The sequence below is a fragment of the Lemur catta genome, chromosome 11 (assembly GCF_020740605.2).
Source record: "Lemur catta isolate mLemCat1 chromosome 11, mLemCat1.pri, whole genome shotgun sequence".
Taxonomy (NCBI): domain Eukaryota; kingdom Metazoa; phylum Chordata; class Mammalia; order Primates; family Lemuridae; genus Lemur; species Lemur catta.
Window position 1 is genome coordinate 97,831,334 of NC_059138.1, and position 144,179 is coordinate 97,975,512.

General features: G+C 41.4%; 1 pseudogene; it reads right to left on the minus strand.

The window, feature by feature from the left end:
- Nucleotides 1–4,785: 4,785 nt before the first annotated feature.
- LOC123647028 lies at nt 4,786–68,310 on the minus strand (annotated as a pseudogene).
- Nucleotides 68,311–144,179: the final 75,869 nt, after the last annotated feature.

Sequence of the window (144,179 nt, forward strand, 5' to 3'; positions counted from 1 at the left end):
TTGTCGACCCAGTGCACCATGGCTTCTGTGCGTGGCACTGGTGGAGGCATGAATGTGCATGCGCAGGGGGAGGGGGGACAAAAAAATGACACCTTTGGCCATGTAGTGAAGAAGGGAAGGAGAGGGAGTCGAGAAGCCTGCAACTGCAGAGCCCTCTGTCTGTGTCTCCTTTCATAAACTCGAAGAGTAGGGTCCCACAGAGACTAAGTCTAACAGGGACTTCTGGTCGACCCCAGCACCATGGCGTCCACATGCGGCAATGGGGAAGGCGGGAGTTAGTGGCCTGTGGGGGGAGGGTGTGAGGAAAAAAAAGTGACACCTTTCCCAATGTAGTGAAGAAGGGAGGGAGAGGGATTCGAGAAGCCTGCAACCACAGATCCTTCTGGCGGTGTCCTCTTCCATAGCATCGATGCGGCCGGTCCCACAGAGACTAAGTGTGACGGGGACATCTGGTTGACCCCTTGCACCATGTCGTCTGTGCGCGGCACCGGCGGAGGCACGAGTGTGCGGGCGATGGGGCAGGAGGGAGAAAAAAAAAGTGACACCTTTGGCCGTGCAGTGAAGAAGGGAGGGAGAGGGAGTCGAGAGCCTGCAACCGCAGATCCCTGTGGCTGTGTCCCCTTCCATAAGCTTGAAGAGGAGGGTCCCACAGAGACTAAGTCTAACAGGGACATCTGTTCGACCCAGTGCACCATGGTGTCCCTGCCTAGCACCGGCGGAGGCGCCAGCGAGTGGACGGGGGAGGGGCAAAAAAAAAAAGTTCAATCTTAGGCCACATAGGGAGGAAGGAAGGGAGAGGGAGTCGAGAACCCTGCAACTGCAGAGCCCTCTGGCGGTGACACCTTCCATAGCGTCTAGGAGGCCGTCCTCTCAATGTCTTACAGGGACATCGGGTCGACCAGGTGCACCATGGCATCATCGCGGGGCACTGGCGGAAGCTGAGTGAGCGGGCAGGGGTGGGGCAGAAAAAAATTCACACCTTCAGCCATGTAGTGAGGAACGGAGGGACAGGGAGTTGAGAAGCCTGCACCGCAGAGCCCTCTGGCCGTGTCCCCATACATAGCATCGACAAGGCCGGCCCCACAGAGACTAAGTCTAACAGGGACATCTGTTCAACCCGTTCACCATGGCGTCCGCGGGCGACACCAGCAGAGGTGCGAGTGAGCGGGCGGGCACGGAGTGAGGGGGAAAAAAACAGTCACACCTTTGGCCACGTAGTGAGGAAGGAAGGGAGAGGGAGGCAAGAAACCTGCAACCGCAGAGCCATCTGGGGATGTCCCCTTCCATAGCATTGAAGAGGATGGTCCCACAGAGACTGTGTTACGGGGATATCTGGTAGACCCCGTGCACCATGTGCTCTGTGCTCGGTACTGGCAGAGGCATGAGAGTGCGGGTGAGGGGGGAGGGGGGAGAAATAAAAAGTGACACCTTCGGCCATGTAGTGAAGAAGGGAGGGAGAGGGAGTTGAGAAGCCTGCAACTGCAGATCCCTCTGGCTGTGTCCCCTTCCATAAGCTCGACGAGGTGGGTTCCACAGAGACTAAGTCTAACAGGGACATCTGTTTGACCCAGTGCACCATGGCGTCTGCGCCCAGCACCCGCGGAGGTGCGAGTGAGCGGACGGGGGCGGGGCAAAAAAAAAAGTCAGACCTTAGGCCACATAGTGAGGAAGGGATGGAGAGGGAGTCGAGAACCCTGCAACTGCAGAGCCCTCTGGTGGTGACACCTTCCATAGCCTTGAGGAGGCCAGCCCCTCATAGACTAAGTCTAACAGGGACATCTGGTCGACCCTGTGCACCATGTCGTCTGTGCGCCGCACTGGCAGAGGCAAGAGTGAGCGGGTGAGGGGGGAGGAGGGAGAAAAAAAAAGTGACACCTTCGGCCATGTAGTGAACAAGGGAGGGAGAGAGAGTCGAGAAGCCTGCAACCCCAGATCCCTCTGGCTGTGTCCCCTTCCATAAGTTCGAACAGGAAGGTCCCACAGAAAGCAAGTCTAACAGGGACATCTGGTCGACCCGGTGCACCATGGCGCCTGCACGCATCACGGGGGGAGGCGAGAGCGAGCAGGCGCGGGGGAGGGTGTGAGAAAAAATAGTGACACCTTTGGCCACATAGTGAGGAAGGAAGGAAGAAGGAGTCGAGAAGCCCGCAACCACACAGCCCTCTGGCTGTGTCCCCTTCCACAGGCTCGAAGAGGAGGGTCCCACAGAGAGTTAACTCTAACAGGGACATCTGGTCTACCCGGGGCACCATGATGCCCGCACACGGCACTGCGGGAGGCGGTAGCAAGCGGAGGGTGGGTGGGAGAGTGTGGGAAAAAAAGTGACACCTTTGGCAATGTAGTGAAGAAGGGAGGGAGAGGGAGCCGAGAAGCCTACAACCACAGAGCCCTCTGGCGGTGTCCCCTTCCATAGCATCGACGAGGCTGGTCCTGCAGAGACTAAGTGTGATGGAGACTTCTGGTCGACCCCATGCACCATGGCTTCCGGGCGCAGCACTGGCGGAGGCGCGAGAGAGCAGACGTGGACGGGGCAAAAAAAGTCACACCTTTGGCCAGGTAGTGAGGAAGGGAGGGAGAGGTAGTTGAGAAGCCTTCAAACACAGAGCCCTCTGGCTGTGTCCCCTTCCAAAAGCTTGATGAGTTCGGTCCCACACAGACTAACAGGGACATCTGCTCAACCCAGTGCACCATGGCGTCCGTGCCCAGCACCGGCGGAGGCGTGAGCGAGCGCAGTGGGGTGGGGCAAAAAAAAAATGTGGGACTTTAGGCCACATAGTGAGGAAGGGAGGGAGAGTGAGTCGAGAACCCTGCAACTGCAGAGCCCACTGGCGGTGACACCTTCCATAGTGTCAAGGAGACCAGCCCCACAGAGACTACGTCTGATGGGGATATCTGTTCAACCCGGTGCACCATGGCAACAGCGCGTGGCACCAGTGGAGGCCGAGTGATCGGACAGCGGTGGGGCAGAAAAAAAAAACTCACACCTTCAGCCACGTAGTGAGGAACGGAGGGAAAGGGAGTCCACAAGCCTGCACCACAGAGCCCTCTGGCCGCGTCCCCATCCATAGCATCGATGAGGCTGGTCCTGCAGAGACTAAGTGTGACGGGGACATCTGGTCGACCCGGTGCACCATGGCGCCCGCAGGCGTCACTGTGGGAGTCGGGAGCGAGTGGGCGGGGGACGGGAGGGTGTGAGGAAAATAAGTGACACTTTGGGCCACATAGTGAGGAAGGGAGAGAGAGGGAGTCGAGAAGCCTGCATCTGCAGATCCCTTTGGTGGCGTCCCCTTCCAAAGAATCGATGAGGCCGGTCCTGCAGAGACTGTGTGATGCGGACATCTGGTCGACCCCATGCACCATAGGGACAGCGCTCGGCCCCGGTGAAGGCGCAAGAGAGCAGACTGGGGCGGGGCAACAAACAACTAAAACCTTTGGCCACCTAGTGAGTAAGGGAGGGAGAGGGAGTTGAGAATCCTGCAACCGCAGATCCCTCTGGTTGTGTCCCCTTCCATAAGTTCGAAGAGGAGGGTCCCACAGAGACTAAGTCTAACAGGCACATCTGATCGACCCGCTGCACCATGGCGTCCACATTTGGCACTGGGGGAGGCGAGAGCGAGCAGGCGGGGAGGGGGGTGGAGGGTGTGAGAAAAAAAATTGACATCTTTGGCCATGTAGTGAAGAAGGGAGGGAGAGGGAGTCGAGAAGCCTGCAACCGCAGAGCCCTCTGGCGGTGTCCCCTTCCATAGCATCGAAGAGGCGGGACCCACAGAGACTTAAGTGTGATGGGGACATCTGGTCGACCCAGTGCACCATGGTGTCTGCGCCCAGCACCGGCGGAGGCGCGAGTGAGCAGATGGTGGCGGGGCAAAAAAAAAAGTCAGACCTTAGGCCCCGTAGTGAGGAAGGGAGGGACAGTGAGTCGACAACCCTGCAACTGCAGAGCCCCTTGGCGGTGACACCTTCCATAGCATCGGGGAGGCCGGCCCCACAGAGACTAAGTCTGACGTGGACATCTGGGGAACCCAGTGCACCAGGGCGTCAGCGCGCGTCAACTGAGGAGGCTGAGAGAGCCGACAGGGTTGGGGCAGAAAAAGAAAACTCACACCTTCAGCCACGTAGTGAGGAACGGAGGGACAGGGAGTTGAGAACCCTGCACCGCAGAGCCACCAGGCCGTGTCCCCATCCATATCATCGATGAGGCCGGTGCGATAGAGACTGTGTGACAGGGACATCTGGGCGACCACGTGCACCATGGCGTCTGCGTGCTGCACCATCCGAGGAGCGATTGAGCGGGCGGGCGGGGGGGCGGGAGAAAAATAATGTCACATCATCCTCCATGTAGTGGGGAAGGGAGGGACAGATTGTCAAGAAGCCTGCAACCGCAGAGCCCTCTGGCGGAGTCCACTTCCATAGAATCAACGAGGCCAGTCCCACAGAGACTAAGTGTGACGCGGACATCTGGTCGACCCCATGCACCATGCCGCCTGTGGGCGGGACCGGCGGAAGCATGAATGTGTGGGCAAGGGGGGAGGGGGGAGAAAAAAAAGTGACACCTTTGGCCATGTAGTGAAGAAGGGAGGGAGAGGGAGTCGAGAAACCTTCAACCTCAGATCCCTCTGGCTGTGTCCCCTTCCATAAGCTCGACGAGGCAGGTCCCACAGAGACTAAGTATAACACAGATACAGCTCAACCCAGTGCACCATGGGGTCCGCGCCCAGCACCGGCGGAGGCGTGAGCGAGGGGACAGGGGTGCAGCAAAAAAAAAAAAATAAAAAAAGTCAGGCCTTAGGCCACGTAGTGAGGAAGGGAGGGAGAGGGAGTCGAGAACCCTGCAACTGAAGAGCCCTCTGGCAGTGACACCTTCCATAGCGTCGAGGAGGCCGGCCCCACAGAGACTAAGTCTGACAGGGACATCTGGTCTACCCGGTGCACCATGGTGTCAGGGGGCGGCACCTGCGGAGGCCAAAAGAGCTGACAGGGGTGGGGCAGGAAAAAAAATCACACCTTCAGCCACGTAGTGAGAACGGACGGACAGGAAGTCAAGAAGCCTGCACCGCAGAGGCCTCTGGCCGTGTCCCCATACATAGCATCTATGAGGCCAGTCCCGCAGAGACTAAGTGTGACGGGGACATCTGGTTGACCCAGTGCCCCATGTCGTCCACGTGCGGCACCCGCAGAGGAACCAGTGAGCAGGCGGGAAGGGGGTGGAAGGGGAGAAAAAAAATGTCACAACTTCGGCCACGTAGTGAGGAAGGGAGGGAGAGGGAGTCTAGAAGCCTCCAAACGGAGAGCCCTGTGGCGTTGTACCCTTCCATAGCATTGAAGAGGCTGGTCTCACAGAGACTAAGTGTGATGGGGACATCTGGTCCACACCGTGCACCATGGCTTCCGCGCATAGCACTGGAAGAGGCACCAGAGAGCAGATGGGGGCGGGGCAAAAAAAAAAAAGTCACACCTTCGGCCACGTATTGAGGAAGGGAGGGAGAGGGCAGCAAACTGATCAGACCATGTTCAAATACCGCAAACCAAGCTGTAACCCATCACGCTGTTTCCAACCTCACTTCCGTTTTCCACCATAAATGCTGCCTGCTCACGCTGCATAGCACAGCTCTCTGAGCTGCTCCTGGTTTTGAGAATTGGCCAATCTACAAATCATTCTTTGCTCAGATAAACTGTTTAATTTGTTTAACAGGCTTCTTAACAATGCATTAGAGCTCTTTGCACATTAGTCATAGTTGTTTTAAATTTCTGGGCTGATAATTCAAAAATTCCTGCCTTGTCTGGTTCTGATGTTTGCAGTCTCTTTTCCAATTGTGTTTTTCACCTTTGGAGGTCTTATAGTATTCTCCCCCTTGGCCAGACATGAGACATTGGGTAAAAGGATCCCTGTAAAGAGGCCTTTAGTAAAGTGGTGGGAAGGCGTGGGGAGAGGGGAGGCGTTCTACAGTGCTGTAATATGGTCTCATTCTCTTAATGAGCTTTTGCCTTTGGACTGAACTCTACAAGTACTTTAAGGTTTTTTCTTTTTTGTTCCCCTCCTCTCCTAGGTGGGTCAGCATGGTTAGAGTAGGGCAGTTCCCTTTTCCCATATGGAAGGCTAGGGCTGAGCGAAGTTGGTATTTCCCTGCAGTCACCTTGTCTAGAGACTTCCATGATGGTAACTAGTTTCTCCTGAGGGCAGGCTGTGTTGACAGCACATTGCCCCATGGCACTTCGAAAGGGTGGCTCTTTCTCTCCATCTGCTGGCAACAGGAGGGAATTCCTCTCTGATTCTCACTAAGAACCTGGTCAAGCTCCTGGAGGTCAAGCTCCTGGAGGTCAAGTTCCCAGAACTGTGGCGTCACCTGTGACTGGGAACACCTGGACCTCTTAACCCTCTGAGCGGGCACACCTGGAGCTGCTAAGCCTGTGACCGGGCACAGCTGGACCTCCTAAACCTCTGACCGGCCACACGTGGAACTCCTAACCCTGTGACAGGGCACACCTAGACCTCCTAACCCTCACAGTTGCCCGCGCTGAGCCTGAAGCATCTATCAATTCCAGTCCAGCATCTATCAATTCCAGTCCAGCATTCTTACCCCAGAAGTGTTTCTCTACGAGGTTTCCTGAGTCTGTGCTGGTTAGCTATGATGCCTTCTCTGGCCTGTCTCTGCAGTCTTGGGGCAGTGGTTTGCCCTGTGTCCCCATCTCTTAAGAATCCTGGGAGTGTTGTTCATCTTTTCAGTCTGCTTAGCTTGTACTTGTTAGGACAGAATGGTGACTTCCGAGCTCTGTACAAGAGGAATCAGAAACTGGAAGTCTGTTTTGTTATCCAGCAAAAGCAGTACTAAGAGGGAAGCTTATAGCAATAAACGCCTACATCAGAAAAGTAGAAAGACTTCAAATAACCCATGAAATTCTTCACAGAAATAGAAAACATAATCCTAAAATGTATGTAGAACCACATAACACCATGGAATGAAATCACCATATCCAAAGAAATTTTGAACAAAAAGGAAGCCTGAACAAAAAGGAAGCTGGAGGGCCAGGTGTATTGGCTCATGCCTCTAATCCTAGCACTCTGAGAGGCCGAGGCGGTAGGATCTCTTGAGCTCAGGAGTTCGAGACCAGATTGTGCAAGAGTGAGACTCCTCTGTCTACTAAAAATAGAAAAAGCAATTAGCTGGGAAACTAAATATAGAAAAAAATTAGCTGAATGTTGTGGTGTGCACTTATAGTCCCAGCTACTCCGGAGGCTGAGGCAGGAGGATTGCTTGAGCCCAGGAGTTTGAGGTTGCTGTGATCTGGGCTGATGCCACAACACTCCAGCCTGGGCAACAGAGCAAGACTCTCGCAGAAAAAAAATATGCAGGCATCATACTACCTGACTTCAAAATATACAAAACTATAATACAATAACCAAACCAGCATGGTACTGGAATAAAAAGACATGTATATCAATGGAACAGAACAGAGAACTCAGACATAAATCCATACCTTTACACCCAACTCATTAGTAACAAAGGCACTGAGAACACACAGTGGGGAAAGGACAGTCTCTTCAATAAATGGTGCTGGGAAAACTGGGTAACCATATGCAGAAGAATGAAACTAGATGCCCATCTCTCACCATATACAAAAATCAAAAGAGATTAAAGACTTGAATCTAAGACCTGAAAGTACGAAACTACCAGAAGAAAACATTGGAGAAATGCTCCAGGACATTGCTTGGCCTGGGCAAAGTCTTTTTGGGCAAGACCTGAAAAGCACAGGTAACCAAAGCAAAAATAGACAGATGGGATCATATCAAGTTAAAAACAGATATATGGAAATTATTAGATATGCTAAAAATCTGAGCAACTTTACATGTAACCTCAGCACCCGAGATCTCAATTTTTAAAACATATCATACACAACATAGATTAATAGTACTCAATAAAAATAACCATATATAAAGAGATCAAGAAGACACAGATAAGAGAAATAACAGGCAATAAAACTAGAACCACATGGGCTCAAGTTAGTGTTATCAACATGATATAAAAGGCTTTTCCTATTTCCAAGAGCTAAAAGTCAAAATTAAGAAGCTCCACAGCTCCTACTTTGTGTTATGTGTCCCAAAGAATTCCAAGCCGCATCTCAAGGAGATATTTACACACTCATGTTTCTTGTATTAATAGCATTCTTCACCAAAGCCATGAGGCAGAAGCAACTCTAATGTCTACTGACAGATGAATGGATACAGAACACATGATACATGCACACAAGGGAATATTATGCAGCCTTTAAAAGAAAGAACTCTCGTCACATGCTACCACATGGGTGAACCTTAAGGATATCATGCTAAGCAAGATGTGCCAGTCACAAAAGGACAAATACCATAGGAATCGACTCACATGAAGTGTGCAACACAGTTAAAATCATAGACACATAAAGTACAAGGGTGGTTTCCAAGGGCTGGGGTGCGAGGAAGGGTAGAATCAGTGTTCCATAGGTATTTTGTTTCAGATTTGGCACATTATGGCCGTCTTCTCTTAGGTCTCTGGGCTGATGGAGTTTTCCCTGTGATCACAACTGAGTGGGTTGGATCAGGTCACATGGCTGGGGTTGGGTCCACAGTGGACATCCCAGTTGGTGGACCTGTTGCAAGGGCTCTAGTGGGCATGGATCTCTCCTAGTTCTTGGGTGGGCTGGACTGTTTCCTGGGCCTTGATCCATAAGGCTGGTGCTGGATGAGGGTCCACTTTAGGGTCCACAGAGTGCAGGCCTTTTACCAGGCACGTGGAATGGTTTGGCTTCCTCTGGGTCCTTTGGAGGGCTCCTACTGGGTGGATCCCTGGGCAGGCAGTACTGCCCCAGTTCCTGGATGGGAGGGACTAGCTGAGTCTCAGGCAATCACAGTAGATAAGGTGATGTCAATCACAGGCAGCAAACTGATCAGACCATGTTCAAATACCGCAAACCAAGCTGTAACCCATCAAGCTGTTTCCAACCTCACTTCCGTTTTCCACCATAAATGCTGCCTGCTCATGCTGCAGAGCACAGCTCTCCGAGCTTCTTTTGTTTTTGAGAATTGACAAATCTACAAATCATTCTTTGCTCAAATAAACTGTTTAATTTGTCTAACAGGTTTCTTAACAATGCATTAGAGCTCTTTGCACATTAGTCATAGTTGTTTTAAATTTCTGGGCTGATAATTCAAAAATTCCTGCCTTGTCTGGTTCTGATGTTTGCAGTCTCTTTTCCAATTGTGTTTTTCACCTTTGGAGGTCTTATAGTATTCTCCCCCTTGGCCAGGCACGAGACATTGGGTAAAAGGATCACTGTAAAGTGGCCTTTAGTAAAGTGGTGGGAAGGCGTGGGGAGAAGGGAGGGGTTCTACAGTCCTGTAATATGGTCTCATTCTCTTAATGAGCTTTTGCCTTTGGACTGAACTCTACAAGTACTTTAAGTTTTCTTTTTTGTTCCCCTCCTCTCCTAGGTGGGTCAGCATGGTTAGAGTAGGGCAGTTCCCATTTCCCATATAAAAGGCTAGAGCTGAGCAAAGTTGGTATTTCCCTGCAGTCAGTTTGTCTCCAGCCTTCGATGATGGTAACTAGTTTCTCCTGAGGGCAGGCTGTGTTGACAGCACATTTCCCCAGGGCACTTCGAAAGGGTGGCTCTTTCTCTCCATCTGCTGGCAACAGGAGGGAATTCTTCTCTGATCCTCACTAAGAACCTGGTCAAGCTCCTGGAGGTCAAGCTCCTGGAGGTCAAGCTCCTGTAGGTCAAGTTCCCAGAACTGTGGCATCACCCGTGACTGGGCACAGCTGGACCTCCTAACCCTGTGACCAGGCACACCTGGAGCTCCTAACCCTCTGACGAGGTGCACCTGGACCTCCTAGTCCTCACAGTTGCCCACGCTGAGCCTCCAGCATCTATCAATTCCAGTCCAGCATTCTTACCCCAGAAGTGTTTCCCTGCGAGGTTTCCTGATTCTGTGGTGGTTAGATATGATGCCTGCTCTCGCCTGTCTCTGCAGTCTTGGGGCAGTGGTTTGCCCTGTGTCCTCATCTCTTAAGAATCCTGAGAGTGTTGCTCATCTTTTCAGTCTGCTTAGCTTGCACTTGTTAGGACAGAATGGTGACTTCTGAGCTCCATACAAGTAGAATCAGAAACTGGAAGTCTGTTTTGTTATCCAGCAAAAGCAGTACTAAGAGGGAAGCTTATAGCAATAAACGCCTACATCAGAAAAGTAGAAAGACTTCAAATAACCCATGAAATTCAGAAATAGAAAATATAATCCTAAAATGTATGTAGAACCACATAACACCATGGAATGAAATCACCATATCCAAAGAAATTTTGAACAAAAAGGAAGCCTGAACAGAAAGAAAGCTGGAGGGCGAGGTGCAGTGGCTCATGCCTGTAATCCCGGCACTCTGGGAGGCCGAGGAGGTGGGATCTCTTGAGCTCAGGAGTTTGAGACTGTGCAAGAGTGAGACCCCCCCTCTCTACTAAAAATAGAAAAAACAATTAGCTGGGCAAATAAATATAGTAAAAAATTAGCTGAGTGTTGTGGTGTGCACCTATAGTCCCAGCTACTGCAGAGACTGAGGCAGGATGATTGCTTGAGCCCAGGAGTTTGAGGTTGCTGTGATCTAGGCTGATGCCACAACACTCTAGCCTGGGCAACAGAGCAAGACTCTCTCAGAAAAAAAAAGAATATGGAGGCATCATTCTACCTGACTTCAAAATATACAAAAACCATATTATATGAAAAACTAAGGCTTATTACAGTTTTATTTGGAATTCATCTTTTTGAGATTCCATGAGAATCAAACATAGACTGAATTTGACTTTCATTTATCCTATTTTTGGTGGAAACAAAAGACTTGCTCAGCAAATAATAATATGTATTTTAGCTAAAAAAACGGTGTATTTCAACTTCATCAAAGTTGGAGTTTGTTCTTCATTTTATCATAAAATGAACTGTTAGAAAAACCATATTATATGAAAAACTAAGGTTTAATACAGTTTTATTTGGAATTCATCATTTTGAGATTCCATGAGAATCAGACATAGACTGAATTTGACTTTCATTTGTCCTATTTTTGGGGGAAACAAAAGGCATGCTAAGCAAATAATAATATGTATTTTAGCTAAAAAATGGTGTATTTCAACTTCATCAAAGTAGGAGTTTATTCTTCAGTTTATCATGAAATGAACTGTTAGAAAAACCATATTATATGAAAAACTAACGCTTAATGAAGTTTTATTTGGAATTCATCATTTTGAGATTCCATGAGAATCAAACATAGACTGAATTTGACTTTCGTTTGTCCTATTTTTGTGGGAAACAAAAGGCATGCTAAGCAAATAATATGTATTTTAGCTAAAAAAAGGTGTATTTCAACTTCATCAAAGTTGGAGTTTATTCTTCATTTTATCATAAAATGAACTGTTAGAAAAACCGTATTATATGAAAAACTAAGGCTTAATACAGTTTTTTTTTCAACTTCATCAGAGTTGGAGTTTATTCTTCAGTTTATCATAAAATGAACTGTCAGAAAAAACATATTATATGAAAAACTGAGGCTTAATACAGTTTTATTTGGAATTCATCATTTTGAGATTCCATGAGAATCAAACATAGACTGAATTTGACTTTCTTTTGTCCTATTATTTTTTTTTTTATTCTAGCTCACAATGAGGGTACATAAGTTCAGGTTATATACATTGTCTGTGTCCCGCCCATCCCCCTGAGTCAGAGCCTCAAGCGTGTCCATTCTCCAGATAGTGCGCCTGGCACTCACTATGTAGTCATACCTCCATCCCCTACCCCCACCTCCCCAAGTCAGCACCTTCAAGCATGACCATTCCCCAGACGGTGCACAACACACTCATCATGTAGGCATACACCCATCCCCTCCCCCCACCCCCGTCTCAGTCTGATATCCAATTGGTACCCTTCCCCGATGTGCATTTAGGTGATGATCAGAGAAACCAATTTTCTGGTGAGTACATGTGATGCTTGTTTTTCCATTCTTTGGATACTTCACTTAATATAATGGGTTCCAATTCTCTCCAGGAGAACCAAAGAGATGTCGTATCACCGTTATTTCTTATAGCTGAGTAATACTCCATGGTATAAATATACCACAGTTTACTAATCCATTCGTGGATTGATGGGCATTTGGGTTGTTTCCACATCTTTGCAATTGTGAATTGTGCTGCTATAAACATTCGGGTACAGGTGTCTTTGTTATAGAATGACTTTTGTTCTTCTGGGTAGATGCCCAATAATGGGATTGCTGGATCAAATGGTAGGTCTACTTGAATCTGTTTAAGGTATCTCCATAATGATTTCCAGAGGGGTTGCACTAGTTTGCATTCCCACCAGCAGTGTTTGAGTGTTCCTGTCTTTCTGCATCCATGCCAACATGTGTTGTTTTGGGATTTTTTGATAAAGGCCATTCTCACCGGAGTTGAGTGGTATCTCATTGTGGTTTTGTTTTTTTTTTTTTTTTTTTGTAAGACAGCACACTTTATGATTTGATACTCTATTGACTAAATTTTTCAAATAATAGTGATAACGATACTTTACATGTATATAGCATTTAAAAAGCTTACAAAACACTTTTATGTGTATTATGTCAATTTTATCCTCAGATCTATAATTGAGGAAATCAAGATTCTAAATAGTAAATGAATTTTCAAGGTCAGACATAAGTATATATTTATAATATATTATTCAATGGGAATAGTTTTGAGAATGAATGAGAATGCCATTAATAATTATACCAGTTCAGTAGCACTAACTGGGACTCTTCCGGGAAACACAGAGTATATCATCTTCCTATCAATAAGGACTTGTGTCTGGGTCTTCTGATTCTATGTTCATTACATTGTAGTGTCTCACAGAATACAATTTCTGCACCTTCCCCTTGTTAACAAGGGTCATAATAAATGATGATCATGAAACATTACAAGATCCTGTAGTGCCATATGAATCTTCACAAAACAGAATTGTATTCAACATAGTTTGGTGTTAAGTGTATTCTCCTGTGTTGTTTTGTTTTCTTTTTTTTTTTTAATTTCAGCTCATCATGGGGGTACATAAGTTCAGGTCATATACATTGTCCATGTCCCGCCCATCCCCCCGAGTCAGAGTCCCAAGCACGTCCATTCTCATTCTCCAGACAGTGCGCCTGGCACTCATCATGTAGGCATACACCCATCCCCTCCCCCCACCCCCCATCCCAGTCTGATATCCAATTGGTATCCTTCCCCGATGTACATTTAGGTGTTGATCAGGGAAACCAGTTTTCTGGTGAGTACATGTGATGCTTGTTTTTCCATTCTTTGGATACTTCACTTAATATAATGGGTTCCAACTCTCTCCAGGAGAAACAAAGAGATGTCATATCACCATTATTTCTTATAGCTGAGTAATACTCCATGGTATACATATACCACAGTTTACTAATCCATTCATGGATTGATGGGCACTTGGGTTGTTTCCACATCTTTGCAATAGTGAATTGTGCTGCCATAAACATTCGGGTACAGGTGTCTTTGTTAAAGAATGACTTTTGTTCTTCTGGGTATATGCCCAATAATGGGATTGCTGGATCAAATGGTAGGTCTACTTGAATCTGTTTAAGGTATCTCCATATTGCTTTCCACAGGGGTTGCACTAGTTTGCATTCCCACCAGCAGTGTATGAGTGTTCCTGTCTCTCCGCATCCACGCCAACATGTGTTGTTTTGGGATTTTTTGATAAAGGCCATTCTCACCGGAGTTAAGTGGTATCTCATTATGGTTTTGATTTGCATTTCCCTGATGATTAGGGATGTTGAGCATTTTTTCATACGTTTTTTGGCCATTCTTATGTCTTCTTTTGATTTGCATTTCCGTGATGATTAGAGATGTTGAGCATTTTTTCATATGTTTGTTAGCCATTCTTATATCTTCTTTTGAAAAATTTCTATTCATGTCCTTTGCCCACTTTTTGGTAGGGTTGTTTGATTTTTTTCTTGCTGATTTTCCTGAGTTCTAAATAGATTCTTGTTATCAGTCCTTTATCTGATGTGTAGTAGGCAAAAATTTTTTCCCATTCTGTAGGCTGTCTGTTTATTTTCATGACTCTTTCTTTGGCTGTGCAGAAGCTTTTTAATTTAATCAGGTCCCATTCATTTATTTTTGTTGTTGCTGTGATTGCCTTAGGGGTTTTCTTCATAAATTCTTTGCCTAGACCAATGTCTGTAAGAGTCTTTCCTACATTTTCTTCTAGAATTCTAATCGTTTCCCATTTAAGGTTTAAATCTGTTATCCACTGTGATTTGATTTTTGTGAGAGGTGAAATCTGTGGGTCCTGTTTCAGTCTGCTAAATGTGGCTATCCAGTTTTCCCAGCACCATTTATTGAATAGGGATTCTTGTCCCCAGAGTAAGTTTTTGTCTATTTTGTCAAAGATTAGATGGCTATATGAGGATGATTTTATATTTGGATTTTCTGTTCTGTTCCACTGGTGTGTGTCCCTGCACTTGTGCCAATACCAGGCAGTTTTAAGAACCACAGCCTTGTAGTTTGAAGTTTGAAGTCTGGCAAATTAATACCTCCCATTTAGTTTTTATTGCTTAAGATTGCTTTTGCTATATGGGGTCTTTTCTGATTCCATACAAAGTGTATAATTATTTTTTCTAAATCTGTGAAAAATGATGATGGTAATTTAATAAGGATTACATTGAATCTATAGATTACTTTGGGTAGTATAGACATTTTAACAATGTTGATTCTTCCTATGCATGATCATGGTATAGTTTTCCACCTATTTACATGTTCTGCAATTTCCTTCCTCAGTGTTTCATAGTTCTGTCTATAGAGGTACTTTGTCTCTTTAGTTAAATGTATTCCTAGGTATTTTATTTTCTTTGTTGCTATTTTTAAGGGTATTGAGTCCTTAATTTGGTTCTCCAATTGAATGTTATTGGCATATAGGAATGACTCTGATTTGTGTGTATTGATTTTGTAACCTGAGACTTTACTGAATTCATTAATTAGTTCCAGGAGTCTCTGGGTTGAGTCCTTGGGGTTTTCCAGATATTACATCATATCACCAGCTAAGAGTGAGAGTTTGATCTCTTCTTTCCCTATTTGGAGTCCCTTGATTCTGCTCTCTTGCCTGATAGCTCTTGCAAGGACTTCCAATACTATGTTGAAAAGTAATGGGGACAGTGGGCAGCCTTGTCTGGTTTCCGTTCTGAGTGGGAATGCTTTCAATTTTTCTCCATTCAGTATGATGTTGGCTGTGGGTTTTTCATATACAGCTTGTATCATTTTTAGGGAGGTCCCATTTATGCCTATTTTGTTAAGTGTTCTTATCATAAAAGGGTGTTGAATTTTGTCAAATGCTTTTTCTGCATCTATTGAGATCATCATATGGTCTTTACTTTTGCTTCTATTTATGTGGTGAATTACATTTATAGATTTGCGTATGTTGAACAACCCCTGCATCTCTGGGATGAAGCCTATTGGTCATCATGAATTATTTTTTTTAATAAGCACTTGGATATGATTTGCTAGGATTTTATTGAGAATTTTTGCATCTATGTTCATGAGAGAAATTAGTCTGTAGTTTTCTTTTTTTGTTGCATCCTTTCCTGGTTTTGGTATCAATGTTATATTGGCTTGGTAAAATGTGTTAGGGAGAATTCCATCCTTCTCGATATAGAAGAATAGTTTATGTAGGATGGGCACCAGTTCATCTTTGTATGTGTGGTAAAATTTGGGTGTGAACCCATCTGGTCCAGGGCTTTTCTTTTTGGGAAGGTTTTTTATTGCTGTTTCAATTTCAGTTCTTGATATCGGTCTATTCAGGAATTCTATTTCTTCCTGATTGACCTTGGGAAGGCTATGTGTTTCTAAGAAATTGTCCATTTCCTCCACATTTTCCAGTTTGTGTGCATAAAGATTTTTGTAGAATTCATACATGATATCGTGTATCTCTGTGGCATCAGGTGTGATTTCTCCTTTCATGTTCCTGATGGAAGTTATTAGAGATTTTTCTTTTCTGCTCTTGGTTAGTCTAGCCAGTGGTGTGTCTATTTTATTTATCTTTTCAAAGAACCAACTTTTTGTTTTCTTAATTTCCCTTATGGTATTTTTTTTGTCCTTTTCATTTAATTCTGATTTGATCTTAATAATTTCTCACCTTCTGCTGGGTTTGGGGTCAGTCTGTTCTTCTTTCTCCAGCTCTTTGAGTCTATTCATTAAGTTGTCTATTTGTAAGTTTTCTGTCATTTTGAAATAGCATTTATGGAAATGAATTTTCCTCTCAGGACTGCTTTAGCTGTGTCCCATAGATTTTGATAAGTTGTGTCTCCTTTGTCATTTAATTCAAAGAATGTTTTCATTTCTGACTTGATTTCTTCCTTTACAAAATAGTTGTTCAGGAGAAGGTTGTTTAGCTTCCATGACTTTGAGTAGGAATGAGAGTTCCTGTTAGGGTTCATTATTACTTTTATTCCACTGTGATCTGAGAAGATGCATGGTATGATTTCTATTTTTTTAAATTTTTTAAGACATGCTTTATGTCCTAGGATATGGTCAATCTTAGAGAATGTCCCATGAGCTGATGAGAAGAATGTATATTCAGTGGATTTTGGGTAGAATGTCCTGTGGATGTCAGTCAGGCCCATTTGTTCTAGCATTCTATTTAAGTCCATTATTTCTTTGCTTATTTTCTGTTTGGAGGATCTGTCCTGTACTGTCAGTGGGGTGTTAAAGTCTCCAGCTATTACAGTATTGTTGTCTATTATTTGGTTCAGATCAAGTAGGGTTTGCTTTAGGAATCTGGGTGCGCCTAAGTTGGGTGCATATATATTAAGTATGGTTATGTATTCTTGTTGTATTGTGCCTTTCACCATTATATAGTAACCATCTTTGTCCTTTATTACTTCTTTTGGTTTAAATACTAAGTTATTAGAAATTAAAACTGCCACACCAGCTTTCTTTTGGCTACCGTTTTCTTGACATATCTATTTCCATCCTTTTATTTTCAGCCTAAATGCATCTTTGCAGGTTAGGTGAGTTTACTGAAGATAGCAGATACTGCGTTTGTGTTTTTTTTATCCATTGGGCCAGTCTATGTCTCTTGAGTGAGGAATTCAGGCCATTGACATTTATTGAGAGAACTGATAAGTGGGACAGATTTCTGTTCATCTTGTTGGGTAGAACTTCATTGCTATGTTTTCTCTCTTGAGCCGTTGTGGTGGCTGGAATTTGATCTTTAGCTCTTGAGTGGTTTTACATTCATGGGTCTTTCTTGTGCTGATCCATGTGTAACTGTCTTTTGATTACTTCTTGGAGGGCTGGTCTTGTCTTTGTGAATTCCCTCAGTCCTTGTTTATCTGAGAATGTCTTAATTTCTCCTTCATATAGAAAACTTAGCTTTGCTGGGTACAAGATTGTAGGCTGGGCATTATTCTGTTTCAGAAGAGTGAGAATGTGGCCGCAGGCTCTTCTTGCTTGTAAGATTTAAGTTGAGAAATCTGGCGTAATTCGGATGGATTTTCCTTTGTATGTTACCTGTTTCTTTCTCCTTACAGCTAGAAGAAGGGCCTCTTTAGTGGAAATTTTGGTCAGTCTGATAACTGCATGACGTGGTGTCTTCCTATTTGGTATGAATCTCCCAGGGGTTATTTGAGCTTCTTGAACCTGTATATCTAGAGTTTTAGCAAGGCCTGGGAAATTTTCCTCTATTATGTCTTCAAATAGCTTATCCAGCCCTTGCTTGTTATCTTCTTCGCTCTCATGGATGCCGATAACTCTCACGTCAGGCTTCTTCACATAATCCCACATTTCTTGTAGACTCTGATCTTTTTTCTTATTTCTTTGCTGTATCTCTGTAACTGACTTATTTAATTGGAAAGAGTTATCTCCAATCTCTGAAATTCTTTCTTCTGTTTGATCTACCCTGTTCTTGAGACTTTCCACTGTTTTTTGTAGCTCCCTGAATAAATTCTTCATTTCTAGGAGTTCAGTTTGGTTTTTCTTCAATATTTCAATTTCCTTAGTGAATTTTTCTTCCAAATCCTGGATTTTTTGTGGTTTTTTTGTGTTGGTTATCCATTTTTTCTTGTATATTATTTAGCTTATTTATAATTCATAACTGAAATTCTTCCTGTAACATGTTGGTATTCTGAATCTGGTTTGTGTCAATTGGAAGAGAGCTGGTATTTCTCTTTGGGGGCGAGGTTTCCGTTTGGTTCTTTGTTCTCCCCATATTTTTCCACTGATCCCTTCCCATCTGGATCTATCATTAGATCTTTTCTCACAGCTTTATTCTGGCTAACAGCATGCCTTGTACTCTGTTCTTAGGCTGTGAAACAATCTAGATATGTTGCTTCCTTTGTCCAGAGGGGGAGACTGTTGTGTGTTTAGAGTTTTTTCTATCTCAGTTGGGGGGCTGTTTCTGATGGGTCTAGCCCCAGAGGATTGGCTTGACCTAAGACCAGTTTGGCAAGTTAAGCCACTGTGTTGTGGACTTTCAGTTAGCAGGCAGGATTCACACTATTTGCAAGCAGAAAGTCTCTCTCTCTCTTTTTTTTTTTCCTGTATTTTTGTTCTTCCTCTAGAGGGGTGGTTTCTGTCTCTTTACACAGGAAAGACACTGGCTAGGGGGAGTAGGCGGTGCCCTCACTCGCTCAGTGCCCCAGCTGCTGCAGCTCCCATGGGCAAATGTCTACTCTGTACTAATGTCCCTAAGGTCCAGGCTCCACACTCTTGCATCTGGGGAAGCACTCAGTGTTCACACCCGAGAAGGGGACCTGGAGAGGGTCCATGGACCAGGGGAGGGAGCCCCCTGGGCAGCTGCCTGGCACCCTATGGCTCTGCAGCAGCTAGGCCTTGGACCCCACAATGGTGACTGCCCGCCCGCAGATCACCGGCACTGGGGGTGAATGTTCAGGGTCTGGTAGGCACCAGAGCTGGGGGCCTGGTGAGCTCAGGAGTATACAGTAGCTCCCCATCTAGAGGGCCACCGAAGAGGAGAAAAGAAAAAGAAAGAAAAAAAAGAGAAAAAAATACGAATAAAAATAAAAAGGAAAAGAAAAAGAGAAAAAAAAATCTTTTATTCCATGAGCCTTCGTGGCTTTTTGCCTTAGCACAGTTCCACCCTTTTCCCTTTAAGCGCCACATCCCTGTGGCGATCCCCTAGAGTCTTAGCTCTTTCCCGCTAATGTCTCCTGTCCACAGAGTTCATACAAATCCACAGCTCTTGGCGTGGGTTCACGGACTATAAAAGGGAGCTGCCTGGGGACCCTTGCGGCACCCTATGGTTCTGCAGCAGCTAGGCTGTGGACCCCAAGATGGCGACCGTGCACCCGCCAATCGCTGGCACTGGGGGAGAATGCCCAGAGCTCGGCAGGCGCCAGAGCCAGAGGCCCGGCGAGCACCAGGGCCCACAGCAGCTCCCCGGCCAGAGGGCCGCCAAAGAAGAAAAAGAGAAAAAGAAAAAAACAAAACAAAACAAAAAAGCACTCTATAATTCTGCGATTGCGGTCCCTCGGCTTAGCACAGTTCCTCACCTTTCCCTTTATGTGTTGCCTTGCTGCGGAAACACCCCAGAGTCTAAGCTCTTTCCCGCTGATGTCTCCTGTCCACAGGGTTCATACAAAGTGACAGCTCTTGGCGTGGGTTCACGGACTATAAAAGGGAGCTGCCTGGGGACCCGCACGGCACCCTATGGTTCCGCAGGGGCTAGGCTGTGGACCCCAAGATGGCGACCACGCACCCGCCGATTGCCGGCACTGGGGGAGAATGTCCAGAGCTCCGCAGGTGCCAGAGCCAGAGGCCCAGCAAGCACCAAGGCTCACAGCAGCTCCCTGGCCAGAGGGCCACCGAAGAAGAAAAAGAGAAACAAAAAAGCACTCTATAATTCTGCGATCATGGTCCCTTGCCTCAGCACAGTTCCGCACCTTTCCCTTTAAGTGTTGCCTAGCCGTGGAAATCTCCCAGAGTCTAAGCTCCTTCCCGTTTATGTCACCTGTCCTTGGAGCTCCACGTCTCCTGCAGTGATTCTGCCCTGACTTCAGTCAGAACCCTGAATGAGTGGGTGTGGAAGTCAGTGGGGAGAACAAGCTGCTTTGCTGTGGGGCTGAACCCGCTTCACTCATTGGTGAGGCGGGTACAGCCGTCCCGCACTCTGCTGTCTATTTTCCATCTCGCACTCTCCAAATTATCTCGGTCTGATTTCCCATTTGCCTCTGTTTTTTCTTGTTCTCTGTGTCCCACGGTGATTCTCCGTGGGTTCACATCGCCATTCTTGTGGGGGAGCGATCCTCTAGCATTGTGGGAAGTTGAGACCCATGCCTTCCTCTCTGGGAGCACGAATCCAGGAGGTTACCTCCACATCTTCCGTCTCCGATGAAAATATTTTCTATCTTGACTGGGACGGGGACTACACAAGGTAAAGACATTTGCCAAAGGTCATCAGACTGTACATTTCCATCAGATACATTTATTGCTGGTAAATTATCCTTAAATAAAGTTGATAAAAATCTAAAACAAAGATGAAAATGTATTGCCAATATACAGTGCTAAATCCTACCATTTTGATATTTTCTTTTAGGTCAGTCTTCAGTTGTTCCTTTTCCACTGTAATACTCTCCAACATTTGTTGGAGTTCATTTTTCTCCTGTATTAAAGAAAATATTTTCCTCTGTTGCTCAATTACTTCATCATCCTTAACATCTGCAATCAGTGTTTGAGTGTTTTTAGCATCCAAATTCTTTTTTTAATCTATGGCATCCATCTAAAATACAAATATATTAAAGTTGTAGTTAATAACAACAACTTCAATAATATTAATAAAATAGCCAATACATATATTATGTACCAGGTACTATTCTCATATCTTAACACATTTAATCTTGACTATCACTTTATAAGGTAGGTATTATTATAATCCCCATTTGAGAGATGAAGAAACTGAACTTCAGAGAGGTAAAGTCACTTGCCCATGGTCACTCAGAGAGATATAACCAGGTTTAGCACCCAAATGGCTGGCTCCAGAGTTTGTGCTCTCATGCCTGTTCACTGATAAGAATTACTATAATAATTGTCTTCATATATGATACGTAAACCTGACTGTATGCATATTCACTTACTTCAAACCAATTACATAATAAATAAAAGATATTTGCCTCTCCTTTGTACGTATCTTCCATAAATATATTCTAAGTTTCATACTACTAGTAGTTTGTTTTCTTACTACTGTGAGAGTGGAATGGGCAACTTTGAACTATCACTTTACCTATTCTCCCCTACCCCAAAGCTGGAAATCATTCCCTATCCCCAACTCCCAGCAAATCTATATTTTCTGAGGCAGTTGTACTCACAAAAGTCTAGAGAGTGTTATTATATGTAGAGGGTAAAATAATTCTGATAGAGACCTATCTCATAATATTATGGCCTAATTCATCTTTTCTTAATATACTTATTTTTATATACTGATAAGAAAAGCAAGTAATATACATTCATTTATCCATAAATATTAATAAGTCATAACCAACCAAAGGTAACCTAATATATGAACTCATTGGGAAAGGGAGACAGAGACTGACATTACAATTGTTAGCACGACATTAGGGTATTATTCCATAACCTTACATTAGCCCACTAAACATGTTTAGCTTCATATTGGCCACACATGTATTTAAAAGTTTTTATGATAATCTATAATCACATTAGAAAAAAAATCGAAAGATAAAGGAAAGACATCTAATATTAGCAACTTCATATAACCAACTATTAGAATTCTGGTATATTTCCTTCCAGAGTTTTTTCTATTAAAACTTTTTCTTAGACATATCTATTGTAATTAATGTATATACATATGATTATTTTTAGCTTGTCTTTTCTATCTACTTAGATCATATCTATTTTCCCATGCTGTTATGTAATCTTTAAATCATAATTTTAGCAGCTGCTTCATTCTCTAGAGTGGATATGGATAAACGATACTTTATTGAAATACTCTTTTATTATTGGCAATAATAAAGCATGAGCTTCTGACAATGGTGAGCCACAGCTAACTACATGAGAAATTAAGATGGGGAACACATAATCTTTGGGATTTGTCTGTTCAATATCATAATTTAGAATGTTGCATCTTTATTCCTAAAAACAGTAGTATACATAAATACAAAGTAGACTGAGACAGAGTATTCTGTAGTGATAGTTAAGGTACATTCCAATCTGAATTTAGCCTAAAAGGCATTTCAGCTACCACGGTTATCAGTAAAATCTAACAGATCTAATCATTACATAAAGAAAAAAATTTTGTCCTTTATAGGAGAATAAGTTTACTAATCACAAAGTTTAAAATTTTTGTTGAGATACGCTAAGGAAACTACATTTCCAGAGACACATCAAGCAGGATTGAAAATGAGCACTCCAGGCAAATTCATGATAGGTCTACCAATGCAGCCCCTGGTGCCCAGATGGACAGAGGGACCCCTGGAAATCCCCACACCCACACTTATATATTCATGGCCAATTCTAGCATGAACATGATAGAAAACCAAATTGATCTCAGTCTTGCATCCCAGACTACAGGATCCCTAATGAACACAATTGCCCCAAAGAATCCACAGCTAGATATTTTTATTGACATGAATGGATGATTCCAGAACAAACTTGATAACAGAGAATCTAGCAGTTCCCAGTGAGTATAACACTCCTTTGCCCTCTTTCCTCCTTTATTGCCCCTTTCTTATAGGGTCCTGTAATTGCATTATGGATTTGCTCAAAGTAGTCACTGATTGTTGCATCTTATTTTCAAAAATCTACTCAAAAAACCTTCCCATCATAAAAGTAGAAGTTAAAAATTTCAAATCAAGATCAAGTGCTTTTGGCCCATGGTGGATCCAAATTATAAATAAGCCAAGACATAAGATGTGGAAAAAGTGAAAATGTTTTTATAGGAGAGAAGTACTAAAGCACAAGGAGACAGAAATAGAAAAATCTCCTTTTCCAAGGAAGGACTGTGCTCTAGAGTAAATGGGGAAAAGCAGCAGCTCATTTTATAGAGTAGTAGTATATAAACATACACAGAGATTTATGTAACCAAGGAGATGAAAGGCCTGTACACTGAAACCTAGAAATGTTGCTGAGAGAAATTAAAGAAGACACAAATGAAAAAAGATCCATGTTCATGGATTGGAAGACTTCATATTATTAAGATGTCAATACTGCCCACAGCAATTTACAGATTTAATGCAATCTTTGTCAAAATCCCAATGATGCCTTTTGTAAAAATAGAAAAACCTATCCTAAGAGTCATATGTAATCTCAAGGGACCCCAAACAGAAAAAACTATCTTGAAAAAGAAGAACAAAGTTGGAGGTTTTATAATTCCTGATTTCAAAACTTAACTATACAGCTACAGTAATCAAACAGTATGGTACTAGCATAAAGACAGGCATATAAAACAATGGAAAGAATAGAAAGCTCAGAAATAAACCTTTGTGTATATGGTTACAAGATATCCAACAAATGCCAGGGAAAGGGGCATTCTTGAAATACTTAATGGGGAAAGGACAGTGTTTTCAACAAATGATGTTGGGAAAACTAAATATCCATATGCAAAACAATGAAATTGGATCCTGACCTTATACCATATGTATAAAAATTAACTGAAAATAAATTAAAGACCTAAACATAGGAGAATATTCTTGAAAGAAAACATAGAGGAGTCTTGGCAATAATTTCCAGGATATGATATCAAACCACAGGCAATAATTAAAGTTAACTTAGATAAATCTGACTACATACATCAAAATCAAAAACTGTATTAAAGGACACAATCAGCAGACTGAAAAGTCAACCTATGGGAGAAAATATTTGCAAATCATATAACTGAAAAAAGAGTAATATCCAGAATATATCAAGAACTCTTACAATTCAACAACAAAAATCAAACTACTCAATTTAAAAATAGACAAAAGACTTGAACTGACATTTCTGCAAAGATATACAAATGGCTAACAAGCATATAAAGACACTCAATATCACTAATCATTAGAAACTGCAAATTAAAACCACAATAAAATACCACATCATGTCCATTAGCACAGCTACTACCAAAAAAATAGACAATAATGTATTGGTAAGGATGTGGATAAACTAGAATACTTGTGCACTGTTGGTGGGAATGTAAAATGGAGCAGTTGTATGAAAATCATTATGGGTGCTTCCTCAAAAAATTAAAAATGGAATTACCATATAATCCAGCAAGTCCACTTCTGGATATGTATCCAAAAGAATTGAAAGAAAAGTTTCAAAGATATATTTGTACACCTAGGTTCAAAGCAGCATTAGTCACAATAGCCAAAAGTTTGAAGCAACCCAAATGTCCGTGATTCTGTGATGGATGAATAGATAACCAAAATATGGTATACATGAGGGGACTTCAAGTAGTTCATGGAAAGTGTATATTATGAAAAAATCTATGAAGAGATTTCAAAATTTTTTGCACCAAAATAAATTTATACTAACTTTTTATAACATGTCTAAACAGGATCTAGTTTGAGGCACTAAGAAAGATAAGACATCAGTTTGAGAAGAGCCCCTATCAGAGCAACATGAATCCTGCTAAAATTGAAGCAAAAACAAACATCAAATTTGTGGTGAAGCTTAGGTGGAAGAATGGTGAGATCATTGATACTTTATGAAAAGTTTATGGGAGCAATGCCTCAAAGAAACTAGCAGTTTACAAAAGCTAACTTGTTTCAGGAGGGGATGAGACAATGTTGAAGATGAAAGCTCACTGCAATGACCATACACATTAGTTTGCAAGGAAAAAATTAATCTTGTTTGTGCCTTAATAGAAGAGGATAGACAACATCAGAAACAATAGCCAACACCACAGACATCGCAATTGTTTCAGCTTGTACAATTCTGACTGAAAAATTAAAAGTTGAGCAAACTTTCCACTTGATGGGTATCAAAACTGTTGCAACCAGATCAGCTGCAGACAAAAGCAAAGCTTTTCAATGGAAATTTTAAACAAGTGGGATCAAGATCTGGAAGCATGGGCCAGGCATGGTGGCTCACACCTGTAATCCTAGCACTCTGGGAGGCTGAGGCGGCAGGATCGCTCAAGGTCAGGAGTTTGAGACCAGCCTGAACAAGAGCAAGACCCCATCTCTACTAAAAATAGAAAGAAATTATCTGGACAACTAAAAATATATAGAAAAAATTAGCCAGGCATCGTGGTGCATGCCTATAGTCCCAGCTACTTGGGAGGCTGAGGCAGAAGGGTTGTTTAAGCCCAGGAGATTGAGGTTGCTGTGAGGTAGGTTGATGCCATGTCACTCTAGCCCAGGCAACAGACCGAGACTGTCTCAAAAAAAAAAAAAAAAAAAAGATCTGGAAACATTTCTTTGAAGAATTTTAACAGGAGATGGAATGTGGCTTTGCCAGTATAATCCTGAAGACAAAGCACAATCAAAGCAATAGCTACCAAGAGGTGAAAGTGGTAAAGCAGATGCAGATCAGTAAAAGCAAAGATTGGCAACTGTTCTTTGGCATACTTGAAGTATTTCATCAGTTGACTTTCTGGAGGGCTAAAAAACAATAGCATCTGCTTATTATGAGAGTGCTGTAAGAAAGCTAGCCAAAGCTTTAGCAGAAAAGCACCCAGGAAAGTTTTATGAGATAATCCTCCTTTACCACAAGAATTCTCCTACTCATTATCAAATGAGGACAATTTTGGGAGATTTTTGGTGTGAAATCACCCTACAGTCCTGATTTGGCCACTTCTGCCTTCTTTTTGTTTCATAATCTTAAAAAAGTCTTTAAAGGGTACCCACTTTCTTCAGTTAATGATGTAAAAAAGACTGCGCTGACATGGTTATGTTCCCAGGACTCTCAGTTCTTTATGGATGGACTAAATGGCTGGTATCACTGCTTACAAAAGTGTCTTGACTTTGATGGAGCTTATGTTCAAAAACAAAGTTCATATTTTTAATTTTTGTCTTTTAATTCCATTTTCTATAAACTCTTGCATGCTACCTTGTACACATGATGAAAAATTATTCACTGTAAAAAGGAAGAAAATTCTAACCCATGCTGTAACATGGAAACCTTGAATGAACCTTGAAGACATTATACTAATTGAAATAAGCCAGTCACAAAAAGACAAATACTGGATAATTCCACTTGTACGAGGTACCCAACATAGTCAATCATAGAGACAGAAAATAGAATGGTAGTTGCAAGGGCCTGGAGAAAGGGGAAATTAGGGAGCTGTTGTTTAATGGGTATAGAGTTTCACTTTTGCAAAAAGAGTTTTGGAAATTGGTGGTGTAACAGTGTGACTGAACTTAATGCTACTGAACTATAAACATAAAAATCATTAAGGTGGTATATTTTATGTTATGCATATTTTACTACAAATTAAAATAATATGACTATACATTATCCTAAGCTGTGGATGTATGAAAGATTATTTCACCAGTTTCCCATTGAAGAATGCTTTAAAATTCTAATAGTAAATATTCTGGATTTAAATGGTATTGACTAAAACAAAAATGAAAGATTATTAAAAAACTTACTGTTGACAATATAGTTTAAAGTTATTTTGAGAAAATAGAAATGCATTGCAAATGAAGCCCTTTATATCATTATAGGCAATCCCCTCTGTAATGTACTGAATTATGAACTCTAAGCAAATTTAGTACAGAAAACCTGACATAAAATAAATACTTTAGCCATAATTAGAATTCAGAGGGGCTTTTAAAGATATTTAAAATACATCAGGTCTCAAAAATATCAGCTATCCAAAGTTTGAACTACTTTTTTGTCCTTTCCTTTTCAAATTGATTGTAAACAGTTATGTTCAAAGTTATTTCAAAGACATTTGGGTTAAACTTATAAAATTATTATTAGTAATTGCCATTGTGAATAACAAATAAAACCAAAATTATCATTATATAATTAAGCGTTTGAGGTTAAACAGAAAGCTTAGGCATAAGTATATGAAAACTCTGAAAATAAACACTCTTTACCTTTTGCTGAAATTCTTCTTTAGTTTCTCCTATGTTTTCCACTATATGGAAATTCCTGGAAGTTTCCTTGGAAATTTTCAATTTTAGTGTGTTCATTGTTTCTTGGTGCTTTTTCAAAGACTCAAGAGCATTTCATAATTGTTCTTGAGCATCTATATTCTTTGTCAGAGACATATAAAATAATTTCCATTAGCATGTGAAACAAAATTATTTTATAGTTACTGCTTGATCATAAATAATAAATGATGGCTCTTAAAATGTTTTTAGAGGCTCTGATTTTTCAAAGTTTAATCAGTCAAAACCTTACCATGTTTACAGTATACTGAATATCACTTTTGAGTTGGTCCCTCTCAATTTGAAGTCTCTCTTGGAGTTGTTTTAGTTCATCTCTTTCTTGGATTAAAATTCTTACTTCTCCTAAGGTTCACTGAAGTTTCTCAGTAATCAGTGTTTTTTCCTTTTCTACAGTTTGCAGCATAGAGCCTCTATTTTCTAATTGTTTCTTCAGCTGTTCCACCTCACTTAACCTTTCATGATCCTCAAATGTTTTCTTCTGAAGTTCTTGGGTCTTGTGAGAAAGCTTAAAAAAAAAAAAGTAAACGTGACACAGTAAAAGCAGAGCAGTTTATGGTGTGGCTGTGCATGTGTGTGCATGCACACAGTCACACACACACACACAACAAACCCAAGAAGACTAAAAGGTCATTTCTTTAGATTGCATCTTATACCAACCTCAGTCCTCAAAGCATCTAAACTTATACCAAAGTTTTGTGCTTCTTTAGAGAGATTTCCTATTTCCTGATTCATTCTCTCATTCTCCTCAAGGACCATCTTATACTTTTGCTTAATTCCATATGAAAGCTTTTGAAATCTTGGAATTTTTGATCAGTGCTTTTATAATTTGATTGGACAGTTGTTAAGTCATCTTTAGTTTTACCAATTTCTTCAAGTAACGCTTGAATTCTATTCTCCTTATGAACTACCTCAGAAAACAATTTGTCTTTTTCTGATGTTATTATTCAGAGATCTTCAGATTTATCATGTATCTATGAAAACAAATAAGATTTAGCACTGTATAATTCATTCAAGCAATTTTCAGGAAAAAAATTCTCTGCAAAAGAAAAAGTCATTTAAATTAAAGAATTGACTGAGGAAAGGCAATACAATATTCTTATTGTCACATTTCTCTAACTTAGTCTGTTTACCTTCAATATTGTGTTTTCTAATCTCTTTGGGTCTGGTAAGGACTGCATGGAGAACAGTCAATGAAAACACTTAAGTAGGATGTGTCTTTATTTTCTTATCATTCTAAAGAGTTTTCTAACTTTATTGCGTGCCAAGTATTTTATGGTTTTTCTCAGAATTTGACTTATTTCTTTTCCCTAAAGGCTTTGAATGCAGGTCCAATGTCCCAAAACTTAATCCATGAATAATTTAAATACTTAATTGTTTAAAATAATTATTTAAAAAGCATTACTTAAATAATTAATTTAAATAATCCATATCCAGTTTACAAATTATTTAATCATTGTGAAAGATAAAGGTACAGGAAGATGAGAAAAAGAGGAGAGATAAAGGCGAGACAAAGCAAAGAGGAGTAACATGGCACACAGTGGTTACAACCACCAGCATAGGAGGTGAATCTTTGTCGCTCAACCATTAGTTTGATAACTGGTTGTTGGGGCGAAAGAGCAGCACCTACTTTCAAAGAATTTATAGGATGACTAAATAAAATAATGTTCCTGAAGTTCTTCACCATGATGTTTGCCATATAGTAAGGACTCAAATTCTTGCCATTTTTATTTCTTTTAGAAAGGTGGAAAGAAAGAACAGCCATGGATTTACAGAATCACATTCCCTAGCCTGTAAGATTTGTACTGACCTCTAAAAGTATATCAATGCTGCCCCTTTACCTCATTACTCTCTTGGCTACTACCAAGAAAAAAGAGGTAAAGACTAAGGTTGGGCCATTTGAGGATAGAGAAATGGCTGCTACATGGATTATGTTATTAAGTATACTGTTAAATACACTTTGAAAATAAGTATTTTTTCATGAAGTAGCATAAGAACAAATTAAAAGATGAACTATATTCATTTTTCCTCCTAACAAGTTGAGTCAAATGTTTCAGTGTCTCTTGCCACTAGTTTAAAATAAATGACATCAAAATATTTAAGGTACTATTACAATGTTTTTTATTTCAAAACAAAGGTTAAGTGCTTAAAACTGTGTTTACCTCTTTCCTCAGCATTTCTACTTCAGGGGGTAAAGATTTTAATTCTGAGAGCAAATTAACTTCTTTCTGCAAAATCTCATTTTCTTCAACTTTTTTTGCAATTCTTTTTGGAGATCAGTAATCTTTCTTTCCAGTTCCATATTAGAAAGCAAATCTAGGAAGTTTTGATAAATAAAAAGCCAATGTTGGGAAACAGACAATTTGTTTTTAATAATCTTTGAATCACCTTTTTAAAGATTAGGCCCAGTGTATTTGAAAAATGCTTTTTAAATCCTTATGATTTGAAGCCCATGGAAATCATTATAAGTACTAATACCAATGATACCCATATCTTAAATACCAATACCAATAATCTTAAAACTTAATATTAAGTTCTTTAAAAAATCAGTGTATAATGGATGCTTAATCCTTGGAATATAGTTGTTAAATCATTTAGGTACATTTCTAGAGGAAGTCAGACTTGCAAAGAAATATTTGAAATTAAAAAATACCTTTTGGAACTTTTCCATCTATAAGTGAGGTGAGTTTTGTTATTTCATTAAAAGCAGACTGTAATTCTTTCTCCAGATCAATTTGCATTTTCTTTTTTGCCTCCAACTGGCTTTGATATAACTGAATATCATTTTTCATTTGTTTGCATGTACTTGCAAGCTCTTTCTAGTGAAAAAAAAAACATTGCAAACTCACAAAAACATACTGATAATTACAACTGCTTTATTATAAATATTAAAAAAATTACTTACCATTTTCTCTTTCAGCTCCAGATTTTCACTGCTAAGCAAGGCTGATACTGTGTTGGCATCAAGGCTACAGTTTTAGCATCAAACAGAGTCTGTTTTATCTTTTTAAGTTCTTCATTTTTTTCCAGGACAGACGACAAAAGGGCCTCAGTGAAATATAATTTTCATAGAGTTGGAAAATACTTTAGGGAACATGTACATAGATGTTATTCCTAACTAAAAATATGCTAATTACCAATAAATGAAAAGAAATCATGTTTTCCTTAATAAAAATATTTTTAAAAATTCCAGTTATATTTTTCCAAAATACAAAAGCAATGTATGGAAGTATCATAATTTAGAAATCTATTACTGTTAATTAAAGGTTAACACAATTGTTGTTTCAACTATGCTGTTTAAGATCCCTACATATTTTTATTTTGAGTTATTCTTTCGAACACATGACAGATGAGTAGTTAACAGCTAAAAATAAGGATAGTGAACCAGAAATTCAATAGAAAAACACAAACAACTCAATAGAAAAATATAAAAAAAGATATGAACAGGCAACTCACAGAAGAGAAAATGCAAATGACAAATACATTTGGCTGCAGTGAAAGACACCTGGGGGACGTCAAACTGTCTCCTTTACGTGGGCGGCTGGGCTCCCTCAGTCATCGGCTCCTCCGACACCTGCCGGACCCTGAACATTCGACCCCCCAGTTCCAGCAACCGACGGGTGGGCAGCTGCCATTGTCAGGGTCCACAGCCTAGCTGCTGTGGAGCAATTGGGAACTGGGTGGCTCCATCCCATAGTCTGTGGACCCCCACTAGAAGCTCCACCTTTGCGTAAACACTGAGTGCTTCCTCAGTCGCGAGGGAGCGGAACGTGGACCCTGTAGACATTGTGGCAGGGCGGACTATTGCCCCTGGGAGCTGTAGCAGCTGGGGCGCTGGGCGAACAAGGGCCCCACCCCCCCCCCCAGCCACTGTCTTTCATGCAGAGAGAGGCAGAAACCACCTCGGGAGAGGAAGAGGCAAGGAAAAAGTCACTTTCTGTCTGCAATTAGAACAGCCCAGTGATGGGACTCTCAAACTGGTTTTGGGCCAAATTAATTCTCTGGGGCTGGACCCAACAGGAGCAGCCCCCCAGATGAGGTAGCAAAATGCTGAACAACACGTGAAGGGCTCCCCCTAGTGACAGAGGAGACAATTTACCTGGGCTGCTGCGAAGCCCAAGATCAGTGCACACAACATGCCCCTATCCAGACTAAAGCTGAAAGAAGGGACCTAAGGATTGATCCAGATGGGAAGGGCTCAGTGAAAGAACTCTGGGAGTATGAAGAATCAAGCTGAAACCTTGCCTTCAAAGAGGATTACTAGTTCTTTACCAATTGACACAAACCAGACTAGAAATAGCAACATGTCACAGGAGGAATTTCAAACATGGATCATAAATAAGCTGAATATTGTGCAAGAAAAAATGCATAACAAACACAAAGAAACCACAAAAAAGTTCTAGGACTTGGAAGAAAAATTCACTAAAGAAATCTAAATATTGAAGAAAAATCAAGCTGAACTCCTGGAAATGAAGAATTTATTCAGGGAGCCACAGAACACAGTGGAAAGTCTCAAGATCAGGGTAGATCAAACAGAAGAAAGAATCTCAGAGATTGAAGATAATACTTTCCAATTAAATAAGTCAGTCACAGAAATGGAGCAAAGAAATAAAAGACCAGAGTCTACAAGAAATGTGGGATTTTGTGAAGAAGCCTGACATGAGAGTTATCAGCATTCCTGAGGGTGAAGAAGACAATAAGCAAGGGTTGGATAAGCTATTTGAAGATATAATTGAGGAAAATTTCCCAGGCCTTGCCAAAACTCTAGATATACAGGTTCAAGAAGCTCAAAGAACCCCTGGGAGATTCATACCAAATAGGAAGACACCACGTCATGCAGTTATCAGACTGACCAAAATTTCCACTAAAGAGCCCTTCTTCTCGCTGTAAGGAGAAAGAAACAAGTAACATACAAAGGAAAATCCATCCGAATTACGCCAGATTTCTCAATTTAAACCTTACAAGCAAGAAGAGCCTGGGGCCCCATTCTCACTTGTCTGAAACAGAGTAATGCCCAGCCTAGAATATTATACCCAGCTAAGCTCAGCTTTATATATGAAGGTGAAATTAAGACATTCTCAGATAAACAAAAACTCATAGAATTCACCAAGACAAGACCAGCTCTCCAAGAAGTCTCAAAACAGAACTATATACAGACCAGCACAAGAAAGACCCACAAATATAAAACTACTCAAGAGAAGATAAAAACCCAGTTATCACAATGGCTAAAGTGAGAAAACAGAATAATGAAATTCAAGCCAACATGAGGAACAGAAATCAATCTCACTTATCAATTCTCTCTTTAAATGTGAATGGATTGAATTCCCCACTCAAGAGACATAAACTGGCCCAATGGTTAAAAAAATACAAGCCAAGTATCTGCTGTCTTCAGGAAACTCATCTAAACTACAAGGATGCATTTAGACTGAAAATAAAAGGGTGAAAATCGATATTTCAAGCAAATGGAAGCCAAAAGAAAGCTGGTGTGGTGGTTTTAATCTCTGATAACTTAGTTTTTGAATCAATAAAAGTAATGAAAGAGAAAGATGGTTACTATATACTGGTGAAGGGTACAATTCAACAAGAAGACATAACTATACTTAATATATATGCACCCAACTTAGGTGCACCCAGATTCATAAAGCAAACCCTACTTGCTTTGGACAAAATGATAGATAACAGCATTTTAATAGTTGGAGACTTTAATATGCCACTGACAGTAAAGGACAGATCCTCCAAACAAAAAATAAACAAAGATATAATGGACTTAAATAGAATGCTAGAACAAATGGGCATGACTGACATCTACAGGATAGTCTACCCAAAATACACTGAATATACTTTCTTCTCATCAGCCCATGGGACATACTCCCAGATTGACCATATCCTAGGATATAAAGCATGTCTTAAAAAATTTTAAAAAGAAGAAATTATACCATGCATCTTCTCAGATCACAGCGGAATAAAAGTAATAATGAACCCTAACAGAAATTCTCATTCCTACTCAACATCATGGAAACTAAACAATCTTCTCCTGAACAATTATTTTATAAATAAGGAAATCAAGATGGAAATCAAAAGATTCTTTGAATTAAATGACAATGGAGACACAACTAATCAAAATCTGTGGGACACAGCTAAAGCAGTCCTGAGAGGAAAATTTATTTCCATAAATGCCTATATCAAAAAGACAGAAAACTTACAAATAGACAATCTAACGAATAGACTCAAAGAGTTGGAGAAGGAAGAACAGACCAACCCCAAACCCAGCAGAAGGAGAGAAATTATTAAGATCAAATCAGAACTGAATGAAAAGGACAACAAACAAACCATAAGGGAGATTAATAAAACAAAAAGTTGGTTCTTTGAAAACATAAACAAGATTCACACACCTCTGGCTAGGTTAACCAAGAGCAGAAAAGAAAAAAACTCTAATAACCTCCATCAGGAACATGAAAGGGGAAATCGCGACCGATGCCACAGAGATACATGAGATCATCTATGAATTTTACAAAAATCATTATGCACACAAATTGGAAAATGAGGAGGAAATGGACAAATTTTTAGAAACACACAGCCTTCCCAGGCTCAACCAGGAAGAAATAGAATTCCTGAATAGACCAATATCTAGATCTGAAATCGAAACAGCAATAAAAAACCTTCTCAAAATGAAAAGCCCTGGACCAGATGGGTTCACATATGAATTTTACCATACCTACAAAGAAGAACTGGTCCCCATTCAACATATTCTCCAATATCGAGAAGGATGGAATTCTCCCCAACACATTTTACCAAGCCAACATAATTTTAATACCAAAACCAGGAAAGGATGCAACAAAAAAAAAGAAAACTACAGACCAATATCCCTTATGAATATAAATGCAAAAACTCTCAATAAAATCCCAGCAAATCGAATCCAAGTGCTTATCAAAAAAATAATCCATCAAGACCGAGTGGGCTTCATCCCAGAGATGCAGGGATGGTTTAACATACACAAATCCATAAATGTAATTCACCACATAAATAGAAGCAAAAATAAAGATCATATGATCCTCTCAATAGATGCAGAAAAAGCATTTGACAAAATTCAACACCTTTTTATGATAAGAACACTTAACAAAATAGGCATAGATGGGGCCTATCTAAAAATGATACAAGCAATATATGACAAACCCACAGCCACCATCATACTTGGGGAAAAATTGAAAGCATTCCCGCTTAGAACTGGAACCAGACAAGGCTGCCCACTGTCCCCTGTTGAGCCTAAGAATACTGAGTCATAGAAATGCCCCCTGTATTTCTGGAGACAAGATTTGATTTCAGAGGTCAAATAAGGCTTTGCCTTAAAGAAAAAAGAAATGTGTTGGTTCAAAAGCTGCCTCGTCTCAGGAGGGCGTCTCCTTGGTCAGTAAAAGCTGCACTTCAAAGAGACAGCTGTAAACTGGGCCTATGGTTCTCACCTGCTTTGAAAGACAAGGCAGGCCTCTTCCTAGAGCCATGGGTTGCCGGAGCTGGCAAGGACCCCCAGAGATGAGAGCTGATCAGAGAGATATGCTAATGCCCATGCCGGGCCCAGAAGGAGCCATGCGGTTAAAGTAATTAACACAAAGCACAGCTCATGTTGACTTCTGAAATCATCTCTGTCTCCAAGAACACAATCACCGGAGCCAAGATGTCTCTGTTTTTTGCTAAAGTAATAGCCTTATCAGAAAACTTAGAATTTTGCCCCAAGAAGATTTTACAACTCATTGCTCCCCTAGTTAGAGTTAGTTGAAGGATCTGTGGTAGCCTTTTAGAAGACTTTGACCTTAAAGCAAACTGCCTGTTAGTATGTGAATTCTGTTGCCCTTGGCAACGGGAGCCTGTACCTACCCTATATAATACCTGTGTGGATATTCAGTTTTGGAGATATTTCTAGTGGGAGGAAATATCCCCATCCAGATACCCTGCTTTTATCTATTTGCATAAACCTTTACTTTATAAACTGTATCTTTGGCTCTGTGTATTATTATTATTATTTCTGTTTCCTACTATTTTTTAATCCTTTGCAATGAACCCTGCCTGAGAGACCTGATTGGAAGAAAAAACCTCTTTGCTGGGAGTGTAGCTAACTCCCTGCAAACTGGCGTGGTCAACTTAGAGACCTGATCCAAAAAAAGAGATAAAACCTCTTTTCGGGGAGTGTAGCTAACTCCCCGCAGTCCCCCTTACTTTTCAACATAGTATTGGAAGTCCTTGCGAGAACTATCAGGCAAGAGAGCAGAATCAAGGGAGTCCAAATAGGGAAAGAAGAGATCAAACTCTCACTCTTTGCTGATGATATGATGTTATATCTAGAAAACCCCAAGGATTCACTCAGGAGACTCCTGGAATTGATCAATGAATTCAGTAAAGTCTTGGGATACAAAATCAATACACACAAATCAGAAGCATTCATATATGCCAATAACAGTCAAACGGAGAACCAAATTAAGGACTCAATACCCTTTAAAATAGCAACAAAGAAAATAAAATAGCTAGGAATATATTTAACTAAGGAGGTAAAGGATCTCTATAGGGAGAATTACGAAACACTGAGGAAGGAAATCGCAGAACATGTAAATAGGTGGAAAACCATACCATGCTTGTGGATCGGAAGAATAAACATTGTTAAAATGTCTATACTGCCCAAAGTTATCTACAGATTCAATGCAATACCTATTAAATTACCAACGTCATTTTTCACAGATATATAAAGAATAATTTTACGCTTTGTATGGAACCAGAGAAGACCCCATTTAACAAAAGCAACTTTAAGCAATAAAAACAAAATGGGAGGTATTAATTTTCCAGACTTCAAACTATACTACAAAGCTGTGATTATTAAAACTGATTGGTATTGGCACAAGCACAGTGACACAGACCAGTGGAACAGAACAGAAAATCCAAATATAAAACCATCCTCATATAGCCATCTAATCTTTGACAAAGCAGACAAAAACATACTCTGGGGAAAAGATTCCTTATTTAATAAATGGTTCTGGGAAAACTGGATAGCCACATGTAGAAAACTAAAACAGGACCCACAGCTTTCACCTCTCATAAAAATCAAATCACAGTGGGTAACAGACGTAAACCTTAGGTGGGAAACTATTAGAATTCTAGAAGAAAATGTAGGAAAGACTCTTACAGACTTTGGCCTAGGCAAAGAATTTATGAAGAAGACCCCTAAGGCAATCACAGCAACAATAAAAATAAATTAATGGGACCTGATCAAATTAAAAAGCTTCTGCACAGCCAAAGAAACAGTCATGAGGGTACCTACAGACAATCTACAGAATGGGAAAAAAATTTTGTGTACTACACATCAGATAAAGGACTGATAACAAGAATATATTTAGAACTCAGGAAAATCAGTAATAAAATATCGAACAACCCTATCAAAAAGTGGGCAAAGGACATGAATAGAAACTTTCCAAAAGAAGATATAAAAATGGCTAACAAACATATGAAAAAATGTTCAGCATCTCTAATCATAAGGGAAATGCAAATCAAAACCTCAATGAGATACCACTTAACCCCAGTGAGAATGGCCCTTATCAAAAAGTCCCAAAACAATACATGTTGGCGTGGATGCGGAGAGACAGGAACACTCATACACTGCTGGTGGGACTGTAAACTAGTGCAACCCCTATAGAAAACCATATGGAGATACCTTAAACAGATTCAAGTAGACCTACCATTCGATCCAGCAATCCCATTATTGGGCATCTACCCAGAAGAACAAAAGTCATTCTATGAAAAAGACACCTGCAACCGAATGTTTATGGCAGCACAATTCACAATTGCAAAGACGTGGAAACAACCCAAGTGCCCATCAATTCACGAATGGATCAGTAAATTGTGGTATATGTATACCATGGAGTATTACTCAGCTATAAGAAATAATGGTGATATGACATCTCTTTGTTTCTCCTGGAGAGAGTTGGAACCCATTATATTAAGTAGCCCAAGAATGGAGAAACAAGCATCACATGTACTCACCAGAAAATTGGTTTCCCTGATCATCACCTAAATGCATATTAGGGAATGATACCAACTGGATATCAGACTGAGGCAGGGGGTGGGGGGAGGGGATGGGTGTATGCCTACATGATGAGTGTGTTGCACACCATCTGGGGAATGGCCATATTTGAAGGTGCTGACTTGGGGAGGTGGGGGGAGGGGGGAGGGGCCAGAAGTATGACTACATGGTGAGCACCAGGCGCACTGTCTGCGGAATGGACACGCTTGAGGCTCTGACTCAGGGGTATGGATGGGACATGAGCAATATATACAACCTGAGCTTTTGTACCCCTATAATAAGCTGGAAAAAAAATACATGAAAAAATCCACAGCTTCATTTTTATAGAGCAGTGGCATTTTAAAGTGACTTTAGCTTACATGAATTCAACAATGCGTCTTTGGCAATAAATTAATACATGAATGAAGGAATAAATCAATTGAATTAATAAGGAAAAAACTGGGCAATTCTGCTTGCCACGCTATGAATGGATATTCCAGAAACATATGAAAGAGCCTTCCTACCCAGGCTCTCAGAATAGTGTGGTGTAAACCGGTGTGAACCCTTTTAAAGAGAAACATTTGTGACAAATAGAAGGCAAAAAAAAAATATAATAGAAGGTAACAAAAAGTACTCTGAAAAACTCAAATGAAAACAAAAGAACAGAATAGTTTAAGAACCCCAGGTAGAAATTGTTGCCTTAAAAAAGGGTGTTAAAAACTAGAACTAAACTGATACATTATTGAAGTAACTGGGCAGACTGAAAGCAAATTGATAAGAGATTATAAATTTCACCACCAGATTCAGTGTTATTTAATGTTAAAGTCAACTCAAATCTAGAGATATAAAATTCTGAAAAACTACTCGCTAAACTGTTAAAACAGTTATTTAAATTATGAGAATGCATTAATATCTGTTAATTAAATTAATAAATTTTATGAAGTCATGTTCCATTACTTATGTATTTTATAGCTTCAGTTACTTATCAATTCTGATATGTGTTCCTCTTAAGATCTTGACTATATACTTCTCCATGAATTAGAATAAAACAATTGAAAAAATCCAAATCTTTTAAAATGATTTCTTTTTAATGGAAGCTTGTCCCTAACTTCCTTACATTTCTTCAAAGAATATGATCAACTCTTTATGAATGTTGCCTTATCTGTAAAAATGGCATTTAATTATACTAATAGTCACTTTCTCATACGGTTTATTGACAAATTAAATGAAATATATGTAAATTGATTACAGCAATGCAATATAAGCATTTGCTATGATGATGGTATACTATAAATGCCAACATGATTACATAACAAAATAAACCTGATTTTTACCAATGAGTAGGACAAATGCAATTCCATATTTTCTAACTGCTGAGAAGCTATGATTTGCTGTAGCTTCTTAATCTGGTCTTCCTTTTCTCTAAGCAGGTCTGCTTTTGAACTTAGTTCATTCTAAAAGAACCAAAGGAGAGGGCAACATGATTTAGCATCCGATTGCAATTCTAAGGAATTAAAAAAGAACTTGTATATACCAATTTAAATTCATAGTAAAATTCAAAGTTATTAATATTTCAAAAATAATTCCTCTATTTTCTGAAATCATGGACAATTATATATGTTGCATGTTTTATACTTCTAGTTACTTATCAATAGAATTACCAACATGAATGCTCACCTCAAGATTTTGATTATATACTTCTGCATGCTTAACTAAATTCTTTAAGTTGGAAATTTCATGAATTAGCTGCATCTGTAAGAGCATGTGAACAGGCAATAGAGCCAACCAATAGTTAACAAAGCAAAAAAAAAAAAAAAAAAAACTCACCAAAAAACATAAAAACAAAAACAAAAAAAGATAGCAATCATTCCCTGCTTCAGAATCATCCAAGCCAATTAGAAGGGACTGAGAGATCAACTGTTTAAGCTACTATATAATAGAGTACCTCATTATTTAAAAATATAAAAAATAATCACCAAAACCCCATAAAACAAGCAAATAAGAAAAAAAATTTCAATTTCAGCATGACCCCAATGGTTATCTGTTAAAGCTACAACAATGCCAATATCAAATTAGTATGCACCACTTTGAGGAGGTAGTGAAGTGGTAATGAAACTTTTAAAAAATGCACTTTTAATAGATTTTTGTTTTTGGCAAGTTAAGCGTAGAAATGTATTAATGCTATAAAGAGGTTTTTTCTTCACATGAATTATCCATCTGGCTCTACACTGACATAATTTGTAACAAGTTCTGGTTTGGAATCTAGGTTTAGACTAGGGTCGTTTCATATAGTCCCTTTACAATATTATTATTGTTCATCAAAGCTATAGAGGTATGGGATTATCAACTGGATTTATTCTACAGGAAATATTGGAAAGATGCTGCTATTGCTTTATGTTATTCAACTGTGTAAAAGTATAAAGATATAAGTATTTCTATTAAAGTTGCCTTTCTATCAAAATACCTGTAGCATTAAAAATTTGAGTACAAATTTGTTGTGTTCAAAACAAATAAACCAGAACTTACCAAGGATAAACACATTTTCCCTTAGAAGTATTTAATCTTCTCAATCAAATGAGCACATACAGAGTGAAAGCAAATTCTAACAGTATGTAAGAAATTTAAGAAAATAGTGTCCTGTTTAAATAATATTTTCTGGATGTTTAATTCTGTCCTGACTGGTTTTAGATTTCAGACTAGTAATAATGTTGAAATTCCTACTTTAGGTCCGTGCTGTCCAATAGCAAGATAATGTGAGTCACATATGTAATTCAAAATTTTCTAGCATATACATTAGAAAAACATAAATGAAATATTTTACATTCTTTTCCCCATACTTAAGTCAATTTAGACAGGCCCCCTTTCAAGTGCTTAATTGCCACATATGGTTAGCGGTTGCCATATTGTACAGCACAGTCTCAAACATTTGTACTAGTTATAATTTAAATTGTCTTCCATTCTTGACCTTTTCTTTCCTATTTTTTCTGTCTGGATAAGAAAATCACATTTAGCAATAAAGAAGGACCAAATAATCTTAACTTTTGAAAACATTTAGGAAATAACCATTTAGAAAGAAAAACTCTCCTACTTCTCATCGGAAATAGCACATCATCTTAAGTTTGGTTCCTATATACAGAAAATATTAACTTTTGTGAAGATAAAAGTGTAGTCTTCCAATGACATGTTGCTTAAGTTGCTGAGCAAGAGAAAGTGTGTGAAAACCAAAAATGATTTAAACACATGATCGTATCAGGAGTTAACCCATTGCTACATAAGAAAATATTGTAGATTCCAACTATAATATTCAGCAGGAGAAATGAAATATTTAATTTAAATCTCTAAGTTGTGAAAATTATAAAATTAAATAAACCAGATTAGAATAGGTAAATGGTTAAGATTTTTCTTGTTCCTCAGCGTGATGACACTTGATCTTTTTATGCTTCCCTTTAAAATTTACTATTTAAGCATCCTATGTTACTATATTCCCACTTGAAAATTACCCAAAGCTTTGATAATTTTTGACAAAACCCTCAGTAAAACCAGGAAAATGACCACGCGTCCTACTGCCATAATTTGACTTTTACTTCCTTTGGTTACACTCTTGCCCAAAATGCAGGTTTTGGAACATATTTTGCTGCTTACACATAGACTTACAGTTTTAGTAACATGGAATAGATACTGCAAGACTGTTTTTGAACAGGGTAAGTCTCTATTACATAATATTTTAGGTAACCTTAAATTTTGTGTCCATTTAAAAATGAAGGGAGCAGGATTAATTTCCTCCTCAACTGGGGTTAAAATGGAGGAAATGTGGGGATGTGAAAGAAGTTATATACCCTGTGGTATTTTGTAATCTCTCAATGTGCTGACCCAATTCAATGAGCTTCAGTTTTCATTATCAACTAGATATATTAATGATGTGAGAAAAAAATTAGATAAATTGTTGCCATACTTATGCCCATAATTTTATGTAATATTATTATTACCAATAGGAAATATGCAAAAATTAGATGAAATTTTGAAGTCAGAATGGACCTTATGGAGCACCTGGTCTCTATTCTCAAAGGTGGAGAAATACAGGAAACTATGAGAGATTCAATGACTTGCTCAAGGCCTTGCCAATAATTCATGATAGGTTTGGATCCGCAGTGAGTTTGTAAGTAGCAAAACTAGGGCTTTAATCCTGGAAGCTTTGCTCTAGAGACTATGCTCTTAACCGAAACTCTAAGCCACCTCCCTCAATAAAACCCAATTTTATGGATTGAAATCCAACTTTCTGTTCATGACATTTTTCACTTTATTAATAAGTACATTTTAAAACAAGTTAAATGAAACCCTGTGGAGAACTTATAGACTCTTACCTCTCTGAATATCATACCTGTGAAATGTAGGACTAACTTTAATTTATAGGAAGAATGGAAATAATAGCTTTGGCACAGAATTCTTTTTTCCTTTAAAAAGAAAAAGAGGGTGGGAAAGTAAGCAATGATACTGAGGGAAGAGGGAGAATGTCCTTTAGGATTAACAGAAATCTAAAAAGTAGCTGCAAATTAACTCATATTTTAACTACATGAAAGCACTGGCTCATATATCGTGGGGGGTTGGTTCATGGATAACTTTGTAAATCTGATAACAGGTGTGGTTTCGTGTTTCATAAAAATAAATAGGCATTTAAAAATTTTATAAAATGATTTCATAGTGTCTATGGACTCCAGGTTAAGGATACATTGCACTAAGAAGTCCCTTAAAACTTTTAGATGATTTGTGATTCTATAGTCTGATAGTTTCTGGATTAGGGTCTCTTAACATGTGGCCTCATATTAATATTACATACTTAGAAAATGAGTCATATGCTTTATTTCTAAAAGTTCCATTGAAACTATTTCATATTAGGTATACTAATTTTCACAATAACTCTTTTACATGAAGAAAGAAAAATAAAATATGCAAAATCAGCTTCTCCTGTTATTCTAATGTTTTAACTATTTAGGAATATACTTTCTTTCTAAGGAAAAGGAATCCATTAATATGCAACATCCATATAAAAAACAGTCAACTAGATATTAAAATTCATATTGGTCTGAGCAGGAAATAGCTATCCTCTAGGCAGCATTTATGGCATGCTCGATAAATTAAATATTGATAATATAGGAACTATAAGGAAACTATTTCCTCAAGATAAATCTGCCAAGATGCAGATACAGCAACCTCTCCCATAGATACTTTTAATTCTTTCTTCTCTTGTGTAAGCACAAGGGAAACAAATCTGACTCAACTATTTTTAAAACAACATAAATGAATTAAATATTTCTTACGTTCTCTAAACTGTGTGTACATCTGAAAAAATGGTTAGATACTGAATATCTCAATCTTAGAAATAAATATCTTTCAGAGAATACTTCTGAGCGATATCAGGAAGATGGCGGAACAGGAGGTTACCTGTTTCTATCCCCCCATGAGAATTCTGCACCCATTACACACAAAACTTTCTGTGGGAGACTTTGGATTCAGACAGGAGGTTGTGAAACCCCTGTGGAGCCCCAGACCTAGGAGGGTTGTTTTGAGAGTGCCTAGCAACATACAGGTGACAGAGCTGGCAATTGCACTCCCAGGTTTAAACCTGGAAACAGCTTCATTTCTCAAAGGGCTTAGCTACAGGGATGAAAACGGAGACAGTACAACTGAAGCCACAGAAATACCAAGGATCATGAGAGACTACTGTGAATAATTATATGCCAACAAATTGGAAAATCTAGAAGAAATGGATAAATTTCTGTAACCTACCAAGAATGAATTACAAAGAACTAAAAAATCTAAACAGACCACTAATGAGAAAGAATATTTGGCAAGAATTTTTTGGATAAAGTCCTTAAAATCACAAGTAACAAAAGCATAAAATAGACAAATGGGATTACATCAAACTAAAAAGCTTCTGCACAGCAAAGGAAACAATTAACAGAGTGAAGAGACAATCTACAGAATGGGAGAAAGTATTTTCACACTATACATCTGACCAACTGTTAATGTCCAAAATATATATGGAACCTAAAACACTCAACAGCAAAAATCCAAATAATCAAATAACCCTATTAAAAGATGGGGATAAGTCCTGAAGAAATGTTTCTCCAAAGAAGACATACAAATGGGCAACAGGTACATGAAAAAATGCTCAATATTGCTCATCCAAACCACAATAAAGTATTACCTCAACTTAGAATGGCTATTATCCAAAACATAAAAGAGAACATTTTGGCAAGTATGTGGATAAAATGGAACTCTTTTATAATATTGGTGGGATTGTAGGGATAATAGAAGGAGGGTTCCTCGAAAAATTGAAAATAGAATTACTGTATGATCCAGCAATCCCAGTACTGGGCATACACACAAAGGAAATTATATCAGTATGTCAGAGAGAGCTCTGCACCCTCATGTTTATTGCAGCACTATCCACAATAGGCAAGACATGGAACCAACCTAAGTGTCCATCAACTGAAGAATGGATAAAGAAATTTTGGTATATAGACACAATGCACTACCATTGATCATATGAAAGAATGAAATCCTGCCATTTGCAACAATATGAATCAACCTGAAGAATATTATGTTAAGTGAACTAAGCCAGTCAGAGAAAGACAAATACCACACGATCTCACACAAGTGCAGAACCTACAGAAGTCGATCTCTCATAAGAGAAAGTAAACAGTGGTTATGAGGAAGGGGAACAAGGAAATCTTGGTCAGATGATACGTAAGTACAGTGAGATAGGAAGAATAAATTTCAAGAGATCTATTGTACAGTAGATGACTATAGTTAATGACAATATATTATATTCTTAAAACCTGTAAAAAGTAGATGTTATGTGCTATCACCACAAAAATGATACCTATATGAGGCAGTGGATTTGTTATTTAGCTAGATTAGCCATATCGCAATACCTCAAAACATCATGCTGTACACAATAAAAACATAATCTTATCTGTGAATTTAAAAATAAAATTTAATAAATGTTTACATTATCAAAAAAGAGAATGATACTTCTTTAAAAAGTATTCTTTAGAGTAGTTTCCCATTTTCTATCTCTCTGACCTCTTGATCCTTTTTAGTTTTTCCTTCCAGAGCCTCAAATTCATCTAAGTCATTCTTTTCTTTTAATTTCAATTCTATTTCTTCCTTTTTTGTTCTTAGTTGTTCATAGTGTAATACCAGGTTATCAGAGTTAGCACGAAGTGAGTTCAACTCACTTTCTACATTTTCCTATTATAAACAAAAACAGATTTTCCTATCAGAGGGAATTCTATTCATACATGCTTTGTTTCATTAACTAAAATTTGGATTAATTATTTAATTTAACTTTCATTCATTTGGTGGTTTAAGCCATTCTTTTTTTTTAATAACTTTCTAATGGTCTACATTTTGGTAAAGTGACTCACTTAGAATAGATTATTTTGAAAGTAGTAGAATAAAAAAAATCATATAACTAAATCATGTTTGCCTGTGCCTGACAGGCACAGTTCAACTGGGAAGGCAGGGTGCATATTGGAAAGTTTATTTGGCTACAAATCCTCAAGTTCCTCAGTAATAAAGCTGATAATTTAATTCCCCAAATCCTATTTTATGTTTCAGATGGCTCTGAATTCAGGAAGGGAAACAGATATCATTTATTGACTTCTAAAACTAATAGTATGGGTTTGAGTATGGCTATGTTTTACCGTACTCAAAGAGGCCTATCCCTACTTTCTCTACTATGATGAGAAAGAGTTATACTACAAGATTAAAAAAAAGCTTACACCAGGGATTTTTTAAAAAACAAAAACCTTTAGAGTATGTCTCAGGAACACAAAAGCACTTTGTCTAGGTACTTTATAGGCATTAACTAATGATAATAAGAAGCACTGCAATTGTATTCCAAAATAAAAATGAAATTTCCTTTAACAAATACATTAAACTATGTGTCTTTGAACATGAACAATCTAGAAAGTAAACATGGAATCTAAACTTATTTTATTATTTACCACAGTATTCCTTCTTTCTTAAAGTTTTGATCAGACTACCTATCTTTATCAGTATTATCTGGAAAAATTACCCCTCCTTAATGTATCGATCTATACATTCTATCTGCCTGAGAATTTTGACACTTTTAAAATCAATGTTTTTATCCTCATGGTATTTCCTAAGGTAAAACAGAAACTTCACAGACATCATAGATACCAAAGTCTGCTAACGAAGAGCTAGAAGCAAAGTTTACCTATTAGTACACACTTGCCTTATGAAATTTTTAGCCTTCCTCTAGATGCCTCATAGGTATCAAGTATAAATATAAAAAGTGAGCGAAGTCTTCTTCAGTGCCATAATTGTTACTGAAATTAAGTCAGAGCTAGTAATGTGCTACAACAACAAAATCTAATCAGAAAAGAATTTTAAAAAGAGCAAAAAGATTATGTTCTATAAAATCATTGAATTACCTGATTTAGCAGCTTTGTTTCTGGATCCACTCTATTTCACTTAACGTATCAAGAGTGTTACTGCAAAAATCAGACTCTGAACAGAGAGCTGTAATTAGGGGAAAAAGAAATTTATCCATAAACATATTTATTGAAATTCCTAAGTCAAAGATCTCTTAAAAAATTCAATCAGAGGTAATAAATAATAAGCTCAAATTAGCTAATACATGCTTAGAGTATGAATGCCCAAAATACATTAACAGATGTGGTCTTTCTTTTGTTGTGTGACTTAAGATAACTGGTATGAATGAGTGATAAAATATAAGATCCTTAATGAAATACAGCTAAAAAGGACAAATTCTGACTTTGAAATTTGGTCCCTGTAAGTAGATTTTAAAATGCTCCCCAAAGTAGATTATAATGTTGGAGACATAATTTTGAAACAGATTCCTATGTAAATGCCACCCTTTCAAGATTAGCAATGTTTAAGGTAGATGTTATATCTTTAGTAATTTAATTGGATAATGATTAGAACAAAGAAACAAAAACACCTTTCTCTTGTGTGTTTCCCCTAAAGTGCATCATTCTTAAGAGACTTAGAATTAATAAAGAACTTCATAAATGTTTACTATCTTAAAATTACTTATTTTTAGCATAGTCTCCATTGTAATCACATCAGGAATACACACACTTTATTTAAAAATCATGTTTATCACATTAACTAAATTATAATTAGGTTCTCTTTATAAGGAGGCTTTTATAATTTTATAATTACAAGTAGATTCACTTGAAAAAGAAATAACATTCATCAATTTCTCCTAATAAAGTTATAGCAGGCTTATGTGTTTTTGTTGTTATAGTTGTTGGCATTTGAAATCCACCTGCATAGTTTGAGTCCTTCATTTCATTAATTTTGCCAAGGCAGCAAGTAACTCTTCGTTTTCTTTTAGCCTAAAGGAAATAAAAATCAAAATTATGTCACAGAGGTCTGGTTTCAACCAAGGTAACTAGTTTCTATTTTTGAAAGCCACTCACTTGGTAGAATTTTTATTGAGCCTAGTTTGATATCTTACTAGTCTAAGGACATCCCAAAATCAGAAAATATGCTCAAACTTTTCAAATGAGTGTTTAACCCCACAGTATAATAATATGATCAAACTACTGTTTAAATTTCATTTTTTATTTGAAGTGTTACTTACAAGCTTCTTTGGGACTTATTTGAAAGTAAGTTGTTGACTTACAGCCATTTAAACAATCTGTCATTATACAGGAGGGACAGCTGCTGCTGCCATCACCATAGCAACCCCTGTGGGTACCAGCCCTAACTGGGAAGGAATGGATTACAGATAATATCACAGGTAGCCCATCTGAACTTCCCTCAGGAAATAAATCTTTCACAGGGTACTTCACAATGCCAACTCCCTTCCAGTTTCCTTGGTAAATCAAATGCCTCTGACAGTGCCCCTGACCTCGTTCCTTCCTTTCTTTCTTGAGATTTGCTCCTTCAGTTATCTGTCCCTCTGTCATCTCCACTGACTCCGTCCCTCCTCTCTGCTTCACAAATGCTCAAGCCTCTCTGGCTGGGTTTTTTTTAAAAAAATAAGTAAGACTTCGCTCTAGCTACCATTTTCTTTTTTTCTTACTTTGTTCTCTCTCATCATTTATCCATTGGCTCCTCATCCCTTTAGGGACCCCTCTGTTTCCGACTTCTGATCCTACCCAGCTGGCTGTCCTTACTACTCACTCTGCTTTGCTGGTTCTATTCCTCTGCCTGACTCTTAAGTGTGTGTGTTTTTCCAGGTTTCACAGTCTCCACTCTTCTCTTGCCCCTTTACTAGGTACACACACCATCTCATCTTATGTGATCCTCTCAACAGCCCTATGGGTTACGTTCTCTTACTAGATCCTTTTAATATATGAGCTGGGTGCCCAACAAGTTTGGAGAAATTGTTTAAGGTTGTACAGCCAGTTGGTGGCTGAGCTCATGCCTACAAGTTCAGAGCCTACCCTACCACATTGCCTCTCCAGATTATCTGTTGTCTCCAGAACATACTATGTGCTCTCTCAAGCCTCTCCACACACTGCCCTTCTGCTTGAAATGATCAGCACTTTCCATAGCCCATTCTGCAAAAGCCCAGTCATATAAACATCCTTGACTCCCATAACCTTTAGCTCAACCTCATTTGCTCCCAATGCCACCCCTGGACCTTGTCATTATCTGAAACTCATAAACCTAAATCTTAGACCTTCTGCTGTTCCTCCAGTTGCCATCCTTCCAACTCATTTGTTGGGTTAATCCCATTACAGCAATTTATCTTACCAGGGACTCTAGTCCCTTGTTATATGACTTTCTTCTGGCCAGCTCCCTCTTGCTTCTCATCTCATCATCTTAGATTCCACATCATTATTTTAATCATGTTTGACACTTGAAGTCAATATCCTGAAATTATTTCCCCCATTTTCTGTGCTTCACAGCTATACCACAGAATGTATACCCAGGTGAATACACTGCGTATTTGAGACCCCATCCCTATGGGCCATCTCACCCTATAAGTTGGCTTTCCCCACCCACCACATAACTCAAATTACATTTGAAAATGAGCTCCATGTTTCTAAATGTAAAGAATTTTTGTCTATCTTTATCTTATTTAACTTCTTGGAAGACTGTGACACCACTGACCACTAGCTGCATGAGATATTCTCTTTCCTTCGTTACCATATTCACCTTGTTTCATTCTTAATTCTAGAGCTAAACCAGTTCCTTTATTGATTCTTTTTCTGCCTTCATCTGAAAAGTTATTTCTTGAGATTTTGCCCTTGGCCGCCTGTTATTTTCATTCTCAACATGCTCACTGAAGAAGCTCATTCATTCCCATCACTTTAATTTAGATCTGAAGTAGTTAATGCCCAAATTGATTAACTGTATCTTACCTCTTCTACCTTATTTTCATGTATTTGCATTTCAACTGCCCACCATCCCAAACTTAAGAAGTACCAAATAAAACGTTCAGCATCTCCACTGCTCTTCATTCAGTGTCCCTTTACTCAATGAATACTGCCACCTGCTATCCAGGACAGCAAGCAATACTTCCGTGTCATTCTGGACATCTCCCTTTCCCTGCCCCCAAATGCCAATCACAAGGTTCTGTTGCGTCTGCCTCGCAAATAGCTCTCCAATTTATCCAATTTCTTCCTTTTCCGGAGCCACAATCCTTGTGGAGGCCCAGCCAACGTGATCAGCACAGCAGCCACATCTTTTTAAACTGCAATTCTGATGTTACATATATGGCTTTTCTTTTCCCTAGCATAATGTCACATTTAAATCCTTCAATGTGGTTTAAAATGCCCCTGAGACCAGAAAATCTTGAGTCCAAGGAATACATATCATGCTGCTTCACAACCCCAAGTTTTTGTACATACAGGTCTCCACCTGAAACATTCTTCCCTAAGCCATCCATTGGTCTATTTCCTACTCATCACTCAGTCAACCCACAGTTCTTGAGTGTCTTCTGTATACCTAGCATGGCAGCTTGTACATATGCCTATTCACAGTAATGTTAATAGCATACAATTACTGAGAATTTGCTATGTGGAAAGCGTTCTGTTATGCACACTCTATGTATTATCTCATTAAATTCTCACAACAACCCTATGAGGTAGGTATCACGCTACCCCACAGATAAGGCAACAGCAAAAAAGTGAATTCAAGAAATTGTCCAAAATCAAGAGTTAGGAATTGACAAAACCAGGATTCAGATCCAGGCAATCCAGCTCCAGAGGCCATTCTCTTAACCATGACAACTCTCATACCCCCCAAAAATGTCTGTTGGATGAATAAACCCCTACCCTATTAATAACAAGAAGTATACAAACTGGAAGCCAGAATTTTGATCACTACATTGATTTATACTCTGGATCAATTTTCCCAAGATCAATATTTCTGTTCTTTAAATAGAAAATACTCCCACATAGCCTGGAAACCTGTGGTTTCCTATCACCCAATCAGTTGTATTAGACTTTATTAAGAGCCATATTTCAAATAGATTCTTTAACTCTATTCCAGGCTTCCTGACTTCGAATTCATTACATGTGGCAATCAGGTATTTTCAATGAACCTCTTAGGTGTAGTTGATGTGTAGGCAAACACACAAAATGTTCTGGGTTTCTTGAATATACTGTATGACAAGATAAGTGCATAACTATATTATTAGCATATAGAAATATCAATTCTATCCCAAACCCCAAGTTTAAGCAGTCATCTTTTAAATTTTACCTTTAATTTCTGTTGTGATGTGAGGGAAGAAGAGGTTACCAGCATCCATGTTAAGTTTTCAATTTTCTCATTCTGTACTTTTTGAAGTAAATCTTTTTCTTCCAAAAGTTGGGCTAATTGGTCTTTCTCCATTGCCTGAAACTGAGTCTCTGAAGAAACCTATAACATAATAAATGTAGCTAGATTTTAAAACCTTCAAAGTAGCTTAAAAGAACAGAATATTAAATTTCTATGTGAATTTTTATTCTCACTATGAGAATTTTAATTTCACTTTAAATAACATATGGCCTAACTGCAGAAAACCAAAGTAGAGTTATCATAATCATTTCTCAAACTTGTAATAAAGTGAAATATACAGCTCTTCTTACTATTCTATATGCATGTATAAAATAATAATGCTGTTATAACAATTCTATTAATTGCCAAGAATGTATGAATAATAGGCAGAAGTCATAAAATAGACTTGAATACCCACAGTAAAGGTAAGATGTTCTCCTGACATTACCACCACTGGGTATTTTAGCTCATTTTTGAGAAGATCACTAACACATAAAATTTTTATAAAATAAGGAACCATGATGGTTAAAATGAACTGAAATGATAGGTGATTGTGCTTATTATTAGATTGCTATCTTAGGGGTAGAAGAGGACCTCAGGATTACATGAAAATATAGGAAGTAGTAGTAAATAACTATACATGGCCTCTCTTTTTAATGTAATTCATATGTATTTATGAAAAGTTTTAAATATCTCTACCTGGCCCATTTCATAATCTCAGATTTTGTCTTTTGAAGATGAAGAAGAAAATCTAAAATAATTTTTAAAAACCCCAAATCTTATAGTTTATAGTAAATTTAACTAAAATTTTGATGAATTAATTAATTCTTGGTTAAAAACTGTTTTAAACTTAAGTTGTAGCAACTCAGATGGAATCTCTGAGCATTTGGGCAGATTGCCATTATAAATCACTTTCTGCTCTTTGCTGAAATAAGTGGTTCATACATACCTCCACTAATTGTTTTTTAATATCCATTATTTCTTTTCTATATCTTTTCAGGAGAGCTTCATCACTTGATACCTCATTAACATAGCAGTATTCTTCATGTATTTAGCAGTGCTGGCAAACTGGGGGGAAAAAAAAACAAAACCCAAAGTGCTAAGTGCTCAACACTAAAACAAATTCTAACTTAATATTTAGGTTTCTTGTACTCAGTTCTCTTAAAAGAAAGAAAGCCAATCTTTCTAGTTTGCTTAATACTCTTGAACACAGGGAACATTCCATGTTCTTATAACAGTGCTCTGTAACATACCCTGGCTGATAGTCTTCAGAAGAAAAAAGATATTTTGAAGACAGATACTAACAGAGAACCTACAAACACCAGCTTATTAGGATACCATTGACCCCTCGAGGTCCAGAGCAAATGCTCCCTCTACTCTGAAGTTTTGCTTCCAGCCAAAAGTCTCTCTCTGTTTCCTTTTAACTCTATCCTACTTATTATTCACTTAACTATTAATCCAAGGCAACCAGGTTAGAAGACAAGTGTTATCGGCCATGTCACAGAGTTCATAAATTCTGTTAAGCCAGGAACTCCAGTTTCTATTTTTGTACCTCTGACATTACCTTGGTCCAGAGCTCAACAGCTAAAGCAATGCTTTTCAGAGAATGAGTACCACAAGTAACTGTAAGTGGGTACCTGAAGGTGACCATTAGATAACATCAAATCCTTCTTGGAGGAAGCTATCCTACTGACATTTCTCATTTTTTCCTTTCCTTTTTAAAACAGTAAATGCTGGCCTTTGACACAGAGCAAAGAAAGGAAACAGTCAGGTGGCAGGAATTTAAGAATCATTTTGTTGTAGACACACAATTTTTTGTTACCTTCTATTTGTGGCAAGTAATAGTAGTTTTTCATTGATAGGACTCATATAAAAGTTCCCTTTTATCATACATTAAGTATGAAATGTGAGTTATTTAAAGAAAAATATCAAGTCAATTTCAGTAAAATAGCGCTGGATGTGGCAAAAATCATGGAGGTGAGATAGAAATTAAGTCTGGGAAAATTAAATTAAGGAGTGCTATTTGGTAGAAAACACATCAATTTTATTATAACAAATGTATTAATCAATTTAACAAACCTATGTTTAATTTTAGTAGGTAATTTTTTCTTCTTAAGGTTGATCTTCTTCCGTATTAAGCTGAGATAAAAATCAAACTCACCTGAAGAGTTGTAAGGGTATCATCTAAAGACAGTGGTGTAATTGTGCAGATCACACGAGTTTTTACGTTTCCTCCCAGGGAATTCTGGAGGATTCGTGTTAATTTGCTGTCTCGATAATTTATGAAACCGCTTAGCAAAAAATGAGTTTAGGAAGAAAAAGATTAAGAATTTTTACATAACAAAACAACATGGTTTTTAATGTAGAAGATTTAAATCAGCCACAGTTTTAAAAATTAATTCTTTATAAGCTATATGAGGCAGATTAAAACAACTTGTAAATATTTAAAATAGAAAGAATCACAAAAGCTTTTGAAGATATGGAAGAAATCAGTACACTTATTTGAGGCACAAAATATAATTTTCAATCTAATGAAAAACATAAGCAAATTTGGAAACCATGCATTGAGATAAACTTACCCCGTTTGTCCATCACTATGTTTCCTGATTACTTGTCCCAAAATAAATATTACAGCCTTCCTTGAGTCCCACACCTGAATTTGTTACACAAATATGAAAACTAAACTTGTCTCCTTTTCTAGATGATAAACTTATTTGTCAGTAGTTTATAAAATAAACTAGAATTAAAGGATCAGATGCTAAAGTTTATGTTTAGCATTAGACCTGAGCCCACTTTTAACATCTCACTGGTAGAAGGAGCTCTCTTCCTATTGCTATCAGCTATTAAGTGAATCAAAAAGGTTATCGTAAGGTTTTAAGAACGGAGTGGGAAGCACCAGAGAAAGAAAGACAAGCAGAGTTAAAAGGGATAAGTAAAGAGGCTTTATTGGGGTGCTCCTGGGTGGAGGCAACGAGTCCCAAGAGGGGCCCAGGCAAGCCTCATGGTCCCACGAGTGGAACCAGAGAAGGCGCGCCTCCCAGAAGTCTGGGTGGGCTTATATACCTTTTTAGGGCTGGGGGATGGGAGTTTCTCTGGAGGGAAGGTTTTGGCGGAAGAGTGAGGAATTTCTTTGTTTCAGCTTCAGGGCAGGTATGGAGGAATAGGAGGGGCTTCCTCTTTTTCCATTAGGGAGGGGAGGGGTGCCCACCACCAGACTTACATTCTGGCCTTTTAGTGATAATAGGGCGCTGCGGTCTTTCTGACTACTTCCTGCTTCTGAGGGGCATACTGGGGGCTGTGGGCCGGAGTTGGCTGGTAGAGGGGTGACTGGAAGAGGAGAGTAGGCATGAAGAAGCATCTGATTTACTGTCACTCTGGATAATTCCTGCAGGCGGCATTGGAGAAATGAGTCATCGGGCTGTCACGGAGAAGTTGCCTGAGGAGAGAAAGATATGGGAAATAGGAGGCAAAATGTAGGGGCTGGGCTGGGAGATAATAGTCAATGAGAAAAGGCCTAATTAGAAAAGGTCGGCTGTACACGAATTTGAAATGTCTGTGAGGTGGCATATGAGTGAAATTGACCTGCCAGTCTTGTCTGGCAAGGTGACCAAGCATCTGGTGGGTGGATACAGGGGGTTTTAGGCCTCCTTGAGGGTTAACAGAGGCACTTATATGTCACAGTCGAGTAAACAGTTTTGATGGGAGAATATAGGGAAGGGTGTGAAAATAGAGGCTGTAAGAAGTGGGAGAGACCCTTAGTGCTGATATGTAGTGAGGTGTGGACCTGGCCAATGAGATCCAGGGCCTGTGCCTTAGGGACAGCCAGCTTGCCGTCCTTAAGAAGGACCCACCCTTCAGTGGTGGTTGATCCCCCTTGGGTGAGAAGGCTGTCGCTCCTCTGGAGTGTAGCGAGGTTGGAGGGAAGGAATGGAAAGGAAAAGAAGAGGAGCCAGACTAGGGCGTTTTGGGGATGTTACACTGCAGGTGACAGTATCAGCATAGTTGTTTCCCTTAGTGACAAGGGACCAGTCCGACTGGTGTCCCTTGCAGTGTATGATAGCTAATTGGGTGGGTAAGTGAAGGGCCTCGAGGAGATGGGAGATAAGGGTGGCGTTAATAACAGGGGAGCCCTTGGTGGAGAGAAAGCCCTGTTCTCTCCATATGGCAGCATGGCAGTGAGTTATCATAAACACATACTTGGAGTCTGTGTAAATATTTACAATCCTGCCTTTGGCTAGGTGTGAGGCTTAGGTGAGAGCAGTGAGTGTGAGGTGGTGCCTTTGAGTGTGAGGTGGTGCCCTCCAGAAGATGGGAAGCTTCTATTACCTGAGAGACAGACACAATGGCATAGGCCGCCCGGCGTTTGCCATCCTCACCTGTGATGGAGCTGCCATTAACAAAGAAAGTTAAGTCCACTGTAGGGAGTGGCTTGTCTGACGGATTAGGTCTAGGGGTAGTGGAGGTTTTAACCATTTCTGAGCATGAGTGTGAGGACAGGGATAGACAGGGAATGGGGAGCAGGGTGGCAGGGTTTAGAGTTGGGGATTGAGATAAAGTAATGGTGGGATTTTTATAAAAAAGAGATGGAATTCCTGTATCCTAGAAGGAGTGACGAGGGCTAAAGAGCAGTGAGTTAGAAGGTCCTGTAAATGGTGGGTGGAGAAGACATGTAAGTTCTGTCCCAGGGAGAATTTTAGGGCTTCCCTGGTGAGAGTAGCAGCAGTGGCTAAGGCACAGAGACAGGGGGGCCAGCCACGGATTGTGGTATCCAGCTGTTTGGATAAGTAGGCCACTGGGGTAGAAATGGGAGTAGGTCCCAGAGGTTGGATGAGGATGCTGAGGGCCAGGCCCTGGCACTCATCTGTGTAAAGATAAAAGGTTTTTTCAGGATGAAGGAGTCTTAGAGGGGGTGCTTGTAGGAAAGTGTCATGAAGTTTTAGGAATTCGTGGCAGATAGTCTGAGGGTTTAACAGAGGGCCAGTGGAGGCATCACGTGCTGCCTCATAGAGGGGTTAAGCAAGGAGAGAGAGGTTGGGGATCTAGTGTTAGAAGAAACTAACAAACCTGAGGAAGGACAGAATTTGTTTAGCAGCAGTGGGAGGCTGGAGATTGCGGAGAGCCCATTGGCGATCAGCAGTCAGATGATGGGAGGAGGGAGTGAGAGACAGTCTGAGGAAGGTAACAGTGTGTTCAGATACTTGAACTTTAGCTGGTGACACCCGGTAACCCTTAGAGGCAAGAAAGTTGAGTAGAGAGGCAGTGTGTATGGCTGTCAGAGTATGAGGGGCTGCAGAGTAATAAATCGTCCACATATTGGAGGACAGTACTTGGCTGTAAGGGGCATTGAAGAAGATCTTGGGCGAGAGCCTGACCAAAGAGGTGGGGGGCTGTCCCTGAACCCCTGGGGCAGGACAGTCCAAGTGAGCTGTCAAGACATGTGTGCGTCAGCATTTTCCCACATAAAGGCAAAGAGATTGTAGTTGGCTGGGCCTAAAAGAATGGTAAAGAAAGTGTCCTTGAGGTCCAGGACAGAAAAGTGGGTGGTGGATGGTAGAATATGAGAGAGTAAAATGTAGGGATTAGACACCACAGGGTGTATGGGGACAACCGCCTCATTAATGAGTCTGAGGTCCTGGATTAGCCGGTAGGAGCCATTTGGCTTTTTTACCAGGAGAATAGGTGTGTTATAGGGGGAGTTGGTTGGAATTAAAAGTTTTTCACGTAGAAGACGTTTTATAATGGGTTTTAGACCTCTGCGGTGGGTTGGTGAAATAGGGAACTGTGGCCAGGAAGGGAAGGATGAGGGGACTTTGAGTTAAATGAAGCTGGGGGTGTGGTGTATGGTCACCACTGGGGTGGAGATATCCCAAACCCGAGGGTCTATGAGTTCAGAAGAGAGGGGGTATGCAGGACTTGGTAAGGCGGGAGAGGTTGTGGGTGGAGCTGAGGAATCTGGAGTGTGATAGAAGAAGGAGGGTGTAGATTCCAGAGGAAAAGTGGAGGGTGGTGTCCAGCTTGGTTAATAAGTCCCTTCCCAATAGTGGAGCGGGACAGGAGGGCATGATAAGCAAGGAATGGGTGATGGGACAGTCATCTATTAGACAGATTAGGGGACCGGTGGTGGGGGATCGAGAGGGATTGCCGTCAATACCAATAACTGACACCTGGGAAGGATACATAGGGCCTGATAAGGAAGGCAGGACAGAGTAGGTAGTCCCCATGTCAACCAGAAAGGACACTGCCTTACCCGCCACCTTGGTTGTTACCCTGGGCTTGGTGAGGGCGATCAGGGTCGTCCAGTTGGAGCCTCTTCAGTCTTCGGCAACCAGACCCAAAACTGCCATTGGCAGGTCTAGGGATGGAAGGATTGGCCCTCCAGACTTCTGCCCCAAGGGACAGTCACTTTTCCAGTGTCCCTCTTGACCACATGCCGGGCAAGGCATGGTGGGTGGAAGTGGCTGCGGGCACTACTCATCCCGGTGGCCTTCCTTACCGCACTTGAAGCAGGTGCTTGGTGGAGCGTGGCTGGTCGCCTTAGACGAGGTCGATGGTTTCTTGGTTCCTGCCAGCCTCAGGGCTGCAACCAATGATTGGGCCTGCAGGTTTGCCTTTTGGTGGATATGGGCCTCCCTTTGGGCCTCTGCTTGTTCATCTCGGGAATTAAACATTTTAAATGCCATATTCACCAGGTCTCAGATAGGGGTCTGAGCGCCCTCCTCTGCCTTTTTGTGTTTCTGATGTCAGGGGAGAACTGAGTAATAAAGTGAGTTGCAAGGACAGTAGTCCCCGCAGGGGAGGGAGGATCTAGGTAGGTATATTGGATAAGGGCATCTGTAAGGTGGCTGAGAAAAGGCTGTGGGGTTTTTGTCTGCCCTTTGAGTGATTTCCCTGAGTTTATCATAATTTACAGCATGGTGGGCAGCAGCCTGGAGGCTGGCAAGAACACACTTCAACATGCAGTCTCGCCATTTCCTGCCTTTCCTGTGTTAAGTAGTGGAACTCTTTGGTGTAAGCTATAGGGTCATTAGAAAATGAACATAGGTGCTTTTCAATCTGAGAAAGGTCAGAAAGGGAGAAGGGAACATGCACCCATAAGACACCCTCGGCGCCCGCCACCTCCCACAACAGACATAGGAGAGACTGATCGGAGGGGTTTACACGAGAGCGAGTGTGATAGCTGATGGGAGACGTCAGCGGTGAGCAGCTGGGTAGCATGGAAGGGTGAGAGGTTGCATCAGGGTATGGTGGAGGTCGAGTGGAGGGGAGAGCTGAGTCAGGTGGAGCAGAGAAAGCAGAAGGGGCATCTGAGGAGATGCCTGGTGGACAGTTAGAGGAAGAAGGCGCAGAGGGCGGTGGAGGACCCTGTGCAAGGAGGACTTGTGTGGGGTGACAGGTCAGACAGAGAGAAAGATGGGAGCACAAACAAAAAAAGGCTTGGACATATGGGTTCTCTGACCATTTGCCGTTCCTATGACAAAAATTATCAAGGTCTTGCAGAATATTGAAATTGAAAGTCCCATTTTCAGGCCATTGGGAGCCATTGTCCAATTTATACATTGGCCAGGCAGTGTTGCAGTAAAGAATGAGGCGCTTGGGCCGGATGTCTAAATCCAGGGCCTTCAGATTGGCCAGCAGACACCCCAGAGGCATGTCATGGGGAATTTTGGAATTTTGGCTACCCATGTCACCTCAATCCGGATGGGGAAACAGCCAGGAACCTTCCTGGCTACATAGGCAGCAAAAGTCTGTGGGGATGTCTCCGCCTGAGACTAGTGTGCTGTCATGGAAAAGGGTGAGAGGAATTCAGGCGTCCCCGAGTAACCTCAGCCCCTGGAGTGGGGGAGCCTCTGATGTGGGCAAAGAGAAGAGATCCAGGATCCCAAGAACCAACCAGACGTTCCAGGAATGAGCCCGAGGTTGGATGGCGAGTGCAAACAGAGGGACGTCTCCACTCAGATTACACTGCCACGGACTAAAAGGGAAGAGAGGAATTGGGAGTCCCCAAATTCCTCAATCATAGGCCAGAGCCGGGAAGTACCTCTGACGCGAGCCCTGAGGGATCCAGGATCCTGGATGGAAACAGAGGTCTCCGGAAGGACTAATGGACAGGGAACAGTTTCCCGGAGGGAACGGAGGCTCCTGGTGGGCAATCCAGGTTGAGATAACATGGGGTGACTCACCCAGGCTGAGGTCGTCAATCAGGGACTGGAAGGCAGTCAGCAGAGGTCCTGGTCCAGAATGTGAGAGTTTGCAGAAAGAGGTGGCACAGCCAAGACCCCAGAGCAGGTCAGCGCAGCCAAACACCCTTTCCGGGTTTCGGCACCAAATGCAAGGTTTTAAGAATGGAGTGGGTGGCGCCAGAGAAAGAAAGACAAGCAGAGTTAAAAGGGATAAGTAAAGAGGCTTTATTGGGGTGCTCCCGGGTGGGGGTAACGGGTCCCAAGAGAGGGGTCCTGGAGAGCCTCATGATCCCACGAGTGGAACCAGAGAAGGCGCTGGTATGATGTATGAATCCAACCTTTTTTATTTTCAAATGGCTGTCAACTCAGGTATAAGCTGTCTTTTCCTCACAAATCGAAAGATCATCTTTATTATATTCTAAGTTGTGTATCTATTTGGAACTCTTGTTGGACTTTCTATTCTCTTCCACTGGGCTGACAACTCACACTGTTTTAATTACTACAGTATCATAATATGTTTGACTATTTTGTAGGGCTAAATTCCACTTTCAGAATTTTCCTGGCTAATCTTGTCTCTTTTTATTTTTCCACACAAATTTTAAAATCACCTTATCTAAACAACACAAAAATGTACTAGTTTATTTTTATTAGGATTGTGATAAATCTAGAAATTAACATGGAGAGGCCTGACATCTTCGTGATTTTGAATCTTCCCATCTAAGTACGCTTTTCCATTTTTCCAAGTATTTGTTTGTATCCTTCATGTCTAATTTAAGGTGTTCTTTATATCAGTCTTGTGCAGACTTTGTTGTGTTCCTTCCTAGGTTTCACATCTTTTGAATCATTATTGTAAATGGAGTCTTTTTGTTTGTTAAATAATATAATTGGTTTTTGTTTATGAGTTATTTATATCTGTATATTAATTTTGTACCTCGCTTTCTTAATTTCCTTATTAATTTTCAAACTTTAGATGATTTTCATGATACTCTCATGGGCTTTCAAACTATACAACCTTATTAATTTCATAATTTTAGTTTTTTAATTGATGCTATAGTAGCCCAAAGCTAATAATCAGCCAGATACAAATGCTAATTTTTTTATAAAACCCATCTCACTGCATGCTGATCAGATGCTAATTTTTATGTTAAAGACTTTTTTATCAGAAAACGATTACTATTATTATTTTATCAGTTTCTAAACATGTCCTGTGGTACTTTTTATTCAATAAAAGAGCAGTAAGACATTAAGACTAATATATTTCTTTGATTATAGTAGGCTTAGCAAATTAAAATAAAGGATGCCAAGTTAAATTTGAATTTCAGGTAAACAATGAATTTTTTTTAGTATTAAGTAAGTCTCATGCAATATTTGATAGTTTCTCAGTACATATGCTATTTTTTATCACCTTAAATGCCATTTTGGTATTTCTATAATGCAATATTTAAGAAATACTTATGATAAAATATTCCTTGATTATTATAAATTCAAATTAAACTGGGCATCCTATTAAAAAAGACTAATGTATTTCATAAGTTTTTACTACCTTCAGCTCCTGTTTGAGCAGCTCTTTCACTGCTTGCAAGGTCAACCAAATTCTGTAAGATAGGTGAAATAAATCCTTAGGAAAGGTATTTTGAAATAATAAAATCCAAACATTTTAAATACATGCCATATCTGAATATCCCATCTGTATCCTTGTTTCCCAGCTCACTGTTTAGGCATTCCCTTTTCTGAGTCAAACTTTTCTCTACCTTTCCTTCTTTCTTTATAATATATTCTCCATAATTGTGCCAGTGTAGGTTCTGTTTCCTACAAAGTCCAAAATGTTGCCATGGTGAATGATTCTTCACAACTTGGCACTTCCATTGCTCCAGCTTTACATCTATGCATCCCTTACTCTTACCTCTCTAAAAGAACTACTCACTATTCTCCAAACACCCCCCCATACTTCTATACCCCCAAGCAGAAGCTTTTTGCTATTGCCTTTGTTCAGTTAGTTCTAATGTTCCCAGTCTGCCCTTATTCTTTATGTAAGAGCCAGGGCAAATGTTACCTCCTCAAGATAGCTCTGCACACTTTATCCTTCTTCTGCTACATCTTGAATGAACTGCTCCTTCAACTGCATATCCAGAACTCTTAATAAATACTTACAGACTTATTTACGGATGAGACTTATTCTTAGAGCACTTATTAGGGCTAGTCATTTGTGTCACTAACTACACTGTAGCATCTTTAAAAGCATGGACCTCTCTTTCATTTCACAAATATTACTGAAAAAAGTGACTGCTTATCATGGTCCAGGTGGTGCATTAGGTGCAGGGATACAGTAATGAACCAAACATATAAGGTCTCTGCTCTCATGGAACTTACATTCTACATAAAGACTGTGGATTAGAAAAGGAAAAAGACAGACAAATAAGAAACATGTTGCGATGAGTGTAACAGAGATAATATAAATATAGAGTTGGAAGAGGACAGAGGGATACAATTAGCAGATTTTCTGGACTGGGTGGCAGGGAAAGGCCTGGCATTAACCTAAGATCTAAGCGACAGAGAGATGGGGGCCAGTTATGAAAAGATAAAGGGACACTGTAGTCTAGTCAGAAAGAACAGCCAGCACATCTGGTCACAAAGCAGAATGTGCTTGGTGTGTTCGCAAACAAAGTAGGACGGTTGGTGAAGTGAAGACAGGAGAAGATAGGGTAAGAGAAGTGGATAGGCGTCAGATTATGCAGGACTTTGTGAGCAAGCTTAAGAAGTCTGAATTTTCTAAATGCATTGGGAAGCCATCAGAGGGCTTCACACAAGGGAGTAATACAACCCGATTCAACTTCCGAAAGGATCCACTGTGGTCCCTGGGTTGAGGATGGATTGAAGAAGGGCAAGAATGGCCTCAGGCAGCCTCATCGCGAGGCTGGTGCAGGGATCCAAGTGAGAGGTGACAGCAATTTGGGCTGGGGAGACTATCCGTGAGTTAGCGCAGGGATGTCTTATTTATTCTTTTAATCTTAGAGCCCAGAAGCATGCTCAGAACATGATAGAGGTTCATTAAGTATCCTGAATGTGTTAAAAGAAAGTTAGAGACCGAGCACAGTGGCTCACACCTGTAATCCTAGCACTTTGGGAGGCTGAGATGGGAGGATAGGACAGGATAAGACCAGCCTGAGCAACATGATGGGACCCCACCTCTACAAAAAGACAGAAAAATGAGCCAGCATGATGGTGTGCTTGTAGTTCCAGCTTGGGAGGCCGAGGAGGGAAGATTGGTTGAGCCTGGGAATTTGAGGTAGGAATTCCCAGGACACCACTGCACTCTAACCCAGGCAACAGAGCAAGACTCTGTCTTAAGAAGAATGAGCTTTAAGTTACCTCTCTCTATGGAGATTTTCAAGAGTATACAGGTATTTATGTGGTATTGTTTTGTAGTACTACTGCAGATACTTCTTTCTCTAAAACACTCAAAGAAGTCTAATTTTTCTTGCATAATATCCACTACGATGACTTAGATGCATAATAAATGGGCAAAGTAGTAATGAGGGCAGTAGGAGGAAGGTATAGAGGGTAACCAGCTTTCATAGTCAAAGACACTAAGAGGCCCAGTCTCTGAGAGAGGGGCTCCTGTGGCATAGAAGGAAGTAAAAAACCGGTGAAGAGTGGCTAGATCTTGTCCAGGGAAGACAACATAACAAAGCAGTTGTGAGTATATTAGAAATCTGTATGATGTACTGAAGAAAGGAAGACAAGGGTTGAGGAGACTGATGTAGTAATTCAAAAGAGATGAGAACCTAAATGAGTATAACACCCATAATAGGAATGTTCAAAGGTAGAATCAGTAAGAACTGGGACAAGTGAACAAAGAGAAAGGCAGAAAAAGATGAGTCAAAAAACTCAGGTTTCCAGCCTAGGTAACTGAGATAATGCTTGTTTTATCAGAAAAAAAGAATATTCATTATGGTAGGAATAAACTAATTAGGTATATTGAAATTTGAGATAACAGTGGTACACAATTATAACAATCTTTAGGAAGACATGAATTAGGACTTAGAGACTATAAAATATATATATTTGGCAGTAATCAACACAGAAATGATGATAGAATGTCTGAGGGCAAGAACTTCAAGTAAGTAAGGCCACAGAACACTTCCGAGTTTTTGTTAGTAGGGGAGGACAAAAGAAGCCATGGGAGAAAACAGAGAAGGAACAGAGCTAAGAGAAACTGAATATCATTATCCCACCAAGGCCAAGAGACAACCTCAAAATCTAGAAAGAATAAAGCTCCACCTCTAAAGAGCCAGAAGATGACTCTTTGGGGAAGACTTCTTTCCAAGAAGATTCTTACAGTCATTGGGTAGCCTGGAGGGTTGGACCACCTGGACAATAAATGACAGAGCATCAAGGAATCTAAGGAAAATCACCAAATACATCATTGATGATACCAACATTATTAAAGCTAAATTATTAAGAGAAACGTTAAATTATAGTTAAATATCAAAGGCTAGGGTTGGAATACAAAACAGAGGTTAGGTTTTGGTTTTTTGTTGTTGTTAAATTAAAACAAGATTAAAGATTAAATATCAAAAGATTAAAATAAAAATTAAAGATTAAAATAAGTTATATACTTTTATAGAAAAATAACTAAAGTGAAGTTAGGATGGGATATTAAGAATTTGATTTTACAAAATATGAAAATGAATAAACATATTATTACTTTTTTTTCCTGAAGTTTTTTAAATCAAATAGGGTAATCTTAAATCACATCCACATCAACCTAAAGAATTGAGGCCCTGGGAGGGGGCCAATGGCAATACACATAACCTAAACTTTTTTACCCCCATAATATGCTGAAATAAAAGAAGAAGTAAGGGGGTTATAATAATGTTAACCATGATACCAGCTCAGGGTTCTTGTGAGAGTTGGATTAAAAATAAAAAATAATAAGGTATTCGAAGTGAAAAAAAAATTGAGGCCCTGAATACAGAGAGTAAATCAATAAAGGTAAAGGAGAGGAATGAAGTAAGAAAGACAGTGATACCGTGCAGCAAGAAGGAAATGGGGAGTTTACTTATGTGGAAAAAAGGAATGTTTGCATAATGCTTATATTCACTTATTCAACAAATATGTATTGAACATAAACTACGTAATACACAATGTGTTGGGGCTACAAAGATGAATGCAGTATCAGTCTTCCATCTTCAAGAGATTTATAGCCTAAAACACTAGTTTATAATACAAAATATATTTTCTTATTGTACTTCAGAAAAGCCTTCAATAATGTGATTTATTTTTGAACCATCCCACCTAGATTTTTGTTAATCACACAAGTTTAAATGATATTGGCTGAGATTTTAAAAAAGTCTCCAAATTCTAAGAGTACTTAAATTCTTAAATGTGTACAGAAAAAAAACCCTACTTCATTAGTGGGTAGAGAAAGTCTCAATTCCTATAGTTCCTACATCTAACTTTTAGGAGATGGCAGCCATGACATAACAGGAAGAAAGACCCTCTGAATTTATCCTACAACATTGCAGCTAGTAATTTGATGCTACTAACAAGATGAAACTGCCAATTGATAGTCCCCCCCATTTAGTTAACAGTTCATATTAAACCAAATACCCAGCAGCTAAATTAACTTTTGTTTTGGCCCACACAGTACATTATCATGGCTCATTTATACTCACCAAATGGGACACCTTCACAGAGCCTTCATAATTAGAAGGCTCACCCTTCTCTCTGCTTTCCAAAATCTAGATAGAAAAGGCAACTTGTATAAAAATTAGTGCATTCTTACGTGGGATAGTGAAAAATAAAGTATCATAAAAATAAGAAGAGGAGTGTGTCCAGTTCAACTCTCTAGGCTCAAAGTAAAACCCTACCACCAGATGTTGTAAAAGTGAGAGAAAGACGAGAGAGAGAGAGAGAGAGAGAGAGAGAGAGAGAGAGAGAGAGAGAGAGAGAGAGAGAGAATATTACCTACCATTCTAAAAATTGTATGAGAACGACTGCTTCTCTGATTCACTTTTGTTTTTCCATAACGTCTGTTCTCTGTAAAAATGAGTTATATTTCAGCTGCATATATACTAAAATCCAACGAAAAATAATTTGTATTTTAACTTAATAAAGTATGATTTGAAGCTTAAACACACTTGATTGAAAAGATAGCTTTTATAAGAGTTTTAAAGAAATACAGCAGAAAGTCTTACTTTCTCCCTTTGTGATCCATTTCAAAGCCATTTCTGATGTATAAACCACTTCTTCTGTGAGATCAGCAACATATACATTCCTCTGAAACAAGTTTAATTGTGGACAGATTAAAGAAATAGAAATCACTTAAAAGTCTGCTTTTCAAAAAGAAGGTACAAACTATTACAGAGTTCATTTGTGGAAGTTAAAGGTGGAAAATGGAATCATTCTTCTATAAGAATATAACAAGCAACTCCATGAATACAATTTATTTCCTATACCAAAGCACACTAAATTCTAACTTCATACTTCCCTGTTGCTATTTTTAGGCACTTAAACCTACTAGAGCTATCAGCATTTTAAAACTATACATATTATTTAAGAAATGAATCTCTATAAACACTTCAAAAAAGATAGAAAAACCACAGAAAAAGCAAACACTTTAAAAATTAAAGGTAAATACTTAAGAACAATAATCTAAATAAGTAAGTTGATTATAATGTTTGTTACTCACATTGACATCTTCTCGAATTATTAAAGGTTTCATTTTTTGAGTGTCATAGAATAAATCTGTAATGATTTCATTGTATAATTCCATGTAAGACACACACAAGAGAAATCCCCTATCAGGAAACTGGAAGAAAAAATATGTAAAAACATCAGTCAGCATCCAATTATGAAAACCTAGTATTGAATGCTTATGTGCTTATATTAAAGAGATAAAGAAGGAAGTTATGTTTGTAAAAACAAAACCCACAATTCTATGTTGACAATAATAAACACAAAAATATAAAAGCATTGTTTCAGAAATAATGAAAAATAATGTATCATAAAATTAGAAGAGGAGAGCACTCATTCCAACTCTCCAGGCTCAAAATAAAACTCTACTATTAGATGCTCTTATTTTAATGAAAATGCTAATTTCAAACCAAGTCTTAACTAATTAGGTTGCCTACCCTGGTCTACCACTTCCCTTCTCCTTCACCTACACCCACTTTTTACTGTTCCTTTATAATCACTAACTAGTAGTTAAACAAAGGCAATGAGGAGCAAACCATTCAGATAAGATTTTCCTGTTCCTTAGTGACTACTTTTTGTTGAAAGTATTATTGTTGCAGGATTAAAGGGAAAGAATGAAAGAACTTTAAGCTTTAAAAAGTAAGTTTGTGGGGATAAAAGTAAAGGAATCTATGCTATGCCTCTCTTCTTTCCCCATGGATAATCAAGAGATAACTGTAAATTTACTTCCTTTTATGATTACACACCAAAAAACACTAAGATTGTTGCTACTTTTACCAGTATACACTAGAAATTCAGCTAAGTTATTTACCTTATTATTTTTTCAGAAAATGTCATGAATTGCCCTGGGTATAACTCCTAAGTAATCTTCCGAACCCATCATAGTATACGTTTTTCCTGAAGCAGTCTGCCCATAGGCAAATATAGTCCATGAACAAACAAAATACACACACACAAAGATTAAAAACGAATCAGCAGTGGGTAAAACTATCAATACCTGTTGCACAGACACCCAAGACTAACGTGTTTCTGCAACACTGAGCGAATACAAACCATTATAGCCTTGTATGGCAGAATCGATGATTGATGCTGCTATTTCTTCATACACATTTTCAGTAGTTTCATTACTATGAAAAACACGATCTACAAAACAACAACACATTTGAAGTTAAGCCAAATAAATCAAATGTGTTTTCATTCTGAACAAATAATTACCCAAAGAAACAAAATTGTCAATCTAGGATGATAAAATATTTAAGACAGTATTTTCTTCAATTTTTTTGTCCTTTGAAAAAACCTCTCCTTGAGGTAACATGTCTCTGTCCTCAAAGACAAAATATATACTACAAGTTCATGATCCTGTGTGTTTTTACAAGGCAGTAGGCCATAGTGGTTGTGCATGGGGGTCTGGAATCTGTCTGGATACAAATTATATAACTGTGCTTTAAATATCAATTTATTATCTCACTTACCATACATGATGGCTAAACAATTTGTTTCCAATGAAGCAGTTTACAAAAGGCTTAGTCTGATCTTTAGTAATAAATCTAGTATTATTGATAAGCCTTCCATACTCTTAATAGCAAAACGATAACAAGCTAATTTTTGATGCTATTATATCTTACCAGAATGGAAGGATTTACTTCCATCAACTTGATAAATAGCATTATTGCCAGTTTTCTAGTAAACTTGGGCAGTTTCTCCAAGTGCTTCTTCTCTAAAAACATAATAATACTGCATTTTAGCATAATTGGTCATAAAAGTTATCCTAGAGGAAGGATAATTTAATATTTCATCTTCTGAAGAATATTTTATTTTATTTTATTTTGAGATGGAGTCTTGCCCTGTTGCTGGGACTAGATTGTAGGGGTACAATCACAGCTCACTGCAACCTCAAACTCCTGGGCTCAAGTGATCTACTGGCTCATCATTCCAAGTAGATAGGACTACAGGCCTGTGTCACCATGCCTGTATTTTTTTGTAGGAGGTGGGGGGTGGTGTATCCATATATTGCCCAGGCTGGTCTTGAACTCCTGGCCTCAAGGGATCCTCCCACCTTAGTCCCCAAAGTGCTAGGATTACAGGCATAAGCCACCATGCCCAGATGAAGAATATTTTAAAAGATAGTAATAATATATCATGTATAAGAGAAGATGGAAAATCCAGCTTTGAGGATTCAGCTCTCTTAAATGGGGTTTCAGGGCTTCCTGCCCTGTCATGAGAGTTTCTTGTGAAACCATTCATTCACCCTTTCACCCAACACTGGCAGCTGAGGGGATAGATTAAAAATGCAACTGATTGCATCCCTCTTGCTTAAAACTCTTGAAAACCTTCTGGAAACTTACGAAATCCTTAGCATAGCACAGGAGACCTGGATCATGTCATTTCTCTCTCCAACCTCATCGTCCTCTAAATTTCTATATGAACCCTAAGCTCTACTTGAAGGTCTTCTCAAAATGACAGATTTAACCTCTTTGGGCCTAGAATATTCTGACCTTCCTTTCCATTAAGTAACTTATCTTTCACTTGTGAAAATTGTCAGGACTCTCCTGACACAAGCCCACCACACCCAAACTGTCATCTCTCTTATGGACTAATCATTTTAGCAAACATTTTCCACCTGCCCATCATAACACTTGTCACAACCTGTTGTAATGGCTTCTTTATGTTGATGTCTTCTGATGTATTAGATAAGGAGCTCCTTAAAAACAGGAAATCCCAGATCTTGATATTCTCTGTTATTAAATGCTGTGTTCAATAAAAATTTCTCAAACACAGAAAATGTTAGCCTTTGGGGTCGAGGACTAGAGGCTAGTGAAACAAACTGACTTCATTTATTCCCCTTCCTGGTTTTTCTCTATAGCATTTATCACTTACATATCACCACTTAACACTCTGTATTTTTAACTTTACTGTCTCTCTCGCCACTAGAATGGAAGATCTACAGGGCAATGATGATAGCATCTGTTCAGTACTGTAATGGTGTACTAAAATACATATATGCAGATAGATAAGTATTTGCAGAACGAATGAATGGATGCAGTCTTGAGTGCCTATTGAATACAATGCGACAGACTAGTCCTTGCCCTGAGGGAGTTTAGAGACAGCCAATTAAGCGTAAAATGACTAACTGTGAAGAGTAACAGGAACACACTCTCCCACAGGACTTCTTGAGGGCATGGAATAGGGTCAGGAGGCTTAGATGTGGGAAAAACAGCGCAGCTCAGCCGGTGAAGGTCTTCAAAGTCAGCGAGGCCACATTAGAGTTAAGTGAATCTCACAGCTGGAAAGTATCTTCCAGATCTCGGATCCTTCCCTGTCACTTCACAGAGGAGGAAAGCCCGGCCCAAACCGGGTAAGCGCCGAGTTACCACTCTGGAAAGGCCGGAGCACGCGCCCGTCCCGCTCGGCCCCGCCGCCGGCAGCCGTGCGCCCAGCCGCGTCTGGCCACCCACCTGCTGCTGAGCGGCCTGACTCGCACGCAGACCCCGAGGGCGTCTTCCTCCGCCATCCTCTCAGGCTGGGCCCAGGAGAAAGGCCAAGACTCCCCACCGCCGGCGCTTCAGGGCTCAAGAGCCGACCCACCTTTAAGTTGAAAATTCCCCAAACGCCGCCTCTGATTGGGCCGTGGCCTCATGACGTCATGGACTAGCCACCTGCGGCGCAGAGCTGGGCGGGGCGCGATGGCAGGTGGTGCACACCTGACGGGGGTTTACAGGGTCTGGTGGCCAGTGGCAGGGAGTCGCAGGGAGGGGGTCCTAGGCAAGGGATGGGGGCGCTGATGGAGAGCTGCCCTCTCGGTAATAGCAGGACGCTGCTATTTGCTAAAAGCCCCTGAACACTATCCTCCACCCCCTCCCTTGAAGAGTTTGCAATCTGTAGAGGAAACAAGGCAGGGATATATACTTTTTCACTAAAAGAGAATTACAGTTTTTTTTTTTAAACCACACTAACAGTTAAAAAAAGAAAAAAAAAACTCGAACAATTAAGTTGAAACTCACTGGTTGGTCTAGAAAGGTAAATAGCTCCTTGTGCTCCTGAGAAACTCTTTGAGTTTAGGTTTTTTTCTTTTTGTTTTTTTTAACTCTTGTTTCCATAGGCCATGGGTTTCTAAGAGGCTGACTTAGGGGAAAGAACTACTGAGGACTGGAAAAGTTCATTTAATGTGTTGATACTTTCATTAGCTGAAAGAGAGAGCTATTCTCTCTTTTTTTTTTTACCATGTACAAATACTTTATTCTTGAAAAATCAAAGAAAATGCCTGGTTTCAAAAGAAAGCATACCCCAGTTAAACCCTCATATCTTTCTCAGGGCTTACAGCAGTCTGGCTGTATGCCAAGATTTGTCCACCAGCTTGAAACTTGGACATCCATGTTAAAACTTTAAAAACATTACTTGAATTACAACTACATAAGAAGTTTAAACGAAATTCTAAGTGAGCCCAACTATCACAGATCCTGAATTTCAGGAAATAAGGAGAGCTCATAGATCCCGAGGATCATCAGGAGGATCATCAGGATGATTAGGATCATCAGGAGGATGATGAGGATCATAAGGAGGATGATTAGGATCACCAGGAAAGTGATTAGGATCATCAAGATGATCAGGATCATCAGGAGGATGATTAGGATCATCAGTATCATCATCATGAGGATCATTAGGAGGATCATGCAGGTAAGTCACCAATGCAGAACCATTGCTGCTCAAAGTTATGGTGTGAGCAATGAGAGACTTCATTCTTTCCTTGCTACCACCTAACTGGCTCAAACTGGGATAAGCAAGGAGACTTTACAGGGACACAAAGAACTTATCTTCTAAGTACAACTATTCTAAATACAGAAATTCTTTCCCCAAAATCGTGCTTGGTTTTCCTTTGTCTTAAACACAGTATTTTGCACTCCCCCTCCCCAATCTGAGGGAGACACATTCCAAGCCCCTAGTGGATGCTGGAAACCACAGATAGTACTGAACCCTCTATATGCTACACAAGAATTTCTTTTTCCTTTGTCACAGTTTTACTGAGGAAGACTTTTTCTTAATGTAGATCTTAGCAACCTCGGCATATATTTTTTTTCTTTCCTTATTAAGTCTAGAACTTTCATTTTTCCACCTAAAGGAAGTACTTTACAGTTTCTCATTGGCATATCGAATTGCCAGCATCACTATTCTTGAGTTTGGAGATCACTGTTATGTAGTATTTACTTAATTTTGCTATAAGTCTATTAAGTAAAATAAGGGTTACTTGAACACAAACACTGTGGAACCAGGACAGAGGATCTGACCTGATCATGGAGATGGTTACTAATTGCCTAATAGGCTGGTAGCATGTGTAGCAGAGATGCACTGGACGAAAGGATGATTCACATACTGGGTGGGATGGTGGGAGATTTCAGTACAGAGTGCAATTTAAGACTTATGAGTTGTTTATTTCTGGAATTTTCCATTTAATATTTTTGGACCATGCCATGGATGACCACAGGTAACTGAAACTGTGGAAAGTGAAACCCAGGATAAGGGTAAACAACTGTATGTATCATACTAGGTATAACATTTTCTTTAAAAGTGGTTTCAGTCCTTTTCTGCCTTGATATAGGGAATATCAATAATTATCCACTTTCCTTCAACAAGAATGTGAGGCAAAGCAGTTAATAATTGTTTATAATTTAGAGGAGTCAAAAATTCTACTGATTTAATAAAATTATTAATATTTAGAAAGTAATTTGTCAATATTGATAAAAACTGAATACACATATGCTTTTTATGCCAGCAATTGTACTTTTAAGAATTTATGTAGGGATATATTTGAAGAAGTATATATATATATGATATATACATGAATATACATACAGGTATACAAGACTATTAATTCCAGCATTCTTTACAGGAACAAATGACTGGAAACACATTAAATGCCAGTAAATATGGGACTAGTTAAATGGATGACATTACATTCATATCCAATGGAACACTACATAGCCAGTAAAAGTAATGATATAGCTCTTTATGTGTACTTTAGAAGCTAGTCATGACATCTATTAACTAAAGGAAACCTAAGCTGCAGAATTGTGTGCATATTGGTATTTTCAAAAGATATTTATATGTCTGGATATGCATATATAATTTCTGGAAAGATACACAGATATGCTAGTTTTTTGCAGAGTGAGGACTGAATTAGATAATAGATCTTTTACTGAATATTATTTTATAGTTACTAATATTATAACCATGCAAATATTAAGTAGGTTTGTTTTCAATTTAAAGAAACTAGTTAATAGATAAGAGTGGTAAATAAAAATCAGTCTACTTATTCAAGATTTGTTTTGGTAAACCAGCTGTGAACTAGCATAGATTATTTTTTTTTAATTGCTAAACTATGAGGACACTTGGCTGTATCTAGTAAGACCCAGAGTTAAGGAAGGTATGTTTAACTGTTTTCGTTTTTAATTGTGGGCTAATATTGCACATATTAATATTTACTTGAAGGGAAGGATGCTATCAAGAGGAAGAAGGGACATGATCAATGAAAGTCTCTGAAGAAATGAAAGGGAATTGGTTCAAGAGTACAGAGGAAGCATCAGCCTTTCAGAGTTGTGCTTGATTGTTGCTGTGGCTGTCTTTGTTGCCGTCACTATAGCAGGTAACATTTATCAAATATTTACTATATGCCAGGCTCTCTGCTATATGCTCTATATCCATTTTTCATTTAAATTTTCAAAATTGTTCCTCAAGAAATATTTACTGAGCACCTGCTATGTGCCAGATATGGTTCTGATGAGTACTGAGAAGAAAAATAAAGCCAGATCAGGAGAGAGGAGAGAGCAGGAGGAAGAGCCAGGAGTAGGGGTGCTAGTTTCTTAGGAAACACATTCTTGTGGGAAGAAGCAGACAATACAGAATAAATGAGTAAAATAATTTATGGTGGGAGGAGGGGACACTTTAGATGGGAAGTTCAAAGAAGGCCTAGGGAGGTGAACTTTGAGATAAAACTTAATGTAATGAGGATAAGAGAGACGGTGTACCAGACAGAGGGTGAACCCATGCTTGTCCGAGTTTGTCATGTGTCTGAGACACAGAAGGAAGGCCCTGTGGCTGAAGCATTTGGAGCAATGGAGAGAGGTGGACGGGGCCAGATCCTGTGGGGACTTGTGGGCTGCAATAAAAAATTTGGATCTTATTCTCATGGTGAGAGAAAGCCTGGGGAGGGTTTTAAGCAAGGGAGTAAAAAGGGATTTATTAATTCCTTCAAACAAGAATTTCTTTATTTCACTCTGAAAACAGAAGCTTCCAGAAGAGACTCTGCACTAGCTCCTGTCAATCTATCTATCCACCAACCTGTGCCTGTGCCCACATACCTGCCTTCCAGGTTGTGTCTAGATGAACAACTGTTATCCCCTCTGAAGATCTCTCCATGTGTACACTAGATCCTTCCCCTTCTTACTCCTCTCTGTTCTGCCTCGGCATCTTCTCCTGCTCTCAGAAGCCAGTCTCAGCAGCAAACGTCTGGTGCAATTTCTCACATCTTAGATATCTATAGATACTCTAAACTTAAAATGTCCAACACGGATTAATAATATACTCCTCACCAACTGCTTGCTCAGCAGCTTTCTGCATCTCAATTGAGGGCAAGTTCATCATCCTTCCAGGTATCCAATCATGCTGCTAAACTTCTCCTTTTCTCTCAAAGTCTGCATTCAACGTACCTGAAAATTCTGTGGGGCTACCTTGAGAATATTCCAGAATAAGACCATTTGTCAGAACTTTATGCTAGCCACCTGGTCCAAATTACCACCATCTGACACTGAACTCATCTGTGTTTCTACCTTTTCCCAGCCCCACTGACAGTCTATTCTCAACCTAGCAATTTGAGAGATCCTTTAAAAAATGGAAGTTGGGTCATATCACTCCTCTCTGAAGACCCCCAAAGCCTCCCCTGCATCCTCTGATTCTCTAAGAATAAAACCCAAATATTTAATTTGTCTCCCAAGCCTTATGTGATCTTGTTCCTTATTAGCACTCTGGCCTTACATACCAGCCACACTGGCCTCTTGGCGTTTTTTTTTTTCCTTTTAATTTCTCCTCTCTTTTGAAGAATAATTTTGCCAGATATATAATTCTAGGTTGGTAGGGTTTTTTTTTCCAATACTTTAAATATTTCACTCCACTCATTTTTGCTTGCATGGTTTCTAACAAAGTAGTCAGCTGTAATTATTTTTTTTTCTTTTAGAAATATATATATATTTTTAAAAATAGAGATGGGGTCTCGCTGTGATGCCCAGGCTAGTCTCAAACTCCTGGCCTCAAGTTATCCTCCTACGTCAGGCTTCCAAAGTGCTGGGATTACAGGTGTGAGCCACTGCACCTGGACTGGCAGTTTCTTGAATCCTATACAGACTCCCTCTTAAGGCCTTTGTGCTGGCTGTTCTTTCTGGCTGATAGGCACTTACCCCAATACCCATGTTTCCGCCTTCCTGTTGAATCCAATATCTGGTTAAATGTCATCTTCTCAGAGCTTTCTCTGCATAAAACTCCCTTGTCTGTTACTTCTGTTCCTTTGATCTTCTTTTTAAATATCACTTATAACTTTTAGACATAGTATGTATGTATTAATTTATGTATATATTACGTGCCTCCTCTCACGAGAGTGTCAACTCTTATGAGGTCAGTGACAGTTTTGTTTACTCCTTATCCACTGCACCTAGAAAGATGCTTGGCACAGAATAAACATTCAATTAAAATATTGTTTATTCCATCACTCAATAAATACTTATTAGCATAATTTCTGGAAAGATACATGGAATACATCTAGCTTCCTTTCGCGAGGAGGACTGAGTTGGGAATAGATTTACCTCTCATTGTATACTATTTCATAATTAAGATTTTAACCATATAAAATTAGTTTCTCTCAACTTAAAGAAATTAGTTAATAAATAAAAACAGTATATAAAGTAGAGTGTACTCATTCAAGATTTGTTTTGTTATCCAAGTGTGAGCTAGTATAGACTACCCTTTTTGTGGCTATATTGTGAAGATGTTGGGCTGTAGCTAATAAAATAATCTAGAGTTAAGGAAGGTATGTTTTAATTTAAATTGAGTGGTCAGGGCAGGCACAAAGATTCCATAACTTATCTGAAGTTATGGAATTTCTGGAAAGAGATGTTTAAAATTTGGATGCATGATACTTCTATAGTAGGTAATTATTAATAAAATTTTTACTGATTAACATTTTTCTTACTTGAAAGATTATGGATGTGTATGATCAAAAAGTTGAAGTATTACAATAAGATTCACAGTGAAAAATAAATCTTCTCACATTTAACCCCTAAGGTGCCAGTTTGCCTCCCTGTAGGCAACTATGTAATTTCCTAAAGGGTTCTCCTCAAAATAAGCTACAGATATGCACATATATGTATCTTTCTCTGTATTTCATATCTTTTTACATAAATAGGTACCTGCTATACATACTGTAGTGCACTGTGCTTAAAATGTGGTCTTTATTTCAATATTTTCATTTTATTTATTAAAATAAATAAAATTTATCAAATTTTACTAAAATTTTAACATTTTCATTCAGTTCAGGAAGGAAAAGTGAATTTCTGAGGCATGTTAATTGCACACACTTCCATGTTGATGTTTCAACTGCTGTTTTTTCCCCACAAACGGTATTATTTATGCTGAAGCTGCGGAGGGCAGTGTAGTCCTTCCAAAAGCATGGTGTGTCCTTGGATAGTGTTTTGAAGATCTTGAATGTGGTGGAAACTTTAGAATTTGGAGAAGCTCCTGGTATTAAAAAAATGCATCAGTTCAAATTATTCACCCATGCTCTTTTATGCATTATAAAATTATTTGCAATATGTTTATATTACATATCATGTCATCACCTTCCATAGGAGTAATTTTTGCTTAATAGATACAATGCTTATTTCAAAGGTCATTTTTAGTTCCAGTAACTTTATGATGTCTTCATTAAAAAAAAAACCTAATTGTTAAGAGAGTAGATTTTACATGTTCTCACCATAAAAATGTATATGAGGTAATGCATAGGTTAGTTTGATTTAGCCATTCCACAATATATACATATTGTAAAACATCATGTTGCACACTGTAAATGTATGTAATTTTGTCAAATAAGAAAATAAATAATAACATTTAAAAAAGGAATTTCAAATTGAGGATGGATGAGTGTAAAATTGAATATGAATGCGTGAGGGGGTAAGAAAAGTCATCTGTGTTACAGAAAACATCTAAGGTAGTCACAGTGTGTCAGAGAATGATGGCAGTCCACCAAATCCATTTTCCTCTTTCTGACAAGAAACCAAGACTGCATCGTTAGCCTTGCAGTTAGTGTCTTGCAGTGAGGGGTCACCAATAGACCTAGATAAGAAAAACTTGACAGCTGCATTTTTCCTCACTTGTCATTGGTGAGCATCTTTTCCCCTTTGACAATTCCAAACCTTCATCACTCTCCTCAAGCCCAGGTTACCTTCTTATTTTTACTGAGAAAGCAGGGTCATCAGGCAAGATGTCTCCACTCCTAGCTCTCCCACTGTACCTCTTGCACCCCTGCTGATCTACATAGCCATCAATTTTTCCCTCTTGTCACGCACTTGCAGACTGGAGTATTCATTGTGTTTGAAGTGTGTTCTTTTGCTTATACCCTTGGTTCCTTCCTCTCCAGTCTCCTCCAGGATCCTGATCTAGTAATTATTTGCTCTGTATTTCAGGAAAATGTTAGAAAACAACAAAAAGGAAAAATAATTTGTAATGTTAGGGTTAGGGTTACGGTTACGGTTAAGGTTTAGGGTCAGGGTTAGGGTTAGGGTTAGGGTTAGTGTTAGGGGTTGGGTTAGGGCTAGGGTTAGGGGTTAAGGTTAGGGTTAGGGTTAGGGGTTACAGTTAGGTTTAAGGGTTAGGGTTAGGGTTAGGGTTGGGGTTACGGTTAGGGTTAGGGTAAGGGTTAGGGATAGTTCTAGGGTTTGGGTTCAAGTTCGGGGTCAGGTTAGCATTAAGGGTTAGGGTTAGGGTTAGGGTAGGGGTTGGGATTGGGGCTGGGTTAGGATGGGGTTCGGTTTGGGGTTGGGGTTGGGGTTACAGTGAGGGTTGGGTTTGGGTTTGGGGTTAGGGTTGGGGTTGGTGTTGGGGTTAGGGTTAGGGTTGGGGTTGGGCTTAGGATTCAGGTTGGGGTTGGGGTTGAGGATGGGGTTGGGATAAGGGTTAGGTTTAGGATTAGGGTTAGGGTTAGGGATTAGGGTTAGGGTTAGGGTTAAGGTTGGGGTTGGGGTTAGGGTTAGCAGTTAGGGTTAGGGTTAGGGTTAAGTTTAGGGGCTAGGGATAGGGGAAGATATAAAGGTTAGGGTTAGGGATAGGGTTCGTGTTAGAGTTGGGGTTGACATTAGGGGTTAGTGTTAGGCTTAGGGTTAGGGTTGGGGTTGGGTTTAGGGTTATGGTTAGGGTTAGGGTTAGAAGGGTTAGGGTTATGGTTTGGGTTAGGGTTAGGTTTAGAATGGTTAGGGTTATGGTTAAGGTTAGGGTTACGGTTAGATGGGTTAGGGTTAGGGTTAGTGTTAAGGTTAGGGTTAGGTTTAGAAGGGTTAGGGTTAGGATTAGAATTAGAAAAGTTAGGGTTTGGGTTAGGGTTAGGGTTAGGGGTTAGTGTTAAGGTTAGGGGTTAGGGTCAGTGTTAGGCTTAGGGTAAGGGGTTAGGGGTTAGGGTCAGGGTAAGGGTTAGGTTTAGGGTTTAGGGTGAGGGTTAGGGTTAGGGGTAAAGGTTGAGGTTAGGGTCAGGGTCAGGGTCAGGGTTAGGGTCAGTGTCAAGGTCAGGCTCAGGGTCAGGGTTAGTGGTTAGGGTAGGCTCAGGGTCAGGGTTAGGGGTTATGATCAGGGTCAGGGTTAGGGATTATGGTCAGGGTTAGGATTAGGGTTACGAGATAAGGTTAGAGTTAGGGTTAGGGGTTAGGTTTAGGGTTAGGGTTAGGGATTAGGGTTAGGGTTAGGGTTCGTGTTAGGGTTAGGGTTAAGGTTACGAGTTAGGTTTAGGTGTTAGGGTTAGGGTTATGGTTAGGTGTTAGGGTTATGGTTAGGGGTAGGATTAGGGGTAGGATTAGGGGTAGGTGTAGGGGTAGGGGTAGGGGTAGGGATAGGGGTAGGTTTAGGATTAGGTTTACGGGTAGGGTTAAGGGTAGGATTAGGGTTAGGGGTAAGGGTAGGGTTAGGCTTAGGGTTAGTATTAGTGTTAGGGTTAGGGTTAGTTTAGGGTTAGAGTAAGGGTTAAGGTTCGGGTTAGGGTCTGCATTAGGATTAGGGGTCAGGGTTAGGGTTAGGGGTTAGGATTAGCCTTAGGGTCATGGGTTAGGGTTAGGGTTCGTGTTAGGGGTTAAGGTTAGGGTTAGGGTTAGGGGTTAGGGTTAGGGTTAGGATTAGGGGTTAGGGTCCGGGTTAGGGTTAGGGATTAGGTTTAGGGGTTAGGGTTAGGGTTAGCTTTAGGGGTTAGTGTTAGGATTAGGTTTAGTGTTAGGTGTTAGGTTTAGGGTTAGGGTTAGGGTTAGGGGTTAGCGTTAGGGTTAAGGTTATGGTTAACCGTTAGGTTTAGGGTTAGCGCTAGGTTTAAGAGTTATGTTTATGGTTATGGTTACGTGTTAGGGTTAGGCTTAGGGTTAGGGTTAGACGTTAGATTTAGGGTTAGGGCTAGGGGTTAGGGGTTAGGGATTACGGTTAGGTTTAGTGTTAGCGTTAGGGTTAGGATTAGGTTAGGTATTATAGTTAGGGTTATTGTTAGGGTTAGTGTTAGGGTTAGGATTATGGTTAGCGTTAGGGGTTACGGTTATGGTTAGGGTTAGGGGTATGTTTAGGTTTAGGGTTAGGGTTACATTTACATTTAGGGTCCGGGTTATCATTAGCGGTTATGGGTTAGGGTTATGGTTAGGTGTTAGCGTTAGAGTTAGGGTCAGATTTAGGGGATAAGGTTAGCGTAGGGTTAGTGTTAAGGGTTAGGGTTCGAGGTTAGGGTTTGGGTTAAGGTTAGGACTATGGGTTAGGGTTAGGGTTAGGGGTTAGGGTTAGGGTTAGGTTTAGGGATTAGGGTTTGGGTTAGGGTTAGGGTTAGTGTTAGTGGTTACCATTAGGGTTAATGTTAGGGTTAAGGGTTAGGGTTACAGTTAGGTTTAAGGGTTAGGTTTATGGTAGGCTTAGGATGAGTGTTAGGGTTATGGTTATGGGTTATGTTTAGGGTTATGGTTACCTTAGGGTTAGTTTTAGGGTTAGGGTTAGTGTTAGATTTAGGGTTATGGTTAAGGGTAGGGGTAGGGGTAAGGGTAGGGTTAGGGTTAGGGGTAGGGTTAGGGGTAGTGTTAGGGTTAGTGGTAATGGTAGTGGTTGGGTTAGACTTAGGGTTAAGATTAGTGTTAGGATTAGGGTTATGTTAGGGTTAGGGTTATGGTTAGGGCTGGTGCTTAGGGTTATTGTTAGGGGTTAGTTTTATGGTTAGGGTTAGGATTAGGGTTAGGGTTAAGGTTACAGTTATAGGTCAGGGTTAGGGTTAGGGTTACAGGTTAGGGTTAGGGTTAGATGGGTTAGGGTTAGGGTTAGGGTTAGAAGGGTTAGATTTAGGGTTAGGGTAAGGTTTAGAGTTAGGCTTTAGGTTTAGGCTTAGGATTAGGAGTTAGTTTCAAGGTTAGGGTTAGGGTTAGGGTTTAGGGGTTAGGGTCAGGGTCAGGGTTAGGTTTAGGTTAGGATTTGGTGTTAGGGTTCGGCTTTGGATTAGGTTTAGGGTTAGGGTTAGGGTTTCGGGTTAGGGTGAGGGTTAGGGTTAGTGTTAGGGTTTGGGTTAGGGTTAGGGGTTAGGATTAGCTGTTAGGGTTAGGTGTTAGGGTTATGTTTAGGGTTAGGGTTAGGGATAAGAGTAGGGGTGGGGTATGGTTAGGGTTAGCGGAAGAGGTAGGTGTACGGTTAGGGTTAGGGTTAGAGTTAGGGTTAGGAGTAGGAGTAGGGGTAGGGGTAGGATTAGGCTTATGGTTAGGGTTTGGTGTAGGGTTAGGGGTAGGTGTATGTTTGGGCTTAGAGTTAAGATTAGTGTTAGGGTTCGGGTTAGGTTAGGGTTAGGGTTAGGGTTAGGGGTACTGGTTAGGGGTAGGGTTAGGGTTAGGGTTATTGTTAGGAGTAGGGTTAGGGGTAGGGTTAGGGTTAGCGGTAAGGGTAGGGGTAGGGTTAGGGTTAGGTTTGGAGTTAGGGTTAGGTGTAGGGGTAAGGGTAGTATTAGGTTAGGTTTAGGGTTTGGGATGGGGGAGGGGTAAGTGTAGGTTTAAGCTTAGAGTTAGGATTATTGTTAGCGTTCGAGTTAGGTTAGGGTTAGGGTCAAGGTTAGGGGTTAGGGGTTAGGGTTAGGTTTAGAGGTTAGGGTTAGTGTTAGGGTTAAGGTTAGTTTTAAGATTAGGGGTTAGGGATAGTGTTAGGGTTAGTGGTTATGGTTAGGGTTTGTGTTAGGGTTAGGGCTTAGGGTTAGGTTTAGGGTTAGTGGATAAAATTAGGGTTAGGGTTAGGTTAGGGCTTAGCATTAGGGTTAGGGTTAGGGGTTAGTGTTAGGGTTAGTGCTAGGGGTTAAGGTTATGGTTACGTGTAGGGTTAGAGGTTAGGGTTAGGGTTAGGGTTAGGGTAAGTGTTAGCATTCGGATTAGGGTCTGTGTTAGAGTTAGGGGTCAGGGTTAGGGTTAGGGTTAGGGTTAAGGGTTAGGGTAAGGGTTACGGTTAGCATTAGGGTTAAAAATTATGGTTAAGGTTAGGGTTAGGGGTTAGGGTTAGGGTTAGGGTAGGGTTCGGGTTAGGGGTTAGGGTTAGGGTTAGAGTTAAGGGTTAGGGTTAGGGTTAGGTGTTAGTGTTAAGGTAAGGGTTAGGGTTAAGTGTTACGATTGGGGTTAGGGGTTAAAGTTAGTGTTAGTGTTAGGGTTAAGGTTAAGGTTAGGGGTTAGGGGTTAGGCATAGGTTTATGGTTAGTGTTTGTGTTAGATACAGGGTTAGGTGTTAAGGTTAGGGTTAGTGTTAGGGTTAGAGTTAGGGTTAGGTTTAGGGTGGGGATTACAGTTAGGGTTAGGGTCAGGGTCAGGGTCAGGGTGTGAGTTAGGGTCAGGTTTTAAGTTCAGGATTAGGGTAAGGGTTTACGGTCAGTGTCAGGGTTAGGGTTAGGGTTAGGGTCAGGGTCAGTGTTAGGGTCAGGTTCAGGGTCAGGGTTACAGTCAGGGTCACGGTCAGGTCAGGGTTATGGGTTAGGGTCAGTGACAGGGTCAAGGTTAGGGATTGGGGTCAGGGTCAGTGTCCGGGTTAGGTGTCAGGGTCAGGGTCAGAGTCAGGGTTAGGGTTAAGGTTAGGGTTAGGTGTTAGGGTTAGCGTTACAGTTAGGGGTTAGGGTTAGTGTTATGGGATAGGGTTAGTGTTAGTGTTAGTGGTAGAGTTACGGTTAGATGTTCGGGTTAGGTGTTATGGTTAGGGTTGGGTTTAGGTGTAGGTGTTAGGGTTAGGGTTAGGGTTAGTGGTAGGGGTAGGTTTAGGGGTAGGGGTAGTGTTAGGGTTAGGGGTAGTGTTAGAGGTGGGGTTAGAGTTAGGGATAGGGTTAGGTTTAGGGTTATGGGTAGGGTTAGGGGTAGGTTTAGAAGTAGGAGTAGGGTTAAGGTTAGGGTTAGCGTTAGAGTTAGGGGTAGGGATAGGGGTAGGGGTAGGGTTAGGGTTAGGGGTTAGGGCTAGGGTTAGTGTTGGTGGTTACGGATAGGGTTAGGGTTAGGTTTAGGGTTAGGATTAGTGTTAGTGTTAGTGTTAGGGGTCTGGGTTAGGGTTAGGGTTAGGTTCAGGTTTATTGTTAGGTGTTAGCGTTAATGTTAGGCTTAGGGGTTACGGTTAGGGTTAGTGTTAGCTTAGGGGTTAGAGTTCCAGTTAGGGTTAGATTTAAGGTCAAGGGTTAGGATTAGGGTTAGGGTTATGGTTAATGTTAGGATTAGGGTTAGTGTTAGTGTTAAGGGTTAGGGTTAGGGGTTACATTTATAGTTAAGGTTAGGGTTTAGGGGTTAGCGTTAGGGTTAGGGTAAGGGGTTAAGGTTAGGTTTAGGGTTAGTGTTAGGTTTAGGGGTTAGGGTTGGAGTTAGGGTTAGGGTTAAGGTTAGGGGTAATGATAGTTTTCGGGTTAGGGTTAGTGTCTGGGTTAGGGTTAGTGTTAAGGTTTAGGGTTAGGGTTAGGGTTAGAATTAATGGTCAGAGTTAGGGTTTGGTTTAGCTGTTAGGGTTAGTGTTAGGGTTAGGGTTAGGGGTTAGGGTTCTGGTTACGGTTAGGGTTAAGGTTAAGGGTTAGGGTTAGGGTTTGGGGTAGATTTAATGTTAGGGTTAGGGTTCGGGTTAGTGTTAAGGGTTAGGGTTATTGTTAGGTGTTAGGGTTAGGGTTAGGGGTTAGTATTAGGGTTATAGTTTAGGTGTTTGGGTTAGCATTAGCGTTAGCACTAGGGTTAGGGTAAGGGGTTAGTTTTAGAGTTAGGGTTAGGGTTAGGTTCAGGGTTAAGGTTAGGGTTAGGGATTGGGATTAGTGTTAGGGTTAGGTTTAGGGTTAGGGGTTACGGTTCAATTTAGGGTTAGGGTTAAGGATTATGTTTACAGTTAGGGTTAGGGGTTAGGTTTAGGGTTAGGGGTTATGGTTTTGTTTAGGGTTAGGGTTAAGGATTAGGTTTATGGTTAGGGTTAGGGCTTAGGTTTAGGGTTAGGTTTAGGGGTTAGGGTTTCGGGTTAGTGTTAGTGTTAGGGTTAGGGTTTAGAGTTTGTGTTAGGGTTAGGGTTAAGGTTAAGGGTTAGGGTAAAGGTTAGGTTAGGATTAGGGTTAGAGGCAGGGTTATGGGTAGGTGTAGGGTTAGAATTAGGATTAGTGTTAGGATTTGAGTTAGTTTAGGGTTTGGGTTAGGGTTAGGGGTTAGGGTTAGGGTTTAGGGTTATGGTTAGGGTTATGTTTACTTTCAGGGTTATTGTTAGTGTTAGGAGTTAGTGTTAATTTTAGGGTTAGGGTTAACGGTTAAGGTTATGGTTAGGTTCAGGGTTAGTGTTAGGTGTTAGGGTTAGGGTTAGGGGTTAGGTGTTCAGGTTAGGGTTAGTTTTAGGGTTAGGGTTTAGGGTTCGGGTTCGGGTTAGGTTTAAGGTTAAGAGTTAGTGTTAAGATTAGGTTTAGAGTTAATGTTAGGGTTAGGGTTAGTGTTACGGCTTAGGGTTAGGGTTAGGGTTAAGGGTTAGGGTTAGGAATAGGGTTAGGGTTAGGGGTTAGGGTAAGTTTTTGGGTTAGAGTTAGGGGTTAGGGTTAGAGTTAGGGTTAGGTGTTAGGGTTAGTTGTTAGTGTTAGGTGTTATGTTTACGGTTAGTGTTAGGGTTAGGCTTTAAGTGTTAGGTGTAGGGGTTAGGGTTTGGGTTAGGTTAGGGTTATGCGTTAGTGTTAGGTTTAAGGGTCATGGTTAGGGTTAATGATTAGGGTTAGCATTAGGGTTAGGGTTAAGGGCTAGGGTGAGGGTTAACTGTAGCATTAGGGTTAAGGGTTAGGGTTAGGATTAGTTGTTAGGATTAAGCTTTAGGGTTAGATTTTAGCATTAGGGTTAAGGTTTCTGGTTATCATTAGTGTTAGGGTCAAGGGTTATGTTTAGGGTTAGTGGTTAGGGTTAGGTTTAGGGTTCATGGTTAGTGTTAGAGTTAAGGGTTAGTGTTAGGGTTAGGGTCAGTTTAGGGTTATGGTTAAGCATTAGAGTTAGAATATAGGATTAGGGTTTAGAGTTAGGGTTAGGGTTTAGGGTTATGGTTAGGGGTTATGGATAGTTTTAGGGGTTAGAGTTAGGATTAGTGTTAGGGCTTAGGGTTAAGGTTAGGGTTAGGAGTTAAGGGTTAGGGGTTATAGTTAAGTTTAGTTTTAGAGTAGGGTTAGATTTAGGGTTAGGGTTAGGGTTAGTGTGAGTTTTGTGTTAGGTTAGGTTAAGGTTAGTGTTAGGGTTAGGGGTAGGAGTAGAGCTAGGGGTAGGGTTAAGATTATTTTAGGGGTTAATGGTTAGGGTTAAGTTTAGAATTAAGGGTTAGGGTTAGGTTTAGGGTGCAGGTTAATGTTTAGGTTTAAGTTTAGGGCTAAGATTTAGTGTTAGACTTAGGGTTAGAGGTTAGGGTTAGTGTTAAGGGTTAGGGTTAGGGTTAAAGTTTAGGGTTAGGTTTAAGGTTAAGTGGTAAAGTTAGGGTTTGGGTTTTAGTTTTAGGGTCATGTTTAATGGTTCATTTTAGGTTTAGTGTTAGAATTAAGGGTTATGGTTAGGGTTAGGTGTTAGGGTTATGGTCATCATTCAGGGTTAGTGTTAGGGTATGGTATAGGGTTAGGGTTTGGGATTAAGGTTAGGGTTAGGGTTAGGTCTAGGCTTTTGGGCAAGGGTTAGGGTTTAGGTGTTTCAGTTATGGGTAGAATTTAGGGTTAGAATTATGGAACTGGGGTTCTTCTCAGAGTAAGTGTTATGCATTAACGTTAGTTTACGAGGTTAAAATTAGAGTTAGGGTTAGGTTTATGTGTTGCGGTGAGCCATAGCTTTAGGGTTAGCTGTTATGTTTAGGGGTAGTGTTATGGGTTAGGGGTAGTGTTTATGCTTAGGGCACAGGCACTGGTTGCATTAGGGTGGTAGGTTAGGGGGCTGGGATTGTCACCGGGAACACCCTCTATCGTACGCTAGATATGGGCCCGTGGGTTTCATGCAGGACACAGTGGCAGAGCCTCCTTTCAGACATGGCTTGTGAGGATTGTAGGCTTGCTTAACTCTGAGAATGGAAGAAGTGTGAGAATTATGATTATGGTTAGGGTTAGGGATTTGCTAGTAGGGGTTAGGGTTAGTGTTAGGGTTAGGGGTTAGGGGTTAAGGGTTATGGTTAATGTGAGGGTTAGGAGTTAGGTGTTAAGGTTAGGGTTAAGGGTTAGGGTTAAGTGTTAGGGTTAGTGTGAGTGTTAGGGTTAAGGGTTAGGTTGAGTGTTAATGGTTGGCATTGGGGTTAGGGTTAGTGGTTAGGGTTAAGGGTTAGGATTAGTTTTAAGGGTTAGGGTTAGGATTAAGGGTTAAGGTTATGGATAAGGGTTAGGGGAGTATTAAGGCTAGGCATTAGGTTTAGGGTTAGGTTTAGGGGTAGCGTTAGGGTTATGATTAGGGTTAGGGTTACGGTTAAAGTTAGGATTAGGTTTAGGGGTAGGATTAGGGGTAGGTTTAGGGTTAGGCTTTGTGTCAGGGTAACGGTAAGCATGAGGGGTTAGTGTTAGGGTAGGGTAGGGTTAGGTTTAGGGGTAGGGTTAGGGTTAGTATTAGGGTTAAGGGTTAGGGTTAGGGTTAAACATTAGCGTTAGTGTGAATGTTAGGGTTAAGGGTTAGGTTGAGTTTTAATGGTTGGGGTTGGGGTTAGGGTTAGTGGTTAGGGTTAAGGGTTAGGATTAGTTTTAAGGGTTAGGGTTAAGGGTTAAGATTATGGATAAGGGTGGGGAAGTGTTAGGGCTACGCATTAGGTTTATGGTTAGGTTTAGGGGTAGGGTTAGGGGTACAATTGGGGTAGGGTTACAGTTAAAGTTAGGGTTAGGTTTAGGGGTAGGATTAGGGGTAGGTTTAGGGTTAGACTTTGGGTCAGGGTCACGGTCAGGGTGAGGGGATAGTGTTAGGGTACTGTAGGATTAGGTTTAGGGGTAGGGTTAGGGTTAGTATTAGGGTTAAGGGTTAGGGTTAGTGTTAAGTGTTAGAATTAGGTTTAGGGTTAAGTGTTTGGGTTACGTTTAGGGTTAGGGTTAGCTGTTAGGGTTAAATTTAGGATTAAGGGTTAGGGTTAGGGTTAGGGTTAGGGTTAAGAGTTAGGGTGAGGTTTAGCAGTTAGTCTCAGTGTTAAGTGTTAGGGTTAGGGTGAGTGGTTTGTGGTTAGGGGTTAGGGTTATTGTTAGGGTTATGGGTTAGGGGTTAGGTTTTGTGGTTAGTGTTAGCGGTTAAGTGTTAGGTTTAGGGGTTATGATTAGGGTAAGGTTTAGGGTTAGGGGTTAGAATTAGCGTTAGGGGTTAGAGTTCGTGTTAGGGGTTAAGATTAGGGATAAGGGTTAGTGTTAGGTTTAGGTTTAAAGGTTAGTGTCAGGGTTAACGTTTACGGTTAGGTTTAGCATTAAGGGTGATGTTTAGGGTTAAGGTTAGGGGTTAGGGTTATGTTTAGGGTTAACTATTAGGGTTATTATTAGGGTTAGGGTTAAGGATTAGGGTCAGGGTTAATAATTAGTGTTAGGTTTAAGGGTTAGGGTTTGGTTATAGGGTTAGTGTTAAGGTTTCGGTTAGCGTTAAGTTTAGAGTTAAGGGTTATATTTAGGATTAGGGGTTAAGGTTAGGTTTAGGGTTCATGGTTAGTGTCAGGGTTAGGGGTTAGGGTTAGTGTTAGGGGTTAGGGTTAGGGTTAGGAGTTAGGGATAGGGTTCGGTTTAGGTCTACAGTTAGGGTTACGGTTAGGGTTAGGGTTAGCAGTTAGGTTTAGTGTTAGCAGGTTAGGGTTAGGGTTGGGGGGTAGGCTTAGGGTTAGGGTTTGGGGTTTAGGATTAGGGTTACGGTTAGAGTTAGGGGTTAGGGTTAGGGTTATGGTTATGGTTAGTGGTTAGGGATTAGGGTTAGGGTTAGTGTTAGGGTTAGGGTTAGGGGGTTAGGGTTAAGATTATAGGGTTAGGGTTATGGGGTTAGGATTAGGGTTAGGGGGTCAGGGGGTTGGGGTTAGGGGGTTACAGTCATGGTTAGGGTTAGGGTTAGTGGTTAGGGTTAGGGTTAGGTTTATAGGGGTTAGGGTTAGGGGTTTAGGGTTAAGTGGTTAGGGTTAGGTTTAGGCAGTTAGGGTTAGGGTTAGGGGTTAGGGTTAGAGGGTTAGGGTTAGGGTTAGGGTTAGAGGGTTAGGGTTAGGGTTAGGATAGGTTTAGGGTTACAGTTAGGGTAGGGTTTGGGTAGGGTTAGGATAGGGTTAGGGTTAGGGTTTGGGGTTAGGGTTAGTGTTAGGGTTAGCAGTTAGTGTTAGGTTTTAGGGTTAAGGTTAGGGTTAGAGTTATAGGTTAGGGTTAGGATTAGGGTTAGGTTTAATTGTTAATGTTAGGGTTAACATTTACGGTTAGGTTTAGGGTTAAGGGTGAGGTTTAGTTTTAAGGTTAGGTGTTAGGGTTATGGTTAGGGTTAAGTGTTAGGGTCAGGATTAGGTTTAGGGTTAAGTTTTAGGGTGAGGGTTAATGGTTAGGTTTACAGTTAAGGGTTAAGTTTTGGGTTTAGGGTTAGTGTTAAGGTTTCGTTTTAGCGTTAGGTTTAGAGTTAATGGCTTTGTTTAGGGTTAGGGGATAGGGTTAGATTTAGGGTTCATGGTTAACATTACTGTTAGGGGTTAGGGTTAGGATTAGGGGTTAGGGTTAGGATTAGGTTTAGTCCTAGGAATTAGAGGAAGAGTTAGGATTAGGCTTAGGTGTTGGTGTTGGGGTTGTAGTTGGGTTTGGGTTTAGGGTTGGGGTTGAGGTTACGCTTAAGTTTAGGGTGATGAGTTGGGAATGGGGTTGGGGTTAAGGTTGGGGTTAATGTTAGTGTTAGGGGGTAGGGTTAGTGTTGGTTTTAGGCTTCAAGGTTAGCGTTAGGGTTAGTGTTAGGGTATGGTTAGGATTAGGGTTAGGCGTTAGGGTTAGAAATTAGGGTTAGGTGCTGGGAACGGTGGCTCTCGCCTGTAATCCTAGCACTATGGGAGGCCAAGGTGGGTGGATCCCTCGAGGTCAGGAGTTCGAGACCAGCCTGAGCAAGAGTGAGACCCCGTCTGTACTAAAAATAGCAAGGAATTATCTGGCCAAGTAAAATATATATAGAAAAAATTAGCCGGGCATGGTGGCGCATGCCTGTAGTCCCAGCTACTCGGGAAGCTGAGGTAGTAGGAGTGCTTAAGCCCAGGAGTTTGAGGTTGCTGTGAGCTAGGCTGATGCCACGGCACTCACTCTAGCCAGGGCAACAAAGTGACACTCTGTCTCAAAAAAAAAAAAAAAAAAAAGAATAAATAGAAATTAGGGTTAGGTTTTAGAGTGAGAGTTAGGATTAGTGTTAGCATTAGGGTTAGGAGTTAGGGGTTAAGGCTAGGGTTAGGGTTCGGGGTTACGGGTTAGGTATAGGGTTAGGATTAGGGTTAGGTGTTAAGGTTAGTGTTAGTGTTAGGGGTTAGGGTTAGGTTTAGGGTTAGGGTTAGGGGTTATGGTTATGGTTAGGGTTAGGGGTTAGGGTTTGGGTTTAGGCTTAGTGTTATGGTTAGTTCTTAGTGTTAGAGTTATGGTTAGTTGTTAGTGTTAGTGTTAGGGGTAAGGGGTTTTGTTTAGAGTTAGGGTAAGAGGTAAGTTTAGGGTTAGTTTTAAGGTTAGGGGTTAGGATTAGGGTTAGGTTTAGATGTTAGGTTTAGGGTTAGGGTTCGAGTGTAGGGTTAGGGTTAGGGTTTGGGGTTATCGTTAGGGTTAAAGTTTAGGATTAGGGCTAGGGTTAGGGTTCAGGGTTAGTGTTATTGTTATGATTAGGGTATGGTTAGTGTTAGGGTTATGCTTTAGTGTTAGAACTTTGCATTAGGGTTTAGAGTTAGAGTTAGGCTTAGTGTTAGGGTTAGAGTTAAGTGTTAAAGGTTAGGGTTAGTGGTTAGGCATTATCATTAGGGATAGGGTTAGGTTAGGTGTTAGGTTAGAGTTAGGGTTAGGGTTTAGGGTTAGGTTTAGGGTTAGGGTTAGTGGTTAGGGGTACGATTAGGGTTTGGGGTTAGGGTTTGGGTTTAGGTTTAGTGTTAAGGTTAGTCCTTAGTGTTTGAGTTAGGGTTAGGTGTTAGTGTTAGGGTTAGGGGTTAGGGGTTCTGGTTAGGGTTAGGGTTAGGGTTAGAGGTAAGTTTAGGGTTAGGATTAGGGTTAGGAGTTACGATTTTGGTTACATTTAGGTGTTAGGGTTAGGATTAGGGTTAGGGTTTGGGGTTATCGTTAGGGTTAAAGTTTCGGATTAGGATTAGTGTTAGGGTTCAGGGTTAGTGTTAGGGTTAGAGTTAGGGTATGGTTAGTGTTAGAGTTACGCGTTAGTGTTAGAACTTTGCATTAGGGTTTACAGTTAGGGTTAGGCTTAGTGTTAGGGTTAGGGTTAAGTGTTAAAGGTTAGGGTTGGGGTTAGGGCTTATGGTTAGGGTTAGGGTTAGGTGTTACGGTTAGGGTTAGTGTTAGGGTTATGTTTTAGTGATAGTTTCAGGGTTAGGGTTAGGTGTTTGGTTTAGAGTTAGAGTTAGGGGTTAGGTTTACAGTTTGGGGTTAGCGTTAGGATTAGGGTTAGGGTTTAGTCTTAGAGTTAGAGTTAGGTTTTAGGGTTAGGGTTCGGGTTATGACTCTCGCACTGCTTCCAAACTACAATTGAGTCAGCCTACAAACCAATCCCCAACATCTCCATTCTCTGAATGAATCTAAGCGTTTCTATATATGACTATGGCACTTCTTCCAAACTAGAGTTTACCAAGCCCACACACCACCCCCGGTAGTTGCTTTCTCTACATGACTGTAAGCTTTCCTACACATGGCTCTCAAAATTTTTCCAAACTAGAGTTTAGCATACCTACAATGCACCCACCCATAATTGCTTTCTCTGAGTGAATGTAAGCTTTCCTATATATGACTGTCACACTTCATCCAAACTAGAGTATAGCAAACCTGGAAACAACCCCCTGATAGTTGCTTTCATTAAGTGAATGTTAACATTCCTATATATGACTCCTGCGATTTTTCCAATCTAGAATTTTAGCAATACTGGAAATCCCTGCAGATAGTTCCTTCCTCTAAGTGAATGTAAGCATTCCTGTACATGACTTTCCCCTTTTTCCAAACTAGAGTTTAGGAAGCCTAGAAACCACCCCCCATAGATGCTTCATGTGAATGTAAGCATTCCAATATATGACTCTTGACTCCTCCAAAGTAGAGCTTAGCAATCCTACAAATAAACTCCATATAATTGCTTTCTCTGAATGAATGAAATCGTTCCTATATATGACTCTCAAACTTCTTCCAAACTAGAGTTTAGCAAGCCTAAAAAGCACCCCCCATAGATGCTCTCTCTAACTCAATGCTAACGTTCCTATATAGGACTCACCCACTTCATCCAAACTAGAGTAAGCAAGCCTAAAAAGGACACTCCAATAGTTGCTTTCTATAAGTAAATGTAAACAACCCTATATATGACTATTGCAATTCTTCCAAACTGGAGTTTAGCAAGCCTACAAATCCACAGAACCCACTCCATTTTACCATGGGCATGGGCCCGTGCCTGTCTCGCAGGACTCAGGCAGAGCCTCATCTCATGCATGGCGTGGCTGGAGTGTAGGCTTGCTTAACACTGAGAATGGAAGAAATGGTGAGAATTAGGGTTACGGTTACGGGTCAGGGATTGGGGTCAGGGGTTAGGGTTAGTGTGAGGGTTAGGGGTTAGGTGTTAGGGTTGGGTTTAGGGTTAGGGATTAGTGTTATGGTTAGGACTAGGGGTTAGTGTTAGGGTTAAGTTTAAGGGTTAGGATTAGGGTTAAAGGCTATTGTTAGGGTTAGGGTCAGGGTTAAGGGTTAGGGTTAGGTTTAACGGTTAGTGTTAGGGTTAAGGGCTAGGGTTAGAGTTTTTGGTTTAGTTTTAGGGTTAGGGTTAAGAGTTCAGGTAAGGGTTCATGTTAGACTTAAGGTTTATGGTTAGGGTTAGGGTTTAGGTTTAGGATTAGGGTTCCAGGTTAGTGTTAGGGTAAGACATTAGGGTTAGGGTTATGGGTTAGGGTTAGGTTTAGGGTTAGAACTATGCTTTAGGGTAATGGTTAGGGTTTCAGTGTTACGTTTATGGGTAGTAGTTAGGGTTACAATTATGGGATAGGGATTGTTGTCAGGGTAAGTCATACATTAAGGTAAGTTTATGGGTTTAAAGTTAGGGTGAGGGATAGGTTTACTTGTTAAGGTGAATAATAGATTTTCGGTTAGGTGTTATGTTTCGGGGTAGGATTATGGGTTAGGGGTAGTTTTTATGCTAAGGGCATGGGTCCTGGCTGCACTAGGGTGGTGGGTTACGGGGCTGGGATTGTCGCCGGGAACCCCCTCTATCATATGCTGGGTATACGCCTACGGGTTTCATGCAGGACATAGTGGCAGAGCTTCCTTTCATGCATGGCATGGGAGGATTGCAGGCTTGCTTAGCTTTGAGAATGGAAGAAGTGTGAGAATTATTGTTATTCTTAGGGTTAGGCACTTGCAGTTAGGGGTTAGGGTTAGTTTAGGGTTAGGGGTTAGAGGTTAAGGTTTAGGGTTAGTTTTATGTTTAGGCAGTAGGTGTTACGGTTAGGGTTAAGGATTAGGGTTAAGTGATAGGGTTAGGGTTAGCATTAAGGTTTAGTGTGAGTGTTAACGGTTAGAATTAGGGTTAAGTGTTAGGTTTAGGGTTAGTTGTTAGGGTTTGGTTTAGGTTTAAGGGTCAGGGTTAGGGTTAGGGTTAATGGTTAGGGTTAAGTTTAGGGTTAAGAGTTAGGGTTAGGGTTAGGTTTATCGGTTAGGGTTAAGGGTTAGGGATAGGCTTAAGGATTAGGGTTAGGGTTAACTGTTAGTCTTAGGGTTAAGTGTTAGTGTTAGGTTTAGGGTTAAGGGTAAAGGTGAGTGTTAACAGCTGGGTTAGGGTTATGGGTTTGGGATTAGGGTTTAGGGTTATTGTTAGGGTTAGGTGTTACGGGTTAGGGTTTGGGGTAAGTGTTATGGTTAGGAGTTAAGTGTTAGGTTTAGGGCATTGGGTTAGTGTTAGGATTAGGGAAGGGTTTAGTGTTAGTGTTAAGGGTTAGGGTTAGGGTTACGAGTTAAGATTAGATTTAATAGTTAGTGTCAACGTTAGGTTTAAAGGTTAGTGTTAGGGTTAACATTTACGGTTAGGTTTAGTGTTAAGGGTGAGGTTTAGGGTTAAGGTAAGGCGTTTGGTTTAGGCATAGGGTAAAGTGTTAGGGTTAGGACTAGGGTTAGTGTTAAGGGTTAGGGTGAGGGTTAATGGTTAGGGTTAGGGTTAGATTTTAGGGTTAGGGTTAAGTTTTCAGTTAGCGTTAGGGTTAACGTTAAGGGTTACATTTAGGGTTAGGTATTAGAGTTAGGTTTAGGGTTCATGGTTAGGGTTAGGGTTAAGGATTAGTGTTAGGGTTAGGGGTTTGGGTTAGGGATAGGATTAAGTGGCAGTGTTAGGTTTAATGGTTAGGGTTAGGATTAGGGTTAAGGGTTAGGGTTAGGGTTAGTGGTTTGCGGTTAGTGGTTAGGGTTTGTGTGAGGGTTAGGGGTTATTAGAGTTAAGATTAGGGTTTAGGTTTAGGTTTAGGGCTAGGGGTTAGTGTTAGCGTTAGGACTAGGGGTTAGAGTTAGGGTTAGGTGTAAGTGTTAGGATTAGGGTTAAGGGTTAGGGTTAGAGTTACAGTTAAGTGTTAGGGTTAGAATTAAGGGTTAGGGTTAGGGTTACAGTTAAGTGTTAGGGTTAGGGTTAAGTGTTAGGGTTAGTGTGAGTGTTAAGGACTAGGGTAAGTGTTGACGGTTAGGGTTAGGATAAGGTTTATGGTTAGGTTAGGTGTTAAGTTAAGGTTTAAGATTAGGGTTAAGGGTAATGTTAATAGGGTTAAGGGTTAGTATTACGCTTAACTCTTTGTGTTAGTTTTAGGCTTAATGGTTAGGGTTACATTTATCGTTAAGTGTTAGGGTTAGGGCTTGTGGTTAGGGTTAAGGGTGAGGATTAGGGTTAAGCATTAAGGTTAGGGTTAAGGATTAGGTTTAGGTTTAGGGTTAAGGGTTAGTATTAGGGTTAAGTTTTAATGTTAAGGTTAGGGTTAAGGGTTAAGGTTAGGTTTAACAGTTAGTGTAGGGTTTAGGGTTAAGCAATAGGGTTACGTTTATGGTTAGTGTTAACGGTTAGGGTTAAGTTTAGGGTTAAGTGTTAAGTTTAATAGTTAGGGTGAAGTGTAATGGTTAGTCTTAGAGTTAATTGTTAGGGTTAGGGTTAGAGCTTTGGTGATAAGGGATAGGGTTAGTGTTAAGGGTAAGGGTTAGGGGTTAGTGTTAGGGTTAGGGGTTAAGTGTTAGGTTTAGGGGTTAGGGTTGGGTTAGGTTTATGATAAGGTGTTAGTGTTAAAGTTAGGGGTTAAAATTAGTGTAAAGGGTTAAGATTAGGGTTAAGGGTTAGGGTTAGGTTTAAATGTTAGGGTTAGGGATAGGGTTATGTTTAGAGTTTGGGTTAGGGCTTGGGCTAGCCCTAGGGCTAGGGTTAGGGCTACGGTTAGGGTTAGGGTTAGGTTTACAGCTAGTGTTAGGGTTAGGGTTAGGGTTAGGGCTAAGGTTAGGTTTAGGGTTAGTGTTAGTGTTAATGATAGGACTAGTGCTAGGGCTATGGCTAGGGTTAGGGTGAGGGTTAGGGCTAGGGTTAGGGTTAGGGTTAGGGCTAGGGCCAGCCTTAGTGTTAGGGTTAGGGGTTGGTGTTAGGGTTAGGGTAGGGTTAGTATTAGTGTTAGGAGTTAAGGTTAGCTTTAGGGGTAGGGGTTATGGTTAGGGTTAGTGTTAGCATTAAGGCTAGGGCTAGGGTTAGGGGTAGGTTTAGGGTTAGGGTTACCGATTAGGGGTTATAGTTAGTGTTAGGGTTAGTCTTAGCATTATGGTTATGGTTAGGGTTAGGGTTACGGCTGGGGTTAGGGTTAGGGTTAGTGTTAAGGCTAGGACTAGTGCTAGGGCTATGGCTAGGGTTAGAGTGAATGTTAGGGCTAGGTTTAGGGGTAGGGTTAGGGCTAGGGCCAGCCTTAGGGTTAAGGTTAGGGTTTGGTGTTAAGGTTAGGGTTAGGGTCAGTGTTAGTGTTAGGAGTTATGTTTAGTTTTAGGGTTAGGGTTTAGGGTTAAGGTTAGGGTTAGCATTAAGACTAGGGCTAGGGTTAGGGTTAGGGCTAGGTTTAGGCTTAGGGTTACCGATTAGGGTTTATGGTTAGTATTAGGGTTAGTCTTAGCGTTAGGGTTAGGGTTAAGCTATAGGGTTAGTGTTAGGGTTATAATTAGTGTTAGGGGTTAGAAGTTATGCTTAAAGTTAGTGTTAGGGTTAGGGTTAGTATTTGGGGTTAGGGTTAGGTTTAGGGGTCAGGGCTGTTAGGGTTAGTGTTGTTGTTAGGGTTAGGGTTAAGTTTAGTGTTATGGGTTAGGGTTGCTACGATTAGGGTTTGGCATAGTGTTAGGGTTAGGGCAAGGGCTAGGGCTAGGGCTAGAGCTAGGGTTAGGCCTATGGCTAGGGCTAGGCCTAGGGCTAAGGTTGGGCCTAGGGCTAGGTTTGACCTAGTCTTAGGGTTAGGGCTAGGGCTAGGGCTAGGGCTAGGCCTAAGGGAAGCATTAGTGCTATGGCTAGAGCTAGGGCTATGGCTAGGGCAAGAGCTAGTGTTAGGTTTAGGGTTAGGATTAGGTTTATTGCTTGGCTTATGACTAGAGCTAGGGTTAGGGCTAGGTTTAGGGCTAGGGTTAGGGTTTGGTTGAGTTTAGTGTTAGGGTTACAGCAAGGGCTAGGTTTAGGGCTAGGCCTTTGTCTAGGTCTAAGGTTTGGACTAGGTTTATGGCTAGTTTTAGGGTTAGGGTTGCGGTTAGGGTTAGCACTAGGGATTGGGCTAAGGTTAGGGTTAGGGTTAGATTTAGGGTTAGGGGTTAGGGTTAGACTTTAGGGTTAGGGCTAGGGTTAGGGTTAAGGTTGATGGTTAGGGTTAGGGTTTGGGTTAGGGGTTAGGGATAGGGTTAGGGTTAGGGTTAGGTGTTAGGGTTAGGGTTAGGGTTAGGGTTAGGGGTTAAGGATAGGGGTTATGGTTGGGGTTAGGGTTAGGGTCAGGGTTAGGGGTAGGTTTAGGGTTCGGGTTAGGGGTTAGGTTTATGGTTAGGATTAGGGTTTGGGTTTAGGGTTAGGGTTAGTGCTATGGTTAGGATTAGGGTTGTGGTTAGGGTTAGGGCTAGTCCTAGGGCTAAGGCTATGGTTAGTGTTAGGGCTAGGCTTAGGGTTAGGGCTAGGGCTAAGTTTAGGGTTAGGGCTAGGTTTAGGGTTAGGTTTACGGCTAGGGTTTGGGCTAGGGTTATCATTAGGGTTAGGGTTACAGTTACAATTAGGGTTAAGGGTTAGGGTTAGAGTTAGGGGTTACGGTTAGTGATAGTGTTAGGGTTAGTTTTAGGCTTTGGGTTAGTTGGTTAGGGTTAGAGTTAGGGTTTTAACTTTAGGGTTGGGGGTTAGGGTTAGGGGCTTAGGAGGTTTGGGTTAGGGTTAGAGTTAAGGTTAGGGGTTAGAGTTAGGGTTAGGGGTTAGAGTTAGGGTTAGGGTTAGGTGCTTAGAGTTAGGGGTATTGTTAGGATTAGGTTTAGGGTAGGGTTGAGTGGTTACGGTTAGGGAGTTAAAGTTAGGATTAGGGGGTTAGGATTAGAATTATTGTTAGGATTAGGGTTTAGGGTTAGTGTTAGGGCTAGCGTTAGGGTAGGGTTAGGGTTAGGGTTAGGGTAGAGTTAGGGTTAGGGTAGAGTTAGGGTAAGATTAGTGGTAGTGTTAAGGTTAAGGTTTGGTGTTAGGGTTAGGGTTAGTGTTAGAGTTAGGATTAGGGCTTTGTGTTAGGTTTAAAGTTAAGATTAGGGTTAGAGTTAGAGGATAGGTTTAGGGTTCAGGTTAGGGTTAGGGTTGTTAGGGTTTGGGTTCGGTTTAGGGTTAGGGTTAGGGTTAAGGTTTCGGTTTACGGTTAGGGTTAGTGTTAGTGTTAGGGTTTAGGTATTAGTGTTCGGTTAGGGTTAGGGTTAGGGTTAGCATTGGGTGTTAAGGTTAGAGTCTGATTTAGAGTTAGGGAATACCGTTAGGTTTAGGATTAGGGTTATTGATTAGGTTTAGGGTTAGTGTTAGGGGTTAGCGTTATGGTTTGGTGTTAGGGTTAGTGTTAATTTTAGGTGTTAGTGTTAGAGTTAGTGTTAGGTGTCAGTGTTAAGTTTAGAGGTTAGGGGATCTGGTTATGATTAGGGTTAAGGGTAAGTTTAGGGTTAAGTTTAAGGTTAGGGCTTATATTTAGGGTTAGGTTTAGGTGTTACGGTTAGAGTTAGGGTTTCGGATTAGGGTTAGAGTTAGTGTTTGGGGCTATCATTAATGTTAAATGTTAGGATTAGGGTTTGGGGTGAGGGTTAGGGTCTAGCGCTAGGTTATGGTTATGGTTAGGGTTAAGTTTAGAGTTAAGTGTTAGGGTTAGGGTTAGGGTTAAGAGTTAGGCTGAGGTTTAAGGGTTAGTTTTAGGTTTAGGGTAAGGGGTTTTGGGTTAGGGGTTAGAGTTATTGTTAGGGTTAGGGGTTAGGGTTTGGTGTTAGTGTTAGAGTTACCTGATAAGTGTTAGGTTTAGGGGTTAGGGTTAGGGTGACGTTTAGGGTTAGAGGTTAGTGTTAGCATTAAGGGTTAGGGTTAGTGTTAAGGTTTAATATTAGGGTTAAGGGTTAGTGTTAGGGTTAGGTTTAAAAGTTAGTGTTAGGGTTCACGTTTACAGTTAGGTTTAGGATTAAGGGTGAGGTTTAGGTTTAAGGTTAGGGGTTAGGATTACAGTTAGGGTTAAGTGTTAGGGTCAGCATTAGGGTTAGGGTTAAGTTTTAGGGTGAGGGTTAAAGGCTAAGGTTAGGGTTAAGTGTTAGGTTTAAGGTTTAGGTTTAGTGTTAAGGTTTCTTGTTAGCATTAGGTTTAGAGTTAAGGGTTTTGTTCAGGGTTAGGGTTAGGGTTAGATTTAGGGTTCATGGTTAGCGTTAGGGTTAGGGGTTAGGGTTAGGGTTAAGTTTAGGTCTACACATTAGGGGAAGGGTTAGGATTAGGCTTAGGTGTTGGTGTCGGGGTTGTGGTTGGGTTTGGGTTTAGTGTTGGGGTTGAGGTTACGGTTATGTTTAGGCTTAGGATTTGGGATTGGGGATGGGGTTGGGGTTAGGGTTGGGGTTAACGTTAGGGTTAGGGTTGGGTTTAGGGTTCGGGGTTAGGGTTAGGGTTAGTGTTAAGGTATGGTTAAGCTTAGGGTTAGTCGTTAGGGTTAGAAATTGGGGTTAGGGTTTAGATTTAGAGTTAGGATTAGTGTTAGGGTTACGGTTATGAGTTAGGGGTTAAGGTTAGGGTTAGTGATAGTGGTTACAGGTTAGGTATAGGGTTTGGATTAGGGTTAGGTGTTAAGGTTAGGGTTAGGGTTACGGTTAGGGTTTAGGTTTAGGGTTAGGGGTTAGGGTTATGGTTATGGTTAGGGGTTAGGGTTTGGGTTTAGGTTTAGTGTTAGGGTTAGTTCTTAGTTTTAGAGTTAGGGTTAGGTGTTATTGTTAGGGTTAGGAGTTGGGGTTCTGGTTAAGGTTAGGGTTAGAGGTAAGTTTAGGGTTAGGTTTACGGTTAGGAGCTAGGATTATGGTTAGGTTTAGATTTTAGGGTTAGGGCTAGGGTTTGGGGATAAGGTTAGGGTTAGGGTTTGGGGTTATCGTTAGCCTTAAAGTTTAGGATTAGGGTTGGGGTTAGTGTTCGGGGTTAGGGTTAGGGTTAGAGTTCTGGGTTAGGTTTACGATTTGGGGCTAGCGTTAGAGTTAGGATTTAGTCTTAGAGTTACGGTTAGGTGTTAGGGTTAGGGTTAGGGTTAGTTTTAGGGGTTATGGGTTTTGGTAGGGTTAGGGTAAGGGTTAGGTTAGGTTTAGGATTATGATTAATGGTTAGTATTATGGTTAGGTTTAGGGGTTAGAGGTTGGGTTAGGGTTTGGGGTTAGGGTTTCAGTTAGGCTTAGGGGTTAGTTTTAGGGTTCAAGATTAAGATAAGGGTTAGGATTAATAGGTAGGGTGAGGTTTAACGGTTAATGTTAGGGTTAAGTTTTAGGGTTAGGGGTTATGGTTAGGGTTATGTTTTCCGGTTAGGGTTAGGTTTAGAGTTAAGTGTTATGGTTCTGGTTAGGGGTTTAGGGTTAGGTTTAGGGTTGAGGGTTAGTGTTAGGCTGATGGGTTAAGGTTAGGGTTAGGGTTAGTGTTTAGGTTTAGCATTATGGTTAGGGCTTAGTGTTAGTGTTAGGGGTTAGGCTTAGGCTTAGGTTTAGGGCTAGGCATTAGAGTAAGGGTTAGGTTTAGGGTTAAGTGTTAGGGTTAGGTTTAAGTGTTAGGGTTATGATTAGGGTTTAATGTTTTTGTTAGGGTAGGGTGTACTGTTAGGGTTAATGGTTAAGGATTAGGGTTAGGTCTAGGCATCAGGGTTAGTGTTAGCTTTTAGGGTTAAGTTTAGTGTTTAGAGTTAGTGTTGGTGGTTAGATTCAGGGGTTAGGTTTAGGATTTGGGTTTAGGTTTAGTGCTAGGGCTTAGATTTAGCAGTTAGTTTGAGGGCCCAGGACCAGTATAATCTATGGTGAGAGGGGTCCAGACAGGGTCACTGTGACATCACACTATCATACACTGGGCCTTGGACACTGACTGTCATGTAGCACTCAGGTGGAGCCTGATCTCACGCATGGCAAGGATTGATTCCAGACATGCTTAACTCTGAGAATGGAATAAATGTGAGAAATAGGGTTAAGGTTACGGTTAGGGCTTAAGGGTTAGGCTTAGGGTTAGGGTTTAGGGTTTACGTTTAGCATTATGGTTAGAGTTTTCGGTTAGGGTTAGGGTTAGGGATAGTGTTAGGGTTAGAGTTTAGGGTTTGGGTTAGGGTCAGGGATAGGTGTTAGGGTTAGCATTAGGGTTAGGCTTAGGTGTTATTTTTAGGGTTAGGGTGAGGGATTAGGGTTTCAGATTCAGGTTAAGCCATGGGCCCTATATGATCTATCAGGGGTGTGGAACTGGGAAGATCGCCTGGTCCCCACTCCACTGTACACAGGGCATGGGTCCCAGTCTTTTGTGTAGGACACAGGGACACAGCCTCATCTCATGCATGGCATGGGTGTATTGTAGGCTTCCTTAACTTTTGAAATTGAAGAAGTCTGAGAATTAGATTTGGGGTTAGGATAAGGGGTTAGGATTAAGGTTAGGGTTAGGTGTTAGAGACTAGGATTAGGTTTAGGGGTTACAGTTAGAGGTTAGAATTAGGGTTAGTGTTACTGTTAAGCTTAGGGATTAGGACTATGTTTAGTGGTTAGGTTTAGGTTTAGGGTGAGGGGTTATGGTTATGGTTAGGGGTTAGGGTTAATGTTAGCAGTTAGACTCATGGGTTACTGTTAGGGCTAGGGATTTGGGTTACTGTTAGGGTTAGGGCTTATGTTTACTGATTTGTGTTAGGGCAAGGGCCCTGTCTTATCTATGGGGCACTGGTGGTGTGGAGCATGGCTGCATCCCCACTCCATTGTACCCTGGGCCTTAGGCTCTGACTGTCATGCAGGACACAGGCAGAGCCTCATCTCATGTATGTCATGGCTAGATTGTAGGTTTGCTTAACTCCTAGAATGGAAGAAGTGTGAGCAATAGATTTAGGGTTAGTGTTAGGGTTAGGGTTTTGGATTAGGTTTAGTGTTAGAGTAAAGGGATAGGGTTAGGAGCATGTTTAGGATTTGGGGCTAACTTTAGTGTTAGGGCTACGGTTTAGGTTTAAGGTTAGGGTAATTGGTTAGGGTTAGGGCTAGGTTCGTTGTAAGGGGTAGGGTTCGGGTTAGGGTTGTAGTTAGGTTTAGGGTGAGCGTTAGCATTTTAGGGTTAGTGTTAGTGGTTAGGTATTACACTTCTGGTTACAAGTTCATGTTAGAGTTAGGGGTTTGTGGTTGAGATTAGAGTTATGGTTAGGGATGAGGGTTAGTTTGAGAGGTTAGGGTTAAGCTTAGGGTTAGGTTTAGGGGTTAGGTTTAGCCTTAGGGTTAGAGTTAGAGGTTAGAGTCAGGGATTAGGGTTAAGGCATGGGACCTATATGCTCTATGCAGAATTGGGGCAGGGAGCATGGCCTGTAACCCACTCCTTTGAACCCAGGTCATGGGACCCTGGCTCTCATGTGGGATACAGGGATGGAGCATCATCTCACACATGGCATGTGTTGGTTATATTCCTGTTTATTTTTGCGAATGAAAGAATTGTGAGAATTACATTTAGGGTTAGGGTAACAGGTTAAAATTGTGGTTAGGGATAGGTTTTGTGGTTAGGGTTAAGGTTAGGGTTTAGAGTTAGTGTTAGGTGTTAGGGTCAGGGGTTAAGTTTAGGGTTAGGGTTTAGGGTTAGTGTTAGGGCTTAGATATAGCGGTAAGTTTAAGAGCAGAGGACCTGTATAATCTATGGTAGGAGGGATGCGGACAGGATCACCGAGACACCACACCATCGTACACTGAGCCTTTGGCCCTAAAACTCATCCATGACTCAGGCAGAATCCAATCTCACACATGGCATGGCTGGGTTGTAGGCTTGCTTAATTCTGAGAATGGAAGAAGTGTGAGAATTAGGGTTAAGGTTAGGTTTAGGGTTTTAAGGTTAGGGGTTAGGGTTAGTATTAGGGTTAGGAGATAGGGGTTAGGGGTTGGAGTTAGTGTTAGGGTTAGGGGTTAGGTGTTGTTTGGGGGTTAGGGTTAGGGTTAAGTTTAGGGTCGGGGGTTAGTGTTAGTGTTAGGGTTAAGTTTAGGGTCGGGGGTTAGTGTTAGTGTTAGGGTTAGGGTTAGTGTTAAGGGTTAGGATTAGCGATAAGGGTTAGGGTTAAGGTTAACTTTAAATTTAGGGTTAGGGTTAACAGTTATGGTTAGTTTTAGGGTTCAGTGTTAGTGATAGGGTTAGGGTTAAGGGTTAGGGTGAGTGTTAACGGTTAGGGTTAGGTTTAAGTGTTAATGTTAGGGTTAGTTGTTAGGGTTAAGGATTAGGATTAGGTTTAACGGTAGGGTTAGTGTTAAGGTTAAGCCTTAGTATTAGGGTTAAGGCTTAGGGTTAGGGTTAGGATTAAGTGTTAGTGTTAGGGTTAACTGTTAGGGTTAGTTTAGGGTCAAGTGTTAGGGTTAGGGTTAGGTTTAACAGTTTTTGTTAGGGTTAAGGGTTAGGTTTAGGTTTAGGGGTTTGGGGTTAGGGTTAGCATTATTCTTAGGGTTAGGGGTTAGAGGTTAGTGTTTGGGTCTAGTGTTAAGTTTAGGGGTTAAGTGTTAAGTTTACGGGTTAGGGTTAGGGTTAGGTTTAGGTTTAGTGGTTAGTGTTAGGGTTAGGTGTTAGGGTTAGGGTTAAGGGTTAATATTCTGGTTAGAGTTTTGGGTTGGGATCAGGTTTAAAGTTTATTGTTAGGGTTAAAGTTTACGTTTAGGTTAAGGGATAAAGGTGAGGTTTAGGGTTAACATTATAGGTTAGGGTTAGGTTTTGGTTTCATTGTTAGGGTTAGGATTAGGGTTAGGCTTAAGGCTTAGGGTGAGGGTTAACGTTTAGGATTAGGGTTAAGGTTTCGCTTTAGCATTAGTGTTGGCGTTAAGTGTTATTTTTAGGATTAGATATTAGGGTTAGGTTTAGGTTTCATGGTTAGGGTTAGGGTTAGGGGTTAGAGTTAGGGTTAGGGTTAATGGTCAGGGTTAGATATAATGGTTTGTGTTAGGGTTAAGGGTTAGGGTGAGATTTAATGGTTAGTCTTAGGGTTAAGTGTTAGGGTTAGGGTTAGCAGTTTGAGGTTAGGAGTTAGGATTAGTGTGAGGGTTAGGTGTTACATGTTAGAGTTAGGGTTATGGGTTAGGTTTAGGTTTAGGGTTAGCAGTTAGTGTTAGGGTTAGGACTAGGGTTTAATGTTAGGGTTAGGTGTAAGAGTTAGGATTAGGGTTAAGAGTTAGTGTTAGTGTTAGGGTTAGGGTTAAGGTTTAGGGTTAAGTCAGGGTTATGGTTTAGGGTGAGTGTTAACGGTTAGGGTTAGGTGTAAGCATTAGGGTTAGGGTTAAGGGTTAGGATTAGGGTTTAGGGTTAAGGTTAGGTTTAGGGTTAAGGGTTTGTTTTAGTGTTAAGGGTTTCTGTTAGGGTTAGGGTTAAGGGTTAGGGTTAGGATTTGTGGTTTAATTTTAGGGTTAGGTTTAAGCGTTCAGTTTCGGCTTATTGTTAGAGTTAAGTGTGATTGTTGGGCTTAGCAGTTAGGGTTAGGATCAGGGTTCAGGCTTAGTGTTAGGGTAAGAGGTTAGCGTTAGGGGTGGGGTTTATTGTTAAGGTTAGGGTTAGGTCTAAGCTTTGGGTAAAGTTTAGGGTTTGATTGTTTCGGCTATAATTAGGAGTTAAGGTTAGAATTATGGGCTAGAGGGTGTTGTCAGTGTAAGTGTTATGCATTACGGTTAGGTTAAGGGGTTAAAGTTAGGGTTACTGTTAGGTTTACATGTTAAGGTGAGTAATAGGTTTAGGGTATGGTGTTATATTTAGGGTTAGGGTTAGGGTTATGGGTTAGGGGTAGTGATTATGCTTAGGGCATGGGCTCTGTCTGCACTAGGGGTGGTTAGGGTGCTGGGATTGTCACCAGGAACCCACTCTATCATACTCTGGATATAAGCCCCTGGGTTTCATGCAAAACACAGTAGCAGAGCCTCCTTTGACACAATGCATGGGAGGATTGTAGGCTTTCTAAACTCTGAGAAAGCAAAAAGTCTGAAAATTAGATTTAGGGTTATGATTATGGTTAGGGTTAGGGATTAAGGATAGTGTTACGGTGAGGGCTTAGGGTTAGTGGTTAGGGTTAGGGTTAGGGTGGTTGTTTGTTTAGGGTTAGGGCTAGAGATGTTATAAGTGGTAGTGTTAGGCTTAGGGTTATCATTAGGGTTAGGGTTAGTGTTTTACAGTTAGTGTTATGGTTTAGGTACTGTTATGGTTATGTGTTAGGGTTAGATTTAGGGGTTAGAGGTGGGGTTTAGCATTAGGGTTAGGGTTAGGGTTAACAATAGGGTTTGGGTTAGGTGTTATGGTTAGGGTTATGGGTAGTGGTTAAGTTTAGGGATTAGGGTCAATGCATGGGCCCTATCTGCTCTATGCAGCGTCAGGAACAGGGAACATCACCGGGACCCCACTCCATTGTACCCAGGACATGGGACCCTGCCTCTGACTTGGGATACTGGGGCGGAGACTCATCTCATGCATGGCTTGGTTGGTTGTAGGCTTCCTTATCTCTGCGAATGGAAGAAGTGTAAGAATTACATTTACGGTAAGGGTAAGGGGTTAGGATTATGTTTAGGGTTAGGGATTAGAAGTAGGTTTAGGGGTTAATGTTAGGGTTAGGGGTTAGGGTTAAGGTTAGGGATTAGAGTGAGGGTTGGGTGTTAGAGTCAGGGGTTAGGTTTAGGGTTAGGTGTTAGGGTTAGTGTTAGGGCTTAGATTTAGCGGTTAGTTTAAGGGCACAGGACCTGTCTATCTATTGTGAGAGGGGAGCGGGCACGGTTGCTGCAACACCACTCCATTGTACCCTGGGCGTAGGGCCCTGACTGTCATGCAGCACTCACGCAGAGCGTCATCTCATGCATGGCATGGCTGGATTGTAAGCTTGCTTAACTCTGAAAATGGAAGAAGTGTGAGAAACAGGGTTAGGGTTAGGGTTAGGGGTTAGGAGTTATGGGTTAGGGTTAGTGTGAGGGTTAGGGGTTAGGAGTTGCGGTTAGCATTGCGGTTAGGGTTTAGGGATATGGTTAGTTTTAGGGGTAGGGTTAGGATTAGGGTCATTGGTTAGGGTTAGCATTAGGTGTTAGGTTTAGCATTAGGGTTAGGGTTGGGTATTATGTTTAGGGTTAGGGTCAGGGATTAGGTTTACGGATGCAGGTTAGGACATGGGTCCTATATGATCTATCAGGGGTGTGGAAATAGGAAGATCCTTGGGGCCCCACTCTATCGTACCTGGGCCTTTGGCCCAGGCCTGCATGCAAGAATGCGTGGAGCCTCATCTCACGCATGGCATGGCTGTATTGTAGGCTTCCTTAACTCTGAGAAGGGAAGAAGTGAGAGAATTAGGGTTAGGGTTATGTTTAGGGATTTGAGGTTAGGGGTCAGGGTTGGTGTTAGGGTTAGTGGTTAGGAGTTAGGGGTTGGGGTTAGTGTTCGGGTTAGAGGTTAGGTTTTAGGTTTAGGGGTATGGTTAGGGTCAGGTTTAGGGGTTAGTGTTAGGGTTAGGTTTAGGGCTTAAGGTTAGGGTTAGGGTTAAGAGTTAAGATTAGGGTTAAGGGTTAGGGTTAATGTTAAGTTTAAAAGTTAGTGTTAGGGTTAATGGTTACTGTTAGGTTCAGGTTTAGGGTTAGGTGTTAGGGGTAGGGTTAGGTTAATTGTTAGGGTTAGGGTTAAAGGTTAGGATTAGGGTTAGGTTTAGAGTTAAGTGTTATGGTTATGGTTAGGGGGTTAGGGTTAGGTTTAGGGTTCGGGGTTAGGGTTAGGTTTAGGGTTCAGTGTTAGGGTTAGGGTTAGGTCTAGTCATTATGGTAAGGGTTAGTGTTAGGGTTGAGGGTTAGGGTTAGGGGTTCGGGTTCTCATTAGAGGTTAGGGTTAAGGTTAATATTTAGAGTTAGTGTTGGGGTTAGGGTCAGGGGTTAAGTTTAGGGTTAGGGTTTAGAGTTAGTATTAGGGCTTAGATTTACCAGTTAGTTTAAGGGCATAGAACCTGTATAATTTATGGTGAGAAGTATGTGGACAGGGTCACCGAGACACCACACCATCGAACACTGGGCCTTCGGACCTGACTGTCATGCAGCACTCAGGCAGAGCCTCATCTCACGCATGGCATGGATGGATCCTAGGCATGCCTAACTCTGAGAATGGAATAAGTGTGAGAAATAAGGTTAGGGTTAGGGGTTAGGGGTTAGCGTTAGTGTTAGGGTTAGGGGTTAGAGCTTATGTTTTGCATTAGGATTAGGGTTTAGGTTTAGGGTCAGGTTTAGGGCTAGGGTTAGGGTTAGGGTTTAGGGTTTGGGTTAGGGATAGGGTAAGGTGTTAGGGTTAGCATTAGGGTTAGGGTTAGGTGTTATTTTAAGGGTTAGGGTGAGGGATTAGAGTTTCAGATTCAGGTTAAGACATGGGCCCTATATGATCTATCTAGGGTGGGGAACTGGGAAGATAGCCTGGGCCCCACTCCATTGTACACAGGGCATGGGCCCCAGCCTTTCATGTAGGACACATGGGAAGAGCCTCATCTCATGCATGGCATGGGTGGATTGTAGGCCTCCCTAAGATTTCGAACTGAAGAAGTCTGAGAATTAGATTTGGGTTTAGGTTAAGGGGTTAGGATTAAGGTTAGGGTTAGGTGTGAGGGACTAGGATTAGGTTTAGGGGTTATGGTTAGAGGTTATAATTAGGGTTAGTGTTACTGTTAGGGTTAGGGATTAAGACTATGTTTAGTGGTTAGGCTTAGGTTTAGGATGAGGGATTATAGTGAGGGTTAGGTCTTAGAGTTACTGTTAGGAGTTAGGCTCATGGGTTATGGTGCGGGCTAAGGGTTTGGGTTAGTGTTAGGGTTAGGACTCTGGTTTACTATTAATGTTAGGGCAAGTGCCCTGTCTAATATATAAGGCACTGGCAGTGTGGCTGCATCTCCACTCCATTTTACCCTGGGCCTTAGGCTCTGACTGTCACACAGGACTCAGGCAGAGCCTCATCTCATGCATGCCATAGCTAGATTGTAGGTTTGCTTAACTCCTAGAATGCAAGAGTGTGAGCATTAGGTTTATGGTTAGGATTAGGGTTAGGGTTTAGGGTTAGGTTTAGTGTTAGTGTAAACGTTCAGGGTTAGGAATATGGTCAGGGTTTGGGGCTAACGTTAGTGTTAGGTCTAGGGTTTTGGGTTAGGGGTTAGGGTTAGGGTCGCTGTTTGGTTAGGGTTAGGGCTAAGTTCATTGTAAGGGGTAGGATTCAGGTTAGGGTTGTAGTTAGGGTTAGGGTGAAGGTTAGCATTTTAGTGTTAGTGTTATTGATTATGTTTTTGGTTATGGGTTCGTGTTAGAGTTAGGGGTTTGGGGTTGGGATCAGTGTCAGGGATTAGGGATAAGTGTTAGATTGAGAGGTTAGGCTTAAGCTTAGGTTTAGGTTTAGGGGTTAGGTTTAGCCTTAGGGTTACAGTTAAGGGTTAGAGTTAGGGATTAGGGTTAAGGCATGGGCCCTATCCACTCTATGTGGGGTCATGACTTGGAGCATGGCTGGGAACACACTCCTTTGTACCCAGGTCATGGGACCCTGGCTCTCATGTGGGATACAGAGGCGGAGCGTCATCTCACGCCTGTGATGTGTTGGATGCAAACTTGCTTATTTCTGTGAATGGAAGAAGTGTGAGAATTACACTTAGGGTTAGGGTAACTGGTTAGGATTATGGTTAGGGATAGGGTCTGTGGTTAAGGTTAAGGTTAGTGTTTATGGTTATTGTTGGGTGTTAGGGTCAGGGGTTAAGTTTAGGGTTAGGGTTTAGGGTTAGTGTCAGGGCTTAGATTTAGCAGTTAGTTTAAGAGCAGAGGACCTGTATAATCTATGATGAGAGGGATGTGGACAGGATCACCATGACACCACACCATAGTACCCTGAGCCTTTGGCCCTGACCCTCATGCATGACTCAGGTGGAATCTAATCTCATGCATGGCATTGCTGGGCTGTAGGTTTGCTTAAATCTAAGGATGGAAGAAGTGTGAGAATTAGGGTTAGGGTTAGGGTTAGGGGTTTGATGTTAGGGGTAAGGGTTAGTGTTATGATTAGGGGTTACGGGTTAGGGATTGGGGTTAGTCTTATGGTAAGGGTGGTTGTTTGGATAGGGTTAGGGATAGACATGTTGTAAGTGGTAGGGTTAGGCTTAGGGTTGTCATTAGGGTTAGGGTTATTGTCAGTGTTTTCCAGTTATTGTTATGGTTTAGGTACTACAGTTATGGTTACAGGTTGGGGCTAGAGTTAGGGATTAGAGGTTTAGTTTCGCATTAGGGTTAGTGTTAGTGTCAGCCATAGGTTTATGTTTAGCTGATATGGTTAGGGTTAGGGGTAGCCATTAGGGTTAGGGATTAGAGTTAATGCATGTGCCCTATCTGCTCTATGCTGGGTCGGGAACAGGGAGCATCACTGGGACACCACTCCATTGTACCCAGGGCATGGGACCCTGACTGACTTGGGATACTGGGGAGGAGCCTCATCTCACGCATGTCTGTTGTTGGTTGTAGGCTTGCTTATGTCTGCGAATGGAAGAAATGTGAGAATTACATTTAGGATAAGGGTAAGGGATTGGGATTATGGTTAGGGTTAGGGATTAGGAGTAGGTTTAGCTGTTAGGGCTATGGTTAGGGGTTAGGGTTAAGGTTAGGGTTTAGAGGTAGGGTTGGGGGTTAGAGTCAGAGGTTAGGTTTAGGGTTAGGTGTTAGGGTTAATGTTAGGGTTAGATTTAGCGGTTACTTTAAGGGCACAGGACCTGTATATCTATGGTGAGAGGGGAGCGGGCAGGGACGCGGTGACACCACTCCATCATAAACTGGGCCTAGGGCCCTGACTGTCATACAGCACTCAGGTGGAGCCTCATCTCATGCATGGCATGGTTGGGTAACTGTAACCCTAACCCTAATTCTAACCTCTAATTTTAACCCCTAAACCTAATCCTAGGCCTGAACACCTAACTCTAACCTTAATCCTAACCCCTTACCCTAACCAAAAATCTAATTCTCAGACTTCTTGAATTTGAAAAGTTAAGGAAGCCTACAATATACCCATGCCATGAGTGAGATGAGGCTCTGCCCCTGTGTCCTACATGAAAGGCAGGGGTGAATGTCCTGGGTATGATGGAGTGGAGCCCCGGTGATCTTCCCTTTTCCCCACACCTGATAGATCAGATAGGGCCCATGTCCTAACCCGAATCAATAATCCTAACCCCTGACTCTAACCCTAAACATAACACCTAACTCTAACCCTAATGCAAACCCTAACCCTTGACCCTAACCCTAACCCGAACCCTAAACCCTATCCCTAACCCTACCCTTAACCCTTACCTTAAGCCTAACCCTAAATCTAATTCTCACACCTCTTCCATTCTCAGAGTTAAGCAAGCCTACAATCCTCCCATGCCATGCATGAAAGGAGGCTCTGCCACTGTGTCCTGCATGAAACCCATGGGCCCATACACAGCATACGATAGAGGGACTTCTCGGCAACAAATCCCAGCACCCTAACCTAACCCCCTACTGCAGACTGGGCCTGAGCCATAAGCATAAACACTACTTCTAAACAATAACCATAGCCCTAAACATAACACCTAAACCTAACCATATTGCTCTCCTTAACACGTAAGCCTAAGCATAACACTAATCCTAACCCCTTATCTTAACCTTAATCCATAACACTTACCCTAAAAAAAAATCCATATCCCATAAATTTAACCCTACCTCCTAGCCATAACCATAAAACCTAAAGCATAACACTAACTCTAAACTGGTAACCTGAACCTTAACCCTATGAAAACCCTAAAACTACCCCTAACTGTAACCCCTAACCCTAACACTAACACTAACCCTGCCCTAACACTAACCCTAACCCTAACCCGAACCCTATCCCTAACATCTAACACTAAACCCAAACTCTAACCTTTACCCTAACCTTAAACTTAACCTTAGCCCCTAACCCTAACCCTAAACCTAACCCCTAACCGTAACCCTAACAGATATCCTAACCCCTAACCCTAACCCTAATACTAACCCTAACCCTAACATTAACCATACCCTAACCCTAACCACAACCCCAACACAAACCCCAACCTCTAACCCTAACCCTAATTCTAACACTAACCCTAAACCCTAACTCCAACAATAACCCTAACAATAAACCTAACCCTATGCCTAACTCTAACCCTAACCCTACCCCTAAACCCTAATCCTAATCCTAACCCAACCGTAAACCTTAACCCTAACCTTAAGCCTTAATTGTAAACTTAATCATAACCATTAACCCTAAAGCTAACCTTAACCCTAACCCTAACCTTTAACCCTAATACTACACCTGAAGCCTAAACATAACCCTAACCCCAAAACCTAACCCTAAGCCTAAATCTAACGCTAAATGCTAACCCTAACCCTAACCCTAACATGTAATCCTAACCCTAACCTTAAAATGTAATACAATACCTAACCCTAACACTAACCCTAACCCCAACCCCTAACCCTAACACTAACCCTAATGCCAACCCCTAATCCTAACACTAACCCTGACCTCTAACGCTAACCAGAACCCTAACACCTAACCCTAAACCTAACTCAGGCCCTAAGTATAATGCTAACATGAGACCTAACACGAAACCCTAACCATAACCTTAACCATAACCCAAAACACTAACCCTAACTGTAACACTAACCCCTAACCCTAACGCTAACACCTAACCCTAACCTCTAACACTAAATCTAACCCTAACCATATCACTAAACCAAACACCAAACCCTAACCCTAACCCTAACCGTAACTGTAACCATAACCCTAACCCCATATCGGTAACACTAACCCTAACACAAACCCTAACCCTAACCCTTATCCCAAACCCTAATTGTAACCCCTAACCCTAACTCTAACTCCTAAGCCTAAACCTAACAATAGCCCTAATGCTAACCCTGACCCTAGCCCTATCCTTAACCATAACCCTAAACCTAGACGTAACCCTAGCCCGAGCCCTAGTTCTAACCCTAAACCTATCCCTAGCCCTAGCCATAAAGCTAGCCATAGCACTAACACTAACTCTATTCCCTAAACCTAACCCTAACCTTAACCTTAACCATAACCCTAAACCTAACAGCCCTAACACTTAACCCTAACCCTAAACCATAACTATAACCCTAACCCTAACCGGAAACCCTAAGACTAACAATAACCCTAACACTAACCACTAACCATAACACTAACACCTAACACTAAACCTAATCCTAAAATTTAACCCTAACTCTAACCCTAGCCCTAACCCTAAACCTAGCTCTAACCCTAGCCCTGTCTCTAGCCCTTGCCCTAGAAATAACCATAGCCCTAGGCCTAGCCCTAGCCCTTACCGTAGCCCTAGCCCTAGCCCTAGCCCTAGCACTAACCCTTGCCCTAGACATAACCCTAACTCTATCCATAACCCTAACCCAAATCCTAAAGACTCTAATGTGGAACACTAACTCTAAACCTAATCCGAACCATAACCCTAACCCTAACAACACTAACCCTAACTCTATCCCTAACAAAAAACCCTAACCATAACTCTAACCCTAATCACAAACCCTAACCCTAACTGTAACCATAACCCTAACTGCTAACCCTAACCCTAACGATAAGACTAACCATAACACTAACCCCTACCCTAAACCTAACCACTAACCCTAACAATAATTCTAAGGCTAACCCTAAAGCTAAACCTAGGCATAGCCCCTAACCCTAACTCTAACACCTAATCCTAACCCTAATCCTAACCCTAACCCTAAAACTTAACCATAACCATAACCCCTAAACCTAACCCGAACCTTAACACTTAACCCTAACCCTAAGCCCTAACCCCTAACAGCTAACCATAACCCTAACACTAACCCACAAACCAAAACCTAACCCTAATGCTAACACTAACAATAACACTAACCTTAACCATAAACCCTAACCCTAAACCTTGCCTTAAACCTAGCCCTAGGCCTACCCATAGCCTTAACCCTAAACTTAAACCTAACCACTAAACCTAATACTAAACTTAGCCCTAGCCCTAACCCTAGCCCTAACCCTTGCCCAAGCTGAAGACCTAACCCTAATCCTAATCCTAACCCTAACCCTAAACCTAGCCCTAACCCTAGCCCTAGGCCTAACCCTAACCCTAGCCATAACCCTAGACTTACCCCTAGCCATAGCCCTAACCCTAACCCTAACCTACCCGGAACCCTACCCTTTAAACCTAACCCTAACCCTAACCCTTAACCCTAATCTTAACCCTTTACCCTAACCCTAACCCCTAACCCTAACACTGACTACTAACCTTAAACTTAACCCTAACCCTAACCCCTAAACTTAACACTGAACCCCTAACCCTATCACTAACCTGAAACACTAACCCCTATCCCCTTCACTTAACACTAACCCTAACCCCTATCACCAAATCCCTAACCCTAACCCTAACAATTAACCCTAAAACTAACCATTAAACTTCACCCTAACCATAAGCCCTAAGCCTTAACCCCAAACTTAACCCGAATATTTAACCCTAAATGTAACCCTAAACCTAACACTTAGACCTAAACCCTACTCTAACCATTAAAACTAACCCTAACCCTTAACCCTAACCATAACCCTGAACGTTAACCCTAATACTAACCATAAACCCTAACCTTAAACTTTAACTCTAATCCTCACCCTTAATCCTAACCACAAACCCTAACCCTAACACTTAACCATAAACCTAACCCTAACCGTTAACCCTAACCATAACACAAACACTTAACCCTAACGCTAACCTTACCTTTAACGGTAATTCTAACACTTAACCTAACCCCTAACCCTAACTGTAAACCTTAGCCCTAACCCTAACCATCAACACTCACGCTAACCCTTAAGACTGGACCTAATGCTAACCATTAACCATAACCCTAACACCTAACCGTAACCCTAAGCCTAACCCTAAACCCTAAGCCTAAACCTTACCTCAAATCCTAACCCTAACCCCTATTCCTAACCCTAAAACTAACCCCTAATCCTAAACCAAATCCAAAAACTTAACCCTTACACTAACACCTAAACCACAACCCTCACACTAACCCTAACCCCTAAAGGCATACCCCTAACACTAAACCTAACCCTAACCTAAACATAACCCTAGACCTAAAGGTAACCCTAACCTTACTTCTAGCCCTAGACCTAGCCCTAGCCCTAACCCTAACCCTACCTCTAACCCTATACCTAACCCTAACCCTAAACCTAGCCCTAGCCCTAGCCCTAATCCTAGTGCTTCTCCTACCCCGAACCATAAACCCAACCCTAACCATAACTCTAGCCCTAAACCTAGCCCTAAACCTAGCTCTAGACATAGGCCTAGCCCAACCATAATCCTAACCCTAACCCTAACCCTAGCCCAAACCCTAGCCGTAGCCCTAGCCATAGCACTACCATTGCCCTAGACCTAACCCTAGACCTAGCCCTAGACATAGCCCTAACTGTAGCCCTAGCCCTAGCCCTGAACTTAACTCTAGCGCTAAACCTAATCCTAGCCCTAGCCCTAGGCCTAGGCCTAGCCCTAAACCTAACCCTAGTCCTAACACTAACACTATATTTAACCATATCCCTAACACTAACCCAAACAACCTTAACTTTTAACACTAAACATAACCCTAACCCTAACCATAACCCTAACCTTAAAAGCCCTAACCCCTAACCCTAACCCTAACACCTAAATGTAACCATAACTCTAACCCCAAACCTTAAGCCTAACCCTAACACTCATTACTAAATCTAACCCTAATGCTAACCCTAACCCATAACCCTAAACCGAATCCTAGCCCTAGCCTTAGCCCTAGACGTAGAACTAAATCTAACCCTAGCCCTAACACTAACACTATCCTTAACCCTATCCTTAACACTAACGGAAACAACCCTAACACCTAACATTAAGCATAACCCTAACCCTAATCATACCCTAACCTTAAGAACCCTAACACCTAACTCTAAACCTAACCCCTAAACCTAACCCTAACCCCAAACCGTAAGCCTAACCCTAACCCTAACTGCTAACCCTAACCTTAACGATACCCTAACCCAAACCATAACCCCTAACCCTAAACCTAATCCTAAACCTAACCCCTAAACCTAACTCTAATCCTAACCCTAACCCTAAACCAAAAGGTAACCCTAAAACTAAACCTAACCCTAACCCCAAACCCTAAACCTAACCCCTAATCCTAACCCTAACCCTAACACTAACCCTAACCCTAAACCATAACCATAACCCTAACCCTGACCTCTAACTGTTACCCTAACATTACCCTTAAACCATAACCCTAACCCCTAACCCCTAACGCTAAACATGACCCTAACGCTAACCCTAACCCCTAGCCCTAACCCTAACCCTAACGCTAAGATTAACCCTAACAATAACCATTACCCCTAATCCAAAACCCTAAGCCTAACCCTAACTCTCGCCCTAACACTAGCCCTAGCCCTATCCCTAACTGTAACGGTAAACCTAACCCTAATCCCTAACCCTAACCCTTACCCCTAACACTAACACGAAACCTAACACTAACCCTAAACCATAACCTTAACCCTAACCCTAACCCTAATCCCAACCCTAACCCTAAACCTAACCCTAAGCCTGGCCATAGACCTAAACCTAACCCTAACTCTAGCCCTAAACCTAGCCCTAACCATAACCCTAACTCTAATGCTAACCCTAATCCTAGCCTGAACCCTAGGTGGAGCCCCAGCCCTAGCACTAAACCTTGCCCTAGACCTACCCCTAGCCCTAGCCATAGACCTAGCCCTAAACATGGCCCTAACCGTAAACATAATCCTAACCCTAGCCCTAGCCCTAGGCCTAGCTCTAACACTAACACTATCCCTAACTCTATCCCTAACACTAACCCTAACAACCCTAACCCCTAACACTAAAGTTAACCAAAACAATAACCATAAACTCCCTAACCCTAACCCTAACACCCAACCCTAATCCTAACCCCAAATATTAACCAGTAACCCTAACCCTAAACCCTAACCCTAACCCTAAACCTAAACCTAACCCTAAATCTAATCATACACCTAACCCCTAAACCTAACTCTAATCCTAACCCTAAACCTAATGCTAACCCTAACCCTAAACCATAACCATAACCCTAACCCTGACTCCTAACCCTAACTCTAACATAACCCTTAAACCCTAATCCTAACCCTAATCCCTAACCCCTAACGCTAATCATAACCCTAACGCTAACCATAAGGCCTAACCCTAACCCTAACTCTAATATTAAGATTAACCCTAACAATAACCGTAACCCCTAATCTGTAAACCTAAACCTAACCCTAACCCTTGCCCTAACCCTAGCCCTATCTCTAGACCTAACCCTAACACTAACCCTAACACTAACCCATAACGCTAACCCTAATCCCTAACACTAATTCTAACCAACCCTGAAACATAACCCTAATCCTAAACCTAATGATTACCCTAACCATAACCCCAACACCTAACCCTAATCCTAACCCAGGCCCTAGCCCTAGCCCAAAACCTAGCCCTAACCCTAGCCCTAGATCTAACCCTAATGTAATCCTAGCCCTACCCCTAGCCCTAGCCCTAACCCTAACCCTAGCCCTAACGCTAGCCCTAGCCCTAGCCCTAGACCTAGCCCTAACTCTAACTCTAAACCTACCCCTAATCCTAACCCTAACCCTAACATTTAAACCTAACCCTAACACTTAACTCTATTCTTAACCCTTTACCCTAACCCATAACCCCTAACACTAACCCCTAACTGTAAACCTTACCCTAACCCCAACCCCTAAAGCTAACATTTAACACCTAACCCTAACACTAACCCCAAATTCTAACCCCTAACTCCAACCCTTAACACTAACCCTATACCCTATCACCAAACCCCTAACCATAACTGTAACAATTAACCCTCACCATTTAACCCGTTAAACCTCACCCTAACCTTAAACCTAACACTTAATCCTAAACTAAAGCCTATCCACTAACCCTAACTGTAAACATAACACTAACCCTTAACCCTAAACCCTACACTAACCGTTAAACCTAAACATAACCTTTGACCCTAAACATAACACTAAACCTTAACCCTAATACTAACCCTTAATCGTAACACTAAACCTAACCCTTAACACTAACCCTAACCCTTAAACCTAATCTTCACCTAACTCTAACCACAAACCCTAACCCTAAAACTTAACCATAAACCGAACCCTAACCGTTAAGACTAACCCTAACACAAACACTTAACCCTAATACTAACTCTTAACCCTAACCCTAACCTTACCCTTAACCCTAATCCTAAACCTTAACATAACTCCTAACCTTAACCATAAAACTTACCCCTAACCCTAACCGTCAACACTCACCCTAGCCATTAACACTCACCTGAAACCTAACCCATAACCCTAATCCTAATTGTTACCCCTAACTCTAAACCTAACCCATATTGCTATCCCTAACACTAACCCCTAGCCCTAAACCTAAACCTAAACCCTAACCCTAACCTAACACCTAACATCTAACCCTCACACTAACCCTAAACCCTAACCGCAAACCCCTAGCCCTAACCCTGACACTTAACCCTAAGACTAATCGTTAAACCTCATCGTAACCCTTAACACTAATCCTAATGCTAACCCTAACCATTAAACCTAACCCTGCCCCTTAACCCTAACCCTAACACAAACCCCAAACCCTAACTCTAACCATGAAACCCAAACCTAACTCTAACACCTAACCTTAAAAATAACCCTTAATGCTAAACCTAACGCTAACCCAAAAACTTGACCGTAACCCTAAAGCCTAACCCCAATCCTTAACCATAACCCTAACCCTTAACCGTAACCCTAATCCTGACCCTAACACTTTAACCTACCCTTAAACCAAACCCTTAACCTTAACCCTAAACCTCACCCTTAACCCTAAACCTAACCGGAAACCTTAACCCTATCACTAACCTTTAAACCTAACATTAACCCTAACCCTTAAATCTAATCTTAACACTTATTCCTAACTGTAACCCCTAGCACTAACACTAAATACTAACCCTATTTCTAAACCTAACCCTATGCTCTAAACCCAACACTTAACCCCTAACCCTAACACATACCTCAAACCCTAACCTCTAACACCTAATCCTAACAATAACCCTAACCCCTAATCCCAAACCCCTAACCCTAACCCTAACGATTAACACTCACCCTTACCCTTAACTCTAACCCTAACCCTCACACTTAACCCTAAGACTAACCATTAACACTAACCATAACCCTTAAGCCTAATCCTAACCCTTAACCCTAAACGTAACCTTAACCATTAATCCTAACCAAAATCATAACACTTAACCCTAAACCTAAACCTAACCGTTAATCCTAACACTAAAGCGTAACCATAGCACTTAACACTAATACTTACCCTTACACTACCCTTAAAACCTAATCCTAACGCTAAACCCTAACCACTAACACTAACCCTAACCCTTAACCCTAACTCTAACCATAAGCACTCACCCTAAACCTTAACACTAACCCTAACCCTATCACTTAACTCTAATCCTTAACCCTAACCCTAACACCTACCGCCTGAACCTAACACCCTAACCCTTAAACTCTAACTGCTAACCTTAACACTAACCCTAACCTGTAACCGCAAACCCCTAAACCTAACCATAACCATAATTCTCACACTTCCTCCATTCTCAGAGTTAAGCAAACCTACAATCATCCTACGCCATCAGTGAAAAGAGGCTCTGCCACTGTGTCTTACATGAAACCCACAGGCACATACCCAGTGTACGATAGGGAAGGTTCCCAGCGACAATCCCAGCCCCCTAACCTACCACCCTAGTGCAGCCAGGACACGTGCCCTAAGTATACACAATACCCATAACCCATAACCCTAACCCTAAGCATAACACCTAACCCTAAATCTATTGCCCACCGTAACACGTAAACCTAAACCTAACCCTAATTTAATCCCGTAAACATACCTTAATGCATGATTTACCCTGACAACAACCCCTATCACATAATTCTAACCCTAACTTCTACCCATAAACGTAACACCTAAACCGTAACCCTTACCATAAAGCCTAGTACTAACCCTAAACCTAACCTTAACCCATAACCCTAACCCTAACCCTTTACCCTAACACTAACCTAGAACCCTGATGCTAACCCTAACCCCTAACACTAACCATAACCCTTAACTGTAACACTAACACTTACCTGAATTCTTAACCGTAACCCTAAAACTAAACCACAAAACCTAACCATATTCGTCAACCCTAAACTTAACCCTAACCATTACCCTAACCCCATCACTAACCCTTAACACTAAACCTAACCTTTAATCCTAACCACTAACCCTAAACCTAACACTTAACTTTAACCCTAACAGCTAACCCTCACACTAACATTTAACCCTCACCATAACAGTAACCCTTAACCCTAACTGTTACATGTAACCCTAAACCTAACCTTTAACCCTAATCCTCACCCTTAACCCTAACACTAAAACTAACCCCTGGTCCTAACCCTAACACTAACCCATGACCCTAAACCCAATCCTAACACCTAACCCCTAAACCTAACACTAACCCTAACACCTAACACCAAACCCCGACCAATAATCCTAACCCTAATTCTCACCACCTCTTCCATTCTCAGAGTTAAGCAAGCCTATACTGCAGCCATGCCATGTGTGAGATGAGGCTCCACCTGAGTCCTGCGTGACAGGCAGGGGCCCATAACCATGGTAAGATGGAGTGGGGTCTGTGGGTCTGTAGGTGTCCTAAACTCCAATTTGGAAGAATTGCGATAGTCATACATAGGGTTGCTTACATTTACTTATAGAAGCAACTATTAGGGTGTGCTTTCTAGGCTTGCGTTACTCTAGTTTGGATGAAGTGGGTGAGTCCTATGCATAGGAACGTTAGCATAGAGTTAGAGGGAGTAAATATGGGGGGTGCTTTTTAGGCTTCCTAAACTGTAGTCTGGAAGAAGATAGAGAGTCATATATAGGAACAATTTCATTCATTCAGAGAAAGCAATTATAAGGAGTTTATTTGTAGGCTTGCTAAGCTCTACTTTGGAGGAAGTCGAGATTCATATAAAGGAATACTTACATTCACATAAAGCATCTATGGGGGGTGGTTTCTAGGCTTCCTAAACTCTAGTTTGGAAAAAGGGGAAAGTGATGTATAGGAATTCTTACATTCACTTAGAGGAAGGAATTATCTGCAGGGATTTGCAGTATTGCTAAAATCTTAGATTGGAAAAATCGCAGGAGTCATATATAGGAATGTTAACATTCACTTAATGAAGGCAACTATCAGGAGGTGGTTTCCAGGTTTGCTATACTCTAGTTTGGAAGAAGTTCGACAGTCATATATAGGAAGGCTTACATTCACTCAGAGAAAGCAATTATGGGTGGGTGCATTGTAGGCATGCTAAACTCTAGTTTGGAAAAATTTCGAGAGCCATGTATAGGAAAGCTTACAGTCACATAGAGAAAGCAATTAGCGGGGGTGGTGTGTAGGCTTGCTAAACTCTAGTTTGGAAAAAGTGCCATAGTCATATATAGAAATGCTTAAATTCATTCAGAGAAAGCAGCTGTTGGGGATTGTTTTGTAGGCTTACTCAACTGTAGTTTGGAAGCAGTACGAGAGTCAGATATAGGAAGATTTACATTCACTCAGAGAAAGCAACTATGGGGGTGCTTTGTAAGCATGTGAAACTAGCTTGTAATGCATGCGACAGTCATACATAGGAATGCTTAAATTCACTAAGAAAAAGCAACTAAGGGAGGGGTGTTTGTAGGCATGCTAATCTCTACTTTGGAACAAGTTTGAGAGTCACTTACACAAAGGCTTATATTCACACAGAGAAAGCAACTATGGGGGGGTGTTATTTTGGCATGCTAAACTCTACTTTGGAAGAAGTATGAGAGTCATATATAGGAATGCTTACATTCACGCAGAGAAAGCAACTACAGGGTGCTGTTAGGTAGGCATGCTAAATTCTAGATTGGGAGATGGTCCAGAGTCCTATTTAGGAAAAGTAACAGCCACTTAGAAAAAGGAACTGTCAGTGGATGGTTTGTAGGCCTGCTAAAGTCTACTTTGGAAGAAGTGCGAGGGTCATATATGGGAACGCTTACATTCACTCAGAGAAAGCAATGATGTGGTGGTGGTTTGTAAGCACACTAAACGATAGTTTGGAAGAAGTACAAATCATATATAGGAACGCTTACATTAACTCAGAGAAAGCAACCATGGCGTAGTGTTTGTAGGCATGCTAAACTATCGTTTGGAGAATTTCGAGAGTCATATCTAGGGAAGCCTACGGTGACAGAGAAAGCACTCATTGGCGGCTGGTTTATAGGCCTGCTAAACTCTATTTTCAATGAAGTGTAAGTGTCAAATATGGGAACCCTTGTATTCACTCAGAGAAAGTAAAAATGGGGTGGTGGTTTGTAGGCATAATGAACTGTAGTTTGGAAGAAAGATGACAGTCATATATACGAATGCTTACATTTACACAGAGAAAGCAACTACAGGGTGGTGTTAGGTAGGCATGCTGAACTCCACTTTCGGAGAAGATCCAGAGTCCTATTTAGGAAAGGTAACAGCCACTTAGAAAAACCAAGTGTCGGCAGGTGGTTTGTACGCCTACAAAACTCTATGTTGGTTAAAGCATGAGTCATATATGGGAATGCGTCCATTCACTCAGATAAAGCAACGATGGGGTCGTGGTTTGTGGGCATAGTAAACTCTAGTTTGGAAGACGTATGATTCATATATAGGAACGCTTACATTCACGCAGAGAAAGCAACTATGGGGTGGTGTTTTTCAAGTATGCTAATCTCTATTTTGGAAGAAGCTCAAGAGTAATATATAGGAAAGTTTACAGTCACTTAGAGAAAGTAACTCTCCGGGGGTGGTTTGTAGGCCTGCTAAACTCTACTTTGGAAGAAGTATGAAAATCATATATGGGAACGCTTACATTCACTCAGAGAAAGCATTGATGGTGTGGTGGTTTGTAGGCACACTAAACTGTAGTTTGGAAGCAGTAGTAGATTCATATATAGGAACGCTTACATTCACGCAGAGAAAGCAACTGTGGGGTGGTGTTTTCTAGGCATTCTAAACTCTAGTTTGAATGAAGTGTGAGCGTCATATATAGGAAAGCCTAGAGTTACTTAGAGAAAGCAACTTTCGGGCTGTGGAATGCAGGCCTGCTAAACACTATTTTGGTTTAAGTGTGAGACTCGTATATGGGAACGCTTATATTCACTCAGAGAAAGCAACGATGGGGTGGTGGTTTGTAGGCCCACTAAATTCTAGTTTGGAAGAATTAGGAGTCGTATATACCAAGGCTTACATTCACGCAGAGAAAGCAACTATGGGGTAGCATTTGTACGCATGCTAAACTATAGTTTGGAGGAAATTTTAGAGTCATATCTAGGGAAGCTTACAGTGACTTAGAGAAAGGAACTGTTGGGGAGCGGTTTGTAGGCTGGCTAAACTCTATTTTCAATGAAGTGTAAGAGTCATATATGGGAACGCTTACATTCACTCAGGTAAAGCAACGTTGGAGTGCTGGTTTTAAGGCATACTGAACTGTAGATTGGAAAAAGCAGGAGAATCATATATAGGAATGCTTACATTCATGCAGAGAATTGAACTATGAGGTGGTGATTTGTAGACATGCTAAACTGTAGTTTGGAAGTAGGTCGAGAGTCTTATATAGGAAAGATTACAGTCACCTAGAGAAAGCAACTCTCTGGAGGTGGTTTGTAGGCCTGCTAAACTCTAATTTGGATGAACTGTGAGAGTCATACATGGGAACGCTTATATTCACTCAGAGAAAGCAACGTTGGGGTGATGGTTTGTAGGCATACTAAATTCTAGTTTGCAAGATGTGTTGGAGTCACACATGGGAATACTTACATTCACTTTGAGAAAGCAAGTATCAGGTGGTGTTCAGTAGGCATGCAAATCTCTAGATGGAAGAAGTTCAAGAGTAATATATAGTAAAACTTGAGTTACTTAGAGAAAGCAACTCTTGAGGGGTGCTTGCTAGGTCTTCCAATTCTATTTTGGAAAAAGTGTGAGAGTCCTTTATGGGAATGCTTACATTCATGCAGAGAAAGCAACTATGGGGTGGTGTTTTGTAAGCATGCTAATCTCTAGTTTGGAAGAATTTCAAGAGTAGTATATAGCAAAGCTTACAGTCACTTAGACAAAGTAACTCTCTGGGGGTGGTTTGTAGGCCTGCTAAACTACTTTGGAAGAAGTGCGAGAGTCATATATGGGAACGCTTGCATTCACTCAGAGAAAGCAATGATGGAGTGGTGCTTTGTAGGCATCCTAAACTCTAGTTTGGAAGATGTACGAGTCCTATATAGGAATGCTTACATTCACGCAGATAAAGCAACTTTCTCTGAGTGAATATAAGCATTGTCATATATGACTTTTACACTTCATTGAAAATAGAGTTTAGCAGGCCTACAGACCACCATCCAAGAGTTGCTTTCTCTAAGTGACTGTAAGCTTTCCTATATATTACTCTTGAACTTCTTCCAAACTACAGAGTAGCATGCCTACAATACATCACCCCATAATTGCTTTCTCTGCGTGAATGTAAGCGTTCCTATATATGACTCTCGTACTTCTTCCAAACTAGAGTTTAGTATGCCTACAAACCACCACCCCATCACTGCTTTCTCTGAGTGAACGTAGGTGTTCCCATATTTGACTCTCACACTTCTTCCAAAGTACAGTTTAGTAGGCCAACACACCACCCGCCAGAGATTTGTTTTCTCTAACTGACTATAAGCTTTCCTATATATTACTGTTGAACTTCTTCCAAACTAAAGATTAGCATGCTGAGAAAACACCACCCCATAGTTGCTTTCTCTGCGTGAATGCAAACGTTCCTATGTATCACTCTCGTACTTCTTCCCATCTACAGTTCATTATGCCTACAAACCACCACCCCAACCTTGCTTTCTCTGAGTGAATATAAACGTTCCCACATATGACACATACACTTCATTGAAAATAGAGTTTAGCAGGCCTACAAACCACCCGCCAACACTTGCTTTTTCTAAGTGGCTGTTGCCTTTCCTAAAAAGGACTCTGGAACTTCTCCCAAACTAGAATTTAGCATGCCTACCTAACACCACCCTAATGTTGCTTTCTCTGCATCAATGTAAGCGTTCCTATATATGACTCTCGTACTTCTTCCAAACTTCAGTTCAGTATGCCTGCAAATCACCACCCCAACGTTGCTTTCTCTGAGTAAATGTAAGCTTTCCCATATATTACTCTCACACTTCTTCCAAAGTAGACTTTAGCAGGCCTACATAACACCCCCAGAAAGTTGCTTTCTCTAAGTGACTATAAGCTTTCCTATATATTACTCTGGAACTTCTTCGAAGATAGACATTAGCATGCTTACAAAACACCACCCCATAGTTGCTTTCTCTGCATGAATGTAAGCATTCCTATATATGACTTGTACGTCTTCAAAACTAGAGTTTATGATGCCTACAAACCACCACCCCATCGTTGCTTTCTCTGAGTGAATGTAAGCATTCCCATATATGATGACTCACACTTCTTCCAAAATAGAGTTTTGCGGGTGTACAAACTACCCGCCGACACTTGCTTTTTCTAAATGGCTGTTATGTTTCATAAAGAGGACTCTGGAATTTCTACCAAACTTTAGTTTAGCATGCTTACCTAAAACCAACCTGTAGTTGCTTTCTCTGCGTGAATGTAAGTGTTCCTATATATGACTCTCGCACTTCTTCCAAACTAGAGTTTAGCATGCCAAAATAACACCCCTCATAGTTGCTTTCTCTGAGTCAATATAAGCCTTCATATATGTGACTCTCGAACTTCTTCCAAAGCAGAGATTAGCATGCCTACAAACACCCCTCCCTTAGTTGCTTTTTCTGAGTGACTTTAAGCATTCCTATGTATGACTGTCGCACGCATTACAAGCTAGAGTTTCGCATGCTTACAAAGCAGCCCCAGACTTGCTTTCTGTGAGTGAATGTAAACCTTCCTATATCTGACTCTCGTACTGCTTCCAAACTACAGTTGAGTAAGCCTCCATCCAATCTCTGACAGCTGCTTTCTCTGCATGAATTTAAGCATTTCTATATATGACTATATCAATTCTTCCAAGCTAGAGTTTAGCAAGCCTACACACCACTCCCGGTAGTTGATTTCTCTACATGACTGTAAGCTTTCCCATACATGGCTCTCGAAATTTTTCCAAACTAGAGTTTAGCATGCCTACAATGCACCCACCCATAATTGCTTTCTCTGAGTGAATGTAAGCCTTCCTATATATGACTGTCGAACTTCTTCCAAACTAGAGTATAGCAAACCTGGAAACCACCCCCTGATAGTTGCTTTCATTAAGTGAATGTTAACATTCCTATATATGACTCCTGCGATTTTTCCAATCTAAGATTTTAGCAATACTGCAAATCTCTGCAGACAGTTCCTTCCTCTAAGTGAATGTAAGAATTCCTATACATGACTTTCCCCTTTTTCCAAACTAGAGTTTAGGAAGCCTAGAAACCACCCCCATAGATGCTTTATGTGAATGTAAGTATTCCTACATATGACTCTCGACTTCCTCCAAAGCAGAGCTTAGCAAGCCTACAAATAAACTCCCTATAATTATTTTCTCTGAATGAATGAAATTGTTCCTATATATGACTCTCGAACTTCTTCCAAACTACAGTTTAGGAAGCCTAAAAACCACCCCCCATAGATACTCCCTCTACTCAATGCTAACGATCCTATATGGGACTCACCCACTTCATCCAAACTAGAGTAAGACAAGCCTACAAAGGACACCCCAATAGCTACTTTCTATAAGTAACTGTAAGCAACTCTATATATGACTATCGCAATTCTTCCAAACTGGAGTTTAGCAAGACTACAAACCCACGGACCCCACTCCATCTTACCATGGTTATGGGCCCCTGCCTGTCACGCAGGACTCAGGCAGAGCCTCATCTCACACATGGCATGGCTAAAATGTAGGCTTGCTTCACTCTGAGAATGGAAGAAGTGGTGAGAATTAGGGTCAGGGATAGGGGTCACGGTTTGGGGTTAGGGGTTAGGGTTAGTGTGAGGGTTATGGGTTACGTGTTAAGGTTGGGTTTAGTGTTAGGGGTTATTGTTAGGGTTAGGACTAGTGGTTAGTGTTAGGGTTAGGGTTAAAGGTTAGGATTAGGGTTAAAGTTTAGGGTTAGGGTTATGGGTAAGGGTTAGGGTTAGGGTTAAGGGTTAGGGTTAGGCTTAAAGATTAGGGTTACGGTTAACTCTTAGTCTTAGGGTTAAGTGATAGTGTTAGGTTTAGGTTTAAGTGTAAGGGTGAGTGTTAACGGCTGGGATAGGGTTATGGGTTTGGGACTAGGGGTTAGCATTATTGTTAGGCTTAGGTGTTATGGGTTAGGGTTTGGGGTAAGTGTAAGGGTTAGGGATTAAGTGTTAGGTTTAGGTTATAGGGTTAGTGTTAGTATTAGGGTTAGGGTTTAGTGTTAGTGTTAAGGGTTAGGGTTAGGGTTAAGGTTTAAGATTAGATTTAATGGTTAAGGTTAACATTAGGTTTAAAGGATAGTGTTAGGGTTAACATTTACAGTTTGGTTTAGTGTTAAGGGTGAGGTTTAGGGTTAAGGTTAGGGGTTTGGTTTAGGAGTAGGTTAAAGTTTTAGAGTTAGGACTAGGGTTAGTTTTAAGGGTTAGGGTGAGGGTTAACGCTTAGGGCTAGAGTTAAGGGTTAGGGTTAGATTTTAGGGTGAGGGTTAAGTTTTCGGTTAGCGTTAGGGTTAACGTTAAGGGTTATTTTTAGGGTTAGGTGTTAGAGTTAGGTTTAGGGTTTTGGTTAGGGTTAGGGTTAAGGGTTAGTGTTAGGGTTAGTGGTTAGGGTTAGGGATAGGGTTAAGGGGCAGGGTTAGGTTTAATGGTTAGGATTAGGGTTAGGATTAGGGTTAAGGGTTAGGGTGAGGTTTAATGGTTAGTTTTAGGGTTAAGTGTTAGGGTTAGGGTTAAGGCTTTGTGGTTAGTGATTAGTGTTTGTCTGAGGGTTAGGGGTTATTTGTTAGGGTTAGGGTTAGGGTTTTGGTTTAGGTTTAGGGCTAGCGGTTAGTGTTAGTGTTAGAACTAGGGGTTGGAGTTAGGGTTAGGTGTAAGAATTAGGATTAGGGTTAAGGGTTAGGGTTAGGGTTACGGTTAAGTGTTAGGGTTAGTGTTAAGTGTTAGGGTTAGTGTGAGTGTTAAGGGCTAGGGTGAGTGTTGACGGTTAGGGTTGGGATAAGGTTAACAGTTAGAATTAGGTGTTAAGTTAAGGTTTAGGATTAGGGTTAAGGGTAATGTTAATAGAGTTAAGGGTTAGTATTACAGTTATCTGTTTGTGTTATGGTTAGGCTTAATTGTTGGGGTTACTTTTATGGTTAAGTGTTAGGGTTAGGGCTTGTGGTTAGGGTTAAGGGTGAGGATTAGGGTTAAGGGTTAGGGTTAGGGCTAAAGGTTAAGTTTAGGGTTAGGGTTAAGGGTTAGTGTTAGGGTTGAGTTTTAGTGTTAGGGTTAGGGTTAAAAGTTACGGTTAGGTTTAATGGTTAGAGTAGAGTTTAGGGTTAAGGAATAGGGTTAGGCTTATGGTTAGGGTTAACAATTAGGGTTAAGTTTAGGGTTAAGTGTTAGGTTTAAGAGTTAGGGTTAAGTTTTACAGTTAGTCGTAGGGTTAATTGTTAGTGTTAGGGTTAGAGCTTTGGTGATAGGGGATAGGGTTAGCATTAAAGGTAGGTATTAGGGGTTAGTGTTTCGGGTTAGTATTAGGGTTAGGTGTTAAGTGTTAGGTTTAGGGGTTAGAGTTAGGTTAGGTTTACGATTAGGTGTTAGGGTTATGGATTAGGATTAGTGTAAAGGGTTAAGATTAGGGTTAAGGGTTAGGGTTAGGTTTAAATTTTAGGGTTAGGGTTAGGGTTAGGGTTAGAGTTTGTGTTAGGGCTTAGGCTAGCCCTAGGGCTAGGGCTAGATTTAGGGTTAGGGCTAGGGCTAGGTCTAGGGCATCGGTTAGGGCTAGGGTTAGGGTTAGATCTAAGGGTATGGCTAGGGCTAGTGTTTGGGCTAGGGCTAGGGCTAGGGCTAGGGTTAGGGTTAGGGTTAGGGGTAGATCTAGTGTTAGGTTTAGGGAGAGGGTTAGGGCTAAGGTTAGGTTTAGGGTTAGTGTTAAGGCTGGTACTTCTGCTAGGGTTACTGCTAAGGTTAGGGTGAGGGTTAGGGCTAGGGTTAGGGTTAGGGTCAGCCTTAAGGTTAGGGTTAGGTGTTGGTGTTAGTGTTAGTGTTAGAGATAGGGTTATGGTTTAGCGTTAGGGTTAGGATTAGTATTAGTGTTAAGAGTTAGGGTTAGCTTTAGATTTATGGGTTAGGGTTAGGGTTAGTGTTATCATTAAGGCTAGGGCTAGGGTTAGGGTTAGGGTTATCGATTAGGGATTACGGTTAGTGTTAGGGTTAGTTTTAGCATTAGGGTTAGGATTAGGGTTAAGGCATAGGTTTAGCATTAGGGTTATGGTTAGCATTATGGGTTAGAGGTTATGCTTAGGGTTAGTTTTAGGGGTTAGGGTTAGGGTTAGGATTAGGGGTTATGTTTAGGGCTAGGGTTAGGGTTTAGGGTTAGAGTTAGCATTAGGGTTTGGGTTAGGATTAGGGTTAGGGATTAGGGTTAGGTTTAGTTTCAGGGTTAGGATTAGAATTAGAGTTAGGGTTAGGGGTAGGTTTAGGATTAGAGTTAGGGTTAGGAGTTAGGGTTAGATTTAGGGTTAGCATTAGGGTTAGGGTTAGCAGTTAGGGTTTGGGTTTTGGGTTATGGCTAGGGTAGGGTTTGGAGTTACGGTTAGGTTTGGGGGTCGGGGCTGTTAGGGTTAGTTCTATTGTTAGGGTTAGGTTTCACTTTAGTGTTAGGGGTTAGGGTTCTTATGGTTAGGGTTTGTGATAGTGTTAGAGTTAGTATGAGGGCTTGGGTTAGGGCAAGGGCTAGGGATAGGGCTAGGGCTAGGGCTAGGGTTAGGTTTAGGGTTATGGTTAAGGTCAGGGCTGCAGCTAGGGCGATGTTTGGAGCTAGATCTAGGGCTAGGGTTATGGTTACCTCTGGGGCTAGAGGCAGGCCTAGGGCTAGGGTTAGGCATACAGGTAGATTTAAACTAGGGTTAAGGTTAGCGTTAGGACTAGGGCCGGGCTAGGGGAAGCATTAGTGCTAGGGTTAGACCTAGGGCTAGAGCTAAGAGGTAGTGTTAGGTTTCGGATTAGGATTAGGATTATTGCTAGGCCCATGTCTAAGGCTAGGGTTAGGGCTTAGTGTTAGGGTTAGGGTTAAGGTTAGGGGTTAGGGTTAGTGTTAGGGTTAGGGTTTAGGGGTAGGTTTAGGGTTAGGGATTAGGGTTAGGGTTCCGGGTTAGGTTTAGGGGTAGGGTTATGGTTACGGTTTAGGGTTAGGGTTAGGGGTTAGGGTTAGGATTAGGGTTAAGGGTTAGAATTAGGGTTATGGTTAGGTTTAGGGTTAGGGGTTAGGGTTAGGGTTAGGGCTTAGGGTTAGGGTAAGGGTTAGGGTTAGGGTTAGAGTTGGGGTTAGGGCTAGTGCTATGGCTAGGGCTAGTGTTAGTGCTAAAGCTAGGGTTAGGTTTAGGCTAGGGATAGGGTAAGTATTAGGGCTAGGATTAGGGTTAGGGTTAGAGCTAGGGTTAGGGCTACTGTCAGTGTTAGGCTTAGGGTTAGGGTTAGGGTTAAAGGTTAGGATTAGGGTTAGTGTTAGTGGTTAGTGTTATGGTTAGGGTTTGGGTTAGGATTAGGGGATAGGATTATGGTTAGGGGTTAGGGTTAGGGGTTTGGGTTAGATTTAGGGTTAGGGCTTAGGTTTAGGGTTAGGGTTTGGGGTTATGTTTAGGGTTAATATTAGGGTTAGGGGTTAGGGTTAAGGTTAGGTTATGTTTTAGGGTTATGGCATTACGGTTAGGGTTATGGGGTTAGGGTTAGAGTTAGGGGGTTAAGGGGTTATGGGTAGGATTAGAGTTAGGGTTAGGGGTTAGGGTTAGGATTAGGGTTATGTTTTATGGGTTAGGGTTAGGGGGTTAGGGATAGGGGGTTAGGTTTATGGTTAGGGTTAGGGGGTTAGGGTTAGGGTTAGTGTTGGGGTTAGGGTGGTTAGGGTTATGGTTAGGGTTAGGAATATTTTTAGGGTTAATGTTGGGTATAGTGATAGGGTTAGTGGTAGGGCTAGGGCTAGGGCTAGGGTTATGTTTAGGTTTAGGGTTAGGGTTACCCTTAGGGTTAGATGTTACGGTTGGGTTAGGATTAGGGGTAGGGTTTAGGGTTAGGGTTAATATTTAGGTTTAGGCTTAGGGTTAAGGGTTAGGGTAAAGTTTAAGAGTTAATCTTAGGGTTAACTTTTAGGGTTAGGGTTAATGGTTTTTGGTTAAGGGTTAGAGTTATTGTAAGGGTTAGGTGTTAGGGGTTAGGTTTTGGGGTTTGTGTTAGGGTTACAGGTTAATTGTTATGTTTAGGCGTTAGGGTTAACATTAAATTTAGGGTTAGGGTTTAGTGTTAACGTTAAGTGTTAGGGTTAGGTTAAGGGTTAAAATTAGAATTAAGTGTTACTGTTAGGGTTAGGTATAAATATTAGTGTTAGGGTTAACTTTTACTGTTATGTTTAGGGTTAAGCTGAGCTTTAGGGGTAAGGTTAGGGGTTAGGGTTAGGGTGAAGTGTTAGGTTTGGGATTCAGGGTTAGGGTTAAGCTTTCATGTTAGCATTAGGTTTACAGTTAAGGGTTATGTTTAGTGTTAGGTTTCAGGGTTAGGTTTATGGTTCATGGTTAGAGTTTGGGTTAGGTGTTAGGGTTAGGATTAGGTTTCGGTCTAACCCTCTAGGTTAAGGATTAGGGTTAGGGTTACGTGTTGGTGTTGGGGTTGTGTTTGGGTTTGGGTTTGGGGTTCGGGTTGAGGTTATGGTTAGGATTAGGGTTAGGGTTTGGGGCTCGGGATGGGGTTGGGTTTAGGGTTGGGGTTAAGGTTAGGGTTAGGCGTTAGGATTAGGGTTTGGTTTAGGGTTCGGGGTTGGGGTTAGGGTTCAGGGTTAGGGTTATGGTTAGTGTTAGGGTTAGTCGTTAGGGTTAGAACTGATGGTTAGGGTTTAAAGTTAGGGTTAGGGTTAGGGTTAGTGTTAGTGTTAGGGTTAGGTGTTATGGGTTAGGGTTAGGTTTAGTGGTTAGGGATTAGGGTTAGGGTTAGGGTTAGTGTTAGGTGTTAGGTGTTAGGATGTGGGGTTAGGGGTTAGGGTTACGTTTAGGGTTAGGGTTAGGTTTAGGCTTTAATGTTAGAATTAGGGTTAGATTTAGCGGTTAGGTTTAGGGTTACGGTTAGGGGTTAGGTTTAGGGTTTGGGGTTAGAGTTGTGGTTATTTTTAGGATTTGTGGTTAGAGTTAGGTTTAGGTTAGGATTAGGGTTAGGGTTAGGGACTAAGGATTCTGGTTGCGGTTATGGTTACCGGTAAGTTTAGGGTTAGGATTATGGTTAGGGGTTAGGATTAGGGTTAAGTTTAGAGGTTAGTGTTAGGGTTAGTGTTTTGGGCTAGGGTTAAGGTTACAGTTAGGGGTTAGTGTTAGGGTTAAAGGTTAGGATCAGGATTAGGATGAAGAGTTATGGTGAGGTTTATCGGTTGTTAGGGGTAAGGATTAAGGTTAGGGTTTATGTTTTGGATTCAGTGTTTGGCTTAGGGTTAGGTTTAGAGTTAAGTGTTATGGTTCTGGTTAGGGGCTTATGGTTAGGTTTAGGGTTCAGGGTTAGTGTTAGGGTTAGGGATTAAGTTTAGGGTTAGGGTTAGGGTTAAGTGTTTCCCTTATGGTTAGGTCTTAGTGTTAGCGTTAGTGGAGAGGTTTAGTGTTAGGTTTAGGGATAGGCATGAGGTAAGTGTCAGGGTTAAGGGTAAGTGTTAAGGTTAGGTTTAATTGTTAGGGTTAGCATTAGTGTTAAGTGTTTTGGATAGGGTTAGGGTATAGTGTTAGGGTTAAGGATTAAGAGTTATGGTTAGGTTTAGGCATTAGGGTTAGCATTAACTTTTAGTGCTAAGTTTTGTGTTTAGAGTTAGTGTTGGGCGTTAGTGTCAGGGGTTAATTTTAGGGTTTGGATTTAGGGTTAGTGTTAGAGCTTAGATTTAGCAGGTAGTTTAAAGGCACAGGACCAGTATAATCTATGGTGAGAGGGGTCCGGACAGGGTCACTGTGACACCACACCATCGTACACTGGGCCTTGGGCCCTGACTGTCATGCAGCACTCAGGTGGAGCCTCATCTCATGCATGGTGTGGCTGGATTGTAGGCATGCTTAACTCTGAAAATGTAATAAGTGTGAGAAATAGGTTTAGGGGTTAGGGGGTAGGGTTAGTGTTAGGGTTAGGGGTTAGGGCTTACATTTAGCATTAGTGTTAGGGTTTAGGGTTAGGGTTAGGCTTAGGGGGAGGGTTAGAGTTAGGGTTTAGGGTTTGAGTTAGGGTTAGTGTAAGGTGTTAGGGTTAGTATTAGGTTTTACAGTTACCATTAGGGTTATTTTAGGTGTTATTTTTAGGGTTAGGGTGAGGGATTAGGGTTTCAGATTCAGGTTAAGACATGGGCCCTTTATGATCTATCAGGGTTGGGGAACTGGGAAGATCGCCGGGCCCCACTCCATTGTACACAGGGTGTGGGCCCCAGCTTTTCATGTAGGACACAGGGGCATAGCCTCATGTCATGCATGGCATGGGTGGATTGTAGGCTTCTTTAACTTTTGAAATTGAAGAAGTCTGAGAATTAGATTTGGGGTTAGGATAAGGGGTTAGGATTAAGGTTAGGGTTAGGTGTTAGGCACTAGGATTAGGTTTAGGGGTTACGGTTGAGGTTAGAATTAGGGTTAGGGTTACTGTTATGGTTAGGGATTAGGACTATGTTTAGTGGTTAGGTTTAGGTTTAAGGTGAGGGGTTATGGTTAGGGTTAGGGATTAGGGTTAATGTTAGCAGTTAGACTCATGGGTTATGGTTAGGGCTAGGGGTTCAGGTTAGTGTTAGGGTTAGGGCTTATGTTTACTGATTAGTGTTAGGGCAAGGGCCTTGTCTAATCTATGGGGCACTAGAGGTGTGCAGCATGGCTGGGTCCCCACTTCATTGTACCCTGGGCCTTTAGGCTCTGACTGACTGTCACGCAGGACTCAGGCAGAGCCTCACATCACTCATGGCATGGCTAGATTGTAGGTTTGCTTAACTCCTAGAATGGAAGAAGTGTGAGCATTAGATTTATGGTTAGGATTAGGTTTAGGGTTTAGGGTTTAGGATTAGGTTTAGTATTAGTGTAAAAGGTTAGGGTTCGGAATATGGTTAGCGTTTGGGGCTAATGTTAGTGTTACAGCTAGGGTTTAGGGTTATGGGTTAGGGTTAGGGTCGTTGTTTGGTTAGGGTTAGGGGTAGGTTCATTGTAAGGGGTAGGGTTCAGGTTAGGGTTGTAGTTAGGGTTAGGGTGAGGGTTAGCATTTTAGGGTTAGTGTTAGTGGTTAGGTATTACGTTTTTGGTTATGGGTTCATGTTAGAGTTAGGGCTTCAGGTTTGGGATTAGTGTTAGAGTTAAGGTTGAGGGTTAGTTTGAGAGGTTAGGGTTAAGCTTAGTGTTAGGTTTAGGGGTTAGGTTTAGCCTTAGAGTTAGAGTTAGGGGTTAGAGTTAGGGATTACAGTTAAGGCATGGGCCCTATCTGCTATATGCAGGGTCGGGACTGGGAGCATGGCCTATAACCCACTCCGTTGTTCCCAGGTCATGGGACCCTGACTCTCATGTGGGACACAGGAACACAGAGTGATCTCACGAATTGCATGTGTTCTTTGTAGGCTTGCTTATTTCTGCGAATGGAAGAAGTGTGAGCATTACATTTAGGGTTAAGGTAACTGGTTAGGATTATGATTAGAGATAAGGTCTGTGGTTAGGGTTAAGTTTAGGGTTTAGAGTTAGGACTGGGGGTTAGGGTCAGGGATTAAGTTCAGGGTTAGGGGTTAAGGTTAGTGTTAAGGCTTAGATTTAGTGGTTAGTTTAAGGCCACAGGACCTGTCTAATCTATGGTGAGAAGAATGCAGAGAGGATCTCTATGACACCACCCTATTTTACCCCTGCATTAGGCCCAGACCTACATGCAAGACTCAGGCGGAGCCTCATCTCACATATGTGATGGCTGGATTTTAGACTTGCTTAACTCTGAGAATGGAAGAAGTGTGAGAATTAGGGTTAGGGTTAGGGTTAGGCGTTTGGGGTTAGGGATTAAGGTTAGTTATAGGGTTAGGGGTTAGGGGTTAAGGGTTAGATTTAATGTTAGGGTTAGGGTTAGTGTTAGTGTGAGGGTTAGGGTTGGGGTTAGGTTTAGGGTTAGGGGTTAGTGTTAGGGTTAGGGGTTAGGGTTGGCGTTAGTGTTCTTTGTATGGTTATGGTTAGAGTTAGTGGCTTAGGGTTAGGGTTAGGGTTTAGTTGTTGCGGTTATGGCTAGGAGGTAGAGTTACAGTTAGGATTAGTGTTAGGGGTTAGGGTTAGGTTTAGCGTTAGGATAGGGGTTGGGGTTAGGGTTAGGGGTTAGCATAAAAGTTAGGGTGGTGGTTGGGGTTAGGGTTGGGGTTGGGGTTAGGATTAGGGTTAGGGTTAGGGGTTGGGTTCGGGTGTAGGTTGGGATTGGGGTTAAGGTTCAAGTTAGGGGTGACGGTTTGTGTTAGGCGTTAGGTCAATCCTACAATCCACCCCTTTATAGTGAGTTTGTCTCAGTGAATGTAAGCTTTCCTGTTCATGACTCCTCTCTGGCTAATAGTTATCCTCTTCCTATGAAATGACTCTTTCTTAATTGTGTTTGACAGAACCTCTCACACTTCTTCCACTCTCAGAGTTAAGCAAGCCTACAATCCAGCCATGTTATTTGTGAGATGAAGCTCTGCCCGTGTCCTGCATGATAGTCAGGGCCTCACACCCAGAGTACGCTGGAGTGGGGTCCCTGTGACGGTCTGCACCCCCAAGCACTCATAGAGTAGACAGGGCCCGAGCCTAAAACTAACCGTTAACCCTAAGCACCAACGCTAAACCTAATCCTCACCAAACCGCTGACCCTAACCCCTAACATTAAACCTAAGCACTAATCTTAACCTTAACTTCTCACTCTAACCCTGACTCCTAAAACTAATCCTAATTCCTAACCCTAACCCCTAACTCTATTCCTAACCCAATTCCTAACCCCTAACCCTAACCCTAACCCTAAATCTAAATCTCATACTTCTTTCATTATCAGAGTTAAGCAAGCCTACAACACACCCATGCCAAGCGTGAGATGAAGCTGAGCCCTTGTGTCCCACGTGAAAGGCAGGGGCCCCTGCCCTTCATACAATGGAGTTGGGTCCCGGAAATTCTCCCAGTTCCTGATCCCCCTTTGGGCAGATAGCGTCCATTCCCTAACCCTAAACCCTAGCTCTCACCCATCACTCTAATCCTACCCATACCACCTAATCCTAACCCTAACACTAACACCAAACCCTAAACCTAACCCTAAAAATAACCTTAACCCTAACCCTAACCCCACACGCTACCCCTTAACACTAACACTAACCCCCATTTATAACTGTAACACCTAACCCTAACACTAACTCAAAAACTCTCACCCTAACCCTAACACTATCAAAAACCCTAACCTTATCCCTAACCCTAACAACAACCCTAACCCTAACAAAGACCCTAACACTAACCCTAAACCATAAGCCTAACCATAACCCTACCCCTAACCCTAAACCCTACCTCTAACAGTTAACCCTAATCCTAACCCTAATACTAACCCCTAACCCTGACCCTAACCCCTAACACTAACCCTAACCCCTAACCCGAACCCTAACCCCAATCCCAACCTCAACCCCAACCCCAATCCCTAATCTTAACCCTAACCCTAATTCTCACACTTCTTCCATTCTCAGAGTTAAGCAACCTTAAAATCCACCCATGCCATGTGTGATATGATGCTCCACCTGAGCCCTGATAGTAGGTCTGGGCCCAAGGCAAGGGTACAATGGTGTGGTGTCACACCGACCCTCTCCACACCCCTCTCACCATAGATTAGACTGGTCCTGTGCCTTAAACTAACCACTAAATCTAAGCCCTAACACTAACCCTAACCCCTAAACCTAAACCTAACCCCTGACCCTAACCACCAACACTAACTCTGAGCCCTATCCTTAACCGTAACCACAGGCCCTATCCCTAACCATAATACTAACTCATTATCCTAACCCTAAATGTAATTCTCACACTTCTTCCATTTGCAGAAACAAGCAAGCCTACAACCAATGCATGCCATATGTCAGATGACACTCCGCCCCTGTGTCCCACATGAGAGCCAGGGTCCCATGACCTGGGTACAGCGGAGTAGGGACTTGGCAATGCTCCCAGTGCCGACCCCGAATAGAGCAGATTGGACCAATTCCTTAACCCTAATCCCTAACTCTAACCCCTAACCCAACGCTAAAGCTAGACCAACCCCCTAAACCTAACAGTAAGCTTAACCCTAACCTCTCAAACTAACCCTCATCCCTAACCCTAACCCTAACCACAACTCCTAACTCTAACATGAACCCATAACCAAAACAATAATACCTAACCACTAACGCTAACCCCAAAATGCTATCCCTAACCCTTACCCTAAACACAACCCTAACCCTAACCCTACCCCTTACAATGAACTTAGCCTTATCCCTAATCAAACAATGACTCTAACCCTAAACCCTAGCCCTAACACTAACGTTAGCCCTTAACCCTAATGATATTCCTAACCCTAACTGTTTACCCTAAACCTAAACCTAAACCCTAACCCTAATCTTAACCCTAAATCTAATTCTCACACTTCTTCCATTCTAGGAGATAAGCAAGCCTACAATCTAGCCAAGGCATGCGTGAGATGAGGCTCTGCTTGAGTCCTGCGTGACAGTCAGAGCCAAGGCCCAGGGTATGATGGAGTGGGGACGCCACCATGGTCCACACCGCCAGTGCCCCATAGATTAGACAGGGCCTGTGTCATGACACTAATAATTAAACCTAAGCTAATACTAACCTGAACACCTATCTCTAACAGTAACCCAGGAACCTAACACCTAACATTAACCCTTATCTCAAAACCTAAACATAACCCCTCACCCTAAACATAAACCTAACTACTAAACATAATCCAAATCTCTAACCATAATAGTAAATCTAACTCTAATTCTAACCTCTAATCGTAACCCCTAAACCTAATCCTAGTGCCTAACACCTAAAGCTAACCTTAATCCTAACCCCTTACCCTAACGCCAAATGTAATTCCCAGACTTCTTCAGATTTAAAAGTTAAGGAAGCCTACAATCCACCCATGCCATGCATGAAATGAGGCTCTGCCCCGTGTCCTACCTGAAAGGCAGGGGCCCATTCCCTGGGTATGATGGAGTGAGGTCCTGGATATCTTCCCTTTTCCCCACCCCTGATAGATCAGATAGGGCTCATATCCTAACCCAAATCCATAAACCTAACCTCTAACTCTAACCCTAAACATAACACCTAACCCTAACCCTAATGCTAACCCTAACCCCTAATACTAACCCTAACCCCTGACACTAACCATAACCCAAACCTTAAACCCTAAGCCTAACCCTACCCTTAACCCTAACCCTAAATCTAATTCTCACACTTCTTCCATTCTCAGAGTTAAGCAAGCCTACAATCCTCCCCTGCCATGCGTGAAAGGAGGCTCTGCCACTGTGTCCTGCATAAAACCCACGGGCCCATACCCAGCATACAATAGAGGGGCTTCCCGGCGACAATCTCAGCCCCTTAACCCACCCTCCTACAGCAGACTGGGCCCGTGTCGTAAGCATAAACACTACCCCTAACCCATAACCCTAACCTTAAACATAAAACCTAACCCTAACCATATTGCTCACCTTAACATGTAAACCTAACCATTACCCTAATCCTAACACCTTAACCTTAATCCATAACACTTACCCTAACAAAAATCCCTATCTCATATCTTTAACCCTACCTCCTAGCCATAACCAAAACACCTAAAGCCTAACCCTAACCCTAAACCAGTAACCTGAATCTTAACCCTATGAAAAACCCTAAACCTAACCCTAACATTAACCCCTAACCCTAATCATTAACCTAATAATTAAACCTAAGCTAAAACTAACCTGAACCCCTGTCCAAACCATAACCCAGGAACCTACATCCTAACAGTAACCCTAATCCTGAAACCTAAACATAACCCCTCACCCTAAACATAAACCTAACTACTAAGCATAGTCCTAATCCCTAACCATAACAGTAACCCTAACCCTAATTGTAAAGTCTAACTGTAACCCCTAAACCTAATCTTAGTCCCTAATACACAACGCTAACCTTAATCCTAACCCCTTACCTTAAACCCAAATGTAATTCTCAGATTTCTTCAGTTTGAAAAGTTAAGGAAGCCTACAATCCACCCATGCCATGTGTGAGATCAGGCTCTGCCCCTGTGTCCTACATGAAACTCAGGGACCCATGCCCTTGGTATGATGGAATGGGGCCCTGGCGATCTTCTCATTTCCTCCCCCCCCAATAGATCAGATAGGGCCCATGTCCTAAGCTGAATCCGCTAACCCTAACACCTAATGCTAACCCTAACCCCGACCCTAACCATAACCCAAACCCTAAACCCTAACCCTAACCCTACACTTAACCCTAACCTTAACCCTAATCTTAAGTCTAATTCTCACACTTCTTCCATTCTCAGAGTTAAGCAAATCTACAATCCAGCCATGCCATGCATGAGATGAGGCTCCGCCTGAGGGCAGCATGATAGTCAGGGCCTTAAGTCCAGGGTACAATGGAGTGGTGTTGCAGTGACCCTATCCGCCCCCCTCTCAAAATAGATAGACAGGTCCTGTGCCCTTAAACTAACTGCTAAATCTACGCCTTAACACCAACCTTAACACCTAACCCTAAACCTAACCCTGGACCCTAACCCCCAACACTAACTGTAAACCCTAACCTTAACCCTAACCCCTAAGCCTAACACTAACCCCTAAACATACTCCTAATCCCTAACCCTAACCATAATCCTAACCCGTTAACATTATCCTAAATGTAATTCTCACACTTCTTCCATTCACAGAGATAAGCAAGCCTACAACCAACCCAAGCCATGCGTGAGATGAGACTCTGTCCCAGTATCTCAAGTGAGAGGCAGGGTCCCATGCCCTGGGTACAATGAAGTGAGGTCCCATCGATGCTCCCAGTCCCAACGCCACATAGAGCAGATAGGACCCATGCCTTAACCCTAATCCCTAACTCTAACCCCTAACCCTAAACCTATTGCTAAACCTACCCCCTAAACCTAACACTAAGCTTAACACTAACCTCTCAATCTAACCCTCATCACTAACACTAACCCTAACCCCAATCACTAACCCATAACCCTAACACGAACCCGCAACCAAAACTGTAATACCTAACCACTAACACTAACCCTGAAAAGCTAAACCTCACCATAACCCTAACCACAATCCTAACCCTAACCCTACCTCTTACAATGAACCTAGCCCTAACCCTAACCAAACACCGACCCTAACCGTAACCCCTAACCCTAACCCCTAGCCCTAACACTAACCTTGGCCCCAAACCCTAACCTTATTCCTAACCCTAACCCTTTACACAAACCCTAAAACTAATCCTAAACTCTAACCCTAATCCTAACCCTAAATCTAATTCTCACACTTCTTTCATACTAGTAGTCAGGCAAGCATACAACCTAGCCATGCCATGCATAAGATGAGGCTCTGCTTGAGTCCTGCAAGACAGTCAGAGCCCAGGGCCCAGGGTACGATGGAGTGGGGATGCAATCAAGCTCCACACACCCAGTGCCAGATAGATTAGACAGGGCCCATGCCCTGACAGTAATCAGTAAACCTAAGCTACCACTAACCTGAACTCCTAGCCCTAACTGAAACCCATGAACCTAACTCCAAACAGTAACCCTAATCCCTAAATCTAACCATAACCCCTCACCCTAAACATAAACCTAACTACAAAACATAATCCTAATCCCTAACCATAACCTAACCCTAACACTAATTCTAACCTCTAACCGTAACCCCTAAACCTAATCCTAGTCCTAAACACCTAACCCTAACCTTAATTCTTACCCCTACTCTAATCCCAAATCCAATTCTCAGACTTCTTCAGTTTGAAATGATAAGAAAGCCTACAATCCACCTGTACCATGTGTGAGATGAGGCTCTGCCCCTGTGTCCTACATAAAAGGCAGGGCCCATGCTCTGGTTATAATGGAGTGGGATCCTGGCAATCTTTGCAATTCCCCACCACTGATAGGTCAGATTGGGCCCATTTACTAACCAGAATTCATAACCCTAAACCCTGACCCTGACCCTAAACATAACACCTAACCATAACCCTAATGCTAACACTAACACTTAATGCTACCCCTAACCCCTGACCCTAACCTTACCCCAAACCCTAAACCCTAAACCTAACCCAACCCCTAACCCTAACCCTAACCCTAACCCTAAATCTATTTCTCACACTTCTACCATTCTCATAGTTAGACAAGCCTGCAATCCAGCCATGCCATGCGTGAGATGAGGATCCACCTGAGGGCTGCATGACAGTCAGGGCCTTAGGCCAAGTGTACGATGGAGTGGTGTCGCAGTGTCCCTGCCTGCCCCACTCTCACCATAGATAAACAGGTCCTGTGCCCTTAAACTAATCGCTAAATCTAAGCCCTAACACTAACACTAACACCTAACCCCATTCCTAACCCCTGACCCTAACCCCCAACCCTAACTCTAAACACTAACATTAACCATAGCCCCTAACCCTAACCCTAACCCCTAAACCTACTCCTAATCCCTAATCCTAACCATAATCCCTATCCCTTACCCTTATCCTAAATGTAATTTTAACACTTCTACTCACAGAGAAAAACAAGCCTACAATCAACCCAAGCCATGCGTGAGATGAGATGCACCCCAGTATCCCAAATTAGAGTCAGGGACCCATGCTCTGGGTATAGTGGAGTGGAGTCCCAGTGATGTCCCTGTTCCCGACCCAGCATAGAGCAGATAGGGTACATGTGTTAACCCTAACCCCTAACCCTAACCACTACCACTAACCCTAACCATAACACCTAAACCTAACCCTACTACTAACACTAACCCTAACTCTAACACTAAACGAAACCTCTAATCACTAACTCTAACCCTAACCCATAACCATAACCGTACTACCTAAACCATAACACTAACTGTAAAACACTAACCCTAACCCTAACCCTAATGACAATCCTAAGTCTAACCCTACCACTTACAACATCTCTAACCCTAACCCTAACCAAACAACCACCCTAACCCAAACACTAACCCCTAACACTAAGCCCTAACCCTAACACTAACGTCAATCCCTAACCCTATCCATAATCCTAACCCTAAGTCTAATTCTCAGATTTCTTCATTCTCAGAGTTAAGCAAGACTACAGTCCTCATATGTCATGCGTGAAAGAGGCTCTGCCATTGTGTCCTGCATGAAACCCACGGGTCCATACTGAGTGTATGACAGAGTGCATTTCCGGCGAGAATCCCAGAACCCTAACCCACTGCCTTAGTGCAGATAGGGCCCCTGCCCTAAGCATAAACACTACTCCTAACCCATAGCACAGACCCTACATGTAACACCTAACGCTAACCCTATTGCTCACCCTAACATGTAAACCTAACCCTAACCTTAACCCCTTAACTTAACCTTAATGCATAACCCTTACCCTAACAACAACCCCTATCCCATAAAACTAACTCTACCTCCTAGCCATAACCATAACAACTAAACCCTAACCATAACTCTAAACTGCTAACACTACCCTTAACAATACCAACAACCCTAAACCTAACACTAACCCTAACTCCTAACCCAAACCCTTAACCTTAACCCTAATCCTAACACTAACCCATAAACCTCACCCTAACCCTTAACCGTAACCCTAACCCTAACACTTACCTAAAAACCTATACCTAACCCTAAACCTAACACTAACGTTTAACCCTAACACTAACTCCTAACCATAACACTTCACCCTAAATGCTACCCTAACCATTAACCCTAATAGTAACTCCTAACCATAACCCTTCACCCTAAATGCTTCCCTAACCATTAACCCTAAATCTAATGCTTAACACTAACCCTAACCCTATCCCTAAGCCTAAACATAACCCTAAACCTAACCCGAACCCTAAACCTAACCCTATCCCTAACCATAACACTAACTAGAACACTAACACTAACCTTAAGCCCTAACCCTAACCCTAACACTAAACCCTTAAAACTAACCCTACCCCTAATCCCTAAGCCTAACCCTAACCCTAAACCTAACACAACCCTTACACTAATCATAACCCTAAACCTAAATTTAACCTACCATAACCCTAAACACTAACACTAACCATAACACTAACCCCTAACCCCTAACCCTAATCCTAATTCTAACCCTAACCCTAAACATAAACCTAACCCTAAACCCTAACCCTAACCCCAATCATAACTCTAACACTAACCCTAGCCTTAATACTAAACCCTAACCCTAACACTAACCCCTAACCTTAACGCTAACGCTAATCTCTAACCCTAAACCTAACCCTTAACACTAACATAACCCTATCCATAAACTCTAACCCTAATACTTAACCTAACTCTAACCCCTAAATATAACCATAACAATAACCCAGAATTCTAACCTTGACCCTAACCCTAAGGCCTAAACTTAACCCTAACCCCAGCCCTAACCCTAACCCTGGCTCTAATCCGAGACATAGACCTAACTCTAGCCCTACACATAGCCCTAATCATAGCCCTAGCCCTAGCTCTAATCCTAACCCTAAACCTAGCCCAAGCCCTAGTCCTAGCCCTAGCCATAACACTATCCCTAACACTTTCCCTAAACCTAACCATAACCATAGCAACCATAAACCCTAACACTAAACCTAACCCTAACCCTAACCATAACCCTAACGCTAACAGCCCTAACCACTAACCATAGCAATAAACCTAACCCCAAACACTAACTCTAAACCTAACCATAACCGCTAACACTAACCCTAACAATAACACTAACCTTAACCTTAACCCTAACTTCTAACCCTAACGCTAACACTAACCACTGACCCTAACCCTAATTCTTACACTAACCCTAAATGTAAAGCTAACCTTAACCACTAATCCAAACGCTAAACCCTAATCCTAATCTGAACACAAATGCTAAACCTAACCCTAAACCCTAACCCTAACACTAACCTTGAACCATAACCTTAACCCTAACTCTAAACCCTAACCGTAACCCTAACCTCTATCCTCTAAGCCTAACCCTAACCCTAACCCTAATTCTAAACCTAATTCTAACCCTAAGCCTAAACCTACCCAAAACCCTAACCCTTAACCCTAACCCTCACCCCTATTCCTAACCCTAACCCTAACACTAACACTAACTTTAGACCCTAACCCTAACACGAACCCTAACACTAACCTTTAACCCTAAACTTAACCATAAACCTAACCCTAACCCCTAACCCTAACACTACCCCTAAACCTAAACATAACCCTATCCCTTACCAGTAAACCTAAAGCTAAACCCCTAACCCTAACAGTAACACCAAACACTAACCCCTAACCTTAACACTTACCCTCACCCTTAAACCCAAACCTCACAACCTAACTCTAACAGTTAACCCTAAGACAAACCATGAAACCTTACCCTAACAGTAACTCTAGCCATAAAACCTAACCCTAACCATAATTCTAACCTTCAGCCTAAAACTAAACCTAACACTATTCCCTAACCCTAACGTTAACCCTAACCACTAATCCTAACCCTAACCATAATGCTCACCGTAACCATAAACCCTAACCATAACCATAAACCCTAACCCTAACCCTAAACCCAACACCTAATCCTAAATCTAACCCCTGTGCCTAACCCGAACCCTAACCCCAAACACTAACCCTTACCCTTACGCTAACCCCTAGCACTAAACCTAACCCTAACTCCTTACCCTAACTCTAAACCTACCGCTAAGTTTAAACCTAGCTCTAACCCTAGCCCTAGCCCTATCCCTAGACCTAGACCTAACTCTAGACCTAGCACTAGCCCTACGCCTGACACTAACCATAACCCTAAACCTAATCCTAGCCCTAGCCCTAACCGTAATCCTAACATTATCCCTAACCCTGACCCTAACCCTAAAAGCCCTAAGCCCTAACCATAACCCCAAACCCTAAGTCTGTCACTAAACCTAACCCTAACCACTACAATTAACCCTAACGCTAACAAAATCCTAACCCTAACTCCTAACGATAATCATAACCCTAACTCTAACCACTAACCCTAACCCTAATTCTAACACTAACCCTAAACCTAAACCTAACCCTAACCCCTAACCATAACCCTTAAACCTAACCCTAATCGTAATGCTAACCCTAAACCTAAAACCTAACCATATCACTAACCCTAACACTAATGCGTAACCCTAACCAAAACCATAAACCTAAACCCTAACCCTTACCCTATCCCCTAACTGTAACCCTAAAGATTAACCCAAACTCTAAACCTAACCCCTAACCCTAACCCTAAACCTAATCCCAAACCCAACCCTAAACCTAACCCGAACCCTAACAACCCTAACCCCTAATCCTAACTCTAACCTGAACACTAACCCCTACACTAACCCTAAACCTAACACCTATCCCTAACCATACTTCTAACCCTAACCCTAAACTTAAACCTAACCCTTACCCTTAATCTTAACCCTAACCCATAACCCTAAACCAAACCCTAACCCTAACATTAACCTCTAACCATAAATTTAAACCTATCCCTTACCCCTAAACATAAAACCAAACTCCCAACCCTAATACTAATCACAAACACTAACCCTTAACCCCTAACCTTAACACTATCCACAACGATGAACCCCAAACCCCTAATCATAAACCTAACAGTTAATGCTAAGACTAACCGCTAAGCATTACCCTAACCCAACCCTTACACTAACCCTAATGCTAATGCTAACCTAAACATAACATCACCCTAAGCCTAATGCTAACCCTACCCCTAACCCTAACCCCTAAATCTAATCCTAATTCTAACCCTAACCTAAACATAAACCTAACCCTAAACCCTAACCTTAAACCCTAATCCTAACCCTAACACTAATCCTACCCCTAAGGCTAAACACTAACCCTAACCCTAACAATAACCCCTAACCCTAACCGTAATGCTAACTCTAAACTCTAACCCTACTCCTAGTCCCTAACACTAACATAACCCTATCAATAACCCCTAACCCTAACGCTTAACCTAACCCTAACCCCTAACCCTAACCATAAACCTAACCACGAAACCTAACCTTATCCCTAACCCTAACGCCTAACCCTAACCCTAATCGCACCCTTAACCCTAACCCTAGCTCTAACCCTAGAGCTAGACCTAACCCTTGTCCTAGCAATATTCCTAGACCTAGCCCAAATCATAGCCCTAGCCCTAACCCTAACCCTAACCCTAACCCTAACCCTAACCCTAACCCTAACCATAAACAACCCTAGCCATAGCCCTAGCCCAAGCCCGAGCCCTAGCCATAGCCCCAGCCCTAACACTAACCCTAACACTATCCCTAAACCTAACCATAATGCTAACTACCCTAACCCCTAACACTAGACCTAACCCTAACCATGACCCTAATCCTAACAGCCCTAACCCCTAACCCTAACAATAAACGTAACCCCAAACCCTAACACTAACCCTAACCACTACCCGTAACCCTAACACTAACCCTAACCCTAATCCTAACCCTAAATACTAACACTAACCCTAACACTAACCCATAACCCTAACCCTAATTTTAACCCTAACCCTAAATATAAAGCTAACCTTAACCTCTAAACCAAACCCTAATCCCTAATCGTAATCCGAACCCTAACACTAAACCCTAAACCTAACCCTAAAACTAATCCCTAAACTTAACCCTAAACATAACCCCTAACCTCTAACCCTAACCCTAACACTAACACTAACACTAACCACTAATCCTAACCCTAACCCTAATGCTAAGAATAACCCTAACACTACCTCTAACCACTAACCACTAACCATAAGCCTATGCTAACTCTAAACATAATACTAACCCCTAACCCTAATCCTAACCCTAACCTCTATCCATAACCCTAATTCTAACTATAAGCCTAAACCTACACCAAACCCTAACCTTTAACACTAACCCTAAAACCTATTCCTAACCCTAACACTAACCCTAACCACTAACCCTAACCCTAACACTAACTTTAGCCCCTAACCCTAAACCGAACCCTAAACCTAACCCTTAACCCTAATCTTAACCAAAACCTAACCCTAAACCCTAACCCTAACACTAACCCCTAAAGCTAAACCTAACCGTATACCTTACCCTAAAACTAACACTAAACCCATAAACCTAACAGTAACATCAAACCCTAACCCCTAACCTTAACATTAACCCTACCTTCTAAACCTAAACTTCACATGCTAACCCTAACATTTAACCCTAAGACTAACCGTTAAACCTTACCCTAACTGTAACCCTAGCCCTAACACCTAACTCTAAGCTTAATTTTAACCTTCAGCCTAAACCTAAACCTAACACTATACCCTAACCCTAACTCTGACACCTAATCCTAATCCTAACCCTAACGCTCACCATAACCATAAACTCTAACCCTAAACCTAACCCCTAACCCTAACCCTCACCCTAACCCCTAACCATAAACCTAACCACTATCCCTAACCCTAACCCTAACCCCAAACCCTAACTTTAAATCTAACCCTAACTCCTAACCCTAACTCTAAACCTAGCCCTAAGTTCTACCCTAGCTCTAACCCTAGCCCTAGCCCTAGACCTCAACCTAGCCCTCCTACTAGCCCTTACCCGGGCACTAACACTAACCCTCAAACTAACCCTAGGCCTAGCCCTACCCCTAGACCTAACATTATCCCTAACCCTGACCCTAAGCCTAACAGCACTAACCCCTAACCATAACTCAAAACTCTAACTCTATCACTAAACCTAACCCTAACCGCTAACCCTAACCTAATGCTAACCCTAAAACTAACTCTAATCATTAACTCTAACCAGAACCCTAAATCTAAATGCTAACTCTAACCCTAATTCTAACACTAACCCTAAACCTAGACCTAACCCTAACCCCTAACCCTAACTCCTAATAATAACCCTAACTCTAATGGTAATCCTACACTTAAAAGCTAACCCTATCACTAATCCTAACCCTAATGCCTAAACTTAACCCTAACCCTAATTCTAAACTCTAACCTTAACCGTAACAGCTAACCCTACCCCTAAAGCCTAACCCAAACCCTAACCCTAATTACTAAACCTAACCCTAAACCTAAACATAACCCTAACCCTAACACGAACACTAAAAACCCTAACCCCCAACCCCTAATCCTAACCATAACCCGAAGACTAACCCGTGACCCTAACCCTAAACCTAACACCAATCCCTAACCCTACTTCTAACACTAACCCTAACATTAACCCATAACCCTAACCTTAATTCTAACCCTAACCCTAATCGTAAAGTTAACCTTAACCCCTAATCCAAACCCTAAACCCTAATCCTAAC